Source organism: Eleutherodactylus coqui, chromosome 2 (genome assembly GCF_035609145.1).
Source record: "Eleutherodactylus coqui strain aEleCoq1 chromosome 2, aEleCoq1.hap1, whole genome shotgun sequence".
Lineage (NCBI taxonomy): Eukaryota > Metazoa > Chordata > Amphibia > Anura > Eleutherodactylidae > Eleutherodactylus > Eleutherodactylus coqui.
The window spans coordinates 156,660,212-156,804,390 of NC_089838.1; the positions used below are offsets into that span (position 1 = coordinate 156,660,212).

General features: G+C 45.4%; 2 protein-coding genes across 6 annotated transcripts; one reads left to right on the forward strand and one right to left on the reverse strand.

Annotated features, from left to right (window-relative positions):
* The first annotated feature begins 13,701 nt into the window (after positions 1–13,701).
* On the forward strand, positions 13,702–21,160 carry LSM8 (LSM8 homolog, U6 small nuclear RNA associated). The gene is made up of 4 exons (XM_066591819.1): positions 13,702–13,867; positions 15,909–15,949; positions 19,003–19,130; positions 20,944–21,160. The coding sequence occupies exons 1-4, from the start codon at positions 13,837–13,839 to the stop codon at positions 21,032–21,034; spliced, it is 291 nt and encodes a 96-aa protein (XP_066447916.1). The 5' UTR covers positions 13,702–13,836; the 3' UTR covers positions 21,035–21,160.
* Positions 21,161–36,646: 15,486 nt separating this feature from the next.
* Positions 36,647–117,011, reverse strand: ANKRD26 (ankyrin repeat domain containing 26). 5 transcript variants are annotated; one of them, XM_066591822.1, is made up of 40 exons: positions 116,655–117,011; positions 105,975–106,089; positions 104,896–105,069; positions 102,738–102,844; positions 101,083–101,220; positions 100,155–100,312; positions 93,664–93,697; positions 91,484–91,550; positions 87,025–87,073; positions 86,703–86,932; positions 83,991–84,102; positions 82,109–82,170; positions 80,380–80,476; positions 79,407–79,487; positions 79,168–79,214; positions 78,506–78,581; positions 78,380–78,424; positions 76,963–77,232; positions 74,958–75,004; positions 69,305–70,180; positions 68,661–68,797; positions 68,281–68,424; positions 67,496–67,526; positions 66,961–67,084; positions 63,880–64,093; positions 61,645–61,828; positions 58,549–58,689; positions 56,353–57,324; positions 55,404–55,556; positions 55,140–55,315; positions 54,111–54,204; positions 53,741–53,818; positions 52,445–52,579; positions 50,917–51,029; positions 48,808–48,937; positions 46,973–47,263; positions 45,591–45,826; positions 45,260–45,503; positions 43,841–43,886; positions 36,647–38,590 (listed from the first exon to the last, which is right to left on the reverse strand). In XM_066591822.1, exons 1-40 carry the CDS (start codon positions 116,858–116,860, stop codon positions 38,442–38,444), a joined length of 6,783 nt encoding a protein of 2,260 aa, XP_066447919.1. In that variant the 5' UTR covers positions 116,861–117,011; the 3' UTR covers positions 36,647–38,441. The 5 variants fall into 5 exon arrangements, with proteins under 5 accessions (XP_066447919.1, XP_066447918.1, XP_066447917.1 ...); XM_066591821.1 differs by having other exon boundaries at positions 56,353–57,321; positions 69,242–70,180; XM_066591820.1 differs by having other exon boundaries at positions 69,242–70,180.
* Positions 117,012–144,179: the final 27,168 nt, after the last annotated feature.

The following is a 144,179-nucleotide window of genomic DNA, read 5'->3' on the forward strand; positions in this document are numbered from 1 at the left end:
TATGCTTCCTCCACTAAACCACCCTCCTCCTCCGCAACCTCTGTCTCGCAATCAAGATGTGTCAGCAGCAGCATGCCGGCAGCAGTCGGTGTCGTGCGGCGTGGCAGCACAGCGGTGGGCAAGCGTCAGCAGGCCATGCTGAAACTACTCAGCTTAGGAGATAAGAGGCACATGGCCCACGAACTGCTGCAGGGTCTGACAGAGCACACCGACCGCTGGCTTGCGCCGCTGAGCCTCCAACCGGGCATGGTCGTGTGTGACAACGGCCGTAACCTGGTGGCGGCTCTGCAGCTCGGCAGCCTCACGCACCTGCCATGCCTGGCCCACGTCTTTAATTTGGTGGTTCAGCGCTTTCTGAAAAGCTACCCACGCTTGTCAGACCTGCTCGGAAAGGTGCGCCGGTCTGCGCACATTTTCGCAAGTCCCACACGGACGCTGCCACCCTGCAACATCGGTTTCATCTGCCAGTGCACCAACTGCTGTGCGACGTGCCCCCACGGTGGAACTCTACGCTCCACATGTTGGCCAGGCTCTATGAGCAGCGTAGAGCTATAGTGGAATACCAACTCCAACATGGGCGGCGCAGTGGGAGTCAGCCTCCTCAATTCTTTACAGAAGAGTGGGCCTGGTTGGCAGACATCTGCCAGGTCCTTGGAAACTTTGAGGAGTCTACCCAGATGGTGAGCGGCAATGCTGCAATCATTAGCGTCACCATTCCTCTGCTATGCCTCTTGAGAAGTTCCCTGCAAAGCATAAAGGCAGACGCTTTGCGCTCGGAAACAGGCGGGGGAAGACAGTATGTTGCTGGATAGTCAGAGCACCCTCCTGTCTATATCTCAGCGCGTTGAGGAGGAGGAGGAGGAGCATGAGGAGGAGGGGGAAGAGACAGCTTGGCCCACTGCTGAGGGTACCCATGCTGCTTGCCTGTCATCCTTTCAGCGTATATGGCCTGAGGAGGAGGATCCTGAAAGTGATCTTCCTAGTGAGGACAGCCATGTGTTGCGTACAGGTACCCTGGCACACATGGCTGACTTCATGTAAGGATGCCTTTCTCGTGACCCTCGCGTTACACACATTCTGGCCACTTTGAGGAGTCTACCCAGGTGGTGAGCGGCGATGCTGCAATCATTAGCGTCACCATTCCTCTGCTATGCATCTTGAGAAGTTCCCTGCAAACCATAAAGGCAGCCGCTTTGCGCTCGGAAACGGTGGCGGGGGAAGACAGTATGTCGCTGGATAGTCAGAGCACCCTCCTGTCTATATCTCAGCGCATTCAGGAGGAGGAGCATGAGGAGGATGAGGAGGAGGGGGAAGAGACAGCTTGGCCCACTGCTGACGGTGCCCCTGCTGCTTGCCTGTCATCCTTTCAGCGTGTATGGCCTGAGGAGGAGGAGGAGGAGGAGTAGGAGGATCCTGAAAGTGATCTTCCTAGTGAAGACAGCCATGTGTTGCGTACGGGTACCCTGGCACACATGGCTGACTTCATGTTAGGATGCCTTTCTCGTGACCCTCGCGTTGCACGCATTCTGGCCACTACGGATTACTGGGTGTACACACTGCTCGACCCACGGTATAAGGAGAACCTTTCCACTCTCATACCCGAAGAGGAAAGGGGTTTGAGAGTGATGCTATACCACAGGACCCTGGCAGACAAACTGATGGTAAAATTCCCATCCGACAGCGCTAGTGGCCGAAGGCGCAGTTCCGAGGGGCAGGTAGCAGGGGAGGTGCAGAGATCAGGCAGCATGTACAGCACAGGCAGGGGAACACTCTCTAAGGCCTTTGACAGCTTTCTGGCTCCCCAGCAAGACTGTGTCACCGCTTCTTAGGCCTCCTTCCCACGAACGGATTTCCGCCGCGTAATTCGCGGCGAAAATCCGCTGCGTTGCCCGCAGCTATTAGGTTCTATTGAACCTAATAGCACAATGCTCACGATGCGTAATTCCAGCGCGGAATTACGCACCGCGATTTCTCCCGTCCTCACCCGCAGCATGCTCTATTTTCTGCGGGTGAGGACGGGCTGTACGCACTGACGGCTTCCATTGCAGTCAATGGAAGCCGTCCGTTCACGCTATCTCCCGCTGTAACCAGCGGGAGATAGCGTGAAAAAACGCTTTCCCGCCCACCGCCGCGCGTCATCTGACGCCAAATGACGCGGCCGGCCGCGTCACGTGACACGGCCGGCCGCGTCACGTGACACGCTCGGTGACGCGGCGGTGGTGGGCGGTGACGGGCGGTGACGCGGCGGTGGTGGGCGGGGAAGCGATTTCACGCTATCTCCCGCAGGTAAGTATAGGGGCTCTGGGGGGCGCCGTGACGGGCTTCACTGCGTAATATTACGCGGCGGACCCCGTCACGCTCGTGGGAAGGAGGCCTTAGTCAAGGTTGAGTCGGCGGGAGCACTGCAAAAGGATGGTGAGGGAGTACGTAGCCGATCGCACGACCGTCCTCCGTGACGCCTCTGCCCCCTACAACTACTGGACACGTTGCCTGAACTCGCGCTGTATGCCCTGGAGGTGCTTGCTTGTCCTGCGGCTAGCGTCTTGTCAGAGAGGGTGTTTAGTGCGGCTGGGGGAATCATCACAGATAAGCGTACCCGCCTGTCAACCGACAGTGCCGACAGGCTTACACTCATCAAGATGAACAAAGCCTGGATTTCCCCAGACTTCTCTTCTCCACCAGCGGACAGCAGCGTAACCTAAACAATACGTAGGCTGCACCCGCGGATGGAAGCATTGTTCTCTATCACCATCAAAAACGGGGACCTTTTAGCTTCATCAATCTGTGTATAATAGTCATCTTCCTCCTCCTGCTCCTCCTCCTGAAACCTGACGTAATCACGCCGAACGGGCAATTTTTCTTAGGCCCACAAGGCTCAGTCATATAATTTTTGTAAACAATTTTTATACGTTTCAATGCTCATTAAAGCGTTGAAACTTTCACCTGAACCAATTTTTATTTTAACTGGGCTGCCTCCAGGCCTAGTTACAAATTAAGCCACATTAACCAAAGCGATTAATGGGTTTCACCTGCCCTCTTGGATGGGCATGGGCAATTTTTCTGACGTACATTAGTACTGTTGGTACACCAATTTTTTGGGGCCCACGCCTACAGTGTAATCCAATTAATTTTTAGCCCACCTGCATTAAAGCTGATGTAACATCAGCTGTGTTGGGCACTGCAATGGGATACATTTATGTACCGCCGGTGGGTTCCAGGGAGCCACCCATGCTGTGGGTCCACAGGGAGTTGTAACTGCATGTGTCCACTTCTAAAGAACCCCAGTCTCACTGGGGCATGCAGTGTGGGCCGAAGCCCACCTGCATTTAATTGGACGTTACCTCAGCTGTGATGGGCACTGCAATGGGATACATTTATGTACAGCTGGTGGGTTCCAGGGAGCCACCCATGCTGTGGGTGCACATGGAATTCCCATTGCGGAGTTGTACCTGCCTGTGACTATTTATAAAAAACTGCGCTCTGATTGGGGCATGCAGACACCTTGACAGAATGAATAGTGTGTGGCACATAGGATCCCCATTGCTATGCCCACGTGTGCAGCTCCTGATGGAGGTGGCACAGGATTGGATTTCTCATTGCTTCTGTACAGCATTGTGGGCTATCGCCCCACCCTTTTTAAAGAGCGTCGCTGCCTAGCCGTGCCAACCCTCTGCAGTGTGTGCCTGCAGTTTCTCTTCATGGCAGACGCACTTATAAATAGACATGAGGGTGGTGTGGCATGAGTGCAGCTGAAGGCTGCGCAGGGGCACTTTGGTGTGTGCTGTGGACACTGGGTCGTGCAGGGGGGGTTGGGCAGCATGTAACCCAGGAGAAGTGGCAGCGGAGTGTCATGCAGGCAGTGATTGTGCTTTGTTGGAGGTAGTGTGGTGCTTAGCTAAGGTATGCATTGCTAATGAGGGCTTTTCAGAAGTAAAAGTTTTTGGGAGGGGGGAGGCACTCTTGCCGCTATTGTGGCTTAATAGTGGGACCTGGGAACTTGAGATGCAGCCCAACATGTAGCCCCTCGCATGCCCTATCTGTTGCTGTGTCGTTCCCATCACTTTCTTGAATTGCCCAGATTTTCACAAATGAAAACCTTAGCGAGCATCGGCGATATACAAAAATGCTCGGGTCGCCCATTGACTTCAATGGGGTTCGTTACTCGAAACGAACCCTCGAGCATCGCGATAATTTCGTCCCGAGTAACAAGCACCCGAGCATTTTGGTGCTCGCTCATCTCTAATGTTTATGTTAATAGAGAAAGAAATAGAGAAAGAAAAATTGCCCGTTCGGCGTGATTACATCAGGTTTCAGGAGGAGGAGCAGGAGGAGGAGGATGAATATTATACACAGATTGATGAAGCTAAAAGGTCCCCGTTTTTGATGGTGATAGAGAACAATGCTTCCATCCGCGGGTGCAGCCTACGCATTGTTTAGGTTACGCTGCTGTCCGCTGGTGGAGAAGAGAAGTCTGGGGAAATCCAGGCTTTGATCATCTTGATGAGTGTAAGCCTGTCGGCACTGTCGGTTGACAGGCGGGTACGCTTATCTGTGATGATTCCCCCAGCCGCACTAAACACCCTCTCTGAAAGACGCTAGCCGCAGGACAAGCAAGCACCTCCAGGGCATATAGCGCGAGTTCAGGCCACGTGTCCAGCTTCGACACACAGTAGTTGTAGGCGGCAGAGGCGTCACGGTGGATGGTCGTGCGATCGGCTACGTACTCCCTCACCATCGTTTTACAGTGCTCCCGCCGACTCAGCCTTGACTGGGGAGCGGTGACACAGTCTTGCTGGGGAGCCAGAAAGCTGTCAAAGGCCTTAGAGAGTGTTCCCCTGCCTGTGCTGTACATGCTGCCTGATCTCTGCGCCTCCCCTGCTACCTGGCCCTCGGAACTGCGCCTTCGGCCACTAGCGCTGTCGGATGGGAATTTTACCATCAGTTTGTCCGCCAGGGTCCTGTGGTATAGCATCACTCTCGAACCCCTTTCCTCTTCGGCTATGAGAGTGGAAAGGTTTTTCTTATACCGTGGGTCGAGCAGTGTCTACACCCAGTAATCCGTAGTGGCCAGAATGTGTGTAACGCGAGGGTCACGAGAAAGGCATCCTAACATGAAGTCAGCCATGTGTGCCAGGGTACCTGTACGCAACACATGGCTGTCCTCACTAGGAAGATCACTTTCAGGATCCTCCTCCTCCTCAGGCCATACACGCTGAAAGGATGACAGGCAAGCAGCATGGGTACCCTCAGCAGTGGGCCAAGCTGTCTCTTCCCCCTCCTCCTCATGCTCCTCCTCCTCCTCCTCAACGCGCTGAGATATAGACAGGAGGGTGCTCTGACTATCCAGTGACATACTGTCTTCCCCCGCCTCTGTTTCCGAGCGCAAAGCGTCTGCCTTTATGCTTTGCAGGGAACTTCTCAAGAGGCATAGCAGAGGAATGGTGGCGCTAATGATTGCAGCATCGCCGCTCACCATCTGGGTAGACTCCTCAAAGTTTCCAAGGACCTGGCAGATGTCTGCCAACCAGGCCCATTCTTCTGTAAAGAATTGAGGAGGCTGACTCCCACTGCGCCGCCCATGTTGGAGTTGGTATTCCACTATAGCTCTACGCTGCTCATAGAGCCTGGCCAACATGTGGAGCGTAGAGTTCCACCGTGTGGGCACGTCGCACAGCAGTCGGTGCACTGGCAGATGAAACCGATGTTGCAGGGTGCGCAGGGTGGCAGCGTCCGTGTGGGACTTGCGAAAATGTGCGCAGAGCCGGCGCACCTTTTCGAGCAGGTCTGACAAGCGTGGGTAGCTTTTCAGAAAGCGCTGAACCACCAAATTAAAGACGTGGGCCAGGCATGGCACGTGCGTGAGGCTGCCGAGCTGCCACCAGGTTATGGCCGTTGTCACACACAACCATGCCCGGTTGGAGGCTCAGCGGCGCAAGCCAGTGGTCGGTGTGCTCTGTCAGACCCTGCAGCAGTTCGTGGGCCATGTGCCTCTTATCTCCTAAGCTGAGTAGTTTCAGCACGGCCTGCTGACGCTTGCCCACCGCTGTGCTGCCACGCCGCGCGACACCGACTGCTGCCGACACATCTTGATTGCGAGACAGAGGTTGCGGAGGAGGAGGAGGGTGGTTAAGCGGAGGAAGCATACTCGCCACAGATACCACCACCGAGCTGGGGCCCGCAATTCTGGGGGTGGGTAGGACGTGAGCGGTCCCAGGCTGACTCTGTCCCAGCCTCCACTAAATTCACCCAATGTGCCGTCAGGGAGATATAGTGGCCCTGCCCGCCTGTGCTTGTCCACGTGTCTGTTGTTAAGTGGACCTTGGCAGTAACCGCGTTGGTGAGGGCGCGTACAATGTTGCGGGAGACGTGGTCATGCAGGGCTGGGACGGCACATCGGGAAAAGTAGTGGCGACTGGGAACTGAGTAGCGCGGGGCCGCCGCCGCCATCATACTTTTGAAAGCCTCCGTTTCCACAACCCTATACGGCAGCATCTCCAGGCTGATAAATTTGGCTATGTGCACGTTTAACGCTTGAGCGTGCGGGTGCGTGGCGGCGTACTTACGCTTGCGCTCCAACACTTGCGCTAGCGACGGCTGGACGGTGCGCTGACAGACATTGGTGGATGGGGCCGAGGACAGCGGAGGTGAGGGTGTGGGTGCAGGCCAGGAGACGGTAGTGCCTGTGCCCTGGGAGGGGCGTTGGATCTCAGTGGCAGGTTGGGGCACAGGGGGAGAGGCAGCGGTGCAAACCGGATGCGGTAAACGGCCTTCGTCCCACCTTGTGGGGTGCTTGGCCATCATATGTCTGCGCATGCTGGTGGTGGTGAGGCTGGTGGTCGTGGCTCCCCGCCTGATCTTGGCGCGACACAGGTTGCACACCACTGTTCGTCGGTCGTCTGCACTCTCAGTGAAAAACTGCCAGACCTTTGAGCATCTCGGCCTCTGCAGGGTGGCATGGCGCGAGGGGGCGCTTTGGAAAACAGTTGGTGGATTATTCGGTCTGGCCCTGCCTCTACCCCTGGACACCGCACTGCCTCTTGCAACCTGCCCTGCTGCTGCCCTTGCCTCCCCCTCTGAAGACCTGTCCTCAGTAGGCGTAGCAAACCAGGTGGGGTCAGTCACCTCATCGTCCTGCTGCTCTTCCTCCGAATCCTCTGTGCGCTCCTCCCTCGGACTTACTGCCCTTACTACTACCTCACTGATAGACAACTGTGTCTCATCGTCATCGTCCTCCTCACCCACTGAAAGGTCTTGAGACAGTTGCCGGAAGTCCCCAGCCTCATCCCCCGGACCCCGGGAACTTTCAAAAGGTTGGGCATCGGTCACGACAAACTCCTCCAGTGGGAGAGGATTCGGAACCCTTGCTGCCCATTCTGGGCAGGGGCCCGGGAACAGTTCCTGGGAGTCTGCCTGCTCCTCAGAATGTGTCATTGTAATGGAGTGAGGAGGCTGGGAGGAAGGAGGAGCAGCAGCAGCCAGAGGATTCAGAGTTGCAGCAGTGGACGGCGCAGAACTCTGGGTGTTCGATAGATTGCTGGATGCACTTTCTGCCATCCACGACAGGACCTGCTCACACTGCTCATTTTCTAAGAAAGGTCTACTGTGTGGACCCATTAATTGTGAGATGAATGTGGGGACGCCAGAAACGTGCCTCTCTCCTAATCCCGCAGCAGTCGGCTGCGATACACCTGGATCAGGAGCTCGGCCTGTGCCCACACCCTGACTTGGGCCTCCGCGTCCTCGCCCGCGTCCTCTAGGCCTACCCCTACCCCTCAGCATGGTGTATTACCAGTAGTGCAGAAACAGAACGCTGTAATTAAATGTGCCCCTTATTGGCCTGTGGTTGGAGGCTGACTTCGCTTACGGAACGCACAGCAGAGCCAGGAAATAATTTTGCGCAAGCCTGCTGTAACACTTAGCTGGCTGCGTATGAATTAGGACAACTACCCCCAGCACAGACCCAGTACACTGAGGACGGTCACAGGCAGCCCAAATAGATTTTTTTTCCCAAATGTTTTTGGAAAGGCCCACTGCCTATATTCAATAAATATGTTTTCTGTCCCTTCGTCACCACTACTGGCCCTGGAGTATGTAAAATAACTGCAGACTGTTGCACTGTGGACTGGAATACAGCGGTAATGTAACAGCCAACACAGAGCCAGGAAATAATTTTGCGCAAGCCCGCTGTAACACTTAGCTGGCTGCGTATGAATTAGGACAACTACCGCCAGCACAGACCCAGTACACTGAGGACAGTCACAGGCAGCCCAAATAGATTTTTTTTCCCAAATGTTTTTGGAAAGGCCCACTGCCTATATTCAATAAATATGTCTTCTGTCCCTGCCTCACCACCACTACTGGCCCTGGACTATGTATAATTACTGCAGGGCGCAATGCTCTGCACGGCCGATATACAAAAAAAAAAGTGCAACACTGCAAAAAGCAGCCTCCACACTACTGCACACGGTTAGATGTGGCCCTAAGAAGGACCGTTGGGGTTCTTGAAGCCTAAAATACTCCTAACACTCTCCCTATAGCAGCTCCAGCAAGACAGCACTTTCCCTGATCTCTGTCAGAATGCATCTGTGGCGAGCCGCGGGAGGGGCCGATTTTTATACTCGGGTGACACCTGATCTCGCCAGCCACTCACTGCAGGGGGGTGGTATAGGGCTTGAACGTCGCAGGGGGAAGTTGTAATGCCTTCCCTGACTTTCTATTGGCCAGAAAAGCGCGCTAACGTCTCAGAGATGAAAGTGAAAGTAATTCGAACATCGCGTGGTACTCGTCTCGAGTAACGAGCATCTCGAACACGCTAATACTCGAACGAGTATCAAGCTCGGACGAGTACGTTCGCTCATCTCTAGTTTACAATCAAAAAAATAATTTAACAAAGCGTAAAGGGGGCTTTAAAGGGGTTTTCCAAGTTTAAAAAAATGGCCAGGACTCAAAGTAACATAAGAAACTACACTCACTTCTCTTTTCTCCTGGGGAAAGAGTGTACTGGCTCCTGCGGAGGTCCTCATTACTGCCGGCAGTGAAAATCAGGTGACTACTGCAGCCAATCAGAGGCTCCTGGTATCAGCGCTCACATTTGGGCACCATGATGCCAGGAGTTTGGAATGGTGACGTTGCAGCCTCTGATTGGCTGCAGCGGTCACCAAACTTTGACTGCTAGTAGAGACTGGGATCGCTGTGGGTGCCAGTAAAGGGGAGGAGAGAGGGGAGTATGGTTTCTTTTATTATTTTGACACATGGCCAACGATTTAAACATTTTTTTTTAAAACTCAGACAACCTCTTTAAAGAGAATCTCATTACCAGACATGTCAACTCACCCAGTTATACGGTTATCTATTGGATTTATCCCCAAAACAGTCGCCCGCATCCTAGCTCTGCTCAGTCCCTGTCTTTCTCCGCTCTGGGTACTGCTGCACTGGGTCCTGACTTCAGCATCAGGACATAATCTATGGGGATGCACACCATATCCTGATGCTAGATGGGGTCAGGACTCAGTTCTGCACTGCCCAGGGCGGAACAATCTCTTTTTTAAAGCTTCCGCCAAAAACTAAACCCTACTCTGACATATCACACTCCACGACAACTGCAGCTCACATTACAGAGTTCTTCAGTCCTCTAGGTCAGGAGTGAAAGTTGAGAACAAAAGAAAGTAAGGGGAAAAAGAGGAAGGAAAAAAAGGAGAAAGTTATCCAATCTGAAATAGTACAAAAGAACTCTGGAATAGTGATAGTTAAACTCTTGAATCCCTCAAATGATGTGCCCACTCCTGCTGAATTGTCACTACTACAAAAAGGATTGTCATTGGGTTCTTCAGATACAATTAACAACTTTGACTTTTTTTAGTGATCTTAAAGTGGTTAGAAAAACATGGCTGCTTTCTTCTAAACACAGCACCACCCTTGTCCCTGGGTTGTGTGTGCTATTGGAGCTCAGCTCCCATTCACTTCAATTAAGTTGAGCTGCAATACCACATACACCCCTATGGAGAAAAGTGGCGCTATGTTTGGAAGAAAGTAGCCATGTTTTCTAACCCTGAACAACCCCTTTAATAGTTTCATCAGGAAACCTACCCTCACCTGACACTTTGCCATCCTACAAACTACAGAAGAATCTGAATCTACCAATCCCCCAGCTAAATCATATCGGCCAATCAGCCCCCAGAAACTCCTCCACTTAGACATATTTCCCCTCCTCCAATTCATTTAAACCCTAAGTCCACATTCTTTCCTATCCACCATTAGGAGAACTATATAGAGACCTATTATCCTCCAGTGGCTACTGCAGTCCAAAATATTAACCTTTTAAGTACCAAGTGCTGTAAATTTACGACGCTGGGTCCTGGGCTTTAATCTTGGCCGATAGCAAAAAATACAACGCAGGATTAAAGCCCCTGCTTCCACAATCAAGCAGAAGCAGGTCAGGTCCTCAGCTGTTACTTACAGGTGAGAACCCAGAGGAGAAGGGAAAAGTGGTTTTGTAACAGCTTTTGTCTTCTCCTTTTCCGGGTACATAGAGCTCAATGAGCGCTATGTACTAAGAGGTGAAAGTGGAAGTATTTCCTCCACAATGCGACCAGGCAATCACGTGACCGCTGGGAGCCCCCTGTTACTGCAGAGCTGCGGGGTCCTAGCATGTTTTCCCATGTAACTGGGGCTCCTATGGATTGGAAAAGTATGTAATAAAAAAAAACAAAACATGTAAATGACCCCCAAAGGTCTTATGTGACGTCATAGGGGACATAGATGGTAAAAAAGTAGTTAGAAAAATAGGGTAAAAAAAATTACAAAATAAAATAATATACATAATTTTGCCGTATCTGCCCTGTAATACGTAACCATACATATTACATATCAAAACGTCCAAAGGAAAATGAAGAGCTCGTTCCCATACTTTATTTTACCCTAAATTTACTATTGAAAAAAAATGTTAACGGAAAATACTCTTTTTTTTTAGCCTTTTAACCCCAATAAAACAAAACAAGAAAACGGGAAAAAAAGTCAGTGAAAAAGATATTTTAAAAAATAGCTCTATATGTCACGGGAAAAAAAAAATAATGCAACAAAAATATTTTGGTAGCTGAAGAAAAATGATAGGGCAGTAAAACCACCACATGGGTAAAATCCCTAAAAAGTGTCTGGTCCTTTAGGTACAAAACAGCCTGGTCCGTAAAGGATTAATACCAAAAGATTATCTAAATGTAATCTCACTAAAGACTAAATGCTATCCATCAAGCAGACAACATGAGCCTCTGGCTGCCTATGCCTAACTGCTGGCCACCAATGGTCATGACTGTTATACCAGACACTGAGGAATATACATACTGGTGTATGTAGAATTGAGCTGTCTGATGAAGAGGTCTGCAAACCTCAAAACACGTTACCTGCTGCTTCGAAATAAAGTACAAATTCAAACCAGTATCATTGGGTTTACTCTCTTCAGTCACCACCTACCAACAGGTGAGGCCAGAGCCTCAGTTCACAATGCCAACATACGATTTGGTTGACCACTATACTAGCCCCGCAGCACCTATTCCACATTGACTCTCTAGACAGGGTGCATATCTGCACCGCCCTAGTTATGAGTGCCTCCCTTTGGAGGTGCTCTGCCCATTTTCCTCTCCTTTCCCTCACAGTGCTGGATACTCAATGCTACTATTTTGTCTAATTTGGGCTCTGAATAATGTTAGGTTTGACAAAGACCCGCTTGTTCTTTGGGTTGAAACGTTGCTGCTATTCATGGGTTGCGTGCAAAAAAGGTTCTCTTCCATTATGGTTGAGTTTTAACTGCAACTATTGATGCTGCCTGGAATCTTCTTTCTATATTTGGATTTTCTGGGGATCATGGTCCCGACCCCCCCGAGTGTTCGGTTGAGAGAGCGCTGCTGGAGTTACTGACTTGTTTGCATAACGTTAGGGGTCTGATATAAATAGAGGGATTCTGAGGTCCAGAGGATATTTAGGAGTCTATATCGGGGTCTGATATTAATACACTATGCTATCAAAAGTAATTGGAGCTTTAACCAAGAAGCAAAAGTAGTATTTATTTCCATGTCAATACTTAGTGGGGCTCCTTTGGCCCTAATGAGATTGCATATTACCGTGGAATGCTTTAGGGCCAAAGGAGGTTCCGCTAAGTATCAATAATCACTTTTGGCAGGATGGTGTATAAGGAGTCTGAAATTCTGCGGTTTGATATAATAAAAAAAGAAAGTTGAGCCAAGATATAAAGCTGTTCAATGTGGATAGGGGTAACTGTAGGATCCATGGTGTTATGTCTGACGGGGCTCCCACTGATCCTGAAAATGGGGGTCCAAGGTCCCCACATGAAAGGAGGGAATGATGCGCATGCGCCCCACCGAGCTATTCATTTCAATCAAGAACCTGTAAGGAGGCCCCCATTGGGCTCCATTCACCGGCAATGGCAAGTTCACTGGGGTATGTGGGTTTCGGTTGTGTTAATGAACTGCATAGAAACGTAATGTTTACACGCAACTGTGCGTTTTTACGTATCGCACTTATGTACTCCACATACTAGATACAGTATTTCAGTCCATAAATAGGCCGTAGTAACAAAGTGTGTGAGGCCGGAAAAATACATACTCAGCCTATTACCCCCAATGTTGATCCAGAGGAAGGTAAAAAAAACAAACAATGAAGTAGAAGCCAATTTTCCCCATTTAAGGAAAAAAATGTCTTCCCGATCCAAATCTGGCAATTGGAATAATCCGGGGATCAATAACTGAAGTAATCCGTGACCAACATAATATTGTAGCTCGAGAAACAGTGTTATTGTTACCCGACGAAAAGACCCTTCGAAAATGCGCAAATGTGAAGGAACCTATTGAAATCTATGGCTTCTATTAACGGGTATTATGTGCGTGAAAAACCGTGCATAAATATGCCGCTTACATCGACTTGTGAAGCCCTCAGGGCTCGTGTCCACGGGCGCGTTTCACCGTGTATTATGCCTGCGCGGCTGCGTCTTACGCGGTGCATGGAGTCAATGGACTTCCACTGACCCACGCACGAGCGTGTAGATGAGGAACAGATGGTGGAATGAGCCCCGCACATTTGTGTAGGCAGCGTACACCACCAATATGAAGCCACGTGGGGAATGTATAGGAGTCCCCCTGTGCGCGTCCGTGTGCTGCGCAGCCACATGCGGGCTCTGCAGGTATTTACAAACAACAGTAGGATGCGCCTCACTTCAGCAATACGGCCACGAAGCCTTACATCTTGTTAACACGACCGGATTCGTAATGCGCTGTGGAAGTCCTGCAGCATTATACCAGTCGGTGGGAGCCGGCAGCCAGCGCTCTGCGCATCACCGCGCCTCTCACGCACACACGGTGGGACGTTGTCTTTGCTTCAATGTACGGTCACTGACTCCATGCACTGCGGGGCACAGGCTGACGTCACAGTGGTGTGAATGAGCCCTTGTGGTGAGGAAATACCCATCCTGCCCGCCAATAATTACACAGGTGACGGTTAGAAAACGTTTCTACACGTGTAATGATAGTTTCTGCCACCTGGGGCGCTGCAGTACACCGTGCAGCCCCTCTGCTACAATTCCCGTGCTGAGCGCTGACTCCCGTCCCTTCTCCCCAGGCCCCACTGGGAGCTGCTCACTGACTTCCCACTGACTATCCCCAGGCACATGGTCGCTCCGCTAGTTCTAAGCAGGCCGTCTCCGCCGAGGGGGGCGGGGCTTGTTGTGGTCGCGGGGTGATGACGTAATGTAAGGCGCCCCCTCAGCCGGCGGACCGCTTGTACTGCTAGAGGATAACGTGCGGCGGCAGCAGCTTCTTCCCGGCCGGTGCCATGACGTCAGCGCTGGAGAATTATATCAACCGTATCCTGCCGGTTATTACAGAGGGGCTGCGGTGTGCTCATAGCTGGGGCATAGCCGAGCACGGGGCCTGATGCTTACAGCTGGTGCACCTCTACCTCCCAGGTGTGGGCAGTAGGTGGGCATCCTGGTCCCAGGTGTGGGCAGTAGGGGGCGCCCTGCTCCCTCCTTTCATCCTGGTCCCAGGTGTGGGCAGTAGGGGGCGTCCTGGTCCCAGGTGTGGGCAGTAGGGGGCGTCCTGCTCCCTCCTCTTAGCCTGGTCCCAGGTGTGGGCAGTAGGGGGCATCCTGCTCCCTCCTCTTATCCTGGTCCCAGGTGTGGGCAGTGGGGGGGCGTCCTGGTCCCAGGTGTGGGCAGTAGGGGGCATCCTGCTCCCTCCTCTTATCCTGGTCCCAGGTGTGGGCAGTGGGGGGCGTCCTGGTCCCAGGTGTGGGCAGTAGGGGGCGTCCTGCTCCCTCCTCTTATCCTGATCCCAGGTGTGGGCAGTAGGGGGCGTCCTGCTCCCTCCTCTCATCCTGGTCCCAGGTGTGGGCAGTAGGGGGCGTCCTGCTCCCTCCTCTCATCCTGGTCCCAGGTGTGGTGTGGCGGGGGCATGGATTTCAGCCCCCTGGGGGGGGGGGGGCTCAGCTCCCCCAATCTTCTGGCTTCTGCTTGCTTCTACATAGGACGATTGACATGAGCGAATGATGCCCAGAGTCCACTGCTGCAGCCTGTTTGTACAGGCAGATACGCCGTTCGCACGCCATCACTCAGTCGCTCTCATTCGCTGTAGTTAGTGAATTAGAACGTCTGATTCATATTTATATGACTTCTAGTGAATGAGCTGATGATTGTCATGCTTACAAGAAATGAATGATGATTGACGAATTATCGCTGAATGAATATCCGTCAAATTCGAATGATCAGCCATGTGTTTGTTTATTTTTTTTAAACAATAACACTGGGGAACAGAAAATGTTGTTGGTGCCCGTTGTGTTGGAGCTTCTTGTGGGTATCTCAGTGCTGCTGATGAATGCCATCCGTTCCTTCTGGCTGCTCTGGTGAGTGAGATATCCCTGATGGTTATCTACTCTTGTTACATTTACTCTATCTTCCCACCTGCACTTGCTTACTATAAAGCCTAATGCATACCGGCGGCGGTGGAAATCTGCGGCGTTTCACTGCCGATATTGGGTTCTATTGAACCTAATAGCTCAATGTACATGCTGTGGAATTCCACAGCAGGATATTAGCCGCGACATGTCCTATTTGCCGCGGGAATACACGCGGGCGGCTTCCATTGTAGTCAATAGAAACCGCCCGTCGCGCTATACTTCCGCTATAGCACAGCCCGTGTAACATGCAAAATCACGATCACCCATGTGATCACAACCAGAGGTTCTAACCCAAAGCAGCGGCGCGGATGTAGCGGAAATCCTGTGGATGTACGCTGGTATGACCGCTGCAGGTTTACAGCGCTGGACTTGTGATTTGAACAGTTCATCCACATGCTGCAGAATTCTTCTGCTCCGAATTTGGCCTGCAGTTTTTACATTTGTGGCATTTTAATGTCTGAATCTCGCTGCACGTCTGAAGTAGGATCTACATGTTCCACGGGCTGACACGACCGGATTCCTGTTCTAATAATGCAGGTATCGGCAGCATAGCCAAAAGATTCCACACAGGTGGGGGAGCGATACTGTTGTAGCACACGCTAAGTTCAGGATCCAGGCTTCAACCGATCCACTAGTGTCAACCATAGAAAGTCCCAAGAAGCAGCACAACGTCAGACGATCTTCTTAAAGAGTAAAAGGGCATTCTTTATTGTGATTCCACAGAATAAAAGCATGCAACGTTTCGGCCGACACAGTGGTCTTCGTCAGTCGAAATGTTGCATGCTTTTATTCTGTGAAATCACAATAAAGAATGCTCTTTTACTCTTTGAGAAGATCATCTGACGTTGTGCTGCTGTTTGGAACTTTCTATGGATTCCTGTTATATCACATTTGTGGTTTTAAAGCTGGTTCCATTTGTCTGCTGTACTGTACCTTAACAGATCCTGCAGGAACGGTTGCAGTTATCACGGCCGACGGGAGGATGATTGTGGTAAGAAACATTCTTAGAGCTTGTTGATATATTGCTTCTTTTTGGTTGTACCTTTTTGCGGTAGATGTTTTTTCGGTACTTGTGGGTTATCCGTCAGCACTTTAAATATATACTATTCAACGCCATCTTGCTGGCTATTGCCGTGTTTAAATATTTATGTTTTGGAGAAATAAAGCGTTTAAGGCCTCGTGTCTGTGGGCGGGTCGGATACCGCGTGCAGGAGCCCGCAGCAGAAATCCACCCTTCCCACAGCCAGCGACCCTGCGTACCTGTGCCTGTCTTCTTTTTTCCTGTACTGCGGAAGTGCCGGCCGGCGCACATGTATAGTATATAGAGATGAGCGAGCATACTGCCCGCTTGAGACAAAAGGTTCGGGTGCCGGCGCGGGGAAGCGGTGAATAGCGGCAGGAGGGAGCGGGGGGGGGGGGGGGAGAGAGGGATCTCACCTCCGTTCCTCCCCGCAGCTCCCTGCCTGTCGCCGGCACCCGAACCTTTTGTCTCGAGCGGGCAGGTACTCGCTAAGGGCAATGCTCGATCGAGTATAGTCACTCATCACTAATAGTATAGTTTGTTTGTTTTTTCTCCTTCCTAAAACTCCTGCTTTCCTGCAGAGTCCGCGGCCTGTCTGCAGTGTCAACTGCGGACGCGCCGAGGATCAGACATTGACTTCAATAGAAGCCATCCACATGGAATCTGCACTAAAATAGAGCATGCTGCGATTTGTCTTCCTCATATGGAATCTGGAAAACAAATCCACATCAGTAAATTGAAGAGCGGACACCCATGGTTCCCCATGGGCGACTTGAACTTCAGATCTTCTGCAAATCAAATCCGCCGGTGGACATGAGGCCTAAGAAATAGTGGGGTGTTTATTAGAGATGAGCGAACGTACTCGGTAAGGCCAATTTCGCAATCGAGCACCGTGATTTTCGAGTACTTCACTACTCGGGTGAAAAGATTCGGGGGTCGCTGGGGGGTGTGGTGGGGGGGTGGTAGCAGCGCGGAACAGCGCCCCACGAATCTTTTCACCCGAGTAGTGAAGTATTCGAAAATCGCGGTGCTCGATTGCGAAATTGGCCTTACCGAGTACGTTCGCTCATCTCTAGTGTTTATGCATTGGTGAAACATTTGTGAAATGAATTCAGAAAGTGGTGACAGGTAACCCCCAAGTACAGTTTTTTTTTTCCTGTGTTCTAAAGCTAACAATGCCTGTGTATGCTGCAGCATGCTTCCTATATACAATGTGTTTCATGGAAATGAATAACTAGGATGCAGAAGCCAACAATCTGGGCCTGTGAGTGCAGCCATGAGATGCCACAAGTGTAGTGTGACCGGGCATAGATCACTTACCATACTACATTGTGTGGCATAGAGCAGTGTTCCCCAACTGCAGTCCTCAGGGACCCCCAACAGGTCATGTTTTCAGGATTTCCTCAGTGTTGCACAGGTGATGTAATTATTGTCAGTGCCTCCCACCATGCCACAGGTGTACTTACCATAGGATATCCTGAAAACATGACCTGTTGGGGGTCCCTGAGGACTGGAGTTGGGGACCCCTGGCGTAGAGTATCTTCATACGTAGTGCAAATGCTGCAGATTTTCAAGACTTCTCATGCACCCACTGTGGAAATTGAACTGTGGTGCAGATTTTAAATCCACAGTGTGTCAATTTATGCTGTGGATTTCACCTGTTCTAATCGGAGAAGGGAGGGCAGGGGTAAACTCCGCAACAAAAAATTTACATGTAGATTTTGGTGTGTATTTTGATGCGGATCCATACCAAAATTCCCAGTGGATTTTTATTTTTTTTTAAATTTATTTATTTTTTAATATAGTGAAAAGTCCACTGCAAATTAAAGTAGCCTTAAAGGGAATGTTTAATCAGAAAATACATTAAATGTGTTAAGACATATATATTTTTTGAATTTTTGGTCACAATCTATATTTTAAAATCCCGCATTTTTCCCACTGACCACAAAGTGTTATACTCGTCTGTCACTTCCTGATCTGTAGAAAGCTTGGCAGCCGTGGACACACAAACATCACAGGCAGGATTACACTGACAGGTATCGCCTGTATGTAGATAACACAGGATCCAGCATTCACAAGAGGTGATCAGCTGGGACCATCTACTCCCCGCACCCACAATGCCTGTATATGGTATATGTGGTCCTTTTTCTTTTTTCTAGCACTACTTTTTATAATACTAATGATGGTATCAGACTTGACCTGGGATTTCTTGTAAACAGACTTATCCTGGATATGTGGTGTTCTCTGCATTTATTACTTTCTAGTGGATTAAGGCCCATTTAAACGTAATGATTATCCCTTAAAACTCGTTCAAACAAACGTGTTTACGTAATAATCGTTGAGTGGGAATTTTAAACAAATCGCTCACTTGTTTGCAGTTTGTTAAGCTGATTTTTCAGTCAGCTTAAAACACCTTCTTGGCTCGCTGGCTTCTCATCCTGTGTTAACGCTCCTGCAAGCCGGCAGCAAGCCTTTCAGTTTAAATGCTCTGTACAAGCGCTAACTACTTTAGTGGTGACGTCAGCACACATGCAGTCACTTAAAAGACTGTTAGCCCGTGTAAAAGGGTCTCAAGTGAGGAGGGGAAAAAGTTTCTACCTGAACACCCCTTAAAGTTAGCCCTTTCCAATCCAATTTGTATCCTGGTTTTCCTAGGGGGCTTACTCTTTTTCTGCCATTATACAACGACGCTATCTGCTGGCTAAAGCCAGTACTGCATGAGGTGACGCGTTGGATAGGCTCCGACAGCAGAGAGGCTGGCGATATACAGTAAGAGAACCCCGACGGACGTCTTCCAACATCGGAGCTGTACAGCCTTAAATCATAATGTCTTCAGACGTCAGACAGTGGATTGGAAAGGGTTAACCTTCAATGGCTCGGCTATCTGAAGGTATTTGAATTGAATATTGTGACAAGACCCAACTTCTGAATGTTGCTCCGTGCACCACACTCTGGCTGTAGACTATTGTATTTCCTCTCTTTTCTTGGTTCTCGCATGGCGTAATGTTTTCTCTCTCCCCTAGGGAACACTTAAGGGTTTTGATCAGACCATTAACCTAATCTTAGATGAAAGTCATGAGCGAGTGTTCAGCTCATCGCAAGGAGTAGAACAAGTAGTCCTGGGACTCTACATTGTAAGAGGAGACAATGTGTAAGTATCGTTGTACCTTAATGTTAGACTACGTTACAGATCTATTGAATGAGTTGGAACCTAGAAAAGGACTAAGAATCTGTAACCCCAAAAGATGATTCTGTGAGACATAGAAGGACAAAAAGGTTTGCATCTTGAATTTTTTCCAAGGGGTGTACACAGGACTGATTACTTAAAACAACAACTTGTTGGGACTTTCATCAGCTATCCCATGGATAGGTCAGAAGTCTAAGGCTGGGTTCCCACGGGACGGAAGTCTCGCTGAATGTCCGCAGCATGACCACACGGAAATTCTTCTTTCCCTGAAGAAGAGTCCGCAGTTGAAACGATGATACTATTGACATGTCGCAGACTTGAATTCTGCGCTGCATGTCAGTTTCCGCGCAGCTTGTCGGCAGTGTGTGAACAAGCTTATTGCGAATCTCGTTCACTTTGCTGCTTAATCTCAGGTTTAAAAATACACCTATCCCGTGTTTTCGACCTTATACACCCAGCCAACAATAAATTATGGGCTCAAATAGAACGTCATTCATTAGAGACCGATCTTTATTCTCTACTTTGGGTGACACTATACAATAAACCCTCACTAAAAGGAATCTCCAATCCCCTATCCGCAACCTCTTTTAAAATTTGGCACAAAACTAACAAGAAATTGCGCTTCTTACCTCAGGTCAGCTGATACACTCCCTTTTTGAATTTACTACCAAACAAATTAAAGAGGCTTAAAAATTATCTCTCACAACACTCTCACCTACATACTATCCTCAGGAGTTGAGGCTCTTTTACACACAAAGATAATCGCTCAAACTGGCAAAGGACTGAACGAAATTCAAGCGAGCTGCCAACCTTTTTGAATAACAAATAAATTAGGTGCTGTAATCTGTTTTTTCCTCCAGCAGTTGTTTGCTCAGCTGGACCTGTCTTTAGGTGGTTGTTATTGCAAAAACACTTCGCTCAGCTGTGCAAACATCTGGCAACACATTCCATTGTTCTCCTTGTGGCTGTGTAAACACTGTACTCATTGAATATGCAAAACAAAGCCATCGCTTAGCCTCTGGAAAGACAGATGAACCGCATTCAAACAAAGAATTTCCAGCGGTCAAAGGATAGATTTTATGCCAGCGTGAAAACCTTGGCTAACGATATAGAAGGAATAGTGCACATGTAACGATTATCACTCGTTTTCGGGTGTTTGAACGAATTTTGAGTGAAAATCGATGCGTGTAAAAGGGCCATTATGTATGACTCCTGAGGATAGGTCATTAATAGAGGTGTTGTCTTGGAACGTTGTCTCAGACAATGGGATAGGATAACAACTTGCAATATACTTACGGTATCAAAACTCCCCCTTTTCACTGCAGCACTTTGCTACTGATATGCCAGTACTTTTACAGGTCCGTTTAACAACTTGTTTTACTGCAAGATGGCTGCCGGTACTGGTAATCTCAGAATGCTGTGATGGACCTGTCACTGAGACCTGCCAAAATGACCCACCTCAGTCCTGTGACGTCACCTCACTAGGAGGACCTATATACTGGATGTGAGTTAACAGTGAAGCAGTGGAATTTTATTACAGAAGTATGCAATAAGCCTCAATAGACTATATTCAGTATGCCCTAAAATATGCACAGATCGAACATTGATGCATTTTTGTATACTCTCCTTTCATTGAAGAAGTAAAACACGTTTCATACAACCGTCCATGCAGAATCCTCCTGGGTCTATGAAGTAGATGTGTATTCTAGTGGTGACAATGATATCTACACAATCAATACATAATACAAGGTCATATAAATTCTGAATGTCTCCGTAGGGCTGTTATCGGAGAGATTGATGAAGAGACAGACTCCGCGCTGGACCTGGGGAATATTAGAGCGGAGCCTCTGAACTCTGTTGTAAATTGAAGAGCTGGGAGCATACCTCTAGAGCTGTATATGGGTTTTTTTTATTAATGCATTTGGATGAAACTAATTCTGCATCTTTTTGAGTGTTCTTGTACCTTACTATGTAAATTAAAATGTTTATACGTTTTTATGTTTTGTAGTGGACACTTTGATGTAGGTTTGGTGTAGCCTTGTATTTAACAGCTAATCTAGGGGATAGCAAAAAGTGAACTTGAGGAATTGACTGATGTTCAGGATTGCTGTAATGGGTCTCCTATGAAATGCAAAACTACTTTCTGAAAAGGAAACAAGGTAGCAAAAAAGAAAAATATATATTTAAATGAGCCCATGAATTTCCCTCGGAATCGCTTGAATGCATTAACTTCCCAGTGGTGTTAAAGGTAACCTGTCATCACACTTGTGCTGCCCTTAACGATTTACCATTGTCTGTTATGTCTGCCTTTTGGTATAGTTTTTGTAAAATGTGCACTTTATTGTGCATGGGATGCTAGCACTGAGTTAAGTGTTTGGCATGCGTAAGCTACAGATCTTCTGCTGCCGATTGACAGCTTTCTCACTTACTGTGCATAGGGGTAAAGCTGTCAAACAGCCTCAGGGGTTGCCTGCAGCTCATGAACACTAAGGACTTCTTGCTTACAGTGTGATGCAAATGCTATAACTAAATCTAGTGTTCACCAAAGGTACACCACAGGCAGACATAACACACCCTGCTGAAATCAGCATGACTGTCCCCTTATACTGTTCTCAGGGTGCAGCATAGAGGCGCTGACAGATTCCATTAAAGGGAAGGTTCTCCATAAAATGCTTTCTTATGTCATTGGAGGGGTCTGTGATGCTAGAACAAAGGGGTGATACTTGAAAGTGTGTTCACCTTCTAACATCATTCTACAGATTACATTTAGAATTCATTGGGGACATTTATAAAAGGCTCTTTGCTAGAATAGGGTGCAAAAAAGTAACCCTTTTACACAAAAAATTGCAACTTTTCTCCTTTCTGTGCTGGCCTGCCCTTTTTTTCCCACTTTGAAAAGTGGGTGGGGTTTATAAGGGGGTGTGGCCAGAATTATGTATACTTTGTAGATTAAACCAGCAGGGTAGGTCAGGTCAGGCCTGGCGTACATCTGTGAGAAGATGCGTGGAGGAGCCAAGGATGTGCTGAATACATGAACAGGCGTGCATCTCCATGTATTTCGTGCACCATTTAAAACCATACTAAGCCCAGCACAGGAAGTCCTGGGCCTAGCAAACTTCTCCCATTGTATCATTTATCCTGTACTGTTCCGTGTTTACAGCCTGTATTGTAATCCTGAGCTGCAGACACAATTCTACAAGATTTAGAGCTGAAACCACAGATTTCTTGGTGGCTCAGTGTCTGTACAGAGCTCACAAGGCTAACTGTCCCGATGTCTTTTGGGAGGAGCAAAAATGTAGCAACCCGAGCTTAGCTTTTAGTGTATTTCATAAACTGTGGAAAAACGAAAGCTGTACTCTGGTGTCATGGTCAACTAGGACAATTTTGATAAACGAGGCCCAGTGCAAGACCATGGACTTTTATACTGTATGGCCACTTAATTTGAGCATATTGGACCTCCTTTGGCCTTCAACACTGCAGCAATTCGTGGTGGCATAGATTCCACTAGATGTTGAATGATTCTGAAGGCAATTAGACCATGGGGACAGGTTAGCTTCTTGCATTTGCCACAAATGAGATGGCAATACTGACATGTTTTGAACAGCTGCCGCGATGGGATTATCTATTTCTGCTGTCGGTGCCAAATTCTAACCTTCCGATTAGCGTGGTGCAATAGAAATCTGGATTCATCTGACCAGGAGATGTTGTTCTACCGTTCCATCATCAGATTACATATATTGGTGGTTAAAGTGACTCTTCTCTCCCCCCCTCCCCCCCAAAAACAAAAATTCAGCAAATGTACATTATGAGGTATCATCATACTTCCTTGTCTCTTCAAACATGCAGCTTCTTCGCTTTTCTGTTCCCCTTCTATGTTGGATGTTATGGCCACTGCAAATTTCAGACTACCCCACACACGCTACCGTAGTGCATGCATCAGTGTTGAAGTCTGTCCCTGCATGGTTAGTCCTCTTCAGAGTGGTGTTACTTCCGGTTTTATCTTCCTCCTCTGCAACAAAAGGAGACACTAATGCTAGGTCCACACTGGTGTCAGTGACTTTGCTGTGAGAAAATGACAGCAAAATCGCGTCTTTGTAACTGTGATTTTTGGCATCGGCAATTTTTTTTTTTTTTAAAGAATCTTTCATCGTATTGCTGCCGTCCACGATAGAATGCAATTTATCACAAGGCAATAGGACGTTGTTAAAATTACAAGTTTGTTGCGTTGAGATAAAAAGGAGGCTCTATAGGGAAACATGGGGGGATTAAAAAAAACAAAACGGATATCGCAGACCGCTAGAGCCCCGCCCCCGCCCCTTCATCTGGTGCTTCATTTTACCAGTGCAAGTAGTCCTCCCCCATCCCCACCAGATAAGAGGTAGTCATTCCAAATTAATTCCCCTATTGTGGTGTGATTACTAAGGTGAAAGACTACAGTTGCATTGATTCCTCTGTTAGACAAGCACTTGGCCATTGGCTTCTGTAGAGGTATTGCAGCACAGCTCCATTCATGTGAATGGGGATGATTTCAGTAAGGTGGATGGGCAGGGGAAAATAGTGATGCGGATTTAGCACTGCAGCTCCTTCAGTCTCAGCATGGATGGTGGTCCCAGAGGCAAGAATCTCAGTGGTCATAAACAGATGACTTTTCCTAGCAATATGCCATCAGTCTCTAAGATGGGAACAACCCTTTAAATGGGCCTGACAAGTAAGGTCAATACAGTCATGAAATCCACGAAACATTGGGGCTTCCTTCACTAACAGCTCCCAGGATCGTGCATCTGATGATATAAATCTTTCATAGTCCTGCAGTTTTTTTTTTTCTTCTATACATATTGTGAATTTGTAGTTTGCTCAAAGAACTTTTGGGGTAAGGCCAACTTACACGACTCCATGACAGCACCATACAGAGAATGCCTGTTAACTAGAGATGAGCGAGTATACTCGCTAAGGCTAACTACTTGAGCGAGTAGTACCTTAGTCGAGTATCTGCCCGCTCCTCTCTAAAGATTCGGGGGTCGGTGACAGGTGAGTTGCAGGGGGAAAAGAGGGAGAGAAAGATCTCCCCTCCGTTCCTCCCCCGAGTCTTTAGAGACGAGCTGGAGGATACTCGCTCATCTCTGTTAACCTTTCAGGACCAGAAAATGCAAGAGGTTAAAATGACCCCCCCCCCCTTAACATCCCCTGTTCTGTTCCTCAAAGGACAAGACGCAGAAAAGGTTTACTTTTGTATGGGTCTGGTGGGAAAACTGTTTCACCATGCATGATGGTTCCTGTCTGTTGCACTCCCCTAGCTCTCTGCCTATTCGCTTCCTAGCCCAAGGAGATCTGTGCTGGACCTTGGGAGGGCTATAAGTGACATGCTGTGGACAAGCTCCAGTGGACCCCCCAGCAGCATCCTTTAGCTGTACTGAGGTCCATGCTGCACCAGAACTATCGTGCAAAAGCCATTTTGGTCATGCTGCCGCCCTTACAAACTAAGTGATTTTCCCTGCGTGTTTGATGTTAAAGAATAATGAGTGCATTGATCCTCCTCCAAATCAGAAGGTAAAACACCATGGGGAGTCATCTTATCAGATATGAATGTAAGGTAGGGCTATTTGGGCCATTTTCCCTTTAGTTTCCTGTGTATTAAGAGGGATATCAAATTAGTCTACTAGGACTGACACTGTGGAAACCCCTGCTAACCCTAGCCCAGTGAGTGCAAGATCCTTAAAGGGGTTGTCCCGCGATAGCAAGTGGGGTTATACACTTCTGTATGGCCATATTAATGCACTTTGTAATATACATCGTGCATTAATTATGAGCCATACAGAAGTTATTCACTTACCTGCTCCGTTGCTAGCGTCCCCGTCGCCATGGTGCCGTCTAATTTCAGCGTCTAATCTCCCGATTAGACGCGCTTGCGCAGTCCGGTCTTCTCCCTGGTGAATGGGGCCGCTCGTGCTGGAGAGCTGGTCCTCGTAGCTCCGCCCCGTCACGTGTGCCGATTCCAGCCAATCAGGAGGCTGGAATCGGCAATGGACCGCACAGAGCCCACGATGCACCATGGGAGAAGATCCGCGGTGCATCGTGGGTGAAGATCCCGGCGGCCATCTTGGTAAGGTAAGTAAAAAGGCGCCGCAGCGCGGGGATTCGGGTAAGTAATAAACCTTTTTTTTTTTTTTTAACCCATCCCTTGGGTTTGTCTCGTGCCGAACGGGGGGCCTATTGAATAAAAAAAAAAACCGTTTCGGTGCGGGACAACCCCTTTAAGGTTACTTATCTGCTACTGTAAAAGGGCAGAGAAGTCTATATGTCTTCTCTGTTAAATGAAGGCAAGGAATCTATATCTAAAACACACCCATAGCCTAAGAAATGTGCCATCTTTAGAAGATTTTATTTTTTTAGGTAGTTGGAGAAAGTCCATGTCAGTCCTGCTTTACCAAAATAGTCTAGGATGAGAACTCTGAGATTAAGCCGCATGCACACAGCAGAGCCAGATTCAATTGGTTTCTGGCACGTGTGCATGAAGAATCCCTTTTACATAGCATGCTATGGGCAGTATTTGCTGCGGAATCCGGAAGCTGATGTCAGCTCCAGATTCTGCTATTTAAATCTGCCTGTGTGCATTCAGCCTATATCAAGTCCTCTCTAGAATAGTTTCAAACATAATCTAAGTAGAGCCTTGTCTATTGCCAAGAAGAGCGCTAGGGTTTTAGATGGACAGTCTGAAAGTGACAATGTTTCAACAGTCCTGAAGAAGGGGGAAAACAGGCCTTCAAATTTTGATGAAGGTGTGTTATTTCGAGCCTGGAGGACACAAACTCCCTGTTCAAGGCTGTCAGAGCCACAATGAATATAGAGGAAGTTAAACAGCCTAGAACTTTCCAGGACACTCCGCAGGGCTGAGACCACAGAAAAAAAGTGTTCCATCTTCATACTAATATACAGAAATTGATTACAGAAGAGTGGAAACACTCAGAAAGAAAACTGATGCTGCCAAAAAACTTTCAAAGATCAGCTAATTCATCAACAATGAAGAAATAGAAGCTTGGGATGAATCCCCTAAGAGACCTTTCATATGGGATGGAATATTCTAAAACAGTGTTGCAGAATATGCCATTCCTAAATTGTGCACCAAAATCCACACTACTAATTGCGAATTTTGATGTAGAATTGCCATCAGGATTTTGCCATTTTCAATTCCGCTCCAAGGTCTGCACTTTGTTCGTGCGGATTTTGACGCTGAATATTTCGCAGGAAGGCATTTTCTGCAACACTGTTGTGGAATAATCCTTCCTGTGTGAAAGGTCCCAGAAAAGTAACGTACACATAGGCAAAGTGGTTAAAAAGACAGCCCTAAGCTCTGAAGATTCATCTCACCTCAGATCCTTTAGCTCAAATGATAGATGGTCTTCTCAAGAAACCTAATTTAGCATTCTGTTAGTGTTGCGAGATCCCTGTATGTATGGTTAAATCAACTAGAGATCTATCTCAGGGAAACAAACTCCTGGGATCAGATCTTGGATTCTGTCCCTCTTCTGAATCAACACCAGCAGCGCTGTCCAACTCAGCCAGGCAGGGTGTATGGCTAAAATATTGGCGAGGGGATCTAGTGTCCAAATCCAAACTTTGCGAATTTCTCTTTGAAGGCAAAACTTGTATTTGATCCCATCTTGACCAACATACTGGAAAAGGTGGCTGACAAAACTGGTTCCAGAAAGAGAAAGCAAAAAAAAACAAAACAAAAAAAAAACAGGGTTTCATGTCCCCCAAGCAAGATCTCAGACCTATAAAAGGGAAGGTAGAGTTTTCTCCAGAGGGGGAAAAAAGGCAGGGATTTTCTCATTTCAACCAGCCTTTATATAAAGCAGCGATGTCAAGAAGGTAGGAGGGAGGCACAGCATCACTTTAAATCCTTGGGTCCTTAAACCATCACCGAAGGTTACAAAATAGTTAGAAAAAATGTGGTAACTATTCAGCCATCCTCATACCTTTTAACAAACACAGATAGAGGGAAAAAGTCCCTTCAAATGTGGTAGTTCTTGTTCTGGTACCTTTACATACAACAGGAATGGGTCATTACTAAAGATGAGCGAACGTACTCGTCCGAGCTTGATACTCGTTCGAGTATTAGCGTGTTCGACATGCTCGTTACTAGAGGCGAGCACCACGCGATGTTCGAGTTACTTTCACTTTCATCTCTGAGATGTTAGCGCGCTTTTCTGGCCAATAGAAAGACAGGGAAGGCATTACAACTTCCCCCTGCGACGTTCAAGCCCTATACCACCCCCCTGCAGTGAGTGGCTGGCGAGATCAGCTGTCACCCGAGTATATAAATCGGCCCCTCCCGCGGCTCGCCACAGATGCATTCTGACAGAGATCAGGGACAGTGCTGCTGGTGACGGAGCTGCTATAGGGAGAGCGTTAGGAGTTATTTTAGGCTTCAAGAACCCCAACGGTCCTTCTTAGGGCCACATCTAACCGTGTGCAGTAGTGTGGAGGCTGCTTTTTGCAGTGTTGCACATTTTTTTTTTTGTATATCGGCCGTGCAGAGCATTGCGTCCTGCAGTAATTTTACATTGTCCAGGGCCAGTAGTGGTGAGGCAGGGACAGAAGACATATTTAGTGTATATAGGCAGTGGGCCTTTCCAAAAACATTTGGGAAAAAAAATCTATTTGGGCTGCCTGTGACCATCCTCAGTGTACTGGGTCTCTGCTGGGGGTAGTTGTCCTAATTCATACGCAGCCAGCTAAGTGTTACAGCAGGCTTGCGCAAAATTCTTTCCTGCCTCTCTGTTGCCTCTTACATCACCGCTGTATTCCTGTCCACAAGTGTACTGGGACTCTGCTGGGGGTAGTTGTCCTAATTCATACGCAGCCAGCTAAGTGTTACAGCAGGCTTGCGCAAAATTCTTTCCTGCCTCTGTGTTGCCTCTTACATCACCGCTGTATTCCTGTCCACAAGTGTACTGGGTCTCTGCTGGGGGTAGTTGCCCTAATTCATACGCAGCCAGCTAAGTGTTACAGCAGGCTTGCGCAAAATTCTTTCCTGCCTCTGTGCTGCCTCTTACATCACCGCTGTATTCCTGTCCACAAGTGTACTGGGTCTCTGCTGGGGGTAGTTGTCCTAATTCATACGCAGCCAGCTAAGTGTTACAGCAGGCTTGCACAAAATTCTTTCCTGCCTCTGCTGTGCGTTCCGTAAGCGAAGTCAGCCTCCAACCACAGGCCAATAAGCGGCACATTTAATTACAGCGTTCTGTTTCTGCACTACTGGTAATACAGCATGCTGAGGGGTAGGGGTAGGCCTAGAGGACGTGGACGCGGGCGAGGACGCGGAGGCCCAAGTCAGGGTGTGGGCACAGGCCGAGCCAGTGCGGTGGCCAGGGGTAAAGGCAGGGCCAGACCGAATAATCCACCAACTGTTTCCCAAAGCGCCCCCTCGCGCCATGCCACCCTGCAGAGGCCAAGGTGCTCTAAGGTGTGGCAGTTTTTCACAGAGACACCTGATGACCAACGAACAGTGGTGTGCAACCTTTGTCGCGCCAAGATCAGCTGGGGAGCCACCACCACCAGCATGCGCAGGCATATGATGGCCAAGCACCCCACAAGGTGGGACGAAGGCCGTTCACTGCCTCCGGTTTGCACCACTGCCTCTCCCCCTGTGCCCCAACCTGCCACTGAGATCCAACCCCCCTCTGAGGACACAGGCACGAGTGCCTACCGGCCTGCACCCACACCCTCACCTCCGCTGTCCTCGGCCCCATCCAGCAATGTCTCTCAGCGCAGTGTCCAGACGTCGCTAGCGCAACTGTTTGAGCGCAAGCGCAAGTACTCCGCCACGCACCCGCATGCTCAAGCGCCCTCACCAACGCGGTTACTGGCAAGGTCCACTTAACAACGGACACGTGGACAAGCACAGGCGGGCAGGGCCACTATATCTCCCTGACGGCACATTGGGTGAATTTAGTGGAGGCTGGGACAGAGTCAGAGCCTGGGACCGCTCACGTCCTACCCACCCCCAGAATTGCGGGCCCCAGCTCGGTGCTGGTATCTGTGGCGGTGTATGCTTCCTCCACTAAACCACACTCCTCCTACTCCTCCTCCTCCTCCTCCTCCTCTAACGCAACCTCTGTCTCGCAATCAAGATGTGTCAGCAGCAGCAGCACGTCGCCAGCAGTCGGTGTCGCGCGGCGTGGCAGCACAGCGGTGGGCAAGCGTCAGCAGGCCGTGCTGAAACTACTCAGCTTAGGAGAGAAGAGGCACACGGCCCACGAACTGCTGCAGGGTCTGACAGAGCAGACCGACCACTGGCTTTCGCCGCTGAGCCTCCAACCTGGCATGGTCGTGTGTGACAACGGCCGTAACCTGGTGGCGGCTCTGCAGCCTGGCCCATGTCTTTAATTTGGTGGTTCAGCGCTTTCTGAAAAGCTACCCACACTTGTCATACCTGCTCGTAAAGGTGCGCCGGGTCAGCGCACATTTCCGCAAGTCCAAGACGGACGCTGCCACCCTGCGGACCCTGCAACATCGGTTTAATCTGCCAGTGCACCGATTGTTGTGCGACGTGCCCACACGGTGGAACTCTACGCTCCACATGTTGGCCAGACTCTATGAGCAGCGTAGAGCTATAGTGGAATACCAACTCCAACATGGGCGGCGTAGTGGGAGTCAGCCTCCTCAATTCTTTACAGAAGAATGGGCCTGGTTGGCAGCCATCTGCCAGGTCCTTGGAAACTTTGAGGAGTCTACCCAGATGGTGAGCGGGGATGCTGCAATCATTAGCGTCACCATTCCTCTGCTATGCCTCTTGAGAAGTTCCCTGCAAAGCATAAAGGCAGATGCTTTGCGCTTGGAAACGGAGGCGGGGGAAGACAGTATGTCGCTGGATAGTCAGAGCACCCTCATGTCTATATCTCAGCGCGTTGAGGAGGAGGGGGAGGAGCATGAGGAGGAGGGGGAAGAGACAGCTTGGCCCATGCTGCTTGCCTGTCATCCTTTCAGCGTGTATGGCCGGAGGAGGAGGAGGATCCTGAAAGTGATCTTCCTAGTGAGGACAGCCATGTGTTGCGTACAGGTACCCTGGCACACATGGCTGACTTCATGTTAGGATGCCTTTCTCGAGACCCTCGCGTTACACGTATTCTGGCCACTACGGATTACTGGGTGTACACACTGCTCGACCCACGGTATAAGGAGAACCTTTCCACTCTCATACCCGAAGAGGAAAGGGGTTCGAGAGTGATGCTATACCACAGGACCCTGGCGGACAAACTGATGGTAACATTCCAATCCGACAGCGCTAGTGGCAGAAGGTGCAGTTCCGAGGGCCAGGTAGCAGGGGAGGCGCAGAGATCAGGCAGCATGTACAGCGCAGGCAGGGGAACATTCTCCAAGGCCTTTGCCAGCTTTATGGCTCCCCAGCAAGACTGTGTCACCGCTCCCCAGTCAAGGCTGAGTTGGCGGGAGCACTGTAAAAGGATGGTGAGGGAGTACGTAGCCGATCGCACGACCGTCCTCGGTGACGCCTCTGCCCCCTACAACTACTGGGTGTCGAAGCTGGACACGTGGCCTGAACTCGCGCTGTATGCCCTGGAGGTGCTTGCTTGTCCTGCGGCTAGCGTCTTGTCAGAGAGGGTGTTTAGTGCGGCTGGGGGAATCATCACGGATAAGCGTACCCGCCTGTCAACAGACAGTGCCGACAGGCTTACACTCATCAAGATGAACAAAGCCTGGATTTCCCCAGACTTCTCTTCTCCACCAGCGGACAGCAGCGATACCTAAGCAATACGTAGGCTGCACCCGCGGATGGAAGCATCGTTCTCTATCACCATCAAAAACGGGGACCTTTTTGCTTCATCAATCTGTGTATTCTATTCATCCTCCTCCTCCTGAAACCTCATGTAATCACGCCGAACGAGCAATTTTTCTTAGGCCCACAAGGCTCAGTCATATAATTTTTGTAAACAATTTTTATACGTTTCAATGCTTATTAAAGCGTTGAAACTTTCACCTGAACCAATTTTTATTTTAACTGGGCTGCCTCCAGGCCTAGTTACCAATTAAGCCACATTAACCAAAGCGATGAATGGGTTTCACCTGCCCTCTTGGTTGGGCATGGACAATTTTTCTGAGGTACATTAGTACTGTTGGTACACCAATTTTTGGGGGCCCTCGCCTACAGTGTAATCCAATTAATTTTTTGCCCACCTGCATTAAAGCTGACGTTACATCAGCTGTGATGGGCAATGCAATGGGATATATTTATGTACCGCCGGTGGCTTCCTGGCACCCACCCATGCTGTGGGTCCACAGGGAGTTGTAACTGCATGTGTCCACTTCTAAAGAACCCCAGTCTGACTGGGGCATGCAGTGTGGGCCGAAGCCCACCTGCATTTAATCGGACGTTACCTCAGCTGTGATGGGCACTGCAATGGGATACATTTATGTACAGCCGGTGGGTTCCAGGGAGCCACCCATGCTGTGGGTGCACACGGAATTCCCATTGCGGAGTTGTACCTGCCTGTGACTATTTATAAAAAACCGCGGTCTGACTGGGGCATGCAGACACCTTGACAGAATGAATAGTGTGTGGCACATAGGTTCCCCATTGCTATGCCCACGTGTGCAGCTCCTGATGGCGGTGGCACAGGATTATATTTCTTATTGCTTCTGTACAGCATTGTGGGCTATCGCCCCGCCCCTTTTAAAGAGGGTCGCTGCCTAGCCGTGCCAACCCTCTGCAGTGTGTGCCTGCGGTTCCTTCTCATGGCAGACGCACTTATAAATAGACATGAGAGTGGTGTGGCATGAGTGCAGCTGAAGCCTGCGCAGGGACACTTTGGTGTGCGCTGTGGACACTGGGTCGTGCGGGGGGGGGGTTGGGCAGCATGTAACCCAGGAGAAGTGGCAGCGGAGTGTCATGCAGGCAGTGATTGTGCTTTGTTGGAGGTAGTGTGGTGCTTAGCTAAGGTATGCATTGCTAATGAGGGCTTTTCAGAAGTAAAAGTTGTTGGGGGGGGGGGGGGGGGTGCACTCTTGCCGCTATTGTGGCTTAATAGTGGGACCTGGGAACTTGACTTGTCACAGAGACGGAAAAAGTCTATAGACTAAATTATTTGGCCCTTGTCACAGTTATAGACTAAAATGTATATACTTTAATGAAAATTTAACTTTAAAAACATAAATGGGCTGACACACATGCGTTACGCATAGACGAACAAAACAACCACACAAAAACACGAAGGTCGCCTCTTCCTTAACCAAGGAAGTTAATGGAGGCTAGAAAAATCGGTATTGACAAAGGACACCTAGTATTGTGTCCTCTGTTTTTTTAAGTCACGTAGGAGGTAGGAAGAGGACTTTATCTGCTGTAGGACGCCTGTAAGTATAATGCCCCCAGCAGAGTGTTTTAGAAAGAAGACCTCTTCCTAACAAAAGATAGCCCTTATGTGATTGAGATATAGCGCATAGCGCATAACGAGATGGTTTAGATATGAGAAGCTCCAAGAGAAAAAGACCCTTATGCGCAGGAATTGCAGCGCAGAACAGGGTTATTCAATTGCAGTACACTCGGCTCGACGCGTTTCCCCACACGAATGTGGTTTATCAGGAGCACTGAGATTTTTTGAAGAAAGAATATTAGATCAGGGCGATAACCGATTTAGCTTTTTGTTGTTATTTCGTGATAAATTCGTGATCAATAGATATTTTAAGATAGTCAAAAAGGGTGACTTGGGAAAGCGCAATTTTAGTACTCGAACATATATAATCTGGGTCCCAATATACGATTTGTATCAGGATATTTCGAGTGCTAAACTGCCTTAGCGTACCTCTGTAGCCTAGTTCAAGGACAGTATACAAAGTCGTTAGCTATAGTGAAAAGTCACGATACAGCCAGGGCTGGATGTAATGACTGATGTAATTCACCACATATAGCCCACAAGCAGATCTTTCCCAAAGATGGGTATTGATTACAGCAGGCAAAAGAGGTTGTTGCAAAAATGAATGAAACAGCCCCAAAAGGCTAATAAGCCCTAGAGATTTATGACCCTTATTTAATGTAGTAGCTACAGATGATGCAGCCAATTCAAGAGTCAAAATCTCATAATTAGATAATAGTTCTATCATAAACCCAGTAAGGGTATTAGAGAAGCTATCTAATTGAGCCTGCAAATAAGTATCAGATATCCAATCTGCCAGAGTATCCCTAAAGCACCCAAAAATAGAAAGCAAGTCTTCTATCTAAAACACTCTGCTGGGGGCATTATACTTACAGGCGTCCTACAGCAGATAAAGTCATCTTCCTACCTCCTACGTGACTTAAAAAACAGAGGACACAATACTAGGTGTCCTTTGTCAATACCGATTTTTCTAGCCTCCATTAACTTCCTTGGTTAAGGAAGAGGCGACCTTCGTGTTTTTGTGTGGTTGTTTTGTTCGTCTATGCGTAACGCATGTGTGTCAGCCCATTTATGTTTTTAAAGTTACATTTTCATTAAAGTATATACATTTTAGTCTATAACTGTGACAAGGACCTGGGAACTTGAGATGCAGCCCAACATGTAGCCCCTCGCCTGCCCTATCCGTTGCTGTGTCGTTCCCATCACTTTCTTGAATTGCCCAGATTTTCACAAATGAAAACCTTAGCGAGCATCGGTGAAATACAAAAACGAACCCTCGAGCATCGTGATAATTTCGTCCCGAGTAACGAGCACCCGAGCATTTTGGTGCTCGCTCATCTCTAGTCATTACTCTTGTGTAGGTCTACACTTCAGACACCAGGAGCGACACCTGCAGTCTGGTTCTTTCTCTATAGTTTCCTTATTGGCCGTGCTGGTATGGCAGCCTAAATACGCACAGTAACCATCCAGCATTTTATGCCCCGGCATTTAATGAAGAAGGTTTTTCTTCAATACATGTTTTTCTGCTGGTTATACTACTCATACAATAAAATCATCTTCTATCGTACCATCATCACCATTTTTGGAGTTGTTGCGCCTTGAGCAATTTTCCTTTCACTTCCACTGTGTACCTCTTGACCCTTCTTGTACAGGTCTTGGTCTGGCTGGCAGCATCTCCCACGTACACTTGTACCATTATTCATCAATGGACTTTGTAGCTCCACCACTCTCCTTTCACACTATAAAAACAGTGGCCCTTATTATGAAGAATGCTGTTGTGGCCACTCTCGATTTAAGAAATATGTATTATCTATGAGAAGTTTCAGAGGTTTGCAATTCAGATGGGCAAACAAATCCCCAATTTTCAATTTGTCACAGTCCCAGTTGAGATATCACGTAGTCACAGAATCTTTACAATTATTATAATGAAAGTTGTAGCTAATCTCAGACTTAAAGGGGTTGTCCCGCGGCAGCAAGTGGGTCTATACACTTCTGTATGGCCATATTAATGCACTTTGTAATGTACATTGTGCATTAATTATGAGCCATACAGAAGTTATCAAAAGTTTTATACTTACCTGCTCCGTTGCTGGCGTCCTCGTCTCCATGGTGCCGACTAATTTTCGGCCTCTAATGGCCAAATTACCCGCGCTTGCGCAGTCCGGGTCTTCTGCTGTCTTCAATGGGGCCGCTCGTGCAGAATGCCGGCTCCGTGTAGCTCCGCCCCGTCACGTGCCGATTCCAGCCAATCAGGAGGCTGGAATCGGCAATGGACCGCACAGAAGCCCTGCGGTCCACAGAGAGACAGGATCCCGGCGGCCATCTTCAGCAGGTAAGTATGAAGACGCCGGACCGCCGTGATTCGGGTAAGTACTACCCGGTGTGTTTTTTTAACCCCTGCATTGGGGTTGTCTCGCGCCGAACGGGGGGGGGGGGGGGGGTGTTAAAAAATAAAAAAACGTTTCGGCGCGGGACAACCCCTTTAAGGACCGCACACGGACAGGAAATACACAAGTATGAATGGGCTTGACTGATGGAAAAAAACAGCTGCAAATCTTCCTGCAAAAGCATCACTTTTAACAAATGATGGTCAAATTTATGGGTACTGGTGCATCTTGTCACCACCAGAGTTAGGGGTGGAGACATGAGCTAGACTGGTGGAGCTACAGGGAACACCCACAGCTCTGGATGGGCCAGAGCAGGGGTGTCAAACTCATTTTAACCGAGGGCCACATCAGCCTTATGGTTGCCTTCAAAGTGCCGATTCTAATTGTAAGACAGTAAAAGTAAAGCCCACAGTGGCCCGATTGGTAATAAGGTCCCCCATTGTGGCCAGTGGCGCACACTAATTATATATATATATATATATATATATATATATATATATATATATATATATATATATACACACACACACATACACATACACACACACACACACACTTCTGCATTTTTATACACATTTTTATACTTACCTGCATCCAATATGGCCCCACTGGCAGGTATACCGGCTGCTCTCAGTCCTTCTTGGGGCCCTCCTGCATACTTGGGCCCCTAATGTCTCCCAGACCTGCAGTCATGAACAGAGGAAGGTCCGGTGAGAGGAGGTCAGCGCTGACCAGGCTCTCACCCTGCAGCTGCTCCTCCTCAGCGTCGCTCTCCTCACACCAGAGATCATGTTCTCTGCAGTTTTCTTCCCTCCTCCGCGGCCGTTGTCAGTGTGCTATCAGCACTCCTCTATTACGGTCTGCACTGGACAGAACAAGCCGATAGAAGATCGCCTACTGACAACAGCACGGAGCCTGCTGCACAGCCGGCGGGCCACAGAAAATGAGGTGGAGGGCTGGATTCGGCCCGCGGGCCTTGTGTTTGACACCTGTGGGCTAGAGGATAGACATCTGGACCGAGGTGAGCTGCGGCCCTGCTCTCCTAAACTGTGGCAACTCTAATCCTTCTGCTGCTCCTGGCCCCAGTTGACTGTGTACTTTGTTCCACACTGTACCAAAGTGAGCTGCGCCCCCTGCTTTGCAAAGCTCCTGCAACTGTGATCCTCCTGCTGCTCCTGGCCTTGCTCGACTTTGGGCCGACAACTGTACCCCTGCTCTCCAGCAAGTCTGCTTCTCCAGCCCCCGCTGTACTGTTGAATTTGTTGCAACCACTTAACACCCGCTGATACAGCGGGAGGCCGGCTCCTGCTGTGGGCAAGTTACCAATGTTCCTAGCCGCTGGACGATTCTTAACCCTAAACTCTCAGCCTTACCAGTCACCCTAACCAGCAGCTTCTCCTGAATGCCAAAGCAAGACGCCTGTATCTGGCGTCCTGTTGCCATGACAACGCGCCAAGAGCTAGGTGAAGGTGTGTATCCACAAACCAATCCTAAACTGTCGGCGTTCCCTGTAGCTTCAGCTGCCCAGCCCATGTGTCCATAACTCTGGTGGAGACAAGATGCACCAGTACCCAATTTATGTATCAATATTTCGTAATTTTCAACCAAACCGTATCAGTGCATTTTCCAAACCCTTAATTTTTCATGTATTATGTATAAGTGATTACCTTGGTAGGTTTATATAAAAGACTTAACACGGGCAAACTACATATAGAAAAAGTATTTATTTAGTGTGATGTGTACAGGGTTTTTTCTGTAATAACTGAAAATAGAATTTGACATCAGTAAAATACAGGCCTAAAGTAATACAGAAAGATCTGTAGCACTGAATATGTACAGTTTGTAAACATCCTGCTTAACAATGAACTAGTATAAGCTTTATATTAAAGATCTGATTTAGAATGTTTTAAAAAGTGTGAAAGTAGTTCTGTCTGTCCTCATGATAACACTTCCTGGCACTGTGTCTGGCAGGAAGTGTGTGGCTCAGTTTTCTTATGATAACACTAAATAGCCAGACATAGTGTGTCGTCATGGAAACACTTCTAAATTGCCTCCTGTAACATTAATAAATCTCTTATTCATGGGTTATTTTAATTTTTCACATGTTAAAAAGGATTTATTAAAAACCTCCTTTTAAAAAGAGAACTCAAAAGGATTGTCCGGGATTAGAAAACTTGCATTTCTTTTTTTTTTCTTTCTTCCCCACAATGAACACCACTCTTGCCCTCGGGTTGTCTTTGGTACCGCAGATCAAGCCCATTAAAATGAAAAGCAAACTCATTTACTTAATCCTAGACAACCCCTTTATATGAATGACTTATTCTGAAAAGGAGTCTTCACTTGAACAGCCATAATGCTTTTGGCAGCTAATAAATTATCACTTTGTACCAGTAACTGTCAGAGGTATAAAGGATTCACACGAAGACCAGATTATTTTAGTCAATGTAAATGCATTGAGGCAGTCTAAAAATTAGTGTTTACAACAGAAGTACATAAAATAAGTTTCCTGCCCCGTCTTATAATAGAGAGAATCTTTTGTACCTTTTAATTCTGAGCAGCATTGTAGAAATCTTTACAAAAATACACACATTCTTACACTTTCTTGGCACTAACACATTAAGTAAATACTGTCAAAAAGCTGAATAAAACTTTCTGTGGAGGAGCATTACGTACCTGGACTAAAACGCATATTACAAACGTGGACAGTTAAAATATAAAAAGGGTGGTTTCAAATCTCCATTGGAACCTCTGGTCGGAGGTTCCGCCGCAGGTCCACCTCAAAAGTACCAGAAGAAAGTGTTCCGTTCTATTCTGTCCTGAGACGGAGCCGTTCAGCCACAAGGATTCCCTTTTCCTGCTCCCTAAACAAAGCAGGAAAACGGAACCCCAGGTAGAAGTGTGAAACCACCCTATGTAGCGTAAACAGTACTATGAAACATTCAAATGCAGTAGTTACCAACAAAGGAATGGATGGAGAAAATAAATAATTACAATAAAGTCATGGATGTTTTGTAACAAGTGCAAAATGCAAGATATTCATGGAAACCAAAGAAAACTGCTTTAAGAAATGATGTACACTAAATTCACACTGACTTAAAAGGGGTTGTCCAAGGCAATCAGATTTTTTAAAAATGGATCCAAATCTGTTCAAGCAATAAAAAGCAGCAGTACTTGCCCATCTTCTTTCCTGCGATCTAGCACTACAGCCCCGCGGCCCTCCCGATTTTGTTTAGGAACAGACAATCAGAGGCCGCAGCAGTCAAATGCCATTCTCCTGGTATTATGGCTCCAAGCTGTGATACCAGGAGAATTACACTTCACTTCTGCAGTGTGTAGCTATTCCTAAATAAAAGACGATGCAGACGGCGGGGCTGCAGCACTGGATCTGTGGGTGAGAGAACAGGTAAGTACCACTGCTGTTTACAGATTTGGATCCATTTGAAAAGAATGTATCACACCCGGACAACCCCTTTTAACCATTACATGTAAACAATGTCCGTTTAAATCATATAGTTTTTCTTCAAGACCTCTAGATATTGCTGCGTTGCTCTTGAAACGGAGTCTTGATCAGTGTTTAGGTTTCTAAGGGAACCAGCTATCGAGCCAACAGGGGAGATTCGGGTACATCCAGATTCCAGCTCGGCATTAGCTAAAAATAAGGAAACAAAATGGTAATAAACAGGTTATACTAGAGCTGTATAGTGAAGCTCAAAATCTTTAATGCTGGTAGTGCAGGTATGTCCCAGACTTGACCATGTCACATGCAGCTTCTTAGTAAATTACATGGTAAAAAAAAAAGCAAGTCTACCTTTGTGATATAACAGGGATGGACTGCCAAGTGCCTTTTGGGGGCTCCAATTATAGAAACAGGTGCTGCAACAAATGTTCTTTTTAAAGACCCCACCCCTTATTATTGTGGTCCCACCTCCAACCCTAGTTGTAATCTCAGCCAATACTCTTAGTTCCTACAACTAGTGGCAATGGCACACCTAAACTCTTCTACATAGTAGTGCTTACAACAGATTCTCTCCATAATAAACTCACATAATACCCACAAGTAAGATACTTTCCATATTCCATAATTTGTTACTCATAGAAAATGTATGCCAAATTATGCCAGCACAGTAACATCTATAGAAAGATGCCAAGACATTGGTGCCCTCCACCTAGTAATACCAACATAATTGTCCCACTCACATAGCAGTGACCAAGAAAGAATTGCATTGAGATGCCAACAAACAGTTTCTGCTACAACTGCAATATAATACAACAGTTAAAGGGAATTTCCAGGGAATTGCTATTGATGGTCATTAATAAGTTGATCAGCTGAAGTCTGCCGCTTGGGACCCAGGCTGATCAGCCGATTAGGCACCTGCCATCATGGTCGCTAAATACTGGGATACACAGCAGAAGCTGAGCTCCGGCCCCAGTGTAGTGGCTGGCGCAGATCTCATTGAAATCAATTCAAGTAAACCCTAGAGAGGGTCAATTGCTTTCAAGACTGTCAGAATTGTCATCTTTGTTGACTACATTTTCCAGCCTGTAGTGCTTGACGAAGGTGAGGGTTTGCTCAGGATGCTGCTCTGCAGATCTGTTCAAGAGAAGCATCAGCCCTCTTGGTCTAATAAGAAACGTTCGGTAGAATGAGCTTTGATTAAGGTTGGAAGAGGCTTGTTCTGTGACGGGTTTGCTTCTGCATCAGCCAATTTGATCCAGTTTGCTAATGTGGGCTTTGATGATTTTCTGCCTTTTTTTTCCCAAAGAAAGGTGCCAGAACTGATATTGATGGACCTTGCAGTTTATCCCAACTGCTAATATTCAAAATTACTGGTGTCATCGATGCATTGAAATGTGGTAGTACGCACCCTTTAAATCCATAATACACATTACTGATCACCGAGGGAATCTATGCACTATCAACTCCATTCCGAGTTTTCTGTAGAAAAATCTAACACCATTTAGATTTATGAATCTCCATCAGCCTCCTTTTAAAATAAAGGCAGATAGGGTCTCCGGGCTGTGGTTTCTTATCTTCAGGAAACCTTTGTCAGCCACTTTCTCAAAAAGTTTGTCCAGGTCTGGACCAAAATATGTGCTTCCAATGGAATCCTATAGAACTTGATTTATTTTTTGAAATGGCATCCCCAGACCACAGTTTTAGCCACAGGGTCCTACAAGTGGAATCAGCTTTCTCCATTTTGTAGTGAACTTTACCAATTCCTCAGAAGTATCTGTGAGAAACCTAATGGCCATTTTAAGTAAGGGAATAATAATAATATTCTTTATGTTACGATCGTGTGGACAACCTAAGCAAGGGAGCCCACACGATTGCACCCTAAAAGGGATTAGAATGGATGGGATGGACGCACACAGGTAGCACCAGGGTCACACAGGTTTCAGGCAACTGGCCCTGTACTACGCAGGAGGGATGACAGTGGCCCTACCTAAGCGAGGAACATTGCCCCAATAAGGGCAGCCCAGCGGTCTTTGGATCTGGGCCCTAGCTGATCCTAGGAACCACGCCACAGAACAGGAGACATACGCATGCTACATGACAGAGGCAGAACCATAGGATACACAGCATACAGCAGCCACAATGCAACCACTAGAACAGATGAGCTGAATATAAATACCAGGTATTGGTTGACATTTTGTACAAAACAAGGAAGCTGGCGGGCCACTTCACGGCTCCTGGTTATACCGCTAGTCCCTACACTAACCAGGAGTCCAGCAGAATAGGACAGAGTTCACACAGAAAGCTGCAATAGGACAGGGCACAGATAGCTGGTCACACAGCAAACTGACACAAAACCGACAGAATTTAAACGTACAAACGGACATGAACCAGCAAGACATAGATCACTCAGCAAAGCTTGCAACAGAACAGAGCACTGGACAAACAGCCAGCTGCAACATATAGAAACCCAGACAGACTCCACCCAGAGCTCACATGCACACAGATGGAAATCATAGCAAGTCTGTGTCCTCATACCAGGGGGAATAGACAGTCAGCCACAGAGCTGACATAGGGGACTGCGTCAGCGATCCACCAACTGACACATTGGAAGCAGAGAGACACATACCTACTTACAAACACAGATCAGAGTGGGAACAAGCTGAACATGACTGATACAAGTTACAGAACACAGACATAACATGACTGCTCACCCTGGGGGACCCAGCCAGACTGACCAGGAGCTGGGTTTATATGTGAGCACAGATCCAGGAGATTGGCTAGCAGGAAGTATCACACCCAGCCAGCTCAATTAACCCTCAACCACCTGTAGCTGTGCTGCTAGGAGTACATAGTACAACAGATCCCATCAGCACATCCTGACACTATTTGTATTGACTCAATGATCCGCTCTTTTAAGGTTTTAGATCACAGGTGGTTTTTTAGCCAATACATCCAGAAGACCATGGAATGAACTACTGAACTAGAGTGTTTGAGGGGATAAAACTTGAAGCTTCCCGAGTCTTCTTCTTAAGGGATGGTCAGCTTTTCGATCTTTTGAATCTTCGAATAGTAAAAGTAGTGCGTTTAATCACTTGTATGTCAGTTTTGGGAATTTGTTCTCAAAAGACCAGTCTATTTCTGAATTTCCTAGAAATTATTAGATGATATATTTGTCTCTTTGAATTCATTTACAATAAGCATTTTGAGTTTTGAATTGAACAAAACTTTTCTTCAGAACTTGAAGACCCATACATTTAATTCTCGATGGACCGTGGTTTCTTTCACATTTTCCATGTCTATAATACTAAGGACAGCTTCTAGGAGGGTGTCTAGAGCTTTAGATTCAATAGTATGATATTGAAGAGGGAGAAGAAATATATACTCCGCACCTGAGCAAGAGGACAGAAAATACTGAGTTTAGGATTTCCTCAGCTTCTGACTTAGAGGAGATCTTGCCACCCTGGCACATTTTATTTAGGTGGTTCATTAGCTGTAGAGGCATGTGCATTAGAAAATTCACTCACTGATGACTGACTTTCTTTCCTTATGATTGATCTTATATCACCCCTGAGTAATGCCATTCTTCCTTCATAATTTGATCTTTGTTTAAAAGACTCTACAAGACGATGCTATGACCTTTTTTCAAAGATTACATACTTTGCATTTTCTAGTCCTTTTAGATTCAGGTTTAGGAATAGTCTCACTCTAAAGATAAGTGAGATAAAGAGCAATCAGACCCCTATCGTGTGTGTGTGTGTGTGTGTGTGTGTGTGTGTGTGTGTATTAGGGTAGTGGGACACAAGGACATCAAAGGCTCCAGGCATATGGTAGGCTGGATGCCCATCTTCCTGGGGGGTAGTCAGAATACAGAGGACTCTAGAAGAGACCACTTTGAACCCACCAATGCCCATTTAATTCCCTACTGCACACATTGTCTAGGCTGGACGTTGCAACACTCTCCTTGCACCACACCCCTTCCAGCGCTAGTCACGATGTTTTTTTTGGTGCTGGAGTCCAATGATACCCTCCAGCATTAAGAAGTGTAGCGCATCAGAACTTGCTCCCCTGAAGCAAAGCGCCATGCTTCCAGAGGGAAGCAGGATTAGACGTCCTTTCTGTTAACGCAGCGACAATACGGGAATCCAGATTCTGACCCCTCCAACACCAACAGCATGCTAATGACTCAAAGTGAGGGTGCAGGACCTTCCAGAGTGGATCTAGCAGACAAGGAAAGTGGGCCAAAGCCCAAACACACGAAGGAGCTTCATGTTGCGCTGCTCCCAAATATCCAGAGGAGGGAGTGTGCACTCCTGCCGAATGTATGCAATCCATAGGAAGGAAGGAGACCAGAAAGCTCAATTGATCCCTATTTGGTTGGCAAGAACACATGCCACTAGCAATGGCACTTTCTACTTCTTATCTTCTGTAGGGACGAGAAAACACTGGGAATGATATTGGGGAGGAGCTTATTAACCTGTGTGTTTGTGTCCCTACAAAAGGGAGGAAGCAAACTCCAATGGCTGCTGTTATTAAAGGGGACAATGAATTTTTTTTGTTAAATTTAAAACCACCTTCCAACTTCAAAAATCTCTATTGCTTCAGTAAGACAATAATATGCCAGTTATGCAGGATATTAAGCTATAAATCCATGCCAGAGACCCTCCTACCATAGTCCAGATGTCTATAGGGGATCCAGACATCTAGCTTGGATATAAAAAAAAGCTCTTTGGTTTGAGAGTTTTAAAAACTAGCATTGCACGGGAATGCCCTCTAATATCATTGGAGGTATGTGCAGACAGCGCCACGAGAGCTATGACAGGAGCCAAGCTGGTATTCCCTATAAGCATATAACGAGTATCCCAATCACTGAGATGTATTGTACAAATGTTAGTTTTTCTTCTCATGGCAGGTTAATTAGCATTGTGATGTGAGTGTGAGGATTAAATTAAGGGATTTATCCAACTTTTGTTGTTGTTTGTTTAATATATCAGGATATATGGCTGTATTTTTTATGTAAATGAACACACTAGATATAACTATTTGATACTATTTTTTTAGATCCTTCTAACATATCTTTCTGTGATAGATCTCCTTATGTTCTCTGCACACGCCTCTGACATAAAAAAGGTTTTAAAATCTCTCTTTACTCAGGTGATTCATCTCTTCGATTAGGACAGAAGTGATGTGTTCACAAAAAATGCTGGCAAACGGACTGTCTGAATCCTGCACAGTTATTTGTTATGGGACTTGGGAGTCGGGAGCCATATAAGAAGCAGACGATCCACACTATGGCCGCCCACCCGTGTGAAAGGTTAATCACAATTTAGACAATCTAGTAGTCACTATGCTCAGGTTATAAAGAACATTTGCCATGAAGAGACCGAAGGCATTGGCTAAGCCAACATTCACACATTCGGTCAGAGCTTACTGTCTACCACATACCTTGATCTAGTTCCTTAGCAATATTCTTTTCTAGCTCCTGCTGCATCTGAAACAGTTTGGAGATTCAATATATTAGTTCAAACTTTGCAAGCTGGTCCCTGACGTGTGTATATAACATTGGTCTTCTATCAGACTTCAGAATTGACTGGACATTTTTAGCTGTTCTCTATTAGGGCAGAGATATTGAATTTGAGATTCTAAATTAAGGTTAAAGTGCACAGCGGCCTCCTGACTGTTCCCCCTAACGAAGAGGTCGCAAGAAAATAGATTCAACATGTTCATAGAATGGTAGAGTTGGAAGGGACCTTCATGGTCAATCGGATCCAACCCCCTGCTCAGTGGAGAAATCACTAAATCAATGAGATGTCTGTCCAGTCTCTGTTTAAAGACTTTCATTGAAGGAGAACTCACCACCTCCTATGGCAACCTGTTCCACTCATTCATTACCCTTTGTTCTTCTAGCAGTTGCTACAAGTCTTTCTCTCTCTCCCCATAGAAACAAAAATCCAGGCTATCCTAAAGAAACCTCGATAGACAGGCAATGTTGAAGAACAAAAGTTCAGTTGCCAGACATGTGAAATAATCATTAGCATTGCAGGACGCCCCTTGAAAATTAATATATGTTTAACACAGATATCAGCTCTGCATTTACTCAACTTCTGACTTAAACAAGTGGTTGTTTGCCTATAGAAGGGCTGGAGAGTGCTACATGGATAATTGTATGCATGAAATACTGAAGCCTGGCTAAGGTGCCTTGCAAGTATTGGTTTTCATTTCTGCAACTGGATTTGAGAATCTAACCAGATTGAAAGAAATATTTAAAGTAAAAGAAGATTCTCGCCATTTTATTATCAGAAGCAAGTTTGATCAGTAGCAAGTGTATTCTTCATGAGGACAATTCTATGTCCATCAAGAAGTATTAAACTAAAAAGCTCTGGAATAGTTGGTAATGCCTCCACAGAGTCCTCAGAAAACACAGTCTGATAGAAGCAAAAAATAAAAAAAAAACCTGCAGAATTGTGCCAAGTTCGATTGTGCCATTTTTTAAATAAATCCACACTTTCAGAAGTGTTCCCTTGTGTTTTTTCATAGGGTACCATCAATCAGCAATTACATATTTCATCTATAGGAGTGCTGGAAACTCTTTTTGCATTGGTAATAGGTGATTTGTACAAGCAGAGTGTAACCTTTCCTGCACTGCCCACTTAAGAAAGTGGATTCTACATACATGTTTCTTTTATTACCATTGCATAATAGTGTACATATGCAAGTTTTACATACATGTCTATAGAACTGTAACAGTTCATGTGTATTATATGTAATGGTTACTTTACCCTACTGTACTTTACAGGTACATATACACTGTATGTATATGTACCTGTAAAGTAAAAAAAACAAAACTCTAACAGTTAAACTGACCTTAGTAAAGTAAGACTCCACTTGATTTGCAGCCAAACCACTCCCGACTGTACTGAGTAAACTTCCACTAAGTCCCAAACTTCTGTTAAATGGCAGGTTACTGCTGAGACGTGCAAGATGACTCGTATCTACAACAGGACTGACACCCATGCTTCCGTTTAGAAAAGTACTTGCAATTAATGACTTGTTCCTTTGCCTCTCATTAAGAAGTTTGCTGTTAGCTTCTGCAAGCCTTTCATTAGCTCTGTGAATATTTTTCAACAGAAAGATGTTAAATGTTTGTTGCGTTAGGCACATTCTTCATTCTACTATGACCATAGATAGTACTTACCTTTCAAGTTTTGATGTCAAAGATCTTCTAGCCTTCTGTTCTTCTGCATGTAACTCCTTATATCTGTTCAACTCCTGCTTACTGGCATCTTTGTCACTCACGTTTTCTAGTTGAGCATTCTTCAGCCTGTGAAGTTCAGATTCTAAGTCTTGAATTCTATGCTCCATCTGACTTTTGACAGAAGCATCATTTTCAGCTCTCATTAGTTCTAACTTGTCTTGTGAAGCTGCATGTGCCTGTAAATGAAAATAATAATACTAATTAGAAGTTACTTTGAAAGGGGAGCTGGATAAAACGTGTCCTGGACCTTTTAGGTGGCCTTAAAAGGGGTTGGCCCATCAAGTTATTCCCTTTTTGCTGGATAGGGAATAACTAGCTAATCGGTTTGACCCCCAATGATCACAAGAACTGCGGTACTGAAGCTCCCCGAATGAATGGAGCAATGGTCATGCATGCACAACACCGTTCTATTCTTTTCAATTGCGCTGTAAGAGATGGCTGAGTGCTTGAACTCGGCTATCTCCAGTATTCCCAGTTAGATGAATTGAGCGGTGGTGCATATGCTTGACCTACGCTTCATTTAGGAGACATTTGGGTCCCCCGTTCTCCTGCCCAGCTAGTTATTCCCTATGCTGAGAATATCATGTATTGGTGGGGCAACTCCTTTCATGTCATGACTGTCACTTTCAATGCCCAGTTAGGACAGCGAGTACAGAGCAATAGAATGTTTAGCACCACTGAGCAGAGGAGAATAGTGATAGTGCTCTCCTTAAGTGCTGATTTTTCACCAGGACATGCCTGTTGCCCTAACTGATCAGGGGTATCTTATAAATGCCCGTATTTAAATACAGCAGTCTTGTGTCACTTTTGGCTGTTGCAACAAAACAGAAACACCCAAGTATCTTTTAATTGACTAAATATAGAGCAGCAGGCCAACTTCTGAAGTACTAAAACGAGTTGACTTTGACACACAGGAACCTGACATGCATACAAGCAGGCTATGATAGTCAATATATTTTAACGGACTTAAAGGGATTAGTAGTGAGACTTCAAAATTGATGACCCATCTGCCCAAGTCCCCTTTATGGTTAACCATAGTAGCAGCTGTGTCTAGTACCACAGCTTTGTCCCATTCAAGTGAATTGGAATAAACTGCATTTTCAGATACAGGTGCTATTAAAAGTTTAGAGCTGTGCTTGGTAACAAATGAAGGGGATGTAGTGCCACAAACCCTTCAGAACAGGTGATCTATGCGGGGGTCAAGATAAATAGATGAAAGTGATGCATCACATATTTCTACATGGTATACAAAGGTGCCCTGTGTTACAGATCCCAGTGAATGTATAAAATACAGGATTCACAATTAGCAAAAAGATTCTTACCTGTAAAAAGAGATTCACCTCTTCCAGTTGTTGCCGTAATTCTTGCCTTCCCCGCTCATCTACTTCCTTCTTATACAGGTCTAGGTAACTTTGACTCATCTTGCTTGAGTCAATACATCTTTTAAGTTCAGCCAACTCTTCCTCTAGTTGTCTTTTGCCTTTTTCTAACCTTTCAATGTTCCTGTGTAATTTCTTGTTTGAAGACACTTCTTCTTGCAAGTCTTGGTTTCTTGATTCTAGTTCCATATATCTGCGGGATTCTCTTTCCATTTGTGAAGACAGTCCATCAATCTGTGTTGTCAGGAATTTAACAGAGGGTCAGGCAAGCAGAACATTTCAAACTAGATTTTTGAACATCATTACTCAATTTTATATTAAGCGCTTCTATACAAGGGGGTTCCCAAAGAAACAGGCATTCATTTATTTAAAAAAAATTATCTGTACATTTTGAAAATTCATTCTTCTTCCAAGTACTCTCCATTTGAAGCAGTACATTTGTTCAAATGTTTTTTTCCCCCCTTCTGCGCCAGGCATTTTTTAAATTAGTCTTTAGTGATGTCTTTTTATACTTGTATTAACTCCAACATCAGCAAAACATTTTCCTTTGAGGTCTCTTAACCTACACGGAGCGAGATTGGTTGAATACGGAGGGTGAGGCAAGGATGTCATGCTGGTTTATTGTCATGATGGAAGAACCGGTCACCTGTTTGCCACGAATCGTGATGTTTTCTATGTACATTGTGACATTTCACCTTGTTTGAAATGAGAGAACCATTCATAAGCTTGTGTTTTACTCATGGCAGCTTCCTTCTAAGCTCTTTGGAGCAAAACAACTATCTTTCGCTTTTTTCCCAGAAGTAAAAAAAAATAAAAATTCACAGTTGCAGGTTGTTCATATGAATCCGCCATCACAAAATAGGCCAAAAACGGAACAACTTGTTGAAACAAACAAACAAAAAAACAAAACACTGGAGCCGATCGCAACCTTCCCCAACAATGTCAGCTGGCATACTGCTCCCGAGGGGTCCCTCAGACATTCAACAGAAGCCTATACTAGAAACTCCCCGCCCACCAGAAGATGATTCCACTTTCTTTTAGGTATCGCTCGATTACGCTGAAATGATGTGCCCATCAACAAACTGTCCTGTGCTTCTACTACTAACTGTAGATAAATGAATGCACCTCTGGACCACAGGACATGTCAGAACTAAAATGAATATATTTGCAAAGTTCTCCGGTAAGTCGATTTATAGTAAAAAAAAATTTAATTAATTAAAAACCCCAGCTGCGATTGCTTCCAGCAACAATACAGGCAGAATATTTGGCAAGCAGAATTAATCACTGTAGAGTTGACCTCTTCATCTGAAAGGCATTTGTGGAGTTCACTGCTTACTGATAAAGTGTGACTATCCTCACAGTAGTGACATTCTGTATGGTGTTGGTTCTGATGTGGATCAAGCTTGAGGCACAAAAAATCATGGCAAGCTCACATTGGTTTGTGTGTGGTTAAATGAACATATCACATGACCCTGGTTGTCTGGATGGGAGAGCATAGCTTCTGTGCCTGGCTGTGTGAACTAGTGGTGCATAAATAAGCAAGAACCAGGCTCTAGCTGCCTGGACCACTGAGAAAGTGTACAACTGTCCCCGATTCTATGTCAGCCTAATTACAAAAATGATTTTTAACCAAACATACAAGTATTTCAGTAAAACAAAGCCCTCAAAAGCTGTCAAAAAGGCTTTAAAACATATTCAAAACCCCAATTACCTTTCCTGCAAATACTAAGCATTCATAGCTCTTCTAGTAGTTAAAAGGGTCTGCCCTACTAACAAACCTTTTCTTTCATTTTAAAAACTTCTCCATCCGTTTCAAAGTTTGTGGATCCTTGTTTCAAAGTACTTCGCTGCTCAGTGCTTTCATAGTCTTTCAGTTTCTTCTTGGCAGTTTTTAAAAGTTTCTTCAGCCTGCTCAGAATGATGTAATAAAAGGTAGGTGTATATGAATAACCATGTACCACAAAAATACAACACTGGCAGACATACGTGCAAACTCTAAACTGACTGCAACTGAAGTCCATTATGAAGTGTACCTGCAGCTAAAAGTATGGCTGTATCTTCTGCCAAAACCTTACAAGTGATGGCAGGAAATAAAATTATGAGAGACGATCCAGTTGCTTAGGAGTCCTTTACAAGAAAAAAAAAAAGTTTCCAAAGTTGCATCTTGTAACTGAAGGCACACTTTACAATTGTACCAAGAAGCAAATGTTTGCTAAATAGAAGTCAGAACAATTTGGCGTTCACATGCCTGGCACTCATATATACTTTTACATCACGGATTTCATGACTACTGGATACACACTTAATGCAAAAAAAATAATAACTTTATGCATGAATTGTTAGGGATTTCATTTTTAACATATATTTATAAACAGGAAATGAAGTTTTTAGTGCAAATAACTCCAGAAGGAGATAACATCAGCCCTTTCACTGAATAGGGAGTGACACAAAAGATCTTTACATAAACCTTGTCATCTGCTGACCATTGCTGCTGCCTGCAAACAATGGCCCAAACAGATAGAGGCCACTCAGAAAATGTATTATTTTCTGATGAAACTTTCCCTTTAAGCAGTCACAATCTTAATAGCAAGCTCGGCTCTTGTATAGTCTATTCATATAGATTCTTAAAAAATATCTATATGACAGTACCATTTAAATCACTTAACCCCTTGAGTGGCACGCCCGGAAATTTTCCGGGACGAGCTCCACTGCTCATAGCAACATAGCCCGGAAGATTTCCGGGCTATGTATCACTATGGGAGCTGCAGAGCACAATGCCACAAGCTGTGACATTGTGCTCTGCCTGCACAGACCCACAGAGAACAAAGCAAGGGCTTTGAAAAACCAGCAGAAGATATTGCCGATATGTCGGCAATCTCCTGCACTGGTTTGTTTACAGGTTGCCATAGAGACCATCGGCTTGTCAGAAGCAAGCCGATGGTCTCTGTGGCAGGGAGAGCTGGTTGTTAGCTGTCAGAGGACAGCTAGGTACTAGCTCTTACAGCAGAGATCAGAGAAAACCTCTGATCTCTGCTGTGTTAACCCCTTACATGCTGCAGTCTATGTGACTGCAGCATGTAAAAGGGCTGTCACTGCAGCATGTAAAGGGCTGTCACCATCGGACCCCTGGAATGTGATCAGGGGTCCTGATGGGTCCCTGTGGAAGTCCCCTAAAGGGACAAAAAAAAATTTAAAAAAAAAAAGGTAAAAAATTATAAAAAATAAAAAAATATATAAAATAAAAACACTTGTCTCCCTTTACTTTGTAAAAAAAAAATCAAAAATACAATCACACATGTGGTATCCATGCGTCGTAATGACCCAGAGAAGGAAGTTAATACATTATTTAACCCCTTAATGACATGGCCCCTTTTTTTCCCCCCATTTCTTTTTTTCCTCCCCCCTGTTTAAAAAATCACAACTTGCCCCGCAAAAAACAAGCCCTCATATGGCCATGTCAATGGAAAAATGAAAAAGTTATGGCTCTTGAGACGCAACTGCAAAATTAGTTGAAATTCAATGATTAGACCATTTTAAAAAACCTGCCCTGGTGGGCACGACAGGGTGGTAGGAAACCCGCCACTCAAGGGGTTAAATCAATAGCCCATAGGCAACATTTTACAATTGAAATGTATCATAAAAATGTACTGCTATGCTGTAGGTCCCATCTGATTTTGTTCAACTGAAGTTTTAAAAAGGTTGCAAAATCCCCATATCCAACTTTTAAATGCATAGACCTGATAATGGCCAACAGGACAGAATTAACATAGATTTTTCCATTTCTGCACACCTTCCCTTTACCCCCTTCCGTTTGTCCTGCTGTAGACCGTGTGCAGTTGCTTTAAAAATAAAGACTTTAGAAACCATTATAGATCGTGGCCCCATACCCAGCTACTTCTTGTTGCAGTGTGTTACTCCTCTTCATTTCTTGGTCAAATCTTTCTTCTATTGATTTCTTCTGATCTGCCAGTTTCTTCAGTTTCTTCTTCTCAACTGCAACCTAAGTAAGACACCATACATACCTAAATCACATAAACAATATAGGGGTATTCATTTTTACATTTGGAGTATGCTTAGAGTGCAGAACACATGCTCTGACTGTTAATGCCATGAGCAGGTCTTGAGCACATCCTCCAGCTTTTCATTACTGAAGCACACGCCTGGTTGGACAACTCTGCATCATAGAAATGGATGTAAAAACTTCAAGAATGTACCTGTCAAGTATAAAGCCAGTTCGCAGAGTGTTAATTATTTATGGTGTCCTCTAGTACTGAGCAGGATAGAACAGAGTAGGTAAAAGAAGGTCTTCGCTCTACAGAAGGTTCATGATTGCCTCAGCTGGATCATGAGTGCTCTGCACCCCAGCAGGTCACATGATTCACTCTGTCGTAATGGATTACTCTGGGAGTAGTCCAACAATGTGAAAATAAATATGCTTTAGGCCGCCTGCACACGGACAGATTTGCATTGCATCAGCCTCTGGGTTCCCCAGCAAATACCACCTATAGCAGGTTATGGAAAAGCATTTCTTTCTGCACACGAGTGGAAACTAATTGAGTTTCTGCTCGTGGAGAAAAAAAATCTCAGTATGCTCCATTTCTGCATGGACTGCTTCAATTGAAGTCAATGGAAGCTGTCCAATCCGCGGCCCTTCCACAATTGATATTGACATGTGGAAAAGCAGGGGTTAAAAAAAAAAATCTGTACTGCGCATGTCCGACAGAGTGCAGTGCGGACCATCCCAAGTACAGATGAAGAAAAAGACAGGTAGATACGCGCTGCCACTGTCACTGCCGCTAGGGCTGGATTCCACTGCGGGATTCGACCTGACTGTGTGCAGGCAGCCTTAAAGAAGTTGTCTGGTTACTGCATAAAATCTCTTTAATAGAGCTCCTTGTCGTAAAATAATAAACTGAGCAGTACTTGGCTCTCCGCCGCCACTGGGATCCATTGCTCCCAAACTCCTGGCATCATGACGCTCACGATGCGTGCACTGATGCTAACAGAATGAGTGGTGACACTGAAGCCTCTGATTGGCCGCAGCGGTCACCTGCACTTCTGCGATGTCAGTTGAAAAATAATGGAACCAGAATGAGGCTACAGTGCTGGATCCCGATGGCGGCAGAACTACTCAATTAATTATTTTACTACAATGGGCTTTATTAAAGGGATGTCTGGTAACCAGACAACCCCTTTAAAAGTCATTGTAATTATATAAATACTACAAGTAGATATGAAGGACAATGCCCATTGAAGCAATATTAAAAAGATATGCACACTATTACCCATCACCCATTTTAGCTGAAAAATAGACTAATATAAAATTATTAAATTTGAAGAAGCTGTAAAGTATCATTACTTTACCTATATAATAAACGTGTTAGTGGATAACCTGTTGGATAACACAATCCTTACCTGATCAGATAAATTCACATTTAATCCTTCGAGGTCTGCTAAGCGGACACCTATTTGTGATCTTGATTTCAGCTCTGCCTCCCAGAGATTGTGGGAGTCTTGTGCACTCTGAGACAAAGCGGACTGTTTATGTACCTGGATGATAAAACACACAAACACTGAAGTCATATTCTATACCTACATACCACTGTATATAGAAACTGCACTCTTGGAGAGCTGTCAATAAGGCTACACTAATGGCTTGGCTTCACCCCTTTTCTTTTTTCCTGAACCCCCCTATCAGCTAATTTAGGAGCACAACAATTTTTATTTTTGCAGTGGCAATAAATTAGCTGATAAAAAGCGCAGGAGAGGAACGATACCAACTGACAACTAAGGGCCCTTTTACAAGGAACGATTATCATTCACATTCTCTCTGAATCTTGTGAATCTGCAATCATTCAGTGTAACTGCTGCCGGCGACTGAATGACTAAATGAGAATTTGTTTACTTAAGGCCCCCTGTCCACGGGCAGGAAGGAATATCACTAGCGACATTCCGGCGCAGGGGAGAGAACTGACAGCTCTCTGCTGTGAGCCTATCTGACAGATAGGCTCACTGCGGAGAATCGCAGCAAATCGCAGCATGCCGCGATTTGAGTCCCGTGATCAGAGAATCACTAGGATTCTCCGCTCATGGACAGGGGGGCTGTGCTTTCCATAGCAAGGCTATGGAAAGAGTGCACTGCGTTACTTGTGGCCGGATTATCACCGCGAGTAATGCAATGCACTATCGCCCGTGGACAGGAGCCCTTAGTCGTTCAGATCGTGCAGGCATAAAAATAAAACAAATCGGTCCGTGAAACAGGCAATCGTTCATCTATAGATGACTACTTGTTTACGGTTATTGGAGGCAGGCAGCTGGAAGCGATCTCTGGCCAGCTCTGCCTCCATTCACTGAGCGATCACTGCTCCTATGTGAAACCCCAGGAGCAATAATCGTTGAGAGGGCAATTTTTTCTAATAAATTAAAACCAGAATGAGAAACATTCCATTTTTCTCGTCTGTTTTTATTTTCTAAGTGTAGAATTTTTTTATGCTGTTGCCTATAGCAATTTGTTCTAGGGATTAGCGTGCCATCCCTAGCCATCACAACTTCCGTCTTTACAACATGCCAGGAGTCTATAATGATGGCCACACTTTAGGTGAAACAAACTTTTTATTATTATGGAATAATAAAAAATAATAATGGAAGCGAAGGAAAAGGAGGTTTCACAAACTCTGCACAAAGAAGAAAATAGAATAAATCCCTACTCACCTGCTGGTTTAACTTCTCTTCTAAACCAATTTTTGTTGATTGCAAATTAGTAACCAAATCTTCCAGCCGATTGCGCATCTATAGGATTGAGTAAATAAACAGAATCATGTCTACAAATGTCAAAGTACAAGAATAAAAATCATTTAGGCCCCAAAATAAAGAGACGCCAAAGTTATTTTCAAAATGCGATCCTCCTTTTGATTCATGTGATCCTCTAGCTTTTGATTCATGTGATCCTCTAGCTTCTGATTCATGGGCTCTCTCCTGCGGCAGCTAACTTAAGGTCTTCATTATGCGATTAACTGAACCTATACGCTAAACTCTGTCAGTGATAGTTTTGTACATAACATGTTAGATATGGATTACTTACTGAAATGGATTCATGTAGTTCTTTCTGAAGGCTTTCGATTTGCCCGGCTTGTTGTTTTGCAGTGGCTTCAATTCTGGCATTTTCGATTTCAAGTCTGAAATGAAAATAAACCTTACTAATACACCATCAGTAAAAACATTGGACTCTATTTGGACTTCCCAAACTTTTCCTGCTCTGGCCTCACCAGCCAATTCATGGTGATGCTTGGGCCACACTAGCAAAGAGGCACTACTGCACAGCACCAATTTCCAGAGTGCAGTGTCCATAGTTATCCCAGCATTGCCACCAAAGTACCACCATTTAGGACACACATCTTCTAGCAGCACCAAATACCACTGTGCAGAACAACATGCCTCTTCAGAAGCACCAAAGATACTGTGTAATCACTGCACAGCTCAAAATACCACCCAAGAAGTCAAACAAATGCTACAGGGCAGCACCACCGTCCCCTCTTTCCACCCCTTCCACACTGGTAGCAGTATTATCCCCCTTTCCCCCACTCGACCACATACAATAGTATTGTCCCCTTTCCCCTTGCAAAAGACTGCATACATATAGTGGAATTGTCCTCCTTCCCATAGACAATAGTACTGTGCCACTTTCCACCCCTCCACCACTTGTAGTAGCATTTTCCTCCAAATCATCAGTCTCCAACTGGCAGCAACACTTTTCCCATTTCCAACCCTCCTAGACTCGCAGGAACACAGGAGATACTGTAGAAGAGAAATGGGCAAAAGGCTCCTCTCTTACCTCCTCTGCAGTGCCTCTTTAGCTTCCAGACTACCACTGAATTACTCACTTGGTGCAGGACCAGTCTACTCAAGTCATGCAAATGTCACAGGTACCCCTTCTAGCCATGGAAACTGCACAGACATTGCAAGGCTAGCGTAACTTGGATAAGAAATCCTGCTTTTATGGAGATGCCTGACACTAGCAGGGGATTCTGCATCTCACCAGGCAATGAGCACCACATCAAAACTTGTGAAGATGCATCGGACCTAAAATATTACACCTGACTTCAAAACATACTTCTGAACATGTTCTTCTAGCTGTTTAACTGCTTTTTCAGCTCCATTGGCTACAGCAGAAAATTCCTGAACTTTCTGAAATGCAGCAATCATTTCTCTTTCTTTATCGTCTAGTGCATTCTTCAGCTGATGGTTACATCTTTCTGACTGAACAAATTGGTCCTCAAGATCCTGCAGCTGTAAAAATCAAAAACAGACATAAGTATAAAAATACAGCAAGAAAACTTTTATTAAAACACTTACAATTTTATCCCAGATTCCATACCTTAGTCCTGAACTTTTCTAGTTCTTTTTGAAGTTGTTGCTTTTCATCCTCAAGGTCATTTCGATAACGAGTAATGACTTCAAGAGAGGCCTCAGACATAGACAGCTTCTTCAAAGCATCAGCAAGTTCCTGTTGAAGTTGCCTTATAGTGCTCTATGAGGAAAACATTAATTTGTGAGATGACAAATTACTAGCAGCACAAAGTTTCAAGGGGTTATCCCAAAACTGACTGAGATTAAAAGTTTGATTAGTGGAAGCCTTACTGTGAATTCTCCATCAATCTCGAGAGTGGGAGTCTCAGACCCTCCTATTCGCTCTACTGTGGGCTCGCTACATCTCCTGCAGTAAGAAGCAGCCTGAATACAGTGGCGATTGCACATGCACGGTGCTGCTCCATTCATCTTCAGTAGGACTGCTGGTGATAGCCGAGTGCTTGTTCTAGGCTATTTCAGACAGCTAGATTGAATTGATTGGTGGTTGCGCATGTGTGGCACTGCTCCATGCATTTCAATCTGCACATCACTGCGGGTAGATGCAGTGACTTCGCAGTGAGGAGAGAAAGGGGGTGACATGGGATCCCTGTCCACAGGATTGTTGGGGATCTCAGCAGTGATCACCGCTGAGATCCCCACCAATCAGACTCAGACATAACATCTGTGGTTATGCCAAAAATCGACTTAATTGGCTGCAACAATCAGGATAAGTGGGCCAACTGTTACACTGCAAATCATGATTCCATAAAACATAATTTATATAAATCATGGTTTCATTTTTTTTATAGATTCAGCACTAATCTAGTACAGAGGCCTTATCTGGTATTACATACTACAAATTCATGATCTGCTTCATGTCCCAGAGTGCCATTGGTTCCGGGAAAAAAATAAAATAAAAACAGATGCCCTCTCTAGATCCACTCAAACGAAACATCCCATTTTAAAGGATTCTTTACCTCCCGATCCACTTTTTCAGTTTCAAGCTTATAAAGTTGTTCCCGTAGCTCATTAGACTTCACAACCAAATCCTTATTTCGCTCTTCAACTATGAAAACTTGTCTTTCTGTGTCAGTCCGCAACTTACTGAATATCTCTGTAAAACGCTCTTGAACATCACTAACCGCCTTTTCTTTGATGATGCCCTTATTCTGCACGTCTTCTAGCTGCTGACGGAGCTGCATGTTCTCACTAGTAACCTGTGCCAGTCTCTCCTGCATTGACTCTTGCTTCACAGAGTTTTTGTTATTGTGGTCTTTTTCCACTTGAAGGCCTTGCTCAAGGTCTTTTATTTTGGACTGGGCTTGTGTCAAGTCCCTTTGTGCATTATCTAAAAGAAGGGTTTTATCTTGGAGAGAGAGCCCTGTTCTATGAAGTTCATTTTCCAAACCATTTAACTTGGATTCTGCTCTGCCAAGCTGCTGAGACAAGTTGCTGTGGCTTTCACGCAGGCTCGACAACTCATGAGTTAATTTGTCTTTCGAACGCAACCACTCATCACGTTCCCTTTGTAACGTGCGCTCGGTGTCAGTTTTTAAACTTTGACTTCTTTCAAGATCTTGTATAGTAGTGTTCAAACGAGAGCGAATTGCTTCCATTTCTGTTTCCAGCCTCTCTTTGCTTTGCTTCTCATGCTCTATTTTAGAGCACATCATGGCCGTCTCGGTCTTCAGGGCATTGAGCTGTCCATTGTACTGAATTACAGTTTGGGTTAACGTTTCTTCATTCATTTTTAAATCTTTTCTTAGATCTTCAATTTTTTCTTTTAACATTTCATTCTCATCCGTATATCTGCTCTCCTCCTCTTGATAATGAGAGCGCATTCTTTGCAGTTCTACTTTGAGAGCGCTCACTTCCTCTTGTAACGTGAGGTTTCTCATGGCTAAATCTTTCTCCTTCTCATTTGATTCGGAAGACTGGCTCAGGATCTGCTGACAAAAACAGTAGAATTCTGTCAGCTTACTGTATGATACAAAACACTTGCAATCAGCCCCCGTAGAAAGAAAGGACACTTCTGCCAATGTAAGCAAAATTGTGAATACTGTCTATTTTGTGTTCTGTTTGTAAATTACATCTAAGAAAACAGTTCACATACAAACAACGTGACGGTGTAACCCGAGATCCATTTATTCAAAGTTTTTGTATATTACGGCAAGAAAAAAAAACAAACAAAAAAAAAAAAACAACAACTTTTCTCTCCAAAGAAGTATAACTACATATCGAAAATAATTTAGGCCCAAAAGCATAACCATTGGTAATTATAAAACTACTTTGTCACCATATTCTGAAACCTACAAATATATTTTTTGTTGTGAGATTGTTTTTTTTGAGGGCCGAGCTGCAATTTTTATTATTAGTAGCGATTTGGGGTGCATACATTTTTGTTCACGTTTTATTTCCTTTTTGTTCATTTTTTGGGGGGCAACTTGAGTAAACAAATAATGACATGATAACTTTATTCTGTGGGTCTGTATGATTAAGACTGTGGCAACCTGTTTTTTCTGTCATACTACTCTTAAAAACCAACATTAAAAATAGAAAAAATTACTTTGTCGCCATCTTCTGACCTCAATAACTTTTTTTTATTTTTCCCTTGATGAGGGGCGTGTGAACCCTTTTTTTTTTTTTTGCGGGACAACCTCTAGTTTCTATTGATACCATTCTTGAGTACATATGACTTTGTTTGTTTTTCTTATAACCTTTTTTCTTTAAAACGGGGCGATTAAAAAGAATTGAAGTTCTGGCATTGTGTACTTTTTTCGGACAGTGTTTACCGTGTGGGATAAATAATGTATTTTAATAGATTGGAATTTTATTGAAACAGTGATACCAAATATGTTTATTTTTCTTTTGTTTGGAGTTTGCTTAAAATCAGAAAGGTTGTGAAAAGTTTTACATTTTATTTTTTTGTATCGATTGATAAGGCTTTATTTTAATTATCTTCACTTTTTTTTTTTATCCCCCAGAGGCGACTTGAACTTGTGATCGTTTGATTAATTATACAATATACTTCAGTATTGCAGTATATTGAGCAGGCATTCTATTGAGCTTTGCCACAGATTAGGTTTTCATCCTAAATGTGTTGGCATTTGCCTAACTTGAATTTATAATTCTGTCATCACAGAAGCTAGAGAAACTGAATGTTATTAGAGTACCTCATCATGTTTAGTCTTTAATTTTTTTGCTTCTTCCTCTTCATTCTTTTTTCTTAAATTATTTAAAGCATCTTCGTTAAGTACTCTGGCATTGTGTTCTTGTGCATATAACCGCTGTGCTTCTTTCCGTTCTTCTTCAACCTTTAAAAGAGAAAGAACTGGTGATAAAACTTTATATCTAGTGGTTATGTGATAATTCTCATCACTATGGCACTGGATAGAATAACTTCATATTGTATTCCAAGAATGCCATGCAGGCCATAACATTTTGTGATGGTATAAATCTCCGCCATTCAGTACATATACATGTAGATACAAGTATCATCTCATGCAAGCGTCTTTGATTCTAAATCTGTTCAGTGTGTGCAGTTATGTTGTTGGTTAATATATAAAAGAATCTACTTTAATGTGAAGGATTAATCTGAAATATTTGTGACAATATGCAGCACAGCACTTGCCCTGATTCACCCGTACAGAGTCATGCTCCAAGGACATGGTCCCATTAAGGATGAATTTGAGAGCTAGGACTGGCCTTACAAAAAACATAATATATATTCTACAAGTGTGTTATCAATTAGGAGATGAAAACCAAAAAGTCGTGTTTTGGTGTTTATGGTTGCAGAATATATGGAAGTCAGGATATGCATGTGATATAGAGATATTGATAAAGTGTCATCCAACTATCTATATCAATTTGCCGTTCAAGGCCCTGGAGAAGCTGGGTAGACTCAATATTAATTTCCCCCCTTCCTCCCTCGCGTCTGCCCAGGTCTTTTGATGTCCAAAAGGGCAGGAAATCCTTTGTTCCAATGGCAATCAAATTAGCTAGTGATGGGGAATGCTAATTGACCTCCGCCAATCAGACCCTTGGGCTGTGTGTCTCAAATCTGGTATCTTTCTTTTATGTTATTCCTGTTTATTTTTAAATACTGTTTTGTTGTGTATACCCTTATACTCATGTGTAACACCCTTTTTATATAGATCTGCACTTCTAGTATTTTTTAGAATAAATCTGCAATTTATTAGTCAGCCTTGTCAGTCTTAAAATAAATTATAACTCTGAAGATTGTGTTCATAATTCACAAGTCTGGGTTCCAGTTTACCTGTTAAATCTGGTGGTGGCAGTGTGTATGTGCGCAGCACTGTAGAGCGCTGGAGTGCGTTGGAACGGATCAAGTGGCGATTTGAGCTTTCGCTTCGCTTGCATGCAGAAACCAAGGGAAGCTGGGTACAAATCAGCCTGTATTCTAACGACTCCAAGCTTGCAATTCAGCTAGAGTGATCGATCGAGGCTCGGCCGTGACAAATTGGTAGTGGCGAGGTGCTTGGAATAGTCTATGTGTGAATTATTGGGGACAGAGGCAGGATCGATAGGTATTGCCCCTCTCTCCGTGACAATGTATATTAAACTGCAAATTTCTTGTCTGCGGACAGAGAACAGACTGTATATTAATGGAGACTACAAGTGGGCACAAGGTGGTAAGGTAAGAGATAATCCACTCAAAATTATTTTTGGAAGTGACATAGCTGCAGCAAGAGGTTTCATCACACACTTTCCAAAGAGTGTCTCGAAAATCCCACGCAAATTTAAAAAAAACTTTATTCTTTGAAGTTCAGGATTAGAGATGAGCGAGCACCAAAATGCTCGGGTGCTCGTTACTCGAGTCGAATTTTCAGTGATGCTCGAGAGTTCGTTTCGAGTAACGAACCCCATTGAAGTCAATGGGTGACTCGAGCATTTTTGTATATGACTGGTGCTCCGCTAAGGTTTTCATTTGTGAAAATCTTAGCAAATCACAAAAGTCTTGTAAAAAACACAGAAATGGATAGGGCAGGCGAGGAGTAACATACAGGGCTGCATTTCGGGCTCCGAGGTCTCACTATTAAGCCACATTAGTGGCAAGAGTGAGCCCCCCCCCCCCACTGTCAGCATAACGATTGTTCTCCTCTGCCACAGCTGTAACAGCTGTGGCAGAGCAGAACGATGTTAGCCCATTGAATTCAATGGAGCCGGCAATACAGCGGCGATCGCACAATGAATTTTCGGGAAGGGCTTAAATATATAAGCCCTTCCCTGCAATTCATCCAGAAATGTGTAAAAAAAAAAAATATATATATATATACTCACCTGGTCCCAGCAGACGGAATTCAGCTCCGGCCAGCTGGCAGTTCTCCTGAACTGCTCTCTGTAGTATTCAGCAGCCGGGGATTTAAAATCCCCGCCTGCTGAATGAGCTGCCTCTGATTGGTCACAGCCTGACCAATCAGAGGCAGCTCTCACTCACACCCATTCATGAATTCATGAATGGGTGAGTGAGTGCTGCCACTGATTGGCTCAGCTCAGCTGTCATTCAGCTGAGAGCTGCCCCTGCGCTGAGCCAATCAGAGGCAGCACTCACTCACCCATTCATGAACTCATGAATGGGTGTGAGTGAGAGCTGCCTCTGATTGGTCACAGCCTGACCAGAGGCAGCTCATTCAGCAGGCGGGGATTTTAAATCCCCGGCTGCTGAATACTACAGAGAGCAGTTCAGGAGAACTGCCAGCTGGCCGCAGCTGAACTCCGTCTGCCGGGACAAGGGGAGTATATATATATATATTTTTTATTTTTACACATTTCTGGATGAATTGCAGGGAAGGGCTTATATATTTAAGCCCTTCCCAAAAATTCATTGTGCGATCGCCGGCAGCCCATTGCTTTCAATGGAGCCGGCTGTATTGCCGGCTCCATTGAATTCAATGGGCTAACATCGTTCTGCCGGGACAAGGTGAGTATATATTTTTTTTTACTTTTTACACATTTCTGGATGAATTTCAGGTAAGGGCTTATATTTTTAAGCCCTTCCCGAAAATTCATCCTGCACTAGCTGGCAGCCCATTGCTTTCAATGGAGCCGGCTGTATTGCCAGCTCCATTGAATTCAATGGTCAGTGCTCGTTTAATCGAGACGAGCACCGCGTGGTGCTCGTCTCGAGTAACGAGCATCTCGAGCACCCTAATACTCGAACGAGCATCAAGCTCGGACGAGTATGCTCGCTCATCTCTATTCAGGATAACACAAGAAAGGAAAAGTGCAACACTCAGTATGCTTAATACCTGCTTCATATTGTTCTTCAGACTCCTCATTTCAAGTTCTAAATTTCTTAGGGTTAATTCAAGATGTTGCTTTTCCTCCATTTCTTTGCAACACTGATCCTCCTTCTTTCTTAGTTGCTCCTTGCTCTTGTCATACAACATTTCTGCACTCTTCCGTTTCTCCTCCTCTTGCTTAAGAGTGAGTCTAATATAAAAACAGGGTATGTTACCTTTTGGTCATAGAAAACACCAGAAATTGAAGGCAGAAAAAGCAAACATGGTTCATCTAGCCTGCCCTTATATAATTTCCTTTCTATTTCTCTCTTAGCATAGATCTGTGCTCATCCCAGGCTTGAATTCATACTGTTGATTTCCCAACCTAGTCTGCTGGACATTTGTTCCAAGCATCTATTACTCTTTCAGTAAAAAAAACATTTTCTGAAGTTGCTCCCAATTTTTCTCCCTTGTTCTACTCTTTAGCTTTCTAATAAAAAACAAAAACATTTCCTGAGTTCCTGAATCTTATTTATACCTATTACACATATAAAGGTTTCTATCATATTCCCTTCCCCCTTCTTTCCTCCAGGCTATACAAATTTAAGTCTTTCCCTCCACCATCTTTGTAGTCCATCTTTGGACTTGTTCTATCTTATTAATAGCTTTCTGTAGATGAGCTCTCTAGAACTGAACATGATATTCTAGATGTGGTCTCCCCAGAGTACTATACAGCGGGATCACAATCTCCCTCTTTCTACTGGTAATACCTCTAGCTGCTTGCTTTATCTGCTGCCTGATTGTACTGTGGACTTATTTTGAGGCTGTCTGAAATCAGAACCTCTGCATCCTTCTCCTCTGAAGTTCTGGATAACACAGAAGACCAGATGATATGATATTCAGCCTGAGGATTTCTTCTACCAAGTACATTATTTACATTTGGAAACATTGAATTGTAGTTTCCATTGTTTTGATCATGTATCCAATGCTAAATCTTTCTCTATGTTCAAGACACCCCAGGGGTATTACCCTTAAAAATGGCACACTTTTTTTTGTTTGTTTGTTTGTTTTTTAATTCAGAAAACAGACAGACCTTACCTATTAAACCTTTCGATGTTACTTATGAACATATTAAAAAGAACAGGACCCAGGACAGACCCCTGTGGTCACTACTTGTAAGTTGTCCGTGTTCAGAATACACTCCGCTAACACCACCACGCTGATATCGATCTTTTAACCAATTCAGAATTCACTGGACTATCAAAGGATTAAGTCCAATTTTCACTAACTTATCTGTAAGCTCTTTACGTGGAACTGTATCAAAAGACTTTAATGAAATCCAGATGAGTGATATCAATCACCTTCATCCACTCCTTTTGTGACATAGCCAAAAATCAATGAGATTAGTTTGAGATGATCTGCCCTCAGTAAAAGGTCATGCACTCTAATTTAGACCACATAATTGCATATAACAAACCCTCCATAAAGCAGGGCTGGAGAAACCCTGTAACAATGGCTAAAATGCTGGTCTTGGTAACTACATGTTGCTCCATGCATCTCATGCTTTCAGTGGCCGAGTATTTCCACATGGGACTGAATGCATACGAGCCCTATGGTGCCACTAACTGCAGCAAGCTAGATATTTCCTGCTAGGGGCAGTCACAGATTGCTCACAGCAGACAGAAAAAGTACATATTGGTGGTCATAAAATAGCAGCGCCGTGAGCTCCACTCCGCTAGCAAAGACTATTGCAGGAATCTCCAAAACAGCAGTTGGCAAAAGTCTATTTGTGTGTAGCTTTGTGCAAGCAGAGGTCGGCCGGAGATCTCTTCCATCTGGCTTAATTCACAGTAAACAAACAGCCATTCACAGGTCAATCGTTGTTTGATTTTTGCCTGCCAAAACGGAATGAACGATAAGCGAATGAATTATCGTTTGTTGTTCAGTCAATGGCAGCACTTACTCTTAACAATTATCGTTTACATTCGCACGATCCAGCGATAATCTGAACAATATTGTCCCGTGTAAGAGGGCCCTGAGGATTGAACTGGTAACTTTTCCGCAGAGGAATAACTTTTATGCTTAACCTATCCCAATACTGGTTTGGCAATGATTTTGGCTATGCCACACACTAGGACAATTTTTATATATTAAGGGTATATGTTGATCCTGCTGGTCATAATTAGAACCCCGCAGCTACAACATAAGAATAAGCCTTTTCTAGTCTAGATTTAAGATGATAAAGAAAAGCAATACTCTAACCTTAAATTGTTGAGGTCACTTTCCCATTCTACTTTGTGATGTTCTATCAAAAACTTGAGCTCTCGGTTTTCTTCCATAATTTGTTGTACTTCTTTTCGTTCTGTCCGCAGTTTCTTTACTTCACGTGACAGAAGTGCACGCCGTCCCTTTTCTTTTTCTATTACTCGTTCGTACTCGTGTAGAATATTTTGAATTTTCAAGAACTTCAATGAATCTGAAAAAAAACAAGAATGTAAGCACTGTTATACCACATTGATTGTTTACTAGTTAACCCTTCATAACCAGGAGTGTTTTGGGTCTTTGTCCTGATAAGAAAATCAGTAGCATACCAAAAAGGTGAAACTTTGTATTTCTTCTACCCCAAAAATGTTTTCATTTTTTTCAGGACACATGGAGCTTACATATTACTTAAAATTGGAGTGAAGAATAATTAGGTCTTTCTTTTAAAAAAGGAAAAAATGGTCAGTAATAGGAAAAAAAATACAGTTTTTCCTAATGCAATTTTTAAAGGTATTTGTTCTATCAATATGTACCCCAAAAATCAATTCTCTAATTCTACCATGCATAACAAAGTCATACAAGTGTATATTGTGTAATGTACGACATCGCTATAGTGGCAAAAAAAACCAAAAACATTCTAGCTAGGATTGTAGCTGGCTCCTTAGTTTTAGCCACCGGCTCTGGATGATAATCATCCAAACAGAGACTTTTTTTCTAGGAAAGTCACCAAAACAGTAAGAGTCTGGATAGAAAAGCGTAAAATTTTGTGACTGGTGGTTTTAGGTTTTAAATTATTTTATGTTTTTCATGACAGGTATGTATTAATGCTTGAGCACCTGACGCTTATGCAAAATGCATCCATGCCACACATTTTTCTTTAATTATTTTTTTTCTAATCTTTCTTCAGATTTTGATTTTTTGAATTTTTTTTTTTAACCGTCCTGCAAAAGATTATCAGGGAGCACATTATCCCCGCAAACTATTAGATCACGGGCATCAGTGATATGTACCAGCCCATTAACAGCAGTGATCTATACATGCAAATGGTATTTCCTTTGCAGGTCTCCAAGCTGGCATGTTAGCAGAGGGATCCCATAACCCGGGTCTTCACAGCAGGGACTGACCGTTCCTGTGCTGCAAGAACCAGAGGACAGCAGGCTTCCTGCTTCTTCAAAGCTGCTGCTGTGGCTGCGATTAACAGCTGCTGATCCATGAGCCCTTTTTAGGACCTGAACAAATCAGTTTCTGGTGTCAGCATCTGGACCAGAGGCTATTACTTACAGCCATAGCAGGTGCAATGCTGCTGCCGGCTCCATTGAAAGCAATGGGGTAATATTCGTGTGTCTCACAACGAGCAAATCTCGCGAGAATTTTGACCGTGTAAAACCGGCCTTACATGAAGTGCTTGGGAAGGGGTTAAGGCTTAAAGGAAACCTGTCAAGTTGTATTCGCACCATAAACTAAGTCTATGGGCTCGTAGGACATGAGCCAATGAGGTCTGGTGTGTTCTTTATACTCATCGGTCTCCCTGTTTCCTTGCTTTCTTCTCCAGTAGTTAGCGCCTGGGCAATGCAATTGACTTATCTCTGCATTCAGTAAGCATACACCTTTCTCTATGTACGCATGCTCGCGGACTGAATGCGGAGAGACGACCGATGCACTGAACTCTAGGACCAATAGCAAGGGAACAAGAAGGCAGGTTCGCATACAAAAACGAAAACACACAAAAACCCACACCTTTCACTTCAGCACCCCGCCCTATGAACCCAAAAACTTAGTTTATGGTGCTTATACGATTTAACAGGTTTTGTTTAAAAAGGAGTTGTCCTATGAAATTCACTACAGTTTTCCACAGGACACATGATAAGTTTCTGATCTGTGAGGGTCTGATCACTGGGACCTCCAGCGTTCACAAGTACGGGAATCCAGAGTGTACCAAATTAATGGAGTGGTGATCACGCATCGCTGCAATCAATTCAATAGGACAGCCGGAGATAACAGAGTACAAGTACTCAACTATCTCTGGCAGTCCCATTGAAATGTTATTCACTTCACCTGTCAGTATATAGATATGTATACACAATAAATAGTGACTAGCACTTTCCTACCACACTCTATACATCTGTATATGTGTGTACCTCTGAATGTCTGGATGCACGCTTATAAAATGCAGTGATGTCATTGTGTGACGGAATAGGATTATTTCAGTAAGTGGCAAGATAGAAATATTGGACATCATTTAGGCTAGGGCTGCACAGTGAAATGTGTTGCATGCGATGTTGCATCTAATGATTGTCAACAGTGTCACAACCTGCAACCTAGTGCGACTACGACATGACAGTCACAAAAAAATGCACCTCACATGCAACTTTTCCAATGTACACTGCATGCAACTACGAAATGCTTGCAATTGTACGGTTTTTTTTTAGTTGTTGTTTTAAAAAACAGCCCAAGAGCAGCTCTGAAAAAGTAATGCAAAATCTTTTACAGTGTGCTGTCAGCCAACAGGTCACATGTAGCCTTAGCCTCATTAAAACGGTTATCTTATACTGCTAGATATGAACATTCCCATCAGTCACTTTGCAAGTGCAACTAGTGATACTCGTTTTCAAATATTATTGTGGTTAAGAAACCATGATCCATTTATTAAAGAGATCGTCCCACTTATAAATAAATAAAAAAGTAACAGTTGGACATGCCATAAAATAACAAAAGAGGCAATACTGATCTCTCTTCATACCCCAAGAAACAGCTGAGCAGCTCCGGCGGCCCACCCAGTATGCATATCTGGTAGAAGTCAGGTGATTGCTGCAGCTAATCAGGGACCACGGTGTCACCGACCATTCTCCTGGCACCAGCACTTACATGCTGGGAGCCATGATGCCAAAAGTTTGAGATGGGGTTACTGCGATCACCTGACTTTCGCCGGAGGTATATACTGGGAGGATCACCGGAGTCTCTCAGCCGTTTCCATGGGGCTGAATAGAGGAGAGTATAACCTCTTATTATTTTATGGCATGCCCAGCTGTTAAAAATAAATCAATAAATAAAGTGGAAAGTGTATCGATATTTTTTCATTACCTTGGCCATCAAGGTTGAGTTGTTTGATGAGTAACCTGGCATTTGTGAAATTTGAAGTAGGCAATTCAGAATCTTCAGTAGCAGTGTCAGAGGACTGAGAATAATCAGCTACATCTTCATTCATCTGTGTAGGCCAAACAAATTATTTTAAATATGTATTCTGCTTTTGTCACTTTTTAGCAATCATGAAAAATAAAGCACAATGTATAGAAAGTGTTCTAGTATACCATATTTCACCTTACAATAAAAGGGGAAGATGTAACCTCAGGTTATCCTTTTTGGTTAAGTTGATAAAACATTGTCAAGAAAGGTGGGTGACAACCAATATGTCCCGTTTACATCTCCCACTGAGCTTGTGACCCTCCTCTAGAATACTGAACTGAGAAACGGTCTGACAAAATCATGGCTAGATTAAGAGGTGAAATGTGCTGCCATGCCAACAAATACACATTTAGAACGAGTCTCCCCATTACACTTGTAGAAATTCAGTCATAAAACCAAGATTTAAAAAAAATAAATAAATAAAAAAAATTACCTTTTGTTTTCCTGTAGGTTTATCAGATGACCTAAGAAATATAAAACATAAAGCGGATTGAAACCAAAGCTTCTATGATATTCCATTATCTATACTAGTGCATTTGTGCTGAGATAAATTGAAGCTAGTCATGCCCATTAGATAGCTGTTGGCTTTGGGACACCTCCATCAACATGCGCACTTACTGTAGTTGAGCAGAGTATACATGTTTATTACAATAGATGAAGGGAATACGTTGCTGTCAGATACCCAATCCAACGTGTGCAATCCTTCCCGCTGCCCAACATCTACCATTGAGGGGACAGTCCTTCCACACCTCAAACCATTAGCAGATAATGACCTTCATATAGCTTGTAAGGGCAGCTTTACTGCAATCTCTCAGATGACCAACCAGCTAGCATGTGTATTGGACATAAATAATAAAGTCTATACAGGACCTAATAATGTTTATTACATGAATGATAAAGTCACGTTTATGCACTAGAGGTTCTGAAGCCAGACAACAATTTACATAGAGCCAGTTGACTATTAGGAAACAGAATCCTACGCTTCATCCAAAACCCATACAAGTTCCTGGTACGAGTGAGATATGCTGTTAGTCCCGTCTGCTGTTCTGTATGATGGGAGCAAGCCTTTAGTAGGGCTGCCAAGCTAGAATATACAGGACTCACTACAAAGTTCAATTGAAATAACTGTTATAAAGACAACTATCATTTATGTTGGATATTGCAGGTCAATATGTTTTCTTCCACCCATGCTCGAATGAATGCGAGACTTTACTTTACCTCCCATCCTCCTCCTGTGAGATTTCACTTAGGCTGCTGTCATCAAATACATCAAGCATGCTGCCATTCACTAAACGCTTTTCTTTTTTAGATAATGCTTTGTCATCAGCTTGGCTGGACACAGACTTTTCCACTTCATTATTCCTAAAGAAATCAACCAAGATGCTCAGTAAATGGATTACAGACCATCATAATAGCAAAGCTACTAAAAAGAAGGTATGTCTCAGAACAAAAAGAACAAGCACGGTCAATGACAAGGTCAGAGCACCGACTAGAGTTTTTGATTAGTAAATCAAAAACATTTTTTTTGCAGTGGCAAACATTTGCATACATGCATCCTAGTAGTAGTAGCAAGGTGGTAGCAGCATCAATTTATTTACCCTTTCTGTGAGCTAGCTTTAGACTTTGAATTCAGGCGAATATTAGGCTCAGCTTGTAGACCAGGCTGGTTGACGCCATCTTTTAAATCCTCGGGTTCCAACGGTCTGCTTTGAGAAGTTCCTTTCTCTCTCTCAACCTACACAAAAAGTTAAAAACCAGTGACTTTTATTGTATTAAACACAACTGTACAAAAGGCAAATGGATGGAGGAAAAGAGAAGGACATAAAGCAAACCGCGTGACAATGGATGTTTACACTTATGAGATTAATGAAGATGATCACACAACAGAAGCCTCATTAATAAAAGGTGAAAACCAATATGAATTATGAGCAGGGCACAGGACACACTGAAAATGGAAAAGTAACCAAAGCACACACCACAGCAAACAAGGACAGTGCAATGATAATCCTTTTTTTCTAAAGATTAATGACAGACATATTGAAGGCAAGATGGCACCCAAAGTTCACAGTGTAGGCTCCACTGAAACCTTCTTCTACAGGACAAGAGAAACAAACATTAAAGTTCATTTACTGTTCAGAGAGAAGCAGAGACATAGGGCCTGAAGACTGCAAACCTCTACCTCTTTCTGTAGTTGTTTTCTCTCTCTTGTCAAATTCAGGAATACCATTTGTAGCATTCCTACCTCGTTCTTAAATCTTCTCATCTCTTGGTTGAGTTGTCTGTCTAGATTCTCTCTAGGTTCATCATAAACAAAGTCTTTAGGCATATCTTCAGGTTCCAGATTATTGTGCTGAGGCTGGCCATTATTATTATGTTCCAGATTATTGTGCTGAGGCTGGCCATCATTATTAAATGGCTTTGGTACCCTCTCATACTTCTCGAAGGGCTCATTTCCAGAGCTCGGATTGGAGATACTTTTCATTACTTTTTCAGAATATGACAACAACTTATGTCCAAAATGCTTCTGCACAGGAGCAATGGAATCACTAAACATATACGCTGGGAGATTGTCTTTTGCTACTAAGGGAGAAGGCTCATTTTTAACAGCGTCATGCTCCTGAGATCCACTTCCAGTCTTATTGTCATGCTGGATGGAATTATTGTTTCCAGAACCCTTTCCCTCCCACTTAACAGCCAATGGTGCAGCCACCATGTAGCTTGAGTTTGTAGGTTCAGCTGCTAATAGATGTTCTTCAGAGGATGAAGCATGCTCTTCCTCTGCTACATGTTTGCCTCTGTTATCCAGGCCAGAGAAACTCCAATCTTGGCTTTTTTTGGTCTTAAAAGAAGTCTTTTTCTTATTAGACATTTCCCCAAACTTTTGCTTTAGTTCAGCTGTAATGCCTTTAAAATGCGTTTTTACATCCTTTTTCTCACTCTCAACCCACAGTTTTTCATATTTTTCCTCCCAAGGCAGATCAGATTCAGATGAAGACTCCCCATTGTCAGGAATTGTTTTTAAAGTTTGATTTTCAAGCTGCTGTTGTGCGATCACTGCATTAGTATCATTTGACAGATCATCCTTTCTTAGGTTGAACTTCATTAACATATGCTCAGCCTCCATTTTTACATAGAAATACAAAACAAATTTAAACTTGCAAAAGTTATGGAACACCAGATTTAAAACAACTCTAACAACAGTCAACAAGAATGTTGAAATGTTAAAACATAGCTGAAAATATGAATTACCAAATGAAAAGGGTAGAACAGTACTGAAAACAATTACATCTGTTAATAAATTGGAAAGGATTTATATATACCCACACTCAAGTGATAATCCAAATATATCCTTTCCTCTATGGGGGGTCTGTATGTATCCTGTGGCCATTTTATTGAACTCCTTATGAAAACATTTTTCCTTGCTTGCCAGAGGCTCCTGGACTATTCATATGGTAACACTTTAGGCAGGGGTGCCCAACATGCGACTCTTAGATCAAATGTGGCTTAAAATGATGCTATGTGCAGACCCCAGCCATTTGGCTACAGATATGACTGGGTGAAACTGTTCACATGTAGTTCCCATATCAGAAAGTAGAGAAACAACAGTGAAGAGTAAGTACTAGAACTATATGGGATGGGAAGTTAAAAGACAGGTAAACATATACAGCTAATTAATACATTTGAGAACCTCGCTATTAGAAGTGGAAAGAAAGAATAAAGTAAAAAATTCAGAGGGCAAGTAGAGGAGCAAGAGACACCGATCACAAACTAAAATGTTTCTACACAAATGCACAGAGCAAGGGAAACAGACAAGGGGAATTGGAGCTAACACAGGAAGAGAAATATGATGTCATAGGCATCACAGAAACTTGGTGGAAGGATACACATGATTGGAATACAAGGTTTGAAGGATACAACTTATTTATAAGAAACAGACCTAAAAAAGGGGAGGAGGTGTTGTATTGTATGTTAGGAAAATATTCATCTTCACTGAGATTCAAGCTTCAGAGCATGGGAGTACTGTAGAAACTGTTTGGGTAAGAATACAAGAAGAGAACAAACAGAAAGGATACTATTGTAGGCATTTACTATAGGCCACCTGGACAAGCAGAAGATATTGATGAACTCTTTCTACATCAGATGGCCAAGCTCTCAAAAAAACATAACATAGTGATCATGGGAGATTTAACCTATCCAGAAATTTGTTGGGAATCTCTCTCAGGTAAAAGTAATGTATCCAACAAAGTCCTATTCTCTCTTGCTGACAACTTAATCTTCCAAAAAGGTCGAAAACAAGGGGATCTGCTATATTGGACCTAATTCTTACCAACAGGGAGGAAATGATTGAGGAAGTAAGGATGGCTGGGACCTTCGGAGGCAGTGATCATGCTATCCTTGAATTTTGGATAAAAGAGGGAGGAAGACCTGAGGAAACTCAGACCTCAAGGTTGGATTCCAGAAAGGCAGAGTTCAATGAACTCAGAAAGAGGGTAGGAAGAATCCAATGGCTGGATGTTCTTAAGGACTAAAATGTCCAGGAAGGTTGGGAAATATTGCGAAATGAGATTCTCAAAGCACAAGCGTTAACAATCCCTAAAAGAAGGAAGAATGAGAAGAATTTAAAGAAACCAGGATGGATGAACACAGAACGTGCAGACATTAAAACCGAAGAAAAATATGTTTATCAAATGGAAAGAGGGGGGAATATCTAAAGAAGAATATAACATAGACTGCAGAAACTGTAGGGCAAGTATCAGAAAAGCGAACGCTAATAATAAATTGAGGCTTGCAACAGAGGCCAAAAGCAATTAAAAGGGATTTTGGGGGTATGTCAAAAGCAAAAGAAAAGTCAAAGATGCTATAGGATGCTTACAAATGAAAATGGTGAACTGGTTAAAAATGATGTTGAGAAGGCTGGACTTTTGAATTCCTATTTTGTATCTGTTTTCTCTTAGAAAGTAGATGGAACATCAACTCATCTTCCCTGTGCCATTGGGGGAATAAAAGATGGTAAGGGAACACTTGGCTAACTAGGATACTAAAGGAAGCAGCGGAGGTAATTGCTGAGCCACTTGCCATAATCTTTGAAAAGATTGGAAAAGGGCAAATGTTGTCCCCATCTTCAAAAAAGGAAAAGAAGGTGGATCCAGGAAACTACAGGCCTGTGAGCCTGACTTCTATACCAGGAAAGAACTTTGAACAAATTATTAAACAAAGAAGTCATGCCAGACTAATCTAATTTCCTCCTATGTCAGTATTACCGACTGGGTTGATCAGGAAACTGCGGTGGTGGATATAGTTTATCTTGACTTTAGTAAAGCATTTGACAACATATCTCATACCATACTTATTGAAAAAAATGACCAGATATGGGATTGACAAGGCAACGGTTAGGTGGATTCACAACTGGCTGATTGATCATACTCAAAGAGCGGTCATAAATGGCTGCACATCCAGATGGAAGAATGTATCAAGTGGGGTACCACAAGGCTCTGTCCTAGTACCAGTGGTGTTCAACATTTTTATCAATGATCTGGAGGAGGGAATTGATGGGAAACTGAGCAAATTTGCCGACAACACAAAGCTAGGAGGGATAGCTAACACTAGAGAAGAGAGAGTATTCGAAAAGATCTAGAAAAGCTTGAACAGTGGGCAGCGAATAACAGAATTATATTTAACAAGGAGAAATGCAAAGTCCTACATCTGGGCAAGAAAAATGAAAAAAGCACATACAGAATGGGAGGAATTGAGCTAAGCAGCAGCACATGTGAAAAAAACTTGGGTATACTAATAGATCATAGACTGAACATGAGTCAACAATGTAATGCAGCAGCCAAAAAGGCAAACAATTCTGGGATATATTAAGAGAAGCATAGAGTCTAGATCACGTGAGGTCATTATCCCCCTCTACTCTTCCTTAGTAAGACCTCATCTGGAATACTGTGTCCAGTTCTGGGCACCTCAAAAAAGACAGACAAACTAGAGCAAGTTCAGAGAAGAGTTACCAAGATGGTGAGCGGTCTGCAAATCATGTCCTATAAAGAACGGTTAAAGCATCTGGGAATGTTTAGCTTGCAAAAAAGAAGGCTGAGAGGAGACTTAATAGCGGTCTACAAATATCTGAAGGGCTGTCACAGTGCAGAGGGATCAGCCCTATTCTCATTTGCACAAGCGAAGATTAGAAGCAATGGGATGAAACTGAAAGGGAGGAGACACAGATTAGATATTAGAAAAAAACTTTGACTGTGAAGGTGATGAATGAGTGGAACAGGTTACCACGGGAGGTGGTGAGTTCGCCTTCAATGGAAGTGTTCAAACAAAGGCTTGAGAAAAATCTGTCTGGGATGATTCAGTAAATCCTGCACTTAGCAGGGAGTTGGACCCGATGACCCTGGAGGTCCCTTCCAACTCTACCATTCTATGATTCTACTAGTGGTGGACTGTGTAGCCATCTCTAGGAATACCCTATATCTGGAAAATAGGTTCAACTTCACTCCTGTTTGGTACTTCAGAACGTATACGAGTTAAGAGGTGGCCATCTAAATGTTGGGCATTTTCTTTTCCCAGAGAATCTCTTTAAGCCTTGGTTCACACAGGGCGGATTTGCCACGGAATTTCATTGTGGCTGCTAATCCTGACACTAGCCAGCCATGTGGACGAGATTTGTCCACACGAGGTGGACAATGAGTTGCAGCAAAGTCGGCACTGCAGCGTGGACTCCTGGGACACAGCAGGTCAATTCTTTTTTTTTTTCCGTTGTGGCCTTGCTCCTCTCTTTGGGAGAGCCAGCCGCAACGGAAAAGCATGCGGCATATTCGCTCCAAAACCACTGGCTGAGTGCTGCGGGTTTTGAAGCTGCTCTTATCCTGCAAAAATCTTGCATTTTTTTGCTGCGGCAAACCCCCAAGACTTCCGCAAGAAATCCGCCCTGTGTGAACCCAGGCTTAATGGAGTTGGCCGCTACAGGGTTATATCAAAATGCAGCGTTTTAATATCAATGTAGACAATATACTAGCATTTTCAATTCTACTTCGCACTTCTTTATGAAAAAACTACGTTCTCTGCTTGCCCAGCCTCCTTTTGTCCAGAGTGGCTGATTACGGATAGGCATGTGACCTGGTACTTCACAGCAGCACACCGGAAACTAGGGCAGTGCGGTGGAAAAGGCCAAGTGATGTTCTAAGTCACAGGCCTCTCTATAAGTACCTATTTTTTCAATGGGGGAGGGGAGGCGGCAGGGCCAGCAGAGTATGTGGATGTCATACAGAAGAATGGGGAGAAGTAGATTATTAAGTGCCTACATTCATATTAAAAATGCTATATTTTGATAGTGCCAAACCCCTTTAACATTAGTAACCTGTGTCACACCGCGGCTGCCGACAAGTCTAATAAAATCATGGGTTGCATCAAACAGATATAAAATAGGCATACATGCTCAATATAAAAACATATTGGGACATTTATTCATTGCTTTACATCAGAATACTGGCTTAGAAAAGTGGCAAAATGTTGCTAATTTTATGTTCCCTCGCCAGCTCTGCCACTTTTGTAAAAAGTGGATAGTGCTTGTTAGAATAAGAGTATGGCCGCTCCAGACAAACAGATTTATGTATCATTTTACAGCAAAAACTGGCATAAATAATACCAGCTCCCAGCTGGAGTCGATTTCTGTGTCAGCGCATGGAAGAGCTGAGAGAGCCACTTAATATATGAAAAGATGTGCGCCTCTTCATATTGAACCATGTAACACTTCATTCTAATTATTCTCTACAATTTCAGCACTGCAAAATAGGTTTTGCTTTTTTTAAGAAATGTAGGCCAATAAGTTTGGGTAAAAAGATTTATAAATAGCAATATTTAAAAAAAAAAAAAGGAAGAAAAAACCCCCAACTTACCGATGTATTATTCATGCATTTGGTCAACGGATTCCCATTTGATAACCCTGTCATGAAAACATAACATTTTTAAATAGTTACACGTGTAAAAAATGCTTTTAATCAAAAATGTAGTGAAATTTATTGTAGTATTGAGTGGACCTGCACTGTTAACATCATCATTTGTTAGCCATTAATACATATCACATCTAAAAGAGGATTTGCTTTCATTTCATATCACAGAGAAACATGTAGTAAGAGGTTTCCAACAAATAGTTAAAAGGAGTTTTCCTGAGTATTTTTTTAAAACTGGTCTAGCACACGTTCCTGCAGCTCCAGCGCCGCCTCTCCGTTCACCAGCTTCCGAGTCATGGGCTGCCGCCATTCACGGGACTCGGCAGACTCCAGCACTTGGCATAGTAAAATAGTAATATTCTTTATTAGGAAGTCCACACATATAGACTTGTTTTGCTTACATATTTAGGCCACTCTCTTACACATGCGCTTTTTACCACAGCGGTAATTGCAGTAGAACGCTCCCCCTGCTTTTAATGGGGCTTCGCAGACATGCGCTTGAATGTAGCGTTTTCGAATGTCACGATTTTTAAGTGCTGTTTGCGCCATTGTGCCACATTTTCACGCTTTTTAATGCGCCTTATCACCCAACAAAATGATCAGGTGCGTTAAAAACCACCGTCGTACGCAGTAACTTGCGTCTGAAAACGGCAGTAAAATCGCAGTGTTTTACCAACACTGTGTGTGAAAGTGGCCTTACAGCTAAGGTGCCCGAGTTGTTTATTTATTTCCTAACAAAAAGTACATATATTTTACTCTGCCAAGATACTTGGTCAGCTCTTCTTGTTTCATTGCATTTAATGGGATTTTAGAAGATCTGTGCATGTGCAGACATGCCTAGTTTGCCATCAAACCCACGGTTAGGGCTGGACATGGTCTTAGAATTCATATTAATAAAAACTGTAGTAACCCACTTGCCACTTCTCAGTGACCTCTTAAAGAGGTGGCACTTGCTGTCAAACTAAGCCACCTTGGCTCTGTGTCCCCAGAAGCACAGCACTACTGCAGCAGCTATGACTGCGTAGCCCAACATACATATAAAGAGTTCAAAAAAAGGCTCAATTCTCCACTCAGCTTCAGGTCTTCAAAAATACTTGTAATGACACAAACGTACATGTAAGTGTTCAAAAAAAGTATCCAACCTTTATTATAAAAAAATATTTGTATTCAGATACAACAATCTTACACTAATCTCCTTCAAAATAGTCCCTTTGGGCAGCCACACACTTCTCCCAACGCTTCTGCCCGTCGGAAGCAGTGCTGATACACCTCTTGAGATAGCGCATCGCTAGTCCGTCGCATTCTGCATGAGGTCTCCTCTGGACTGAAATCTGGTTCCTTTCATGGACATTTTCAGCTTGGGGACAAGCCAGAAGACACATGGAGTCATGTTGGGAGAGTAGGAAGCCTGACTCTCCAGTGATGTGCGCCCATCTTTGAAGCAGTTGTACCACTCCTTTATTTGTGTGGTGCCCATTGCTTCGTCCCTGAAGGTCTTTGAACTCTTTCAGATCATTTCCACTTGGGAATCGCCAAGCTTTACAAAAAAATTTAATGCAGTAGCGTTGTTCAAGTTTTTCGGTCATTTTGTCAAAAAAGAAAGATCGGACGGCAATCACTTATACTGCCTCACCCATCGGCTGCCTGCCGGCAACTGGCAGCTTCTGCGGGCAGGAAAAAAAATTCTAAGCATGCGTATTAGGGTGGCCTAAATACATGCACCAATCCACGCCTCCCTAGCTTCTTTCGTTTACGTACAAAAAAATTTAGGTTTGATACTTTTTGAACACATCTGTTCAGTGTAAAAAATTTGCAAAATGACTTAACATTTTGAGTCTGCCAGTTTTCCGATTTCCTTTACCCTCAAACGCTAACTTACTAGAAAGCCTAATAAATTCAACAACCAAGATCCCAGCAGATGATACAAACATATGCAAAATCAGGCTCTTACCAGCTTGGCTTTTCGGAGGCTGCTCCAACAGGTCTTTGGGGATGCTTTGTGAATTATTCTGTCTTGACTGAATATGATCCTCACTTTTGTCTTCCAATACTGAACACAGAAATGCTGGATGCAAACCAACATTATCTTTTAATGTCATTTTATCACTAACTGCCTGTGGAGATGTATTTTCATGTAGTTTATGGTGGGAAGAATTCACATTTTGTGAAAAGTGTGTTCCACATTTAAATGAATGGCTGGTTGAATCCCAGTCTGAAGCATCTAAACAAAAGTAGAATAGAATATATGTAAACAAAGGAAAAGGAAAAATACAATGCATCTCTAACTGGGAAAAAAACTGAAAATTGCATACTTTGGTATAATAATAGTAATAAGATGTAAAATTTTTATACATACACTAGCTGATATACCTGGCTTCGCCCAAGTTAATTTGCTACAAGTGTTTACGTGTTGTTCGCACAGAAAATTTTATGAAGAAGTCAAGGTTCCTTTAGAGTAACCAAGGAAAAAATATGTTACACATAGAGGAGTGTTAGATTCTCCCCAGGCTGCATGTACCCATCTCCCTCTGCAGAATGTGCCACCCCTCCCACTCCCCTCATTTAGGACCTAAAGAATGCTTGCGCCAAATTTCACATTTGTATGACACCAGGAAGTTACATTACATAGGGACGCACTTTCTTTTGCTATTAGCATTGAATAATCATGTTGTGACCCCTTTGCTTTTCCCATTTAGAACCTAAAGAAGGGTTGTGCTAAATGTCATGTTTGTACGACACTGGAAAGTTAGAGCATTAGATTAGGTACATTACACAGGGGTGCCAATACTTTTGCACTAAGCATTGAATAATCGAGTTATAACCCCTTTACTTTTCCTATTTAGGACCTAAAGAATGGTTGTGCCAAATTGCAGGTTTGTGTTAAAGAATTAGCTTAGGCACATTACATAGGGGTGCCAATACTTTTGTACTTAGCATTGAATAATCAAGTTGTGACCACCTTTACTTTACCTATTTAGGAAATGAAGAATGGTTGAGCCAAATTATATGTTTGTACAATTAGTGGCAAGTCAGTCGGTCAGCCAGTGAGGGCTTTTAATGTACTATTTTATAAATACATACATACATACACACACACACTTATAATGCACTATACATAACCATATGAGCACTTATTTTTGCAAGACAAGTTTTTTTTTTTTTAACAGTACAATATAATGTACCATACAGTGTAAACCCTTAAAAATTGGTGAACCGAAAAAACACAGTAAGATATCAAAGCTAATAATCAAACAGCGAGACAAAAGAAAGCGCTTACAATCTAAATGCAGAAAGGAAGTGTATGGCAGTTAAACTATGATGAACCTCTAGATAATAACTCATGTGGATATAAAATTGACATATATTACCTTCAATATCATCTGCATCATCCAACCCCAAGTCTGCCATAAGATCTAAAAATGCCAAGAACAATTATATATGTAAACAGATTTTGATTACCACACGAACAGCTCATTTAAATGCATCTGGATTACCTGGTTTATTTTTTTCAGAAGTGGTCTTAAAAAAGTTAGAAGAAGTGGAACCTTCATTAGTTTGTAAAAAGGAGTCCTGCAGTAAAACAAGAAAAACAAAACTCATACAGTGATATGAAAACATGTAACAGCTATTAACACCTTCCTGCTCCAGGGCGTAAGTTTACGTCTTGGCAGCGGAGTACTTCCCGCAACAGGGCATAAACTTACGTCCTGGGGATAGCGCGAGATCATGAGAGATCGAGCGATATCCGGCAGCGGGACCGGCTGTCCCTGATAGCCGGCCTTCCCTGCCAAGATCTATGTAGATCGCGGCGTAAAAAGGGCTCACAGAGGAAGCGCGCTCCCTCTGTAAAGTTGCCGCGCTCTCGCGATATAAAATCGCAGAGAGCCCGGCTGGTTACTATACTAACAGGATGCCAGATCCCAGCGACCTGTACTGCCAGTGTCTCTGATTGCTGTATAAGCAATAAGGCATTGCAGGAGAGAAGTCCTGCAATGCCTTATTACAGCGATCAGAACTGGTATGGCGTAAGTCCCCCAGAGGGACAAGAATGGTGTAAAAAAAAAAAATAAATAAAAACGTACAAGTAAAAAAAGACCCTTTTTAGGTGCTGTCTCATATTAGCATAAAAAAAAAATGTGTCATTGATAGTGAATACCTTTTTGATTTCTAGTGCTTTTACAGCTATACTGTTGTCAGAAGCCTCTGCAGAAGACAGAAAAATATCAATTAATCTGCCTAATAACATTCAGAAAACGAGCAAAAACACAAAAAGACACAGAAATCCCAGAGTCTTGTATACAAGCAGTGAGAGAGAATTAGTACTGCAGAAATTCGGAGTTGGTTATTGCTGAAAAGATAGCTTATGGATTTGGCTTTATATAAAGTTTATCATACCCCTCTGCCTAATGTGCCAGCCCTCATCTGGTCTCTTATAGCTTCTTGATTGTTTAGGAAAAGAAGGACAATAATACATATCTAGTAAAGGAAGGAGAATTGAGAGCTCAAAATATCTAGTACATTTTTCCATATACATACAGTCAAGACAACATTCTTTCACAACAAAGAAATTATATTTAAAGACTTCTTCTAGATAATAAAAGTGAAGCCCAGAACAAACCACATTCTCAGCAGTACGGACACATTATGTTATTATGGGCATCTCCAAAATTATCACGAAAATCCACGATAAATCTAAATTCCTTTTACTTTTCTTGAAAACGTTTCACGCTTTCTAATTCAGACCACCTAAGATTTACTTAGCTTTATGCTCTTTCAAAAAGTCAGTGTTTCAGTCAGCATAATTCCTGTGTGAGGATATTGCATATACTTTATCACACAAGCTCTTCATAGGTGGGGTCAGGGAGCAGGGGGCAGGGAACAAAAACTCCTATCACAGTTACTACTGATGCAGAGAGGCTACTGTCACACAATTAGAAAGAAGGAGATCACAACTCATCCTCCTGGCTGTATAATTATAGTCTGTAGTTTCCTAATGTGAATATAAAATATAGAAAAGGTACTGGCAGTGTCCTCCTAGCAAGCAGAGATGGTACTGGCTCTAGCTGGTCATGTGATGCTGTGTTGGTTCATCATGGGAATATTAGCAGAGCATAGAGAAAGTGAGCAGAGAGAGATCTCAGCATCAGGATGGTACATAATTAGCATCAGACAGGAGGCTACACTGCATGGAAGTGACTGCAAGATGCAAAGGAGACGTGAGGGGGTGCAGGGATGGATGAATATGTTTTCACTAGAGTGGCCCTGTAAGTTGTTCTTGATTGAAGCTTTACTTGAAATACATTTAAAAAAATGGACATTCGCTATTGTATTTAGTCAAGAATGCAACTTGAATAAAATGAGCCCACACCTTCATTTGATTCTTCTGAGATACACTGCATATGGGCCTGGACAGAAGGTGGAGCCACATCACTGGCAGATTGTTTTCTTGGGCTTTCTGATGCAGACTAAAATGAATACAAAAAAAAAATAACAGTGAAAAACAAAATACATACAATTTTATAGCTTATATTTTGTCAATATAAAATACTATCTGATAATTTGCAGAGAAACTAGAAAAATGGTAATTCTATTACTATAAGTTGTTTTGGGTGGGAATGAGGTTTTCACTTTAATTTGTTTTTTGGTATTATTTGCTAGTTTTCATATACATTTCTCAGTAGTTTCTCGCCAACTTATTAGCAACAGACCAGAAAATATCAGTTTGAATTTGCTGGGGCTTTTCACATCCAGCGCTGGTTGGTTTGGTGCTCCAGGCAGAAAACTGCATGGTGATGGAACCTGAAAAGCACCATAAGGGAGCATATGAGATGGAGACCTCAGAGCTTTTCTGCCAGATAAAAAAAACAAAAAATGATGAGATAGAGATGTCCAGGTTCCATTCGCATGCCGCTTTCTGGAGCCAGCATGTGCCACAAAAACATGATGTGAAAAGACTAGAGTTGAGCGAACGTACTCTGCTGAGCTTGATGCTCGTTCGAGTATTAGCGTACTCGATGGTTCTCGTTACTCGAACGAGCATCACGGCGTTTTGACTCCGCCCCAGTTTTTGGCTCCTCCCTGCTGTGACGTGCCCGTTTGGCCCCTCACCGCCGCAGCGTGCGCATCAATGGCAAATTTTTTGGCTGGCTGGCAGGGAGAGAGGGAACCGAGAAAAAAAAAAAAAAAAAAAAAAAAAGCTTGGGACCCGGCGTTCCACATACAAAAATGCTCGAGTCTCCCATTGTAGTCAATGGGGTTCGTTACTCGAGTAGAGCTCTCGAATTTTACGAAAAGCTCAACTCTACAAAAATGTTAGGGGTGTATAATCTGCAGACAGAGGCGGTTTCCCCTTGTTTTGCAAGGTTGCATTTATAAATGCAAACCAACAGTAAAACGGCATAAAGGGGCTGTCCAGTGCTAGAAAAACATAGCTACTTTCTTCCAAACAACGCCACCCTTGTCCATGGGTTGCGTTTGCTACTGTAGCTCAGCTCCCTTTCATTTCAATGGAGTTGAGGTACAGAACCATACACATCCCTATGGACAATCCCTTTAAAGGGAACCTGTCAGGGTCCCCTTATGGTGCCCTGGCTAAAGGCAGCACAATATAGTGACAGCAGTTATCATTTATGTTGGCCCATGTAGCGGTTGTTTTTATTAAACTTGCATTTGCAAGTGAGCAGCACACGGCCCAAGAAGAGTTCAATGTTACTCTCGAATAGTCGTATATTCATGCTCCCTCTGCTCTCCAGCTGCTGACTGGGAGGTCTCACAATATTACTTTGCATATGGAGAGACAGGAATATCAATGAGCATCATCAGATTTACATCGGGCTTGGTAGTGAACACTTTCAAATGTAAGTTTTGAAGACCTGCTGCACGGACCAATGCTAAAGACAGACTGCTGAAATCAGAGCGTTTGCACTATATTGTGCGGCCTTCAGCTAGGGCAGCACAAGGAACCTGAAAGGTCCCCTGCAAATCCAGTATCTGAACCTGGAAGATCCACTATGCAACATTGCCAAACCAATTCAATGCAAGGTAGTAGTAGAAAATTAAACATGGAGGAGAGAATGATGTAACAGAAACAATCCTACCTCAGAGTCCCAAGGTGATTCCACATCATCATCTTCAAATCCTAGCTCTGTCATTAATGCAACTACAGACATAAAAAGTACATATAGGAGTATTGTTCGGATTACCCACAAGGTACAGAATTTATGCAATGTGACTAGAAATGCTATGGCTAATTAATAATAATCTATATTTGTATAGCGCCATCATATTCCGCAGCGCTTACATAGACAGGGGAATACAAAAAGACAAAAGTACAAACATTACAGAACCACGGTTACATAGTAATCAGTTGATGGGAACAATAGGGGTGAGGGTCCTGCTCCAACGACCTTACATACTACGAATAGTGGGGTGATACAGAAGGTAAAGGGGCTGGAGATGTGCACGGTATGGCGAAGTGGGGAGTGAGGGATGCTATACACAGACAATGGTCAAACATTTAGCCGTGTGACGGCTGAAACAGTATGACTGCAGGAGCGGTTTATGATGGCTAGCAGGGATTGTAGTCACTAGGGCAGAGAGCATGTTATCAGGCGGAGTACAGAGGGGTTTGTTTAGGGACTGCCGTATGCCTCCCTTAAGAGGTACGTTTTTAGAGCACGCCTGAAGTTCTGCGAGTCCTGGATTGCCCAGATAGCCTTTGGTAGTGCGTTCCAGAGGACCGGTGCTGTTCTGGAGGTGGAAATGAAACGTTCGAATTAAAGGGGTGCTTAGTCTGGTTTAGTTAGCAGAGCGGAGAGCCCGGGCTGGGTGATGGATTAAGATGAGGGAGGCAATATAGGGGGGCGCTGCACTGTGGAGGGCTTTGTGGATGAAGGTAGCGAGTTTTAACTGAATGCTGTATTTGACAGGCAGCCAGTGCAGTGACTGGCACAGGGCAGAGGCGTCCGAGTAGCGGCTGGACAGGAAGATGAGCCTGGCTGCCGCATTCAGGATGGATTGGAAAGGGTAGAGTCTGGCGCAGGGGAGGCTGATCAGCAGCGAGTTGCAATAATTGAGGCGGGAGTGGATGAGGGCAACAGTAAGCGTTTTTAATGTGTCCACAGTGAGAAAAGAGTGGATTCTTGCGATGTTCTTGAGGTGCAGCTGACATGTTCGGGCCAGAGATTGGATGTAAATAAAACTATTATTGCTGGTTAAGTGTAGGGTTATGGTAAAAAACGTAAACAGCTGCATAAGTAGCTACATGTGGGATAATGTTCACATAATTCTAACATAGCTCTATGGGGAATTTACATTTTCCATCATTGTCCAGCATATTCTACCAGTAAAATGACAAAGAAAAATGCAATTAAGAAAATGTGATAATGAAATACAAGGTCGGATTCAGGTAACCATGTGAAATTCCAGGTAAATCCACATGCATTAACATGACAAACCTAATGTACAAATCTGAAGTACGTCTTCGGCAGAATACAGTATTCTAGAGACTTTAAAATGAGCAGTATGCACTCAAATCCATCCCCCTCCCCCAGTGTGTGTGTATTGCAATTTCAAAACCCTATTCATATGCATTGTGTTTGCCTGAGGTTATTGCACAAGTACTAATAGAGATGTATTATATAGCTAATAATGGACATTCCTTCTTTGGCTGTGACTGCAAGATCCATATATATTGCAGCAGACCGATTATACTAGATTGGTACATTTAAGACAGATCTATATGGGATTAAGGTTTGGTATTCGCTCCACCAAGACTTAAATGTTAACCAAAATTGCAACTTAATGCTGAAAAACCTGGTCCCTGAGGGACTGGTGGCAAGTAGTCTGTATGGGCTTTGTTATATACAAAACCACCCAAGGAGTTGCCTCTATGTTAACTGGTCCATAGACAGAGCGGTGTACTGTGAAATATTTGGTTCTTTCAGTTGAGGCATTTAGTCACAATACACATATACAAACCTTTTCTGCCAATGCCATCTCCACTAGCTTGTATCTTCTCTGGTGGAATATCATCTACTCTAACAGATTCCTTAGGGCTTTCGTCAACTTCATCGCCAGAAAATGACTCATCCTGAGAAAGAAAAAGCAGTCTGCACTGAAACCCCAACAAACTGAACAATTTTATGTAGGATTTTCTAGATAAATAATATGACTAATGAACATATTTTCATATTTAATCATAAAAACACACACCTCTTGTGTTAACTTAATGGCCATTAAATTCTGAAAGACCCCACCACACCTGGCCAACCTGAATGCATTGGTTGGGAGGATGGAAATAGCGGAGCACCCTGCTGTTTCTATAACTCCCCCTACCAAGGAGTCAATAGGAATTAAACAAACATCACAACACAGTGAGCTGCTCTGTTTCTGAGCGGAAACAGCATAGCTTACTGTACCACACACACCAGTGACTTGTATGCAAGTAATGGAGGCAGAGTAGGTCAGCCAAGTTCAGTTGTTTCCATCAACCTATCTCGTAATCAGTTGCGTTTCCATCTAGGCTATGTCTGGCCTAGATGGGAACACCCCTTTAAGCTTTTTATAAAAGGTCACATACTGTAAAAAGTAACAAGTGTTTTGTACCCAGTAAAGGCCCATTTACACGAAGCAATGATCCCTTAAAAAAAAAAAAAAAAAAAAAATCACTAAAAAGTGATCATTTGAGCAATCACCGTTGCGTCTAAACGCGCATCCATCGTGCACTGCTAGCTGATCGTTAAATTCAGGTCAACCTAAAAATCGTTGTGCGGTCTTCTCAGGACTGCACGCTGACTTCTCCACGGGTAGTGCTAATAGCATAGTTTCCAGTTGTAGAACAAAGGAGCTGAATGGAGATAAGAGCCCTCGGGCTATTACCTGCTTTCAGCTAAGGCTTCATTTGCACGCTAATAAGCTATTAAGTAGCTGAGTAGCTACTTAATAGTTTATGCTAAATGATTGCTCAAATCTGTCACTCAAACTGTCGTTTCAGCGATCTTTGAGCGATCATCGCTCAGTGTAAATGGGCCTTTAGAGAGGATATTAGTAGTTAAATGATATACAGGCCACCAGGCCAAATCACAAAAGTTAAATATGGGAAGACAGCAAATTATTCCCCAAAGGGGAGTGTAGAAGTGTCTACAATATTATTTTTTACAAAAACTTAGGTTTGTTATCCTTGGAAAGTCTAAGCGCACAAACTATCACAAAAAGAGAGAAGTGACACTAAAACGGCACGTATTCTAGGGGGAAAATTATAATCTACAAACTACTAAAGGGAAAGCACACACATTTTCTGGAGCAGAGGTCCCCAACCTTATGTATGTTGTGAGCCAACTTCAAGCCAATAGGTGGTGTTGAGCAACACTAAGTATTACAAGAAAGAAAATCCTATTAAAGAAGTGAGCAATTGAAATGATTATTATAGTGTGGCAAGTTCTAGCAATTCTATGACCAGGGCAATTAGCATTTACAGCTGCCAACATTCGGGGAGCCACAGGTTAGGGAACCCTGCTCTAAAGAATTATGGGCCTAGAAGTTTACTCACTTGCTTTCCAAATACCCTAGTATGTATGGCTTGGACACCTGCCGTATTGGTCACTCTAGTATTGGAATCTAACTGTTCAATTACTTCACAGGACGATTGAGAAATGCTATTATGTTCTTGGTCATGAACACCTTCTCCATTCGTTAGTTGGTCTACAGCAATGCATGGCTGGATATATTTGCTTGTTTCTAGATTACATTCCTCTATTGTATTGGTAAAAGAAACCTGTTTATTGGTTGGTATATGTGACCTAAAGCAACTTTTCAACATGGTCACTTCACTTTCCAATGGGGAAGTTTCATTTTCATCATCAAATTCAGGCAATCCAAATATTAGTGACACTGGAACTTCGTTAGTAACTGGACAAGCTTCAGCATCTTTAGTGTCCTGAGCAGTATTTTCAATGTAGTTGTGATTACTACTAGCAAGTGCAATATTAGAAGAAGAGCACTGATTATCTTCCATGCTTTCCTTATCATCCGACTCAATATTAGTGCCAAATACAGAAGTGCATTCAATGCCTTCTGGAACATTAACAGCTTCATTCTGGCAGCATTTCATATAGGTTTCACCATCTTCACCAAAACGTTTATCACATTCTTTTTCTGAACAATCTCCATGACTTTCAGATACATCATCCCCCTCTTCTTCTTCTCCCTGCTCTTCCTCATCATCATCATCATCATCTTCATCTTCATCTTCATCTTGTTCAACTTCACAGTCTTCTTCCCCCTCTTCACGGTCTTCAGATTCTTCTTCTACATCTTGTTCATCATCCTCACACTCATCGTCATCCTGTGCCTCTTCATCCTCACACTCTTCACCGTCCTCCTGCACCTCTTCATCATCCTCCTCCGCCTCTTCATCCTCACACTCTTCACCGTCCTCCTGCTCCTCTTCATCCTCGCACTCTTCACCCTCGCACGCTTCACCGCCATCCTGTGCCTCTTCATCCTCGCACTTTTCACCGTCGCCTTGCTTCTTAGTACAGACGATGTTTTCTGCGTTTGACGTTTTCCTGCCTTGATTCTCTGACTTGCCTTTTCCTGATGTATTTCAAAAGTCCAGAAGCAGGCAGAAAAAAAACCCAAAATAAAGTTAATTAATAAAAGCAGTAACTGTGTAGTTAATAGACATTTTACCTTATTTACTCCGAGGAGGGAAGCAGAAGCCACCTGCGAAGGTTTTGCAAGAGAACCAGGCTTAATGCACACAGGATGAGGTAAGGAGCGGGCTTGGGGAAAAGGCTTAGGAGGGGACGAAATGTCTGCACCTTCATCTTCACTATCATGAACAGAGTCTTCTCCACTATCTGATTTACTCTCCAGAAAGCCTTTAGGCTGTACTGGGGTAAAACTACCCTTTTCAATAACTACATCAGAAGAAACAAATAAGTTAGTTATTCACTAGAAATTCCAAGTCCATCCTCTTGACAATACGATGAATAATCTGACATTTACTTACTGCTCTTCTTTGTATGTAGAAGTTTTGTCAAACTTGGCTTGGCAGTTTTCTGCAACAATTAAAAAAAAAAAAGAAAAAAGGTGTGAAGAAAAACAGATTAAATAATGTGCAAAATCCAGCACAGGATATACCCTGAGATCACAGTAACTCTACGTAGTGCATCTTTCTTGTCCTTGCAAGTACAACCCCCCCCCCACCCCCCCACCCCAAAAAAAATTAATAAATAATTAAAAATCAGCTAAGTGCAACCTAATCTCCATCCAAAGTCTAATCTCCATCCTGCAGACGGGTGGAAATTCCACGGCGGGGTTCCCCGCAGAATTTCCGCCCGTACACGCCTACATAGGATTGCATTACAACACGCAATCCTATGCAGACGTCCGCGGTTTGTCTGCGCGAAATCCCGCGCAGAAAACAAACCGCGGCATGCTCTAATTCAGAGACGTCACTCACTGGCCGCCGGCTCCGCTCTGCGCGTGCGCCGGCTGCCCGGCAGCTGGCACATGAAAGAGCGGGAGCGGGTGAGTTCCGCGCTGCTCTCTGCAGGTGCTCGGGTTGGTCCGGCTGTGAGAATTCTCGCAGCCGGATCTGACCCGGCCGTCTGCAGTCGGCCTAAAGATCAGACCTCTTCTAAAATGGACTACTTTTTTTTTTTTTTTTTTTTAAACAGTAAACAAACTTGCACTAGACATTTGGAATCCAAAACCAGGACTTTACTAGGAAGCCTTAGGTCTGCCATATTATTAAAACCACATACACCCCAAAGTAGTATTCTGAACATACATCTCACAAGCACCCCATGCTTTCTTCCCCTCTGGCATCCTATAGTGCTCACTGTGATAAAATAAACTGAACAGTACTTAACCCTTCTCCAGCTCTGGAATTCGAGGCTGCAGCCCCGATTTGGCCCCGATGTCTGTTGCAACAGCTGATGACACCAGAAGTCAGGTGACCGCTGCAACCAATCAGAGGCTGTAGTGTCATGATTTAACTCTCCTAACATCATAGCGCCCAGGATGTGAGCACCAATGCCAGGAGAAAGAGCGGGATGCTGCAGCACTGACCTGACATTTGAAGTCAGATCTCACAACAGACAATGGGACCATGGGGGGCTGTAATGCTGGACCCTGGCGATAGAGGCAGATGACAAGAGGAAGGAGGCTTCTGTCACCCACAGGCACTCCGCTGTGTGATTGAAAGGTTCACATAGCAGCCTGAAGCCTGATAAAGTTCTCTATGTCTGTCATGTAGCTCAGCCTATTAGACCCAACCTCCAGCAGAGTCTAACAGGCTGCTATGGTAGACTTAGTAAAATGCACTACATAAGCAATGAAGTGTACTATACTAGCAATTCAACAATCACATCTTCAAGTCTAGTTGAGGGATTGAAAAAAAAACAAAAAACAAGAAAACACAGTAAAATGAAGTTTAATTGAAAGAAAAATATCCAGTTTAGAAACATATGCATTTAACTTTTTTTTTGCCTCTCAAAAAATACAAGACAAAACAATTCAAAAGTCATATGTACTGTACTTATAAAACTATAACTCTTCCTTCAAGACAAGACCTTACAGCTCCATTGCCGGAAAAAGAAAAAGGTCATGGGTCTTAGAATACACCAATGCAGAGTCAATAGGTTTTCTTTAGAAATATCTGCTTTTATTGTGCAAACGTAGTAAAAAAAAACAAAAAAAAAAAAACCACTATATAAAAACTTGATGATATTGCAGTAATTGTGCTGATCTAGATAAGAAAGTTGTCATCTTATTTTTGCAGAATGTTGAATGCTGTAAACACTAAACCCCAAAACAGTGGTGGATGGAATTTCTGAGGGGTTTTCCATCCTCCCAAAATAAATTAATATAAATTATACAACACATTTTATGTACCCCAGAATGGTGCCATTAAGAATACAGCTGGTCATACAAAAGTCAAGCCCCTCTACTGCTATGCCAATGAGTTAGGACTCTTGTAATGCGACAATGAAATTGCTTGATCTTAATGGGACAAAAATAGGGTCATCACTAAGTCCTCCCTCATACAGACGTTTTTGTATAGCATTTAGCGCTCCCATTCATTTCAAGGAGGCTGCTTACAGAAGCGGCAAAACGCATGTTTTATCTTTGTTTGTTTTTGGTTCTGCGTTGCCCTTTGAAATGAATGGACAGCTAGGCACAACTAGGTACCGTGTTTTTGGCAGCGCCCTAGATACAGTACCTAAAGGGGGGGGGGGGGGGGGGACAAAAAAACAAACAAACCATAAAACATTTTGTTCACATTTTCACCTAGCAGGTACCGTTGGGGTCCCCACCGGTGTTCTCCATAGCTCTGGTCCAGCTGCTGGGCACTTGTCAAGACGGCAAAGCATCTATTGTTAATGACAGGCATTGAAATCCCCGCCTCCCAGCCCTGGCTGTGATTGGTTGAGCCGGCTGTCACTCAGCCGGCTCAGCCAATCAGAGCAATCTCTCCCTGGAGACTGGGTCTTCAAAAGACCCTCTGTTCTGCTTGACAAGTGCCTGTCAGCCAGCCCGGAACTACAGAGAACTCCTTCGGGGAGCCAGACGGCACCTGCTAGTCGAGTTTGGATTTTTTTTTTCCCCCCAGCATCCTTGGCTGCGTTTTCAGCTGTGCTGAAAACGCAGCCAAAATGCTGGCATAATGCATGCCAGCGCTGCGATAACCGGGCTGAAACAGCAGTAAGCTCCCTGTGTGAGGGAGCCCTAAGGGTTTAAGAACTATGATGAAACAGTCTGCCTCTCTTGCGTCAATTCTTGTTAGAATCTAAGCATTACACTTAGCAAAGAATAGAAATTGAGAACAACAGCACAAGAATATCAGAGTCACCAGCCTCATATCAGTCATATACACAGCCTCTCAGATTGAATGCTTCAATAAATTCAAGCAGCAGACAAATCTCATCAATTGCTGAGAGAAGACGTCATGAATCAGCCATCAAAAGGTAGAACTGCTGCAAGAAAAACCAATACTGCGGGAGACAAATAATAACTTGAACCAAGAAATACAGACCGTGAATATCAGACCAATGAACATCCATCCTTTGGTTTGACGAGCCAAACGGCACACTTAACCAGCACGGCTATCACAACATTCTGCAATACGGTGTAACATCTAGTTTGCGCTAAGTTTAGGGCAGGCGCCTTGCTACACTCAGCAGGAGAGCTTTAACCCTTTCCAATCCAATTATTTTTTCTCAGCCATTCTCCCCAGCTCCAAATAAATTGGAGCTGGTGAGAATGGATGAGAAAAAATACATTTCCCTGCACCCTCCTGAACGGACAGTGGAGGGACCTGCTTACCTGTCCGGCGTCCTCCGCATTCTCCCTTCTGCCTCCCGACTCGGCGATCATGTGACCGCTGGGGTCAGGTGGCACCCAGCGGTCACATGATCGCCGAGCCGGGAGACAGAAGGGAGAATGCGGAAGACGCCGGACAGGTAAGCAGGCCCCCCCACGGTGCAGGCTCCCGGCTCAGCGTTCATGTGACCGCTGGGGGTCTGGTGACACCGGCGGTCACATGATCGCCGGCCGGAATCTCCGTGCATTACATAGCGCTAATTGAGTGCTATGTAATGTGTAAAGGAGAAGGCAGAAAAGGGTTAAAAACCCTTTCTGCCTTCTCCTCGGGGGTCCTCAATGAGGACCAGTGCAGGAGTGTATCTGCACCAGATGTGTCTGATGATCGGGTGCAGATGCGCTCCTGCACTGCAGTGTCGGGCCTGCCACGACATCGGAGCTGTGGAGGGAAATTATGATGTCGGGGCAGACCCGACATTGGATTGGAAAGGGTTAAACGAACCTTGTGGAGGAAGAGCCCAGAAGAACAAGCGGAGGTTGCAGACAGCAGGCTGGATGGGGTGATGCTCCCCAGATTCTGTCCTGCATTGTCTGCCCAGAAATTCCTGCTTTCTTTATACCATTTGTATCTGGTCTCCTAGCAATGTGCGTACGAATCTGCATCTATACGCAATGTTTATTGTGTATGCACTGCGGATCAAACACTTCTAAAGAGATCAGTGGAGCTCATATGCATGGAATCCGCGGTAAAATAGAGAATGCTGCGATTTTTCTTCCGCCCTCAGAACCTGCAATTGTGAGTAACCCGGCGAAAGGCAATGCATTTCAATGTATTACCGTGTGTCATACACGCGGACGACAAAGGTGGAATACACAATTCAAATCCGCTCGTGTGAGACCCCCTCTAAATCGGGATCGTATAGAACTATAGATATGACTTATCTAATCTAGATGTACAAATTAAAATAGATAAGCAGTAAATCAATACAAGTGACTCTTCCAAAGTACCTGAATCCAAAATCACTAATCTCCAGTCACATACTTAGAATACAGCCACACTCATTCAGCTCGCTCACTTAAGTTTGCTTTATATAGCAATTATCTGTAACACTTTTGCTCCTCCATTTGGATAGAAGCAATACCTTTGGACTAAAATCTAAGTCGTCTTCATCAGAAGAAGGCCAAGAATCAGCTTCTTCAGAGGCATGGCTAGGAACAAAATGAAAAAAAAAAAAAAAAGTGAATCAACGAATGAATATTTGAAGACCATTTCCCAGGGAACTGTATAGTATTAGTGACCCCTGTAGTAATCTGGTCCCCCACAGTGGGCCCCAGTAGTAATCTGGTCCACCACAGTGGGCCCCAGTAGTAATCTGGTCCACCACAGTGGGCCCCAGTAGTAATCTGGTCCACCACAGTGGGCCCCAGTAGTAATCTGGTCCACCATAGAGGGCCCCAGTAGTAATCTGGTCCACCATAGAGGGCCCCAGTTATAATAGCGACCCCCCTATTGGCCTCTGGCTGGGCTGCATCCCTACAGGAATTCCACTCACCCAGCCTGTAGCTCTAGTCCGATGGCAGCAGAAACTGCTGCTGAGTCTGTGACTGCTGACCTCTCCCCTCGGTGCCTGCGCTGTGTACAGAACCGCATACACAGACACCACGGAAAAAAGAAGTCAATGATCGAAGACTCTGAACTGCCGCCGGACCATAGCTGCAGTCTGGGCAAGTGGAATACCTGTTAGGTTGCTGCACAGCCAGCGGGCCACATAAAACGAGGTGGCGGACTTTGCCGGCTGGCCTTGAGTTTGTAATGTGTGATTTAAATACTATTTACCATAAAAGGGTAAATTGCTAAAACTCATCAATTAAACCTATAATAGAGCAATGCTTCAGGTAATCATTACAGTTGGAGATGAATAATTGTGCTTGCTGTAGATATGTCAACTTCAATAACTACACTAGCCTGTCTAGTTGATCTATTACTGGAATATAAGGTGGTCTTCAGCAGAAAGCAGCTGAATAAGGTGTCTACACAGCCCCTCTATTCTCTCTTTGATACTAGCGCCAGGATGTAGTAGAAGGTGAACTTTTCTTTGCTGTAACCAATTAAAAATAAGGGTAGAACAGGTATTTACCGTAACTTCCAAAAGGAAGAGCGACAATTATAGCAGTCACCGTTATGGAACTGCGGCTGTCCTCTATACACTTTCAACCAAAGCACACAAACATTCAGGCTTGTTCCATGTGCTGAAATGTGGAGGAAAATCAGACCGCCAACATGGCCAATTAACACCTTCCTGACATGGCAGTTTGTTTCTTCATGGTTTATTTTCATCCTTGCTTTCCAAGAGCTATAATTTTTTTAAATTTTCTTTTCAATGTAGCCATATGAACTTTTTATTTTTATTTTTTTTTATGTGGAGCAAGCAGCCGTTTTTCTGGTAGCCTTTTGGAGCACGTGGAATAAAAAGTTAGCAAAAAGTCTTATTTTTTTGGGAGCTGACTAAAAAAAAAAACTAAAAAAACCCCCAAAAAACAGCAATTCTGTCTTTGTTTTTTCAGTTGTTTACCATGTGTTTATACTTTTACATTATGCATGGAAAACGTTTGTGTCTTTTGCCTTTTACATTTTAAAAAGATTATTAAACTTCTTTACTTTTTTTTAGATTTAATCACAAAAGGGAAACTGAATATGCTACCACTTGACTGCTTGTGTAATACATAGCAAAACTTAGCAAGGTTTTATGCTGGTCAGTGCTAGCACATTAGGGCCTAACAGGCTTCCTTACATGGCAAGCCTGAAGACCACTGTCAGGCCCTGGGCTGCTATGTTTACCACTTGGCCATCCACGATGGGGGTAGGGTATCAAGTCAGAAGAAGTCACCCTCCATTTAACCACTTAAATGTAGTTTGCCATTGATCACAACATCCAAGGGGTTAAATGTCCGGGATCTGACTTATTTCTGATCTTGATTGTTCGGGGCGGATGTCAGCTGTACAACTCAGGCTGTGTATGGAGTGGGCTCAGCTTATGCACTCCCTCCGATTTCCGCCCTACACAAATCAGCAAAAGTCACAGTGGAAGGAAGTCTTCCTGGGAAAATGCCTACTCCTGCACCCGCCCTGGCTGAACTTGGCGTGTAGTTATCTAAGGGAATCAAAAGCTGCATGTGAGGTAGACAACCACCAGCAAAAACATACTGAAGGACAGTTAAAAACCCAGTCTTTAGGCAGATGTAAACAATAGGCAGCACAGTCTCTTGGTTGAATCCTTCCAGCAGATTAAAAAAAAACAAAACATTCTTTAAGGCTTCATACCTGGATTCAGATTCAGCTTGAGAAAGGTCGACTCCTGAACAAAAGAAAAAAAAAAGTTGCAATTTAGTGTATAAAAAGTTAAATGGGTTGTGCATGAAAAGAGCTTATTCTCTATCCACAGTACAGGTAAACTGTTTCTGATCGGTGGGAGTCCAACTGTTGGGATGTCACCAATCACAAAATAAGGGATTTCAAATGTCCCCATATGCATGAAGCAGTGGCCATGTTTATGCAATACGTCTCCATTTATTTTAATGAGACTGTAAGAGATAGTAAAGTTCAAGGGTTTGGGCATTTCCACCAGTCCCATTGTGAGAGATTGTGATGCCACCATAGAAGGTTCTGGTGAGACCACATCTGGAATACTGTGTTCAGTTCTGGGGACCTTACCTGAAAAAAACATTGATAAAATAGAAGGAGTTCAAGGACAGGCTACAAAAATGGTTGAAGGTCTTAGGGCTCAGTCACACGGGCGTTTGTAAGTGCATCTGACAGCTGCATTTGCGATCCGCATCTATATAGACCCAATGCTTTGCAATGGGAGCGGTCACGTGCGCATTTTTCATGTGCACAAACGCATGTGGCGAAAATTATAGGACACAACGATTCGCAGAACGCATGTAACTGCGTTCTGCGCAAATCGGTGTTTCTGTGTATGTGCGCTCAATGGGGTCGGTGGCAGCAGAACCGGCCCATTGAGAACATATACTGAAGATCGCTCTCCTCTGCCACAGAATGAATTCATGAATGGGTGAGTGCTGCCTCTAATTGGCTGAGCGCAGGGACCAATCAGAGGCAGCTCTCAGCTATCATTCAATAGCTGAGAGCTGCCTCTGATTGGTTACAGCGCTCAGCCAATCAGAGCCAGCCCCTTCAGCAGGCGGGGATTTAAAATCCTGAATTCTGCTGAATACTACAAAGAGCAGTTCAGGAGAAGAGCCGGCTGGACGCGGCTAAGCCCCGGCTGCTGCAGAGAGGAGAGTACAGATTTTTAAAATTTTTTTACACTTTTTGAGATGGTTTTCAGGGAAGGGCTTATATTTTAAGCCCTTCTCCAAAAATTACTACAGCGCTTGCCGGCAGCCCATTGCTTTCAATGGCTCCATTGAATTCAAGGGAAGAACATCGCGCTCCTCTGTGACGCTGTGGCACAGCTGTGGCAGAGGATAGCGGCAGCACTCTTTTTGAGTGTACAAACGCCCGTGTGACCGAGCCCCTTGGGCGGATAAACGCTGCTAACAGCGGTTTTTGCTGCCGTGCAGCTGGCTTCGGTCACGCAATGTTTTGAGCGCACCAGTTATGCGCACAAAAAAAACGCCCCATGTGACTGAGCCCTTAAGCACAAAACGTATCAGGAAAGACTTTACTTAAATCTATAGAGCCTGTAGAAAAGAAAGGAGAGGGGAATATGATCAAAATCTTTAATTATGTTAACCCCTTAGTGACAAAGCCTGCGTCTTCGTGATGGAGCCAAATTTTGGAAATCTGACACGTGTCACTTTGCCATAGAATAATTCCGTAAAGGTTTTTCATATCCAAGTGATTCTGGCATTGTTTTTCGCCACATATTGTACTTTATTTAGGCGGTAAAAATAGTCCGATAGAATTTGTGTATATTAACCGTGCCGAAATTGGGAAAATAAGAAAAAAAAAATTATATATGTAATTTTTTCACATTTTCAATTGCAATATCTCAAATATGTGAAAACATACTCTGCACATTTTTGATAAGATATATATTTCCATCTCTTTACTTTATTCTGGACGCTCATTCGAAAAACTTTAGTTTAACCATTCAAATCTTAGATAAAAGTAATAATGTAAACTGTATGGTATGTCCAAAGACAGAGGTAATTACGGAGACCCAGTTGGGATGGGCACAAGGGGCAATAAAAGTGTGTATCCTTCCTCTTCTCATGCTTTTTTGGGGAGTATTTCTTGACCTCAGTGGCAGGGATGGGGTGTAAAAAGTGGCGCTCTGTAAGGCTTCGTAATCTTGCTGAGGTGTGGCGGTCTCACACAGAAGGCGCTCAACAAGCTGCTCCTGGTACTGCAGGAAGGCAAGCGTTCCCAGGGCTTTTTGTAAATTACTTCGGCATTACAGTAATTTGAATAATGCCAGGTTCACATGGCTGTATGTGGAATCTGCTTGCAGAGGCCCACAGTGTACTCACACAGGCAGTCATGCGCAGTACACCTTTTTTTTGCTTTATATTTCCCGCGCCGTCGCTTGCCGATGACGCGGGTACCCGCAGCCCGTACACAATGTAGTTGCGTATGGGCTGCGGGTATATCCACGACCATGGAACACAATGGGCTCTATGTCGCGGATATCCGTGGTAAAATAGAACATGCTGCGTTCTGTTTTCTGCAAGTGGATAGCACCAATCGTGTGACTGGGAGGGGGGGGGGGTAATAGCTTCCTGCGCCCCCCCCCCCCCCCCCCATGACAACTTACGTCCACAGCGCACGTGGCTTTAATCCCCAGAGGAAGCATGTTTTTACGTCCCTGGGGATTAAAGCCCACTAGGGGGTTAAAGAGATAAATACAGGTGTAGAAGTGAATAGTTTTTAATACCGTAAGAGACTAAACACAATAACAAGAGGGCACAAACTGAAATGACTTGGGGAAAGACCAGAAGTAATGTCAGTCTAGGTTTCTACTTATGTTTTGGAAAAAAAATGATTTCCTTTGCTAACCATGGACAGCATGAAAATAAGATTTTGTACTTACCGTAAAATCTTACTATTCTTGTTCATTGGGGGACACAGCTAAAGACGGTGTGTGACTGTGTGTATAGCTAGTGCCACTAAGAGGCAGACACCAAGCAAAAAAGGGGTTAGCTCCGCCTACCAACTATACCCCTCCTGCAGACACCAAGCTAACCAGTTGGTATGCAAGTAGTAGGAGCAACAAGTAGGATAGAAACAGGCTAAAACAGTTAAAGTGAAACAGAAAACATTTTTAAAAAGTAACAGTTTAGAAGCATGTGCAACTCCAAGAAAAATGAACCAACAAGGTGGTCGATATGGGAAAATGCTTAAGATCGCTTTGGGGGGGTGCTGTCCCCTCCAATGAACGAGATGAGAAAGATTTTACAGCAAGTACAAAAACCTTATTTTCATGTCCATTGTAATTGGGGACACAGCTGAAGACTATGGGACGTTCCAGAGTAGTCCATTAGGGGTGGGGAAAAGTAGACAAATACACATGCTTTCAGTTTATGGCAATCTGTAAAACTCTTCGGCTGATACGGATGTCAGCAGATGCAAAAGTGTGCACCCAGAAGAACTTTGAGAAGGTGTGTAGAGAGGCTCACGTAGCACCCTGACACATTTGGAGAGGAGGCACCATTGCATACTGCCCAAGAGGGCACTAAAACTGCCCGAGTAGTGCACAGTAACACAAAAGAGAGGCTCCTTGCCCATAGCACAGTAGGCCTCCGCTACTGCTGACCTAATCCTATGTGATAGAACTAAAACGTCTTTGAACTCCATATAGGAAGGGAAGACCTTCGGGGAACACTTACGGCATCTGAAGGAAAAGGCTTCCATGGTTGAAATCTGGTGTCTGAGCCTTCATCAACACTATGAGGCAATCGACCAGAGGGGAGATCTTAGAGGTTTGTTCCTCATCCAGGTGAGAACCCCAGCAAAACTCTACCTTCTGAGCGACTTTCAGCTCTGGGAAGAGAGCACCCACACTCCCCCACAGAGACCGGAATTCCAATACAGGGGAGCTGGAAGAGTGCCTTAAGCAAAGAAACTTAGCCTGCTTCTGGGATCTACCACAGGAAGGGTTACGCATGGCAAAATGGTCATCATCATACACGCTTGGTGGCAGTTGATTGATAGTGTGGTATAGTCTGTCTATGATTTGTGGTGGATGCTTTAATAAGGTCTAATACCGCCCAAGAGAGGGAGTGTGCCCATTCCAGTTCGGCAGATGAGGGTTGGACAGCAGGAGTGCCTGCAGACGGTTCACTGGCAGCCTGACCTGATAGAAGACAGTTTGAACACAACGGCACAGACAGTCCACATGGCAATTTGGCACTACAGCCAGTGCACGCAAAATGTGTGGCTCTAAGTGGGCCTTGTCTGGAGCCTTCTGCTCTGGAGTTGGACATGGTGCCAAAGGATTGTGTTTTTTATTAGCGTAGCACTATGGGCACTGCAGGTGGAGCAACAGAAGCGGATTGGATCCTGGAAGGGAAGCTGGAAGGCTGATGAGTCGCTGGAAGATGAGCACCTTAGAGGCAACACCGGTTTCATTGTGCAACAGGGGAAAAAAAAAACGCGATAGATATGCGGCAACTGCCATGCCAACAAGGGGAAGGGGACCGCGTTGCTCCAGTACCAACCTCTTCCACTACCTGGACCACGGTAAATGCCGTACTGAGAACAGCAGGGGAGGGGGAAAACCGGAGCGGCAGAGGAGACCAGCGTCCAGTAGGCGCAGGGAAGCATAGGTAAGACCCATGGCAGAGCACCCCACAGCGGAGTGGATGCTGCAAGGCCTCCCAATGAAGTGGGAATGTTGCAGTGGCCCTGAGAAGAAGAAGGGGCCATAGGAGAAAGAGAAGTAGAGTATAATTACACAAGAACATTAACCCTCGTGTGGTACCAGTTTAAAAGTGTAAGCCTATAATGAACAACGTTGGGGTCAAATAGACCCCATGGTACCGGACGAAGGTTAAATAGTTACCTGTTACCTAATGCAGTGGCACAAATTGTCTTAAACTGCGCATCAATAAATATTAGTAAATATCATAAATATCCCAATATTTATTTTTGTTTATAATGCTATGCAAAACATTACGCAGAACCAAAGTGAAGTTCAATTTGTACAAAACTAAGATTACAAACTGGCTGATGTCACAAGCAAAGTATTCTCTGTGTAGGGGAACTAAGTAACTAGAAAAGACAGGCACAGCTTACTGTCAATCAGGATCCCAGTAATAATAGCTAATGCGCTCACTACCTAACCTTCTAATCTCTTAAGCCCAAATCTCTGCACATTTAATTTCATTTAAACAAGAAAGAAAACATTATAATGTAATGCACACATACCAGAGAACATTGGGAAAACTAAGGGCTCGTTCACATCTGACATTCCCGTTTGAATTCCGTCTGGCTGTGCCGTGTTTGGAGCAGATGAAACTAAATTTAAAACAAAAATAAGCGTTTCAAAAATCAGAATGTTTCCTGTTTGATTCCTTTCTGTTATTTCAACGGAACAAATAGCACCCCAGACTGGGCTATTTGTTCCATTAAGAGAACGGAATCAAACGGAAAGCATTCTTATTTTTGAAATCATTGGGACAAGAAAATGGAAATGCCTCTTTCCATTTAAATTATTTTTTTTCTGCTCTAAAAACAGAACAGCCATTGGGCATTCAAACAGAAATACCTAACACAGACATGAACGAGCCTCAAGTTCTTCTTGATTCTTGCTATAAACTGTATTTCAACTATACACAATTTCCCCTCTAAAGCATTACCTCTTACAGCGTTTTTGTACAGCTGTAGTAAGCCCCAACCGCATGACTGGCGCACTGCATGTTGCATAGCGCACTTGTGCCATTCACTTTGTTTGGCCATCGAGCTAAACAAATAACGTTGGACCTGCAATATGGCTAACATTTACTTCATTTGTGTATGTAAGCCTTGTCCAAGGACATCTCTGCATCCACGGAAGGAAATAGTAGGCAACTTCAGATGGTCCATTTACACAGAGATGATCGATCAAAATTCATCAGAAACAGAGTTTTGAGCGATCATTTAGCATTAGGTACTAATGCGCCAATCAGCCCATTAGTAGCTAACTAGCTTTATTTCCATGTATTTAGAGAACAGCGGGTGGTCTGTTCTCTAAATACATCACTTTTGCTCTGCCTTGGGCAGCAGGATGCATACAGTGCTATCCTTGCTGCCTGCGAAGAACACAGCATGCCATCCCTCTTATCAGGAACGAGGACTTTTATGCTCAGCTGAACTCAGCGATGGACGAAAAGTGCACGGTAAGTGCATAATGGGCACACATTTACACACAACGGCTATCGCTCAGAAGAGGTTTGGACGAATTTTGAGCGATAATCGTTGCGTGTAAATCAGCCTTTACAGTCAGGCCACAGCCATGGGAGTTTGTGCAAACACACTTTTTTAGCCTGGGTTCACAGTGTCGGCTCATTTTTATGGGTATACACCAGGGAATATTCTCCATATACATGTCTAACATACCCATAATAGCTATATACTTCTAATAGCTATATGTATTCTGTATGAGAAAAGCAGAGCTCTGACCACTATAAATATACATTGAGAAGTGTTTGACCTGTACTACGGATGGATAATGGGCACAATCTTTTTATGCAGGCATTATTAATACATTTGCTTTTAGCTCCTTTACACTCATATGTACTAAGGATTGCTAAAGCATAAAACTTCTGCACCATACTGTGTGTATATGAGTAAATCTAGGTAACCCTTACCTTCTTTGTCTGTAGCTGGACTGCCCAGTGTAAAGCCACCATCCCCTGCTCTCTCAGGACTGTCAAATATTGATGTTCTCTTCTTTTTACTCGCCCCATAATAGGGAGAAGAGTTACGCTTAGTCCTTGAGCCATGTTCAAAAATTAACTGGGAACAACTGCAAGACATAAAGCAAGGTGACACAAGAAATAAAAAAATAAAAATAAATAAAAAAAACGGGTAAAGTGGAAACTCAAAAATACACTAAAAAAATCTGTGCTTTAAAAAAAAAAAGTAGTGTATACAAGCATATTTGTATTTGCTAGTTCATTACAATGTTAAAAAAAATCCTTTATAAAATTGCTCAAAAAAAAGGGAGAAATTTTTTTTTTTTTTTAATAAACACAGGTTTGAAGAAGAGTAACGTGCATATTTGGTATCACAATAAATATAACAATCTGTTCAATACATTAAAGGGGTTGATCATGAATGGAATAGCAGATGAACATGCATGCTGCCACTCCATTCATTTCAATGGGAATGCTGGAGACAGCCTAGAACAAGCCATCTCTGGCAGTCTGTAAGAGTTGAATTGAGCAGCAGTGCACATACTCTGCTATTCATCACTGTGGGGTGCAGTGGGGAGGAATGGGGAACATGGGATCCTGTTCCAGTAATCATGTGGTCCCAGCAGTGAGATCTCCACTGTTCCTGTTGATAGGTGATAAATGAGCATTCTGGGACAACCACTTTAATAAAATTACGATTGCTGAATAGCATTATAATAAAAGCTATGGTATTATAGTGGAAGGTCCCAACAAGTCGTGTGTTATTTTGTCACCATATTAAAATCCCATTACATAACCCATCTGGGATACACTCCTGCCACAGCTATACAAGTAAAACGTATAAACCCCCTCCCCACAAAACACACACTAGTAAACTTACGCATGATGGCCATCATTAACCGCATAATCATCAGCGGTCAAACCACTCAAATCCTTCATGGAACTATCAGCGTTATTTTGGAGTAGGCACTTCACTAAACCGATGTGACCATTACTTGCGGCAATCATTAAAGATGTCCTGTAACACAAAAGGTTATTTTCTTGAGTATAAGTGGCAATTGCTGCAAAACAGAGTCACGGGCAGCGCACATACTTTCCATATGCCCTAGTGGGGTAATAAAGGTGTCCCATGATCACTACTGCTCTATAATACCCAGAGCTAGGAGATTCTGCTATGGTAAGCTTTTCTTCTGTGTAACACTTGTTTCCCTGCAGCAGTCACTTTGGAGGATCTCTGTCCTGCCAAGTAGTTCCAATGACGATAACAGATGATCAACTTGCTGCCAATGGACCTACTGGCATAACAGGGTCTGCCGAAGGGGAACACATCTTTCAGACAGAGACTGCATTGAAAAGTGAAATATTGTTTTATTCGCCATCAGCATCGCGTAAAGAATCACATTAGAAGAAAATACTGGCACAGTTCAAGCATATGCCTGATGAAGAGGAAAACTGAAGTGGGGGAAAGTGCCTTTTGAGGATGGATGACAAAAAGTTATTTCACACAAATACACACGGCAAACCGCAGTGAATGGAGTCAATGAAAGTCAATTGACTCTTATTGATCCATGCACATGAGCATCTAGATACATGCATGCTCCATTTCTCGGCATAACATGCAGCGTGAGCCTTGTACGTTTGTCCATACGCAATATATTTCGTATGGGCGGCGATTTCATATGCAACCTGCTATGAAACAGAGCGGTAATTAAAAAAACACTGCACATATCCACGATACGCGGGCATGCACAGTACACTCGCTGCCTATATGCAGTCTGCCAGCAGAACCAGTATTTACAAACACCGGTAAAACGCTGCGGGGAGACCCACAGTGGTTTACTAATAAGTCTGAGGACAGGAGGCCTAAATGTTCCACTACAAGAAAAGGAAAATAGTACCTGACTTCAGAATAAGTCACTGTGTGTCATGAGGGACAAACCATATCTGACCATTATATGACTTGAATTTGAAATTTGCCACCAGTTTTCCCCCTCTGCAGAGACTGCATCTATAATTCTCAGAGCTGGTGGGTGAAGACTGCCATGTAATCTTCTATAAACTGGACTTGGGGAAAAAGGAGATTCTGTGGCACACCGAGACATAATATCATAAAGGACATTATACAGCAGTAATGAGCAGTGTAGCTGTGAGACAGTAAACACTGTTAGCTGCAGCACCACATCTGGGCGAGTTGCTCTGCTTTGGTCTCCCTCCTGCAGGAGCTTCATCCTCCTTTCTCCACAGACTTTTAGGACAGCTGTGACAACACCCACCCCATCCACGACCATACTTCAGGAAATCTGTATCAGTGTGTCTATTACTAGTTACAGGTTTCACTTGACAACAGGCAGTGGACAACAAATTAGGAGGAAATATCCCTAGTGGTCAGCACTCAGGGTGGGGGGGGGGGGGGAGGCTCAGCACAAAAATATAATAGGTAAATAATATGATTTGCACTTTTCTTATATTCGTTATCACCTTTGTCTAAGGAAACTAAAGGCTTACTCCAGGAAAGCTTCAGTGTGTGTCTTTTACCTTCCATTATTGTCCCTGGAATTTATATCAGCTCCTTCTTTGATTAATAGCTCAACCATTTCTTGTTGATTTTCAGTAACGGCGAGGATAAGAGGTGTACAGCCATCCTTAAGGAAAAAGAAAATGCAAATTCATTCAAACACTCAATATAGACAACTGTTCAACCAATGAGGAAGAGAGACAACAGGATGTTAACAAGACATTGGTGTTGGTCATAATGATCTACTAATTTACAACTTTCATTAAAGGGCTTGTCCCGCGGCAGCAAGTGGGGTTATACACTTCTGTATGGCCATATTAATGCACTTTGTAATATACATCGTGCATTAAATATGAGCCATACAGAAGTTATTCACTTACCTGTTCCGTTGCTAGCGTCCTCGTCTCCATGGTGCCGTCTAATTTCAGCGTCTAATCGCCCGATTAGACGCGCTTGCGCAGATGGGTCTTTTCCCTTCGGCTCGGTCCGGCACGAGCGGCGTTCTGGCTCCGCCCCCTTGTACGCGTCATCGCGTAGCTCCGCCCCGTCACACGTGTCGATTCCAGCCTCCTGAAATCCTCCTGATTGGCTGGAATCGGCACACGTGACAGGGCGGAGCTACGCGATGACGCGTACAAGGGGGCGGAGCCAGAACTCCGCTCGTGCCGGACCGAGCCGAAGGGAAAAGGCCCATCTGCGCAAGCGCGTCTAATCGGGCGATTAGACGCTGAAGATTAGACGGCACCATGGCGACGGGAACGCCAGCAACGGAGCAGGTAAGTGAATAACTTCTGTATGGCTCATATTTAATGCACGATGTATATTACAAAGTGCATTAATATGGCCATACAGAAGTGCTGAACCCCACTTGCTGCCGCGGGACAAGCCCTTTAAGTGATCCATTAACTTCATTTTACATTCATCCTCCCACTGGAACACCATGGACTCCCTCTAACTAGATGACATTTACTCATCCTGCAGTCAATGTGATAACCAGAAAATGAACATATAAAAAACAGAAGTCCATTCACACAGGCTGAGGGCTCTTTCACATGGCCATAAGCGCTTTTATGTTTTCTTGGCCCCGCTGTAAGCTTGCATTAACGGGCATTTTTACACGCACATGGCCAGCATTTTCTCGCACATTCACATGACTGGGAGTGAGGTTTTTAGCGAAAAAAAAATACGCTGCACCCTGGAAAACCCTCGCTCTGCCAAAATCCTCAGGATGCCTTCCAATGTCTATATAGAGGCAACTTTAAGAGTTTTGCAGCGTTGGACGCTGGTAAAATGCCTCCCCCTCCATTTCTTTGTCCAGCTCCCATAGGAGTCTATCACAGCCGCCCACCATATATTGGGGAAAAGATAGTTCCAGAACTACCTTTTTGTCTGCCATATACGCGTTGGCGCGATTTCAGTCTTGTATGTTCCATTTTTCACAGTCCGCGCCATATGAACTAATGCATTGAAAAACAATGCCTCAGGTGGTCGCATATATTGGTCAGCCGTAAAAACACGCCGTTTTTGCGCCGGTGTAAAAGATCCTTGATGATCAGGTACGGACGTTTGCCAAAAGGTTTTCTTGCCTGATCATTTGCCCAAACAGCCAATGAACGAACACACACTTCTTTGCCAACTGATTAGTTATTTTATGCAGGCATAGAAATGCTCACATGTTGGTAGCACATCCCTGTAGTAAGGATTGTTAGTCTTCAAAGTAGTGAGCCTTTGCTGCGATGGAACGGCGGTAATGAGAACCGATTGCCAGTATAGCAAGTGCCGAGCAACAAAAAGCATGTCAGACATTCGGCTATTGCAAAGCTACTCCTAAGTACTAATTAAAACAAAGGGCTTAGAAACTAAATACCTTTAGTTTTGCAAGTCATCTATATGCAGAGGCCAGGCTAGTCCCTGTATTGATCCAGTTGGGGGATATGTGCTGCAAACCAAGTGCACTACTGTGTTGCAGTGTTCTGACTTACCTGAACACTGCGGAATAAGATAAAGCTATACAAATAAGATTTGTTTTTATTTTTACATGGAGCCCAAGTCTACCGAATTGTATCGCTTTGGCTAAACCCAGTTTCAGTAAGATGACATCAAGCTTAACTGTACATACGAAAATGTCATACTTCATGGACTCCGTGTTTGATATATCAAATGCCATAAATTGCTCACCTTATTTGTTGCATTGATGTTGGCACCATGTTCAAGCAGCTGAACTGCTATGGACATTGTTGGAATAAGAGCAGCAAGATGAAGGGCAGCATTTTCATTGACATCTACAACATTAGGATCTGCTTTATGTTCTAATAAAACGGTTGCACACGGTTCATGTTGACACTGTATAGCCTGACAACAGAAAGCAACAGCATTTAAAAATTCTCAATTGTAATAGAAAGGTACACCATTTGTTTTCAGATTACCAAAAGCACTCTGGGAAACATTGCAGCACGTAGTCCATTTGTAGTATAAATAGCATGAAAAGAAGATACTGACTTATTTTTTTGCCTCAAAAGAGGCAGTGTCTTATTTTCCGAGGGGGTGGGGCGGTGGGGAGTCTTATAATACTTACCTAGCAGCTGACGTTCAGGCCCCTCGCGCTGGTCTCAGTCACTGCTGCAGGCTTCCGTGTCCTCCTGCACGCCGACAGAGCAGTTCTTCCTGGTAGCGGGGCGTGAATACCCCGCCTCCAGCAAGCTAATCCTCCAATTGGTTAATCGAGTGCCGGCTCTCATCATTGGCTGACGTGGCGCTCAATTGACCAATCACAGCCATTTATTATAGTGTAGCTAGGGCTTATTTTCAGGGGGGGCTTATGTTTCTAGCATCCCTCCCCACCCCCGAAAATCAGGGTAGGTCTTATTATAAGGGAAACTAGTAAATAGCAATTTCCTTACTGGGCGCTTTATTAACTCATGGTCCATTCCTATGCTGAACCACATGACTCTTGACTCCTCTGTCTTGTGTGGAATTTAAGTCACTTTCTCTAGGTCTTCCTCAATGCAAGTCTCATAAAAATTCACTGTATGTCATGCTTTCTTAGAATTTTCATGAGAAACGCATTTTTGAATACATGGTATCACCAACGTGTGGAATTCCAGTCCATACATAAGACATTATAGGATTCAGGGAGTCAGACTGCCGGTCACGTGGTACCATGGAGCCAAGCTGATCAATCACAAAAATTACCAGCAATGCCATTTATCCAATTTACAAATGGACCACGCGATAACACTGTCTTATTTAACACATACCTTTAATAGTGGGGATCGATTATCGTTGTCACAGGCATTTACTTTTGCCTTGCTTTCTACTAACAGTTTCACCACATCCAGATGGCCATTTGCACAAGCAAGATGCAAAGGAGTCCTAGAAGAAATCAAAGGAGAACATTTATGCTGGAAGGAGTTACTGGTTGAAGGTTCAGGAAAGAAGGAACATCTTCGATATTTGGGTCTCTGAGATTCCCTAACATGTCATCTCTCCATTATAGAATGGCTATTGTAAACATACTAAATAAAGTCTCACTGTACCACTGCGGATTGGATTACGAAAAGTAGTACCGTGCCTGAAAACCCCTTATTAAGGCCTCGTTCACATGGGCGACAAATCGCATGTTCATTCATCCCATGCTTTCCAATGGGTTAATTCACACGTGCGATGTTTTGGAGCGTGCGACATCCCGACACAAAAGACCTTGTGGGTCCCGCGATATGCATGCTACTCGTGAGGTTATGTAGCCCATGTTTCCTAATGGAGCCTTCCTCAGTTGCATTGCACTGAACGAAAACGGGATTTTCGTTCAGTGCAATGAAACTTTGAGAGTAGGGAAAAAAAACAGACAAAAAAACCCCAAAAACAAAACCACCCTCCCCCCCCCCCTCACTCCCCAGTATTCATAACCTAAGAAGCGCTGTCAGCCCAGCCACATCTTCTCCTTCTCCCTGGTCCTATTCTTTGTCATCTCTTCTGGCCGGGGATTTAAAAATCCCCGCCTCCTGGAAGTGCTGCCTCTTATTGGCTGGCGCTTAGCCAATCACAGCCAGCGCTAGATAAGCCAATAACTGCCAGCACTAGATGAACCAATCACAGCCATTCATCAAGTGCTGGCTCTGATTGGCTAAGCGTCAGCCAATCACAGCCAGCGCTTCCAGGAGGCAAGGATTTTTCAATCCACGGCCAGAAGAGATGAAGAACAGTGTCGGAGAACAGGAAGAAGCTGCAGCAGAGCCTTGGACAAAGCTTCTATGGTGACGCATAATTTTTTTATTTCTCTCCTGCAGCTAGGGATTATTTTCCGGGTAGGGCTTATATTTCAACCCGCCCCCCACCCCCCCGATATTGCTGCAATTTTCTCGTGGCTATGCCGTGTTGCCCGTGTGAATGACGTGTAAATGTCAGGTAGCTCCAGAAACTGGGACCCTCAGTCATGTCCGCAATGAACAGGTGCTTATTGATTGCAATAGTAAGAGAACAATAACTCGGCCTTATGGTAACTTACAAGTGCCTTATAATGGCAAGTAGGATGTCAGAGGCTTGAGATTTCAATCTAAAGAACGCCGCGTATGATAACCTTGATCTATAGGAGTACAGGACAAAAAGGGATTTTTTTCTGGAATTAGAGCAAAACCTAGTTTTTAAAAAGGCAGCCAAGAACTATCTAGCGACGGAAAGAGGTTAGTAAAGTTTTTCCCTACTGAAGACATTAGCATTGGTAAAGCGTTCTGGTTGTATGGAGACATAACATAATCAGGCAACTTCAGAAGGCATATACCAGCGCTGATCACTGAAAGACAATCAGGGTGAAGGGCTCCTGTGTCAGCGCGGCTCTCCTAAATGCATTAGGTTTCTATAACAACTACATCACACGGCTCTACAAACCAGGAGCCCAACGAACGGCAGCTGACGCATCTGGAGAGGGCGAGTAAACAGAGAGCTCATCAGGATGTGCATCATCGCAGCACACATTACTTTAATGGAACATGCTAAATATTGCTGCAATCATCGCATTGCTTAGTTTTTCTACATTTGATTTTCCACTTAAAGATAAAATAAAGATCAGCAGTCACTGCACGCTTATAAGCCGAGCTACTTCATTACAGATGTTTTTTGGGCTGGCTAACAGCCAATCATATGGAAGGTCTCTAATGACATGGATCTGTGCAGAAGGGCTACAGTTAGCAGTCATTGCCAGGGTAAGCAATCATCCAGTGTTCACCGGGCCTCACTGCAGGAGAGACAAAGTTTTAAATTGTAGCCCACAATTCCTTCGCACCCCGTGTTGTAATAATACACTGCAGTTGGGTATTGATGCAAACAGCTAGACTGGATCAGCGCAGCCACCATGCAGCATAGGAACGGCGCCGACACCATTGGCCATGAACGGAATATACAGAGGACAACCCACCCTAACAGCTGGGATTAGAGATTACTGCGGCTGCTGAACACCTTATTATTACATGGTAAAGTCTATAGGGACCTGGCATTTAAGGAGTTTGACAGAGGAAAGGGCACCCTGGGTCAGCCCATCAGAACTCATCTGGGCTTACCATGGCAGTCATGAACATAACAAGGACCCCAGGTGTACAGCTACTAGGAAGTGCTAGAAGTCATTGAGGGAAAAAAAAAAAAAAAACGGAAAAAAAGAAAAAAAAAATTGTCCAGTGTAGAGATAAAAACGGGAATTTTTTCTTACCGATAATTCCCTTTCTTAAAGGCATCATGACAGCATACACCTGGAGGTTGCTCACCTGATAGGACAGGAAGAGGCAGAACATAAAAAGCACCTCCCCTCCACCAAACACCAGTGCGTTCCAAATAACCACAGTGACAGTATACTTAACCAGAAGGTGTGTTTTATTGGCCCCACACACCTTAGACAAAGAAATCATAAGCATACACATTACCTCATGTGTTTAAACCAACAAGGGTAACCGTGTCGGTAGGGGGGGGAAAAGCCCGTATGCTGTCATGATGCCTTTAAGAAAGGGAATTATCGGTAAGAAAAAATTCCCGTTTTCCCTCCGACATCATGACAGCATACACCTGGAGGAATACCAAATAACTGGCATGGGCTTTTTTAGGGAGGGATTACTGCTTGAAGCACCTTCCTCCCGAAGGTTGCATCCTCACTAGATTTTAATGTCCAGCCTATAAGGTTTAATAAACGTATGGCTAGAAGTCCACGTGGCTGCGTTACAAATCTGTTCGATTGAGGCGTGCGCTCTTTCTGCCCAGGAAAATGCCACCGCCCAAGTAGAGTGGGCTTTCAAACCTTCTGGGGGAGGAATGCCCTTGGCCTTGTAAGCCTCCTGGATGGCTCTTCTGAGCCACCTGGCTTATTGAATCTCTAGAAGTGGCCTTCCCTTTGGCCTGCCCCTGAGACTGAACGAAAGTTAGTCAGTCTTTCTGCAACTTTCCGTTGCCTCAAGGTACACTAATGCAGCTCTTTTAACGTCAAGATTATGGAGCCTCTGCTCGTTTTCGTTTTTAAAATTTAGACAAAGGCTGGAATGACTATTGGCTGGCCTCCGTGGAAGTCTGACAAGACTTTGGGTTGGAGGGAAGGGTCTAGGGAGAATACGATCTCATCAGGGTGCATAGTCCTATATGGGGCCCTTTGCGAAAGGGCCTGAATTTCACCCACGCACATAGCCGACATAACTGCCACAAGGTGGGCTTCTGATTGGATGTCCTGACCCATCCATTCTGAGAATTTTTTCCCGACTTTGGGATAAATCTTTTCCGTCGAGGGCATAAGGCTCTCGCACATAGTGGAAACCCCGTTAGATGATAAACCCTTTTCTAAGAATTTTACCCGTTCAAGATCCAGACTGTAAGCCTGAACTTGTGAACCTCCGGGTAGAGGAAAGGACCCTGCAGCAATAGGTCCAGTCCTGACGGAAGATGGAGAGGCTCTCCCACTGACAGATCTCAGGAGAGGAAACCAAGGTCTTTTGGGCCAATAAGGCGCTACTAACGTTACTGACAGCCCTGGCCGCAGTAATTTCTTAGGAGTAGCGGAATCAGGGGTAAAGGGGAAAAAGCGCAAGCTAAGTCCCAAACCCAGGGGTGAGAGGGGGCGCCCGTGCCTAAGGCTTGTTTCTCCGAGTCTCGGGACAAGAGAAGACGGCAATTGGTATTTGCGCTTTACGCAAACAAAACTATTTTGGGTGCCCCCTATTTGTCCCGAGCAGGCTAGACACTTCGGGATGGAGTCCCCACTCTCCTGCGTCTACTTTCTTCCTGCTTAGAAAGCCCGCGACTGAATTCTCGGCCCCTTTATACGGAAGGCCGACAGTTACTTAGTTGTGAGTTCCGCCCATTGAAGGAACCTTCTCGCCAAATGCTGAAGTAGAGGATTCCTGGTGGAACCCTGGTGGCGAATGAGTGGCACTGCCATCATGTTATCGTAAAAAAAAATCCTCACATGCTTTATCCCTAAACAGTTTGCAGGCTACGTCTGGTTTCCCAAACCTCATTTCGTTCTCTAACGTTAGATAACCTGAATCTCTCATGAGGGTCTTAAGTACCCTGTATATGGCCACCTTCAAAGGTGACGCCTCACCCTCTTGCGCTGGCATCAGTTATCAGTTACCCCATTAAAAGGCTGTCTGAGGACAACCGTCATCGGAGTGAGGATCTAGCCCTAGTGGATATAGGGATTGTCCTGTCAAGTGAGGACTGACTTGTCCCCCTTCTGGAGGATAAGTGTCTGAAGATCACTGCTGTGGAATTGGGCCCAGGGAACCACTCCAATACATGAAGTCATTAGCCCCAGGATCCGCATCACCTCTTATTGAAACTGTAGATTTTTTATAGAGAGCAGAACATTCTCTAGAATGAGCTGTTTCCTTAGAGGAGGAAGGGATGAACTTTGGAGACGAAAATTCAAAATGACTCCTAGGAATTTTTTCCTGGTGTCCGGATCCATGTTGGATTTCAAATCATTACTGATCCAGCTCAGACCCTTAGACAGCTGAAGCGTGGACCCCCAGTATGACCTCAGAATAGTGAGGGGATCTGCCACCAGCCGGAAACCATCTACTGAGCTATGCCCCCTTTCAGATGGGGGATGATGATAATCCCGCGATTGTGCAGAAAGGCTACCATTCCAATCACCCCTTTGGAAAAGCTCCGTGAAGCAGAGGAGATTCCAAAGGGAAGGCGCCATTCTCAGCGCAAATTTAGGAACTTTTTGCGAGTTGTCATAATTGGGGATGTGATAATACTCATCCTTTATGTCAATCGTAGCCATAACGTTATCCCTACCAATCAGGGGGGTTGCGGTTCTGATCGTCTCCATCAGTGGGAGCCATCTGGTTCAGAAAGAGAGGGGAGTAAAACCCTTTCCCCCATTCCGTCTTAGGGATGGGGATAACTGCACCGATATCCAGCACGATTTGTTCACCCTTAAGAAGAGCCTGCTCTAGGGTTGGTGCCGGGATGACAGTCACGGTAGAACCGGAAGCCCGTACTTGGACCCAGGCCCACACAGTCCGAGGTTAAAAAAGAATCTATTTGGAGGGCGGGGTACTAGCTCAAATCTTGTACCCCTCCCCACAAGCGCAGGCCTGGTGACGATCGATTCCTGTCATTAGGATCGTTTCCCAGCGTGTGGTAGGCACCATTAGTAGCTATGTTTCTCCAACTAGTGCAGAAGTGAACTAATCTTCTGCGGGCATGAAGATGCAGGTTGAGGGACCACAGTAAGACCCTTATCGCTTCCTCCGGTCTTTCCATTCCCCACTTATGTTTATAGAGGAGGGACATGGAATTAAGGCGCTTTTTGCGGGGTCTGATGACTAGCCGCCCCGAACAGGTAGGGTACACAACCTATCTTTGGAGGTTATGTCTCTTGACCACTACTTTACCCCTGAATGACTGCCGCAGTGGTGCCGGAAAGCCCGTCCTTGGACCCAGGCCCACGCAGTCTCCGGTTAGCTCCCGGATGAGGTACTTCCCACTGGGGCAACCGGGGCTGGCAGAAGAGATGCTCGTGTTGGATAGGGCTGCCTGAGATCCGAAGCAGACTGCCTAGTCAAACCGCAGTAGAGCGAGCCACCAAGGTGGCCGCAGTATTAGCTTTATAATGAAGCTGGACGTGGACCAAGCCTTACGCATGGTCATGTCTACTTTGTTGCCTTTGAGCGGGACGTATCCTCAGATGGCGTCTCCTCAAGGATAGCCACTTCATTGTCTGTCAATAAAGGACACTCTTAAAATTCTTTTAGAAATTAAGGGAGCTTGATCCATACAATTCCAATCATTAAGGATCAATGGTTTAAGTGTTTGGTGGAGGGGAGGTGCTTTTTATGTTCTGCCTCTTCCTGTCCCATCAGGTCAGCAGGTGAGCAACCTCCAGGTGTATGCTGTCATGATGACGAAGGGAGATAGATATATATATATATAAATAAACCCCCAAGTTACAATAATACGACAATGAATTTTGTTTATAAAAATAGCTAACCATAAAGAAATACATGCAAGGTATTGCTGCAAGTGTAACAACCTATAAAATAAAAACAACGTCATTACAGAAAAAGAAAGATTTAAAAAAAATCTCTTCCTAGTGCCCCTTTTACACGCAAAGATGATCGCTCAAAATTTGTTCAAAAGATAGGATGACTGACAGTTTGAGCGATTATTTTGCATAAGCTGCTAATAGGCACTAAAGCCCATTAGCAGCTTATTAGCTTCATTTGCATGTGAATAAGCCTTCCTGGGCTGTATGCAGAGAACAGCAGGTGGTCCGTTATCTGCATACAGCCCCTCTGCTCTGCCATGGGGCTGCAGCTGAATACAATGTTATCAGCACTCCCGTGGAGATCACAGCATACTGTCCCCGATATCAGCTCTCCAGCTGAACGATGGATTTTAAACTCAACTAAAAAATCATTGTTCGGACAAAAAGCAAACTATGATAGGATTTACATGCAACGATTAGTGCTCAAAAGACATTGTTTGAGCGAAATTTGAGCGATAATCGTTGCGTGTAAATGGGGCTTAAGGCCACCTGCGCACGCGGAAATCAACTGTGATCAGGAAATCACAGTATTGGCTGCGGGCCTTACACGGATGGCTTCTTTACTATCAACGGAAGCCGTCTGTCCGGCGGCCCTTCCGCAGTGAGCAGTGCAGACGGGCAACGGGTTCCGCGTCATCACCTGGTGGTAGCGCATCACACTCTGTACTGCGCATGTGCGCCGGCACAACAGCTGGCACATCCGCAGTACAGAAGCCGCCTGCACATGAAGCCATCGGACAGGTACGCAGAGGTCACTGGCCGGGCACAGGGTTGGATTCCGTTGCAAGATCTCACAGCTGGAATGCGACCCGTTCGTGAGCAGGCGGCCTAACAATGTTTGTTTGTTTACTTATTCATTTAATTTTTTTTTTTTTTTTTTTTTTTTTTTTAAGAGTCATTCCAGGACAAAAGCCCCCAAAGGGTAAGACCTGACCATTTCTGATTTTTAGGAAACTCTGAACATTTGTTCATTAGTAGAATGTATATAAATCTCAATTTTTCAGACCCATCACTTCATGGGGTCAAGAAATACTGGGGGTCAGTTTTCTGAAGGTCACCGAGAACCATCATTTGGTAATTCATATCTCGGAAACTACTGCACATAGGAAGACGTGCAGGAAGACGTGCAGGGTGTCACTCATTTTGAAATACGTAGATTTATTTTAAAAATTTCCTAACAATAATTCCAATGCAAGTTAAAGTACAGCGGAACTTTTTCTGAACTGAGCCATTCTTCAGAGACAAGCCATCTTACTGCGATTGAAGAATAAAAAAACCAAAAGGTATATTCGCTCGTAGCGCAAATGCTGTGAAATTTCCATAGAAAAGTCGCTTACGGAAAATCCACAGTGTTTACAGCTATGTTTAGAAGACCTTCTGTGGCATTAATAGCAGAACTGACATGCGCTGTCGATTTAACATGTTGTTTGCTGCAGGTTTGCACCCCCAATGAGTGGAGTGAATTCCACGGGTAACAAGCAGAAGACTCTGCAGACGACACATTTTGATGCGAGTCGTGGGGAATTTCGTCATGAAAATGCAGCTGTAGCCTATGGGATTTTCCAGGATGAAAAGATCGTTGGCTTACCATTCAGCATCGTGCAAATACATATCACTAAAGCTGAAACAATCACACTCTTTCCACTCTTGGCCTACAAGAGGCTCTCATAGGTTCCTTGTGTGTAGTGACCTCTTCCTGCTTGTCTAGAGCTTGTTGACCATTAGACACCTCTACGACATAAATCACAGATTTCACCCAGTTAGAGTCTGAGAGGGGCGCAGTATTGGAATGTGAGAAGCAGGACGGTTGTATTGACGAACTGCCACCACCGGGCCTGTTCAGACTGTTAAGAGATGTTGGGACCAGTGGATGTGAGGGCACACAGGGTGACCGGGCTCAGGATGCCCTCAACAGACCACCGGTAGAGAGAACTGATTGTTCAACATACATGAGCAGCTGCAACTGTTTCACTGTCTGCCATCCAGAGACAGGTGGCACAGTTGTTACAGGCGCTTGGCTGAGGGACATTTCACCTCATGGTGCCCATTATACGTACTGCCTTTGACACCCACCATTGCCTCGGTTTGCAGTAATGTTGTGAACAATGAAACTAATACTACAGAGTAGAACGAGGTTGACTTCAGCACTGAATCCAGGTTTAGTTTGGGCACAGACGACGGCTGTGTTCATTTCTCGGGACCTAGGGGTGAGAACCTCAATCCTGCCTTTGCTGTGGAGCAGCACACTGCCCCCTGCTGGTGTGATAGTCTGGGGGCATTGCATACAACAGTCGGTCACCCCAAGTAGTGGTATGAGGGACAATGACAGCTCAGTGATATGTTCAGGACATCCTGCAGCCACATGTGTTCCTCTCATGGCGGCTCCCAAGAGGCATTTACCAGCAGGCTGATGCCTGGCCGCACATAGTAAGGAGGTCACAGGAATGTCCCCACAACATTGTCGCATTTGTGGCCTGCCCAGTCGCCAGATTTATCACCAAAAGAACATGTATGGGACCATCTGGGAGGCCAACTTAAAGAGCCTACGAGTTTGCACGCTGCAGAGGCCCAGTTACAGCTAATGTGAATCGATATGCCGCAGGATACCATACAGAACCTGTACACCTCCATATACGCCCGTATCACATCTTGTATCCAAGCTAGAGGCGGTACAACAGGATACTAGAGCCTCCATGCCTGGCCATATCACATCTTGTATCTAAGCTAGAGGCGGTACAACAGGATACTAGAGCCTCCATGCCTCTCCCGTATTACATCTTGTATCCAAGCTAGAGGCAGAGCCTTCATTCAAGTGTTCCGTTTTCCGCAGTAAATTATCCTTTCTCTCTGATATTGTAATCACTTAATATCAATGTTACAATCACACAGAAAGTTTCATTTGATTCCGACAACTCCTATGGGTGATTTCCTTTCTTTATTTTTTGACAATAAGTGTAGCGGTACTTCTGAATTATACAAGCATAGTGAACACATACAAGCGCCTACATACATACATACGGCTATGAAGATAACAGGGCAACATGACAGTTGTGGGGCATGTGAGCACGCCAAACAAGAACATCAATTCTCAGACAAGACATTCAAGTACGCATAAACAGCACCTTGGACAAACGGAGAAGAGTTTGGAAGTGGTTACCATGGCGACGTATACACTGAAGATGTGCGTACCCGGAGAAGGATGTTATTAGTGACAGGATGACAAGGTAATCCAGTTACAGTTAGAGGACTTACATGCAGCCTAACCTAATTCCCACCGCAAAGTCACAGGGATGACAATGTGTAACCGTACTGACAATACACAGGGGGGACGCATGGGGAGTCACAGCTTGGGGACAGCAAATTTAACATTTTTACAATATTTTGTTTTTTAATGCCTCTCCCCACTTTAAAACCTGTGCTTGCAGTCAGTGAATGGGAGTGCACTTGCTTACATCCATACGCTCCTATACACAACTGTAGCTCACCTCCTCCAGAACACGGACAGTGCGGTAACAGGCAGGCCCTGGCACCTACGGCACAGCGCCACCCAAGGCCAATGGAGAACAGCGCGGTCCTGGGATTCTGACGCAGCTGTTACACATGGCGGTCACAGAGCTCCAGCGGACCAATGTCCACGGGCGGATTTTAATGACAGAATCCCCGTTAGTCTCCTGCGCAGGAGATCTGCAGCTGTAGCCGCCCATAGGGATGTATTAGCATCCGCAAAACAATTTAGAGCATGTGGATGTGATTTTTTTCTCAGTGTGTCGATCGCACACATGGAAAGAAATCGCAGTAGGCTCCATTCTTCTGCGGATCCCGCAGGACGGCTTCCGTTGAAGCCGTCCAATCCGTGGCCCAGCTGCAGCGGTCATTGTGGACGTGCCGCGGATTCCACAGGAAAGCACATTTAAAAAAAAAATTGCACTGCGCATGCGTCTGGAACGTCACTAGAGCATCCAACACGTCCGCCATGCTGAAGAAAGAAGATCCGGCTGGCATGGAGGAGACCCGCGCTGGATCCGGAGAGGTAAGAGAATGTATTTCCCGGTCCATGTCCACCGGCACGGCTGGATCCGCTGCGGGAGTGAGCAAATGGAATCCGTGCGTACAAGCGGACATTGGGCCTTATCCGCAGCGGAGGATCTTAAGATGTGGGAGGAGCTGAGGAGTGGCACCGGTAGTCTGGGCACGCCTGGGCACAGGACAGTCGCCATCCCGGCCATTTACGCCATTCTCCAGGTTATCAAATAGATCAGAAGTGCAAAACAAACCTGAAAACACGTCCCAAACACGCATGATAAATGGCGCAGTGCACGAGGTCATCAGTAGGGCTGCTGGGAGTTGTAGTTCACCCACTATACGCCTGCAAACCCCTGTGTATGATGGCAGTAGTCCAGGATCTCACCTGTTCTCCTTGTCCACCTGGTTGATGTCCTGCTTGTGCAGCAGCTGCCTGACCTTGCTGACATCCCCGGAGGAGGCGGCTCGGTGGATCTTGCTCAGGTCCTTCTCCTTCAGCTCGTAGCCGGCGGACAGGACGCTGCCGGTCTCCGAGGCGTTGGAGGAAGGAGCGCTCTTCTTCTTCCTCCCGAAGCTGAAGATCTTCTTCATCTCCCCGCTTACTAGGAAGCTCCGGCAGTCAGGGTCTGCTCACAGCGCGCACTCCATGCCGAGCCCGGAGCACAACATTACCTCATGGGCTCCTCCGGGACCACCCCAGGCTCTACAGCCCAGCTGCCCGTTGCTAAGTCCCGCCCTTCCACAAGCGTCGTACGGTTACTATAGGCAAGAACCAATCAGGAGCAGCTCGGGGAAAGCGACGCGACGTACAGACGGAGCTCCGCCCACAGACGGTCACAAACCGCCGGAGCTCTTCCGTGTCTAGTGCGCATGCGCGCAGTGGATTCGTGTCGCTTCTGGGCTGAGCGCGGAGTCAGGCGGCGAGGAACATCCTGCCGGAACACATTCATCTCCAACCCCTCCACAGCCTGCAGAAACCTAAAAATAACGGACTCCAGTGCTCAACAGGGGGAGAACTGGGAAAATCAGGGGAGAAAAATGAGGGTGTGTGCACGTGAAGAGGAGTGTTACTCAGAAAGTGAAGAGGAGTGTAATCAGAATGCAGTGTTAGAAGTTGAAACTAGGATATGTAATAAAGTTTACATTAGTTTTTCAGTACATACGTCTGAGTGAAAAAAACAAAATATTGACCTGCAGAAAAATGAAAAATCATCCCTTTAGGCCTCATGTCCATGGGCCCGCTCGTTGTCCACGTGATCCGCAGACATGAGGCCAAAACATACAGTATACTCACCTGTCCAGATGCTGTGGGGCTCTGCTCCGTCACAGCTAGATCTTCATTTTTCTGCCCGGCAAATGCGCTTGGGAAGCTGTCGGCGCGCCGGGCACATGCATCACGCCATCTTCTTTTAAAAAACTACTGTGGTCCTGTGGCACAGACGCAGTGTCAGCTGCGTATGTGCCGCGGGGCGGATGGTTTCCATTGACATCAATAGAAGCCGTGGAAGCCATTCATGCGGGAAAACTGCACAAAATGGAACATACTGCTCGTATGTGCGATGCGCGCCAGAGAAAAATGACATTGCATGTATTTAATTACCTTCAAGTGCCCAATGATTCCCTATTGGTGCAGATCGCACACCCGGGAGACCCGCGCGGTTTTGGTCATTTTATTTATGCCGAGGTCATGAGGCCTTAGGATAAGGCCTCATGTCCACTTGCATGCACAGATTCCACTGCTGAATCCCGCATCGAAATCCGTGTGTGCCCGCGGCCATGGAGGGGGAAAAGACATTTTTCTTACTTGTCTGAACGCTGCGGGACTCTCCGACGTGCAGGCCTGATCTTTTTTCTTCTGGCCGGCGGATGTGCTCAGCAGGTGTGGCCGCCGGTATCGTGCCGCGCGTGCACAGCAGGCTTTTTAAAAACTCCTGCTCTCCCGCGTATCCGCGGCACACCACAAAAACAGCTGCAGCTGTGCCGCGGATACGGACGTCTTTCATAGGCTTCAGTGGGAGCCGTCCGTGCGGAAGACCCGCAGGGAAATGGTGTTGCGATTTCTTACCGTACGTGTGCCCTGCACGCTGGGAAGAAATCCCATCTGCATGCTTTTAGCTGCCCTACGGATGCGAATGTATCACTATGGTCAGCAAGATGCACAGATCTCCCGTGTGGGGCCACGCCTGTTTATTTTAAATAAAATCCGCACGTGGACATTGGGCCTAAGTCTTCAGTGGAACTACTGGTTGCAGTAAGATCTTACAGCGGACTACGTGTTTCCCAAGAGGAGAAAATAATCCAGAAGTAGTAATGTTGGCAGCAGCAACAACATATCCAGGTGGAACGGGGCGAGAGCCTAATCCTGGTGAGGATCAGCAACATATCCAGGTGGAACAGGACGAGAGCCTAAACCTGGTGAGGATCAGCAACATATCCAGGTGGAACAGGGCGGGAGCCTAAACCTGGTTAGGATCAACAACATATCCAGGTGGAATGGGGTGAGAGCCTAAACCTGGTTAGGATCAACAACATATCCAGGTGGAATGGGGTGAGAGCCTAAACCTGCTGAGGATCAGCAACATATCCAGGTGAAACAGGACGAGAACCTAAACCTGGTGAGGATCAGCAACATATCCAGGTGGAACAGGGCGAGAGTCTAAACCTGGTTAGGATCAACAACATATCCAGGTGGAATGGGGTGAGAGCCTAAATATGGTGAGGATCAGTAACATATCCAGATGGAACAGGGCAAGAGCCTAAACCTGGTGAGGATCAGCAACATATCCAGGTGGAACAGGGTGAGAGCCTAAACCTGGTTAGGATCAACAACATATCCAGGTGGAACAGGGCGAGAGTCTAAACCTGGTCAGGATCAACAACATATTGAGGTGGAATGGGGTGAGAGCCTAAACATGGTAAGGATCAGTAACATATCCAGATGGAACAGGGCAAGAGCCTAAACCTGGTGAGGATCAGTAACATACCGTGTTTACCCAGAAGTAGGTCCTACCCCGATAGTAAGACCTACCCTGGTTTTCGGGGAGGCTTGAAATATAAGGCCTCCTTCAAAACTAATACCTAGCTAACCAACCCCCCCCCCCCCCACACACACAAATCAATACTCACCTGGTCCACGGCGTCCCGATGGTCTCCAGCGGCGCTGCGACAAACTGCAGAGTCCTCCCCGTCTGCCATGTCAGCTTCGCTGGTGACGGGTCTTTGAATACTCCGCCTCCAGCAAAGCGAGAGCTGTGATTGGCTCATCAAGCCCCAGCTGCCAATCACAGCTGGCGCTCGATGAGCCAATCACAGCCATACAGTAATGTCATTCACTGAGTGGCTGTGATTGGCTCATCAAGCAACAGCTGTGATTGGCCAATCACAGCGCTCACTTTGCTGGAGGTGGGGTATTCAAAGCCCCGTCACTAACGAAGCCGAGATGGCAGACTGGGAGGACTCTGCAGCGCTGCCGGAGACCACCAGGATGCCACGGACCAGTTGAGTATAAGGTTCCCCCCTGAAAATAAGACACTGTCTCTTTTGGGGCAAAAAATAATATAAGACAGTGTCTTATTTGGGGGGAAACACGGTATCCAGGTTGAACGGGGCAAGAGCCTAAACCTGGTGGAGATTAACAACTTATCCAGGTGGAATGGGTGAGAGCCCAAACCTGGTGAGGATCAGCAAATATCCAGGTGGAATGGGGCGAGAGCCTAAACCTGCTGAGGATCAGCAACATATCCAGGGTGAATGGGGCAAGAGACAAAACCGGGTAAGAATCAACAACATATCCAGGTGGAACAGGGCGAGAGCGTAAACCTGGTGAGGATCAGCAACATATCTAGCTTGAACAGGGCAAGACCCTAAACCTAGTGAGGATCAACAACATATCCAGGTGGAACGGGGTGAGAGCCTAAACCTGGTGAGGATCAGCAACATATCCTGGTGGAACTTGGTAAGAGACTAGACCTGGTGAGGATAAACAACATATCCAGGTTGAACGGGACGAGAGCCTAAACCTGGTGAAAATCAGCAACATATCCAGGTGGAACGGGGAGAAAGCCTAAACCTGGTGAGGATGAGCAACATATCCAGGTGGAACGGGGTGAGAGCCTAAATGGGGTGAGAATTAACAACACATCCAGGTAGAACGGGACGAGAGCCTAAACCTGGTGAAGATCAACAACATATCCAGGTGGAACGGGTTAAGAGTAGAGATGAGCGAACGTACTCGTCCGAGCTTGATATTCGTGCGAATATTAGGGTGTTCGGGATGCTCGTTACTCGTAACGAGTACCACGCGGTGTTCCGGTTACTTTCAGTTTCCTCTCTGAGACGTTAGCGCGCTTTTCTGGCCAATTGAAAGACAGGGAAGGCATTACAACTTCCCCCTGTGACGTTCAAGCCCTATACCACCCCCCTGCTGTGAGTGGCTGGGGCGATCAGATGTCACCCGAGTATAAAAGTCAGCCCCTCCCGCGGCTCGCCACACATGCCTTGTGAGTTAGCTGAGGGACAGTGGTATCGTGCTGGAGCTGCTGTAGGGAGAGCGTTAGGAGTTAGTGTAGGCTTCAAGAACCCCAACGGTCCTTCTCAGGGCCACATCTAATAGTGTGCAGTACTGTGTTAGCACTGTATTTTTTATTTTTTTTTCAAAATTGGATCTGCAGAGCATTGCGCCCTGCAATAGGGACAGAAGTGGGGGTTAGGCAGGGAGAGTGTTAGGAGTTAGTGTAGGCTTCAAGAACCCCAACGGTCCTTTCTAGGGCCACATCTATCCGTGTGCAGTACTGTCCAGGCTGCTGTTAGCAGTGTTGAATTTTTTTTTTTTCTCAAAACCGGCTGTGCAGACCATTGCACCCGGCATTAATACTACAGGGATAGAATTGTGTAGGCAGGGCCAGAAGACATACATTATTCATTGAATAGACGCAGTGTGGCTTGTCCTTTGAAAAACAAGGGAAAAAATTGTATTTCGCCTGCCTCTGACAGTCCTCAGGGCTCTGGGTACGTGTGTGCTGCGTGCAGAACGTTAAAAAAATCAGACGCAGCCAGCTACGTTTTACTGCAGGCTTGCGCCAATTTTTTTCCTGCATGGGAAATCCCTGATCTGCTGGAGCCAATAACTTTGCATCACTGCAGTTCTCTGACACATTTGCAGGGCCACAACACAGTTATTAAACTTAGTAGTATTCATTGAATACACGCAGTGTGGCTTGTCCTCTGAAAAACAAGGGAAAAAATTGTATTTCGCCTGCCTCTGACAGTCCTCAGGGCTCTGGGTACGTGTGTGCTGCGTGCAGAACGTTAAAAAAAATCAGACGCAGCCAGCTACGTTTTACTGCAGGCTTGCGCCAATTTTTTTCCTGCATGGGAAATCCCTGATCTGCTGGAGCCAATAACTTTGCATCACTGCAGTTCTCTGACACATTTGCAGGGCCACAACACAGTTATTAAACTTAGTAGTATTCATTGAATACACGCAGTGTGGCTTGTCCTTTGAAAAACAAGGGAAAAAATTGTATTTTGGCTGCAGGCTTGCGCCACTTTCTTTCCTGCCTGGGAAATCAAATCACTGGTAATACACCATGCTGAGGGGTAGGGGTAGGCCTATAGGACGTGGACGCGGGCGAGGACGCGGAGGCCCAAGTCAGGGTGTGGGCACAGGCCGAGCCAGTGTGGTGGCCAGGGGTAGAGGCAGGGCCAGACCGAATAATCCACCAACTGTTTCCCAAAGCGCCCCCTCGCGCCATGCCACCCTGCACAGGTCAAGGTGCTCTACGGTGTGGCAGTTTTTCACAGAGACGCCTGACGACCGACGAACAGTGGTGTGCAACCTTTGTCACGCCAAGATCAGCTGGGGAGGCACCACCAACAGCATGCGCAGGCATATGATGGCCAAGCACCCCACAAGGTGGGACGATGCCCGTTCACCGCCTCCGGTTTGCACCACTGCCTCTCCCCCTGTGCCCCAACCTGCCACTGAGATCCAACCCCCCTCTGAGGACACAGGCACTACCGTCTCCTGGCCTGCACCCACACCCTCACCTCCGCTGTCCTCGGCCCCATCCAGCAATGTCTCTCAGCGTAGCGTCCAGACGTAGCTAGCGCCACAGTTTGAGCGCAAGCGCAAGTACGATGCCACGCACCCGCACGCTCAAGCGTTAAACGTGCACATTGCAAAATTGATCAGCCTAGAGATGCTGCCGTATAGGCTTGTGGAAACGGAGGCTTTCAAAAGCATGATGGCGGCGGCGGCCCCGCGCTACTCAGTTCCCAGTCGCCACTACTTTTCCCGATGTGCCGTCCCAGGCCTGCACGACCACGTCTCCCGCAACATTGTACGCGCCCTCACCAACGCGGTTACTGGCAAGGTCCACTTAACAACGGACACGTGGACAAGCACAGGCGGGCAGGGCCACTATATCTCCCTGACGGCACATTGGGTGAATTTAGTGGAGGCTGGGACAGAGTCAGAGCCTGGGACCGCTCACGTCCTACCCACCCCCAGAATTGCGGGCCACAGCTCGGTGGTGGTATCTGCGGCGGTGTATGCTTCCTCCACTAAAGCACCTTCCTCCTCCTCCTCCTCCAACGCAACCTCTGTCTCGCAATCAAGATGTGTCAGCAGCACGTCGCCAGCAGTCGGTGTAACGCGGCGTGGCAGCACAGCGGTGGGCAAGCGTCAGCAGGCCGTGCTGAAACTACTCAGCTTAGGAGAGAAGAGGCACACGGTCCACGAACTGCTGCAGGGTCTGACAGAGCAGACCGACCGCTGGCTTGCGCCGCTGAGCCTCCAACCGGGCATGGTCGTGTGTGACAACGGCCGTAGGCTGGTGGCGGCTCTGCAGCTCGGCAGCCTCACGCACGTGCCATGCCTGGCCCATGTGTTTAATTTGGTGGTTCAGCGCTTTCTGAAAAGCTACCCCCACTTGTCATACCTGCTCGGAAAGGTGCGCCAGCTCTGCGCACATTTCCGCAAATCCTACACGCACGCTGCCACCCTGCGGACACTGCAACATCGGTTTAATCTGCCAGTGCACCGACTGCTGTGCGACGTGCCCACACAGTGGAACTCTACGCTCCACATGTTGGCCAGACTCTATGAGCAGCGTAGAGCTATAGTGGAATACCAACTCCAACTTGCGCGGCGCAGTGTGAGTCAGCCTCCTCAATTATTTACAGAAGAGTGGCCCTGGTTGGCAGCCATCTGCCAGGTCCTTCGAAAATTTGAGGAGTCTACCCAGGTGGTGAGCGGCGATGCTGCAATCATTAGCGTCACCATTCCTCTGCTATGCATCTTGAGAAGTTCCCTGCAAAGCATAAAGGCAGACGCTTTGCGCTCGGAAACAGAGCCGGGGGAAGACAGTATGTCGCTGGATAGTCAGAGCACCCTCCTGTCCATATCTCAGCGCGTTCAGGAGGAGGAGGAGGAGCATGAGGAGGATGAGGAGGAGGGGGAAGAGACAGCTTGGCCCACTGCTGACGGTACCCATGCTGCTTGCCTGTCATCCTTTCAGCGTGTATGGGCTGAGGAGGAGGAAGAGGAGGAGGATCCTGATAGTGATCTTCCTAGTGAAGACAGCCATGTGTTGCGTACAGGTACCCTGGCACACATGGCTGACTTCATGTTAGGATGCCTTTCTCGTGACCCTCGCGTTACACGCATTCTGGCCACTACGGATTACTGGGTGTACACACTGCTCGACCCACAGTATAAGGAGAGCCTTTGCACTCTCATTCCCGAAGAGGAAAGGGGTTCGAGAATGATGCAATACCACAGGGCGCTGGTGGACAAACTGATGGTAAACTTGCCATCCGACAGCGCTAGTGGCAGAAGGCGCAGTTCCGAGGGCCAGGTAGCAGGGGAGGCGCAGAGATCATGCAGCATGTACAGCGCAGGCAGGGGAACATTCTCCAAGGCCTTTGCCAGCTTTATGGCTCCCCAGCAAGACTGTGTCACCGCTCCCCAGTCACGGCTGAGTCGGCGGGAGCACTGTAAAAGGATGGTGAGGGAGTACGTAGCCGATCGCACGACCGTCCTCCGTGACGCCTCTGCCCCCTACAACTACTGGGTGTCGAAGCTGGACACGTGGCCTGAACTCGCGCTGTATGCCCTGGAGGTGCTTGCTTGTCCTGCGGCTAGCGTCTTGTCAGAGAGTGTGTTTAGTGTGGCTGGGGGAATCATCACGGATAAGCGTACCCACCTGTCAACCGACAGTGCCGACAGGCTTACACTCATCAAGATGAACAAAGCCTGGATTTCCCCAGACTTCTCTTCTGCACCAGCGGACAGCAGCGATACCTAAGCAATACGTATTATGCACCCGCGGATGGAAGCATCGTTCTCTCTCACCATCCAAAACGGGGACATTTCTGCTTCATCAATCTGTGTATAATATTCCTCCTCCTCCTCCTCCTGCTCCTCCTCCTGAAACCTCACGTAATCACGCCGAACGGGCAATTTTTCTTAGGGCCACAAGGCTCGCTCATATAATTTTTCTAAACAATTTTTATACGTTTCAATGCTCTTAAAAGCGTTGAAACTTTAACTTGAACCAATTTTTCGTTAAACTGGGCTGCCTCCAGGCCTAGTTACCACTTAAGCCACATTAACCAAAGCGATTAATAGGTTTCACCTGCCCTCTTGGTTGGGCATGGGCAATTTTTCTGAGGTACATTAGTACTGTTGGTACACCAATTTTTGTGGGCCCTCGCCTACAGTGTAATCCAATTAATTTTTTGCCCACCTGCATTACAGCTGACGTTACATCAGCTGTGTTGGGCACTGCAATGGGATATATTTATGTACCGCCGGTGGGTTCCAGGGAGCCACCCATGCCGTGGGTCCACACGGAGTTGTAACTACATGTGTCCACTTCTAAAGAGCCCCAGTCTGACTGGGGCATGCAGTGTGGGCCGAAGCCCACTTGCATTAAACATGACATTACCTCAGCTGTGATGGGCAATGCAATGGGATATATTTATGTACCGCCGGTGACTTCCTGGCACCCACCCATGCTGTGGGTCCACACGGAGTTGTAACTGCATGTGTCCACTTGTAAAGAACCCCAGTCTGACTGGGGCATGCAGTGTGGGCCGAAGCCCACCTGCATTAAGCACGACATTACTACCTCAGCTGTGTTGGGCAATGCAATGGGATATTTTTGTGTATCGCCGGTGGGTTCCAGGGAGCCACCCATGCTGTAGGTGCACACGGAGTTTAACCTACATGTGTCCACTTGTAAAGAACCCCAGTCTGACTGGGGCATGCAGTGTGGGCCGAAGCCCACCTGCATTAAGCACGACATTACTACCTCAGCTGTGTTGGGCAATGCAATGGGATATTTCTATGTACCGCCGGTGGCTTCCTGGCACCCACCCATGCTGTGGGTCCACAGGGAATTATAAATGCATCTGTTTCCACTTGTAAAGAACCCCAGCCTGACTGGGGCATGCAGTGTGGGCCGAAGCCCACCTGCATTAAGCACGACATTACTACCTCAGCTGTGTTGGGCAATGCAATGGGATATTTTTGTGTATCGCCGGTGGGTTCCAGGGAGCCACCCATGCTGTCGGTCGACAGGGACTTCACAATAGGGAGTTGTACCTGCCTGTGTCTATGAATTAAAAAGCCCGGTCTGACTGGGGCATGCAGAGACACCTTGACAGAATGAATAGTGTGTGGCACATAGGTTCCCCATTGCTATGCCCACGTGTGCAGCTCCTGATGGCGGTGGCACAGGATTCTATTTCTCATTGCTTCTGTACAGCATTGTGGGCTATCGCCCCGCCCCTTTTAAAGAGGGTTGCTGCCTAGCCGTGCCAACCCTCTGCAGTGTGTGCCTGCGGTTCCTCCTCATGGCAGACGCACTTCTAAATAGACATGAGGGTGGTGTGGCATGATGGCAGCTGAAGGCTGCGCAGGGACACTTTGGTGTGCGCTGTGGGGGGGAGGGGGGGCGGTTGGGCAGCATGTAACCCAGGAGAAGTGGCAGTGGAGTGTCATGCAGGCAGTGATTGTGCTTTGTTGGAGGTAGTGTGGTGCTTAGCTAAGGTATGCCATGCTAATGAGGGCTTTTCAGAAGTAAAAGTTGTTGGGAGGGGGGGGGGGCCCACTCTTGCCGCTATTGTGGCTTAATAGTGGGACCTGTGAACTTGAGATGCAGCCCAACATGTAGCCCCTCGCCTGCCCTATCCGTTGCTGTGTCGTTCCCATCACTTTCTTGAATTGCCCAGATTTTCACAAACGAAAACCTTAGCGAGCATCGGCGAAATACAAAAATGCTCGGGTCGCCCATTGACTTCAATGGGGTTCGTTACTCGAAACGAACCCTCGAGCATCGCGAAAAGTTCGTCCCGAGTAACGAGCACCCGAGCATTTTGGTGCTCGCTCATCTCTAGTTAAGAGCCTAAACCTGGTGAGGATCAGCAACATATCCAGTGGAACGGGGCAGAAGCAATAGCAGTATTCCAGTGTAAAAGCAAGTCCAGAATGAAATAGATTCTGGCCTAGTTAAAAAGGTTGAAAATTAGGCACAACCTGGGTAGATATAAAAGTACACAACAGTGTATTTGCGTAACTTCTCTGTTTATTGTATAGCCTCCAGGAAGCAATGGCTCTGATTGGCCAGCAAGCACTGTTCTCAGCCAAATAAATACAGCACTCGCTGAACCAATGTGATTGGCTGAGAGCAGCGCTCGCTCGCCACTCAGAGCCATTGCTTCCTGGAGGCGAGATTTATGAACACTGCAACCACGAAATGATGGTGTGTTGGCAGCTGAGGAGTGCAGGAAGCCCGGTAGAGCTACTGAACTTCACAGACGAGCTGGAGGGACCTGGACAACGCCTGCTAGGTGATCATTTTTTTTTCCATGTAACCTAGCCAGGGCTTATTTTGGGGCAAAGCTTATATTTCAAGCCTCCCAAAAAATAGCGAAAATTCAGGGTGGGGCTTATTTTCGGGGAAACATGGCAAATCAGTTTTGACGCTGCCAAACCTCCTTCTCAGTATCTGTTGGGGGCATACATAAGCTGTGGAGAGCCTCGTTTTGACTTCATGGCCGTTAAGAGAAGGCATAACATCAACGCAAGGCTCTCTACAATTGACGTATGCCCCCAACAGATACTGAGGAAGAGGCTTGGCAGCCTCGAAACTTGTATATATGCTGGTTATACAATAAACAGAGAAGTGAATACACTATTCTGTACTTTTATATGTTCCTGGGTTGCGCATAATACTCAACCTTTTTACCTAGTCCGATACCTATTTTCCACACGTCCAACCCTAAAGTTGTGTCGGTCATTGAGGCTGGCAGCAAACCTGCATATTCCTACAAAGGATACAGTCCATGCGGTCTCCTTTTATTGTTTCAACAATACGATCAGTCCAAATAATTGAGATGAACATTCGTCCACCAAAAGGAGTGTAGAGAATATCCACAGAAGTCCAATAAACCCATGAGTTCAGTAGATGTCACAGTGAATCCAAGGAATGACCGTGGTGGATAGTGTCTACATTTAGGATTATTTTCTGGCTATGATTGCTGCATTTGTAATCTTTGTTTATATGATGTTTTAGCGCTGTCCCTCCAGTGCATTTTGGATGTGTCTTTCGGATAGGGGGTACTTCAGATTAGCTATTTTCATCTGTAATTTGAGGCTAAAATTATATAGGAATGAGCTCTTCTTGCCAACATCTAATAATATTGTTTTTCTGTAAACTGTCATTTACTGGGATAATCGTAATTCTGGCCTTTTGCTAGATGAAAGTAAACTCTTGACAGACCATCTTATCTTGCAATGAGTAGTTGTGAATCTGTGCTGTGATGTAATTTTCAGCGCTGGTTAATATTCTAGTATTGCGATTAATCTACACTTACTTTCTAGTACACTTTGACAGTCCACCTACATTCTTGCCTTCTCCTTTGTTATATGACTGATTTCCATATTGTAATTGCAATTGTATTTATTTGTATATTGTACTTTGATAGTCTGCTCATATTTAAGTATTTTTCGCAATTACCATGCTAAATTCTTTCTTGTTATATGTGTGCTTAGATGCTACATATGTATTCTGCATCTTCACTGTAAATAGTAAATATAGGCTTTGTACTTTAGCGCCGGCTAGCTATGCAAACGCTGTGTGAGATCAACCTGTACTCATATGCTGGCTCTCTGTGCCTGCATCTTGAGTCTCCCTGGACGCTATTGTGAATTCACCTACGCCATGCTGGAGGTTTTTAGTGTGAGGCTACCTTGTGATTTAATTTCATATATTAATATATGCTCTAACTGTGTTATTATTCACCCCTAAGGAAACCACTCTTTTGTGGCGATACATGTTGTGCATCATATCATATCCTCCATGGTTGTCAGCCTTACCTTTCTCCCCGAGATTACGTTGCCTTTTTGGCTGGGCACATCTGTTTCTACCCTTTCACTGATGATTACATGTGGATTGTATACACTTTTATAGCTGTCTTTATCTCTGGGGTTTTATACAGTCTAATAAATCAGGAGTAAAAATAGGAGAAAAGCGCCCCAATAAAAATATGTAGCGCAAAATACCAGATATGCACTCAACAAGGTGCTGGAGATGGACTCGGAACCCAGGTGTAAACCCAGTACAATAAGGTCAGGTAGACCCTTCAGTAACAACTTAGGTCACCAGAACCCCTATCCATGAACAGACATCTGGACACTAAAGGGCGCTTCAAACCTATCGGCCAAATGGTCTCGGTAGCATTCACAAAATAGATACAAAATTAGTGTTCAAGGGACCATGATGAATTTATCAATAAGTAAGAGGTCCAAAAAAACAACAGCCACTTACACCCCTCTCAATAGTATCTAACCCCCTCACTATGTCAAGAAGTTACGTGTCACCAGTCAGTGGAATACTTGTTGTCTGACCAAGATCTATATGTTGAATATAAACATTCACAGACAGCAAACCGGCAGCCAAGTATTACCGGTGTTTATTAATTGCACATACACAGATATAAATAGTTTCTACACTGTATCTTTTCTTTGTGTTGTATGCAGTATAGTCTGCCTAGTATTGCAATTTTTTTGATTACACAGTTTTGCATCTGTTAGGTTGTGTGTAGAGATGAGCGAACGTACTCGTCCAAGCTTGATGCTCGTTCGAGTATTAGCGTGTTCGAGATGCTCGTTACTCGAGGCGAGCACCACGCGATGTTCGAGTTACTTTCACTTTCATCTCTGAGATGTTAGCGCGCTTTTCTGGTCAATAGAAAGACAGGGAAGGCATTACAACTTCCCCCTGCGACGTTCAAGCCCTATACCACCCCCCTGCAGTGAGTGGCTGGCGAGATCAGGTGTCACCCGAGTATATAAATCGGCCCCTCCCACGGCTCGCCACAGATGCGTTCTGACATAGTTCAGGGAAAGTGCTGTCTTGCTGGAGTTGCTATAGGGAGAGTGTTAGGAGTTATTTTAGGCTTTAAGAACCCCAACGGTCCTTCTTAGGGCCACATCTAACCGTGTGCAGTAGTGTGGAGGCTGCTTTTTGCAGTGTTGCACTGTTTGTTTTTTTTTGTATATCGGCCGTGCAGAGCATTGCGTCCTGCAGTAATTTTACATTGTCCAGGGTCAGTAGTGGTGAGGCAGGGACAGAAGACATATTTAGTGTATATAGGCAGTGGGCCTTTCCAAAAACATTTGGAAAAAAAAATCTATTTAGGCTGCCTGTGACCGTCCTCAGTGTACTGGGTCTCTGCTGGGGTAGTTATCCTAATTCATACGCAGCCAGCTAAGTGTTACACAGGCTTGCGCAAAATTCTTTCCTGGCTCTGTGTTGCCTGTTACATCACCGCTGTATTCCTGTCCACAGTGAAACAGTCTGCAGTAATTTTACATTGTCCAGGGCCAGTAGTGGTGAGGCAGGGACAGAAGACATATTTAGTGTATATAGGCAGTGGGCCTTTCCAAAAACATTTGGGAAAAAAAATCTATTTGGGCTGCCTGTGACCGTCCTCAATGTACTGGGTCTCTGCTGGGGGTAGTTGTCCTAATTCATACGCAGCTAGCTAAGTGTTACAGCAGGCTTGCGCAAAATTCTTTCCTGGATCTGCTGTGCGTTCTGTAAGCGAAGTCAGCCTCCAACCACAGGCCAATAAGCGGCACATTTAATTACAGCGTTCTGTTTCTGCATTACTGGTAATACAGCATGCTGAGGGGTAGGGGTAGGCCTAGAGGACGTGGACGCGGCCGAGGACGCGGAGGGCCAAGTCAGGGTGTGGGCACAGGCCGAGCTCCTGATCCAGGTGTATCGCAGCCGACTGCTGCGGGATTAGGAGAGAGGCACGTTTCTGGCGTCTCCACATTCATCTCACAATTAATGGGTCCACGCGGTAGACCTTTATTAGAAAATGAGCAGTGTGAGCAGGTCCTGTCGTGGATGGCAGAAAGTGCATCCAGCAATCTATCGACCACCCAGAGTTCTGTGCCGTCCACTGCTGTAACTCTGAATCCTCTGGCTGCTGCTCCTCCTTCCTCCCAGCCTCCTCACTCCATTACAATGACACATTCTGAGGAGCAGGCAGACTCCCAGGAACAGTTCTCGGGCCCCTGCCCAGAATGGGCAGCAATGGTTCCGAATCCTCTCCCACTGGAGGAGTTTGCCGTGACCGATGCCCAACCTTTGGAAAGTGTCCGGGGGATGAGGCTTGGGACTTCCGGCAACTGTCTCAAGAGCTTTCAGTGGGTGAGGAGGACGATGACGATGAGACACAGTTGTCTATCAGTGAGGTAGCAGTAAGGGCAGTAAGTCCGAGGGAGGAGCGCACAGAGGATTCGGAGGAAGAGCAGCAGGACGATGAGGTGACTGACCCCACCTGGTTTGCTACGCCTACTGAGGACAGGTCTTCAGAGGGGGAGGCAAGGACAGCAGCAGGGCAGGTTGGAAGAGGCAGTGCGGTGGCCAGGGGTAGAGGCAGGGCAAGACCGAATAATCCACCAACTGTTTCCCAAAGCGCCCCCTAGACACAGTTGTCTATCAGTGAGGTAGCAGTAAGGGCAGTAAGTCCGAGGGAGGAGCGCACAGAGGATTCGGAGGAAGAGCAGCAGGACGATGAGGTGACTGACCCCACCTGGTTTGCTACGCCTACTGAGGACAGGTCTTCAGAGGGGGAGGCAAGGACAGCAGCAGGGCAGGTTGGAAGAGGCAGTGCGGTGGCCAGGGGTAGAGGCAGGGCAAGACCGAATAATCCACCAACTGTTTCCCAAAGCGCCCCCTCGCGCCATGCCACCCTGCAGAGGCCGAGGTGCTCAAAGGTCTGGCAGTTTCTCACTGATAGTGCAGACGACCAACGAACAGTGGTGTGCAACCTGTGTCGCGCCAAGATCAGCCGGGGAGCCACCACCACCAGCCTCACCACCACCAGCATGTGCAGACATATGATGGCCAAGCACCCCACAAGGTGGGAAGAAGGCCGTTCACCGCCTCCGGTTTGCACCGCTGCCTCTCCCCCTGTGCCCCAACCTGCCACTGAGATCCAACCCCCCTCTCAGGACACAGGCACTACCGTCTCCTGGCCTGCACCCACACCCTCACCTCCGCTGTCCTCGGCCCCATCCACCAATGTCTGTCAGCGCACCGTCCAGCCGTCGCTAGCGCAAGTGTTGGAGCGCAAGCGCAAGTACGCCGCCACGCACCCGCACGCTCAAGCGTTAAACGTGCACATAGCCAAATTTATCAGCCTGGAGATGCTGCCATATAGGGTTGTGGAAACGGAGGCTTTCAAAGGTATGATGGCGGCGGCGGCCCCGCGCTACTCAGTTCCCAGTCGCCACTACTTTTCCCGATGTGCCGTCCCAGCCCTGCACGACCACGTCTCCCGCAACATTGTACGCGCCCTCACCAACGCGGTTACTGCCAAGGTCCACTTAACAATGGACACGTGGACAAGCACAGGCGGGCAGGGCCACTATATCTCCCTGACGGCACATTGGGTGAATTTAGTGGAGGCTGGGACAGAGTCAGAGCCTGGCACCGCTCACGTCCTACCCACCCCCAGAATTGCGGGCCCCAGCTCGATGCTGGTATCTGCGGCGGTGTATGCTTCCTCCACTAAACCACCCTCCTCCTCCTCCACAACCTCTGTCTCGCAATCAAGATGTGTCAGCAGCAGCACATCGGCAGCAGTCGGTGTCACGCGGCGTGGCAGCACAGCGGTGGGCAAGCGTTAGCAGGCCGTGCTGAAACTACTCAGCTTAGGAGATAAGAGGCCCACGGCCCACAAACTGCTGCAGGGTCTGACAGAGCAGACCGACCGCTGGCTTGCGCCGCTGAGCCTCCAACCGGGCATGGTCGTGTGTGACAACGGCTGTAACCTGGTGGCAGCTCTGCAGCTCGGCAGCCTCGCGCACGTGCCATGCCTGGCCCACGTCTTTAATTTGGTGGTTCAGCGCTTTCTGAAAAGCTACCCATGCTTGTCAGACCTGCTCGGAAAGGTGCGCCGGCTCTGCGCACATTTCCGCAAGTCCCACACGGACGCTGCCACCCTGCGCACCCTGCAACATCGGTTTAATCTGCCAGTGCACCGACTGCTGTGCGACGTGCCCACATGGTGGAACTCTACGCTCCACATGTTGGCCAGGCTCTATGAGCAGCGTAGAGCTATAGTGGAATACCAACTCCAACATGGGCGGCGCAGTGGGAGTCAGCCTCCTCAATTCTTTACAGAAGAGTGGGCCTGGTTGGCAGACATCTGCCAGGTCCTTGGAAACTTTGAGGAGTCTACCCAGATGGTGAGCGGGGATGCTGCAATCATTAGCGTCACCATTCCTCTGCTATGCCTCTTGAGAAGTTCCCTGCAAAGCATAAAGGCAGACGCTTTGCGCTCGGAAACAGAGCCGGGGGAAGACAGTATGTTGCTGGATAGTCAGAGCACCCTCCTGTCTATATCTCAGCGCGTTGAGGAGGAGGAGGAGGAGCATGAGGAGGATGAGGAGGAGGGGGAAGAGACAGCTTGGCCCACTGCTGAGGGTACCCATGCTGCTTGCCTGTCATCCTTTCAGCGTGTATGGCCGGAGGAGGAGGAGGTGGATCCTGAAAGTGATCTTCCTAGTGAGTACAGCCATGTGTTGCGTACAGGTACCCTGGCATACATGGCGGACTTCATGTTAGGATGCCTTTCTCGTGACCCTCGCGTTACACGCATTCTGGCCACTACGGATTACTGGGTGTACACACTGCTCGACCCACGGTATAAGGAGAACCTTTCCACTTTGATACCCGAAGAGGAAAGGGGTTCGAGAGTGATACTATACCACAGGACCCTGGCGGAGAAGCTGATGGTAAACTTCCCATCCGACAGCGCTAGTGGCAGAAGGCGCAGTTCCGAGGGCCAGGTAGCAGGGGAGGCGCGGAGATCAGGCAGCATGTACAGCGCAGGCAGGGGAACACTCTCTAAGGCCTTTGACAGCTTTCTGGCTCCCCAGCAAGACTGTGTCACCGCTCCCCAGTCAAGGCTGAGTCGGCGGGAGCACTGTAAAAGGATGGTGAGGGAGTACGTAGCCGATGGCATGACCGTCCTCCGTGACGCCTCTGCCCCCTACAACTACTGGGTGTCGAAGCTGGACACGTGGCCTGAATTCGCGCTGTATGCCCTGGAGGTGCTTGCTTGTCCTGCGGCTAGCGTCTTGTCAGAGAGGGTGTTTAGTGCGGCTGGGGGAATCATCACAGATAAGCGTACCTGCCTGTCAACCGACAGTGCCGACAGGCTTACACTCATCAAGATGAACAAAGCCTGGATTTCCCCACACTTCTCTTCTCCACCAGCGGACAGCAGCGATACCTAAGCAATACGTAGGCTGCACCCGCGGATGGAAGCATCGTTCTCTATCACCATCAAAAACGGGGACATTTTTGCTTCATCAATCTGTGTATAATATTCATCCTCTTCCTCCTGCTCCTCCTCCTGAAACCTCACGTAATCACGCCGAACGGGCAATTTTTCTTAGGCCCACAAGGCTCAGTCATATAATTTTTGTAAACAATTTTTATACGTTTCAATGCTCATTAAAGCGTTGAAACTTTCACCTGAACCAATTTTTATTTTAACTGGGCTGCCTCCAGGCCTAGTTACAAATTAAGCCACATTAAGCAAAGCGATTAATGGGTTTCACCTGCCCTCTTGGTTGGGCATGGGCAATTTTTCTGAGGTACATTAGTACTGTTGGTACACCAATTTTTTGGGGCCCTCGCCTACAGTGTAATCCAATTAATTTTTTGCCCACCTGCATTAAAGCTGACGTTACCTCAGCTGTGCTGGGCACTGCAATGGGATATATTTATGTACCGCCGGTGGGTTCCAGGGAGCCACCCATGCTGTCGGTCCACACGGAGTTGTAACTGCATGTGTCCACTTCTAAAGAACCCCAGTCTGACTGGGGCATGCAGTGTGGGCCGAAGCCCACCTGCATTAAACATGACATTACCTCAACTGTGATGAGCAATGCAATGGGATATATTTATGTGCCGCCGGTGGCTTCCTGGCACCCACCCATGCTGTCGGTCCACAGGGACTTCACAATAGGGAGTTGTACCTGCCTGTGTCTATGAATTAAAAACCCCGGTCAGGTTGGGGCATGCAGTGTGGGCCGATGCCCACCTGCATTTAATCTGACGTTAGCTCTGCTGTCCAGGGCACTGCAATGGGATACATTTATGTACAGCCGGTGGGTTCCAGGGAGCCACCCATGCTGTGGGTGCACACGGAATTCCCATTGCGGAGTTGTACCTGCCTGTGACTATTTTTAAAAAACCGCGGTCTGACTGGGGCATGCAGACACCTTGACAGAATGAATAGTGTGTGGCACATAGGTTCCCCATTGCTATGCGCACGTGTGCAGCTCTTGATGGTGGTGGCACAGGATTATATTTCTCACTGCTTCTGTACAGCATTGTGGGTTATCATCCTGCCCCTTTTAAAGAGGGTCGCTGCCTAGCTTTGCCAACCCTCTGCAGTGTGTGCCTGCGGTTCCTCCTCATGGCAGACGCACTTATAAATAGACATGAGGGTGGCGTGGCATGAGGGCAGCTGAAGGCTGCGCAGGGACACTTTGGTGTGTGCTGTGGACACTGGGTCGTGCGGGGGGGGGGGGGGGGGAGAGGGGGGTTGGGCAGCATGTAACCCAGGAGAAGTGGCAGCGGAGTGTCATGCAGGCAGTAATTGTGCTTTGTTGGAGGTAGTGTGGTGCTAAGCTAAGGTATGCATTGCTAATGAGGGCTTTTCAGAAGTAAAAATTGTTGGGAGGGGGGGGCCCACTGTTGCCGCTATTGTGGCTTAATAGTGGGACCTGGGAACTTGAGATGCAGCCCAACATGTAGCCCCTCTCCTGCCCTATCCGTTGCTGTGTCGTTCCCATCACTTTCTTGAATTGCCCAGATTTTCACAAATGGAAACCTTAGCGAGCATCGGCCATATACAAAAATGCTCGGGTCGCCCATTGACTTCAATGGGGTTCGTTATTCGAAACGAACCCTCGAGCATCGCAAAATTTTCGTCCCGAGTAACGAGCACCCGAGCATTTTGGTGCTCGCTCATCTCTAGTTGTGTGTCTAGGATCTGTGGTTCTACAGGTTTTAATGAGCACAGCTTCACAGGTGAGGGGTAATTGAGCTGGCTGGGTGTGGTGTTTCTCCAGCCAATCCCCTGTGGTCTGCTGCATATAAAAACAGCATCTCTTGGTAGTAGATGCTGGTCATTTTACTCATTTTATGTGTCTCTCTGTTAATCCCACTCAGAGCTGGTGTGGTGCACGCTTGTGTGAAGTGTCTTTCTTTTTTCTTCCCTGAGGACAGTCTGGACACCTGCTGTCCCTCCCCTCCTTGCGTTCTGGGGTGTGCGCATTTAGTACTGCATGATATGGTGACCACGGAAGTGCATGCACCCACAGGTTTCTGCCTTATCCCTGGGCAGGTGCGGCCTCCAGATGTCTGATGTCTTGTGTGTGTGTCTGATGCGTGAAGCCTGACACTGTTCCTTGTATCTCTGCATGGTGATTGACTATCTTGCCCTTTGTAGTGAGGACGCTTGGATTAGCTATTGTCAGGACTGGCGGCTCTCGGGGTCTCTGTGTCCGCACCCCGGTCCTATCACCTGAGCTGATCGGGTGCGGCGCAGGGGAGCCCTGATCTTGGTGACCTCCCCTGGCCTCCGCAGTCCTGGATGCTGGCTCCAGCTGCGCGTGTCCCTGTTGCCATAACTACCAGGCGCTTTTGCTCTGCTCTGTCTCTGCAGGTGCTGGGAAGGGCTGTTCTTCCAGCATCTAATTTGCTCCTGCTGCTTTCAGACTCCCCGCCCCAATCAGCTGCTGGGGTGGGAGTTCTGACAGCATTTAAACATCTCAGTTTCCTCCTAACACTGCCAGTGTTTGTTTGTCTCCAGGCTACACCCGCATCATTCTGATCTGATTCCCCGTTGTGACTCTCTGCATTTGGACCTGACTTTGACCTCGCCTGATCCCTGGTACCACGTATTATCCTGTTGCTGACCCGGACTTCCTGACTTGCCTCTGTGTCTGTTTGTCTCTGTATTTGTTTGTAAGTCTGACCCCTTGCCCCGATTCTCTAGTGAGTATAGGGACCGTCGCCCAGTTGTCACCCTGGGGCCTAGCCTAGGGGGGCAAGTAGGTAGGGACAGGGGTTGCGGGTAGCTTTTAGGGACTTCCAGTACCCGGACCTCAGTTCCCTGACAGCTATATGTTGCTATCTGTATGCATGTGAGTTCTGGGTGGAGTTCCTGTTCTGTGTGGCATGCATAACCCAGCGTGTTGGTGTGAACAGCAACGTGTTCCATATGTCTGTGCAGGTGGCCAGACGTGCTCTATGTGCAGGCCTGTTCTGTGTGGTATGCATGACCTTGTGTGTTGGTGTGAACAGCGACGTGTTTTGTATGTCTGTGCAGGTGGCTAGTGCAAGGTGTGAACTGTTGTGTTCTATGTTTAGTGTGTGTGAACAGTGTCGTGTTCTGTGTGTTTTGCACTTCCTGACTTGCCTCTGTGTCTGTTTGTCTCTGTATTTGTTTGTAAGTCTGACCCCTTGCCCCGATTCCCTAGTGAGTATATATATATATATATATAAATTATATTCCTAATCAGGGATAGCCAGGTCCCAGATGAAGACAGTGGGGCTGTCCTTGTTGGGACAATCACCCAGATTTACACATGGGATCCCCACTTTCCCATATTAGTAAGGAACAGGTGTCCTTCCATCATTGCCTAGAGAGGTGTAGTTTGCAGTGCAAATACTAAGAGAGGTGTTTGCAGTTTTAAATAGGACACCATCTTGCGTCCGTTCTTTGGCGTGGCGCTTTGGTGCACCGAGCAGACGTAACAGCATCCAATGATAACATTTAGGCTTGTTCAATCTTTTATTTATACAGTGGAGGTTGCCTTTAGGGGCAATTTTTTATTATATTTATGTTTAATCAATTTTATTGAAATTTTTGTAAATAAAATAGTTAATATCAATGAGGTGTAGCAGGACCATATAAAGAACAGAAAAAATACATTTCCATAAATAATTTTGGCCCAACACCCATAGGTTTACTTTTATGGTGTCTAAGACAAGTGGAAGTGCGAAGTATAAACCAAGAAGTGATGATTTGCCTAATAAGAAAAAAGATTGAATTCAACTCTCAACAACACACTAAAAAAGGGGTTATAAACCTCCAGTAGTTGAAAGAGAATAAGAGAAAGTAGGAAAAATGAGGAAATAAGAGAGGAGAGAAAAAAATAATTTATGTATGGCCAAATCCACATAGGCGGAAATTTTGCGGCGGGATTTCCCGCAGAATTTCCACCCGTGCCCGCTGCCATAGCATTGCATTAGATAATGCAATCCTATGCAGACAGCCGCGATTTGACCGCGTGAAAACTCGCAAGGTAAACAAATCATGGCATGTCCTATATGAATGCCGGGTCACTTCAGGGGCACTGCTTGCATCCCACTTTGAGAATTCTCACAGCGCAATCTGACTCAGCGGTCTGCAGGAGGCCTAAGGGAGAGAAAGGGAAGGGACAGGGAGAGGCAAGTGAGAATATTGGTGTTTGATCGAGGGTTCTAGCGACTCTGATTCTGCCCACCCCCCACTTTTCATTAGCCCCAGTAGTAGACATCTAGGAGAACAGATTCTGAAACTCTATAGAGGACTCAAAGTCTATCCATAGTTGCCACACTGACAAGTATTTATCAGCTTCCCTCGAGTGTTCCGCACACAATTCCTCCATGTGACATAGGTATACCATTTTCTGTTGCCATTCGGACATGGAAGGGACATGAATGGTTCACCAGTTGCGTTGGGTGACTGCCCTAGCAGCTGCCAGGCAAAATCAAAGTAAACCTTTCTTCTGTGAACTAATTAAGCCAGGTAGTATAGAAAGAAGAATAACTTGTGGAGTATTGTTTATCATCTTCCAGCTGATTAAATTGTATGTGGAAAATACTTTATACCAGAAAGATTTTATCATATCACATCTCCAACAGGCATGTATCATAGTGCCTCTATCGAATCCACGGCACCAACATATATCTGAGACTGGGGAAAACAAAGTGTGGAGGCGAGTTGCGTATCTGTACCACCTCAATAATATAAAATTTTTTCCCTGAGCAGTACAGGCTATGAATAGTTTATATATAAAGATTAGCGACTTTAGTCAGTCATTCTGCGGGCTCCCAACTCCCAAATCCTGTTCCCAGGCCTGTTTAAAACTAGGACCTGTGTTGCAGGACTTCATATATCAGACACTGTGTGTGTCGGAGGGGACTGTAGGGAAAGCAATTTCTCAAAGAGTGTTAGTACAGATCTAAAGAGCATCCATTCCCGTGGGTAGTATCAAAAGAATGCAATTGGTAATATTCTAACCAAAAAAGATTGCATAGTAACATGTATGTTAGGCTCAATGAAGACAATGTCCATCTAGTTCAGCCTGTTTTAACCTCCCCCTTGTTGGTCCAGAGGAAGGTAAAAAAAACAGCGAGCAAATTAGCTCCTATTGAGGAAAAAAATTCCTTCCTGACTCCATAATGGAAGCCAGCGTAATCCCTGGATCAACATTTGAGATAAACAACCCTGCTGGTCACTTAATATCTATATCCTGTAATATCATAGTGCTCTATAAAAACATCTAGTCCCTTCTTAAACTCCTCTATGGATTTTGCCATCACCACGTCCTCAGGCAGTGAGTTCCACAGTCTCACTGATCTTACAGTAAAGGACCCACTTCTATGTTGGTGATGAAACCTGCTTTCTTCTAGATGTAGCGGATGTCCTCTTGTTACCGTCACAGTCCTGGGTATAAACAGATCATGGGAGAGATCCTTGTATTGTCCTCTCATGTATTTATACATAGTTATTTGATCACCCCTTAACTGTCTCTTTTTTAGAGCAAATAATCCCAATTTTCTGGGTATTCCAGTCCTCCCATTCCGATTAATAATTTCGTTGCCCTTCTTTGAACCCCCTCAAGCACTGCAACATTTTTCCTGAGCATCGGTGTCCAGAACTGTACATCGTATTTCATGTGAGGCCTGACAAGTGCCTTGTATAGTGGAAGAATAATGTTCTCGTTCCTCACCCCTATACCTCTTTTAATGTACCCCAAGATATTATTTGCTTTTGCAGAAGCTGACTGCTATTGATTGCTCCAGTTAAGTCTACAGTCCACTAGTACCGCCAGGTCGTTTTCCATATCACTTTTCCCTATCACTACCCCATTTAGTGTATATTGGTGACATCCTTTTTTCCTGCCTATGTGCAAAACCTTACATTTATCAACATTGAACTTCATTTGCCTTTTTGCTGCCCAACCCCCAGTTTGTCTAGGTCCTTTTGTAGCTGCATATTGTCCTCCTTTGTGTTAATTGTCTTGTATAATTTTGTATCATCTATAAATATTTATATTTTTCTGTGTAGTCTCTCTATCAGGTCATTGATAAATATATTGAACAGAATGAGGCCTAATACTGAACCCTGTGGCACCCCACTGGCAACAATGGCTCAATCAGAGTATGATCCATTTATTACCACCTTCTGCTTTCTTTCTCTGAGCCAATTCTTTACCCAAATACACACGTTTTCATCCAGTCCGAGCTGTCTCATTTTATATTTCAATTTATTATGTGGCACAGTGTCAAATGCTTTAGAGAAATCCAGATATTTGAGATCAATAGACCCTCCCAGGTCCAACCTAGACCATCCAACCTAGTTCATCGTAGAAATAATTGGTCTGACATGATCGACCCCTCATGGAGCCATGCTGATGAGGAGCTATGCTGTGTTTTCCTTGAGATATACTAGGATGGCGTCTCTCAGAAACCCCTGAAATATTTTTCCAATTATTGAAGTGAGACTTACCGGCTTATAGTTACCCGGCTCTCTTTTAGACCCCTTTTTGTATATTGGAACAACATTGACAATGCACCAATCCAGCGGTACAACCCCGGTCTCAACACTGTCCATAAATATAAAAAATGGCGGTCTAGCTATCACATCACTTACTTCCCTTAGAACCCTTGGTTGTATTTCATCCGGGTCCAGCGATTTATCGATTTTGATCCTCTTTGACCAGTTCTGCACTTCCTCCTGTGTTAGGCATGCAATATTTAGTGGGGGGTTCGTTTTATTCCTCTGCATCTCGTGTGGCATTTCATTTTCATTCGTGAATACACTAGAAAAAAAACAATTTAACAAATTTGCCTTCCCCCTATCATCTTCTATGGGTTCTCCTGCATTATTTGTTAGCGGGCCAGTGCTTTCAATGCAAATGCTTTTACTGTTTATATCATTTAAGAATAATTTAGGATTATTTTTGCTTTCTTTGGCAATCAGTTTCTCAGCCTCCTCCTTAGCTATTTTGATCTTTTCTATACATATATTATTTTTTTCCCTGTATGATTTTAGCGCTTCTTCGCTGCCTTCTTGTTTTAGTAGTTAAAACGCTTTATTTTTTTCGTTTATTGACCCCCTTACAGTCTTGTCGAGCCATATTGGTTTCCTTCTACTTGTACTTCATTTATTTTTAAAGGGTATGAACTGCTCACATGAGGTGATTAGGATGTTTTTAAACTTCTCCCATTTGTCGTCTGTACTGTTATTTTTGAGGACATTATCCCAATTAATTTTACCGATAGTAGTTCTGAGCTGATCAAATTTTGCTTTACTAAAGTTTAGTTTTTTGTCACTCCATGATAAGGCTTTTTGTTAAATGACAGCTGGAAATTAATTATATTGTGGTCACTATTTCCCAAGTGTCCCTGCACCTGCACCCCTGTGATTCTGTCTGGTTTATTAGTCAATAGTAAGTCCAGAGTGGCCCTCCCTCTAGTTGGCTCCCACACAAGTTGGGTAAGGTAGTTATTAGAGATGAGCGAACACCAAAATGTTCGGGTGTTCGTTATTCGGAACGAACTTCCCGCGATGTTCGAGGGTTCGTTTCGAACAACGAACCCCATTGAAGTCAATGGGCGACCAGAGCATTTTTGTATTTCGCCGATGCTCGCTAAGGTTTTCATGTGTGAAAATCTGGGCAATTCAAGAAAGTGATGGGAATGACACAGAAACGGATAGGGCAGGCGAGGGGCTACATGTTGGGCTGCATCTCAAGTTCACAGGTCCCACTATTAAGCCACAATACCGGCAAGAGTGGGCCCCCCCCCTCCCAACAACTTTTACTTCTGAAAAGCCCTCATTAGCATGGCATACCTTTGCTAAGCACCACACTAGCTACAACAAAGCACAATCACTGCCTGGATGACACTCCGCTGCCACTTCTCCTGGGTTACATGCTGACCAACCGCCCCCCCTCCCCCCACAGCGCACACCAAAGTGTCCCTGCGCAGCCTTCAGCTGCCCTCATGCCACGCCACACTCATGTCTATTTAGAAGTGCGTCTGCCATGAGGAGGAACCGCAGGCACACACTGCAGAGGGTTGGCATGGCTAGGCAGCGGCCCTCTTTAAAAGGGGCGGGGCAATAGCCCACAATGCTGTACAGAAGCAATGAGAAATATAATCCTGTGCCACCGCCATCAGGAGCTGCACACGTAGGCATAGCAATGGGGAACCTATGTGCCACACACTATTCATTCTGTCAAGGTGTCTGCATGCCCCAGTTAGACCGGGCTTTTTAATTCATAGACACAGGCAGGTACAACTCCCTATTGTGAAGTCCCTGTCGACCCACAGCATGGGTGGGTGCCAGGAAGCCACCGGCGGTACATAGAAATATCCCATTGCATTGCCCAACACAGCTGAGGTAGTAATGTCGTGCGTAATACAGGTGGGCTTCGGCCCACACTGCATGCCCCAGTCTGACCGGGGTTCTTTACAAGTGGACACATGTAGGTTACACTCCGTGTGCACCTACAGCATGGGTGGCTCCCTGGAACCCACCGGCGGTACATAAAAATATCCCATTACATTGCCCAACACAGCTGAGGTAGTAATGTCGTGCTTAATGCAGGTGGGCTTCGGCCCACACTGCATGCCCCAGTCAGACTGGGGTTCTTTACAAGTGGACACATGTAGGTTAAACTCCCTGTGGACCCACTGCCTGGGTGGGTGCCAGGAAGCCACCGGCGGTACATAGAAATATCCCATTGCATTGCCCAACACAGCTGAGGTAGTAATGTCGTGCGTAATACAGGTGGGCTTCGGCCCACACTGCATGCCCCAGTCTGACCGGGGTTCTTTACAAGTGGACACATGTAGGTTACACTCCGTGTGCACCTACAGCATGGGTGGCTCCCTGGAACCCACCGGCGGTACATAAAAATATCCCATTGCATTGCCCAACACAGCTGAGGTAGTAATGTCGTGCTTAATGCAGGTGGGCTTCGGCCCACACTGCATGCCCCAGTCAGACTGGGGTTCTTTAGAAGTGGACACATGTAGGTTAAACTCCCTGTGGACCCACTGCCTGGGTGGGTGCCAGGAAGCCACCGGCGGTACATAGAAATATCCCATTGCATTGCCCAACACAGCTGAGGTAGTAATGTCGTGCGTAATACAGGTGGGCTTCGGCCCACACTGCATGCCCCAGTCTGACCGGGGTTCTTTACAAGTGGACACATGTAGGTTACACTCCGTGTGCACCTACAGCATGGGTGGCTCCCTGGAACCCACCGGCGGTACACAAAAATATCCCATTGCATTGCCCAACACAGCTGAGGTAACGTCAGCTGTAATGCAGGTGGGCTAAAAATTAATTTGATTACACTGTAGGGGAGGGCCCACAAAAATTGCTGTATCAACAGTACTAATGTACATCCCAAAAATTGGCCATGGCCAGCCAAGAGGGCAGGTGAAACCCATTAATCGCTTTGGTTAATGTGGCTTAAGTGGTAACTAGGCCTGGAGGCAGCCCAGTGTAACGAAAAATTGGTTCAAGCTAAAGTTCCAACGCTTTTAAGCGCATTGAAACTTATAAAAATTGTTCAGAAAAATTATTTGAGTGAGCCTTGTGGCCCTAAGAAAAATTGCCCGTTCAGCGTGATTACGTGAGGTTTCAGGAGGAGGAGCAGGAGGAGGAGGAATATTAGACACAGATTGATGAAGCAGAAATGTCCCCGTTTTGGATGGTGAGAGAGAACGTAGCTTCCATCCGCGGGTGCAGCCTACGTATTGCTTACGTATCGCTGCTGTCCGCTGGTGGAGAAGAGAAGTCTGGCGAAATCCAGCCTTTGTTCATCTTGATGAGTGTTAGCCTGTCGGCACTGTCGGTTGACAAGCGGCTACGCTTATCTGTGATGATTCCCCCAGCCGCACTAAACACCCTCTCCGACAAGACGCTAGCCGCAGGACAAGCAAGCACCTCCAGGGCATACAGCGCTAGTTCAGGCCACGTGTCCAGCTTCGACACCCAGTAGTTGTAGGGG

Bases quoted from the DNA above. Each gene is read 5' to 3' on its own strand.
- LSM8 (XM_066591819.1), top strand. From the start codon at position 13,837: ATGACGTCAGCGCTGGAGAATTATATCAACC. The intron at 15,950-19,002 runs GTAAGAAACATT...TCTCTCCCCTAG, and splicing joins CCGACGGGAGGATGATTGTG to GGAACACTTAAGGGTTTTGA. The intron at 19,131-20,943 runs GTAAGTATCGTT...ATGTCTCCGTAG, and splicing joins ATTGTAAGAGGAGACAATGT to GGCTGTTATCGGAGAGATTG.
- ANKRD26 (XM_066591820.1), bottom strand. From the start codon at position 116,860: ATGAAGAAGATCTTCAGCTTCGGGAGGAAGAAGAAGAGCGCTCCTTCC. The intron at 58,690-61,644 runs GTATTAAGCATA...TCTCTTTTAAAG, and splicing joins TGAAGAACAATATGAAGCAG to GTTGAAGAAGAACGGAAAGA. The intron at 55,557-56,352 runs GTAAAGAATCCT...TTTTCCTCATAG, and splicing joins CTGAAAAAGTGGATCGGGAG to AGCACTATAAGGCAACTTCA.